At 40.1% G+C, this 114537-nt stretch overlaps 1 protein-coding gene across 4 annotated transcripts; it reads left to right on the forward strand.

Moving 5' to 3' along the window:
• Positions 1 to 385: 385 nt before the first annotated feature.
• Positions 386 to 113714, forward strand: VCAN (versican). 4 transcript variants are annotated; one of them, XM_076361914.1, is made up of 15 exons: positions 386 to 594; positions 8541 to 8616; positions 17363 to 17734; positions 29709 to 29883; positions 29998 to 30125; positions 43823 to 44116; positions 55466 to 58657; positions 76770 to 82256; positions 84431 to 84544; positions 86956 to 87069; positions 94007 to 94165; positions 94937 to 95019; positions 110562 to 110706; positions 111852 to 112034; positions 112510 to 113714. In XM_076361914.1, the coding sequence occupies exons 2-15, from the start codon at positions 8547 to 8549 to the stop codon at positions 112638 to 112640; spliced, it is 10647 nt and encodes a 3548-aa protein (XP_076218029.1). In that variant the 5' UTR covers positions 386 to 594; positions 8541 to 8546; the 3' UTR covers positions 112641 to 113714. The 4 variants fall into 4 exon arrangements, with proteins under 4 accessions (XP_076218029.1, XP_076218032.1, XP_076218031.1 ...); XM_076361917.1 differs by having other exon boundaries at positions 55466 to 55882; XM_076361916.1 differs by lacking the exon at positions 386 to 594 and adding an exon at positions 1344 to 1352.
• The last annotated feature ends 823 nt before the right edge of the window (positions 113715 to 114537 follow it).

Here is a 114537-nt window from a genome sequence, read left to right on the forward strand (position 1 = left end):
CCCGCCTGCCCCTCTCCGGAGGGCCGATGCCGGGCGAGCGGAGGCACCCGTCCCGCCGCACCGGCTGCGGCTCCCCGGTGCTTTCGGGGCCGCTCCCGGGCTGGGGTCTGTCGGGTCCCGAGGGCTCCCCGAGGGGGCGGCCGGGGCGGCGGGAGGGGGGGAGTGGGGCGCGCCGCTCCGCGGAGGCAGGCGCTGGGGGCTCTCCTGCGCCCAGCAGCTGCGGGAGCTTTGCAAATTGCAAGGAGGCTTTTGCAAAGCTTGTGAACCCTCCTCTCCCCGAGCCAGCGCCCCTCCTCTGCAGCGCTGACGGTACAACGATATAATAATGATGGGTGGCTGAGGCTCGCATTTGAACTTGCAGGCGAGCTCCCTTTGCCCACAACTCGGTTCAGGCTCCGCAGCTCGGAGTCAGGTGCTCGCCGGCGGGGAGGGAGGGGAGACCGAGCTCTGGGAGAAGGGGAGACCCCGGAACCGCCGTCTCCTTCCAGCACTAACGAGGGGATTTACTCTTTCATGCGGCCACTGGGATCTCTGGACTAGCCTAGCCACCACGTTGTGATTTTTTGCAATCTCTGCAATACGCTACCTTTTAAGGTAACTATAACTCTTTTAATGCGGGTTGGTTTTTTTGTGTTTTCTGTTGGTTTTTATTTTTTTTTTCTTTACATATGATTACCAGCAAACACCTAGTGTAAGATTTAAACCGATTGTTTTACTGCTGGTACCTGTAAGGACAAAGAGTTGAACTGCAAACCTTAAGAGGGAGAGAATAGCGATGATTGGTGAATTTAAACAACCTGGGGTAAGTTCAACGACACGCGGGGGAAGAGGAGAAGGGATGCTCGGGAACCCACAAAAATCCCCTGGTACGAAGAGGAGAACAAAGAAAACTAGGAAATAAAAGACTTTGGGGTGGAAGCCCTGACAGAAGTCTTTGGTACTGGTTGTTTGAATGGCCGGGAAGGTAGAGCTGCACCTTGGTGTGCGACGGGGCTCAGGAGGGTGAAAGGAGGAAGCTGTTTCGTACGGGTGTTAAACACACAAAGCGCCCGTGTGGCAGGAGCGACGAGAATGGACCTTTCCTCCGGCCACCAGGTTTTCTTGCGCTGGGAAAAGCGTGTGCTCAGTCTCCTCCGCTCTTGTGTGTTCTCCCCATCCCTCCCTTTTTTTTTTTTTTTTTTTTTTTTTCTCTTTCTCTCCTTCCCCTGATGTTCCTGGAAAGCTGCTCACAGGGCAGAGCGGGGCTGAGGCGCTCAGACAGCATCTCTCCAGGGGAGACGGAGAGCAGGCGTCCTCTGAGCCACATTTTCGTTGCTGAAAGGGGGGCGGTGGGTGAGGAGGAGGATCACAAGGTCAGTGGAGCAAAACGCCCCCTTTTACACCCACGGCCAGCTTCTCGGGGCACGGGCACTGCCTTCCCCCTCCGCTCCTCGGGATTTCGCCTTTGTTTTACAAAGAAAAAGTGAGAGCATCGTGGAAGGAATTAAGGGAGTTTCGACGGCGGGAAAAAGCGGGTGGGTGTGTGTGTGTGGGCGGCATCGGCAGCGGGTCGGGATCCCCACGGCAGAGGATGGGACCCCGCGGGCAGCCTCCATCCGGCCCCCGCCCGGGCGGCCCCCAGGCACCGTCCCCACACAAAGGGGCGACGGGGAGCGGGCGAGGGCCGGGGCCAGCCCTCATTGTCCCCCTTGTCACGTCCTCCCGGCCACCCCCTCTCCCTCCGGGCTTCGGCTTTCGGGATTAAGCCTCGATGGCTTTTCTTTTCTTTTTCTTTTTTTAAAGGAATGAGGGTTGAAACGTGTTGCAGAAGCCTATCCCAGGATGGAAGAGTGTAAATGTGGGGTGGGTTTAGGGTTTTTTTTAGTGGATTTTTTTTTTTTTTTCTTAAAAAGGCTGAGCGAAAGGGGAAGTTTCCTTCCCGAAAGGAGTGAGTAAGACTTGGCGGAGCGAGAGGGGCGCAGCGCCCGGCGGGGAGCCCTGGCTCCGGCGGCGATGCGCGCTGGCGAGGCGGACCCGGCCGCCCCCGGGACGCGCTGCCGGGCGTGGCGGGGAGCGGGGAGAGGCTCTGCCGGGCCTCGGCTGTGGGGGTCGCCGACGGCCGCTGCTCAGACGCGTCCTGGGTCGGCCGGGGGGTCCCCAGGCGGGCGGAGGGGGGAAAGGCAGGCGGGGAGCGGCGGGCCGGGGCCGGGGGGTCCCGCCGCAGGCGGGCGCGGCCCCGGCCGCTGTCGAGGAACGGGACGGGCCGGGCGCGGCGGCGGCACGGCGGCGCCCCCTGGCGGCGAGCGGCGGGCTCGTAGTTTCCGTAGTCGCTCGTTTCCCGCCAGAGGGCTCCGGTTTCCCTCACCTTCGAGAGGAGGGAAAAAATCATCATCATAATAAAATAATTTTTAAAAATTGTCGCCGCGGCGTTTCGGGCTGTTCCTCGCGCTCCCCGGACCGACGCGGGAGCCGACGCCGTCGGTGGCCGCCCGTCGGGTGGTGTTTGACAGCGGGGCGGGACCGCCGGGTTTCCGGCCTGCGGCCGGGCCCCCTCAGCGCCCCGGGCTCAGGGCGTGAGGCGGGCCCGGGGGCGCTGGCCCCGGCGGGGACACCGCCGCGGGGCCCGGCTGAGGGGGGGTAAGAGCACCCGCAGCCTCCTGAGCGCCCAGTGCTAACGCCGACGCTGGACGAGCCCGTAAGACGCGCTGAGGAAACCCTCGTCCAGCCAACACGCTGGTCCTTGTGCTGAGCCCCGCGGTGGTGGTGTGGAGTTGCACCCGCTGGCACCATGAGCTGCATCTTTACGTCTTTTTCCTATTGCTGCTCCTCATACGTGCCCCTTGCTCCCTTCATCGTGCCAGTGGTGTGAGTCCTGGGGTGAGGTGGGGCAGAAGAGGTCCACAGCTATCCTGGAAAGCAGGCTGGCAGGCGAGAGGGCAGAGCCTGCGTTTGGGGTGATGCTGGAAGGAGCGCAGGGGTGCGCGTGGCTCTGCAGGCACGTGAGCTCTGGGGCCTCGCTCCATGCGCTGCCTCTGACAATTTTCCACTGTGTCTCTGCGAGGCTGTCCGAGAGCCCGGAGCCACTTCTGGCGTAAATTAGCGCAGGCCTGGGAGGGATGTCCTCAGGCAGCAGCTTCTCGGCAGCTGCCAGAGCGAGGAGCGCCAGAACACGCTGTGCTCTGGTCACTTTTCCTGTCTGCGTCCCTGCCTGCGCTCGGGGCTGGAGGCAGCGCCGCTCGCCTGTTGAGGCTCCAGCGCGGGAAGAGTTCCCCCTGTGGCTGCTGGCGCTGGAGGTGGTGAGGAAGGCATGATGCAGATGCCCCTAGGACCTTCTCGGAGGCCTTAGGAGGACCTTTGCAAGTGGTAACGGCCTAAGCAGACGCCACTGATGAACCAAATTCAAGCCGAGTCTGCCATGTGGCAGAACAGTGGGCTAATTAATCACATGGCAGAGACGTGGTGAAACTGGCAAAGTTAATTAGGCAGCCCTTACACTGAGGTTGATACATGTCAGCAATTAACAGTCAGATGGCATAAAAGGATCAAAGGAATGCAAAAGCAGAAGAAAGTGCAGGCTGTGTGCATTTGAGAAAGAATAGCAGCTGTGAAGGTTTCAGGCAGAGCTCGGAAGGTAGCAAGAGGTGTGCTACACACACACTGATCTGGGATAGGTCATTTCTAGCTTGCTGGTGTTTCACTGGAAAGCTGTGTAATTTACCATTTTACCCATTAGTAGGAGCAGCAACCTCAATTCACTTCTCTAGTGCCAGGTTCTGTTAGGGTTTCCTCCCCCCCCTTTTTTTTTTTTAATTTTTTTTACGTGAACCTGACTTTCACTATGGAGGCGAGGAGGGTCAATGTGCAGAGGCTGCTTTTTACATGTTTAAGGAATGTGTCCAGCTTTCACAATACAGCTGTAGAGCATGTGCTGAATCAATCTTAGTGTGACCTGAGAAGCTGTAGCCTTTAAAGACAGTGTCACCTCTCTGAAAGTAGCTAATTTCTTATTGTCTCAACTTCAGAGAAATTTGGAATAGTTTTTGGATGGTAGATTTTAGTCTGTTCCACGCCAGGACAATTCACTGTCTTTCCTAACCTGGAGTTTAAAACAGAAAGAGAGACATGATGTTCTCCCATCTGGTTAAATTAAAATAGCATTGGTGTGAGATCAAGCTTACATTGTAAACTAAACACGAGCTGGAATTTGATCAGAACTTATTGCTCCTACGAGTTTTTGCTGTGGTAAGGGAAGGTAGCAGTGCCTGCAAAAACAGAAGCCCTGCTCTCTCCCCACAGAGAGAACCTCTGCTGCTAGTTTTTAAAGATGTGAAATTCGTCAAGGACTTGGCATCTTCTGGTTAATAGACGCTGTGCTCAGGGTTGCATCCAGTTCAAAAATGTAGTGCAAATTACTACTGTAGATCAGTCTGCCTGTAGTAGTAGCTCCTAATAAAATGGATCAGTCCAGTTGGAAACTAGCCAGCAGGCAACCCGAGTTTGGTCACATAAAGTGAGATACTTTTTAACAGAAGGTGGAAATTAAACACTTACTCAAGTCTTGCAGTCTTGAGTTGGCAGGATTTTCTTACTGTGTTCATAGTATTATGGCTTTCTCTTACTCTAGGTGTAGTGACACCAAGGCGGGGGGGGGGGAGCTCATGGAAAAAGGTATGGTCAGAAGGATTTTGGCTAATTACAGTGGACTCAGGGACAGAACGGCAGCCAGCCAGCCTTTGTAAACTGTAGAGTGCAGGAATGGGAAATACAAACGAGTTTTAGAGCAGGGATTTTGCTCAGGTGGCTACAAGGGAGCACAGTCAGCTGCAGCCTCTGCCAGCAAAAGGGGAGGAGCAGGAGCAGTCACATCTGATAACGGTGGCCTGGAAATTTGTGCAGCACTGCACAGGAATCGGGGGGTGCTAGGTGTAAGTGACAGCCTCTGCCTCGCCTGTGGCTCTTGAGGAGGATTGCTGGTACCAGGTCTGCAGAGTGCTGCTTTCTCCTAAGCTAGGCTGCCCTGGGGGGCTGAGCGAGGTACTGCCGTTATGATCTGCACGCTGTCATTTGGAGAGGGTGGCAGGAGTAATTGCACATTTAATTCTGGCAGCTGTAGTGGAACAGCATTCAGTAATCGAGGAGTGCTTAGGGGAGCCCACCAAGGACCGGAGTGTGAAAACCCTCGTGCATGGAGGGTTGCATGGGAATCATGCTCATGAGCCTAAGGGCTGAAAATCAGACCCTTCCCCCAACGTTTTTCATAGCTTGAGTAAGCACCTTGGGATAGAGGAGATTTAGAAAAAGAAAAGGTTGTCAGATGATTTGCCGAGAGTCGGGTGGGGATTTTTGGCAGGTGTCTCATATTAAGCTCCATGCTCAAACAATGCAATTTTTTTGAGCTATCAGAGCTCTTGGTGCAGCAGGTGTAATTCCTGCACTACTCAGTAAAAGGTTAAGTAGCCATCACAGCCATGAATGCTCTCTTCCCTACCGATGATTGAGTTCAGCATTCACAGGATATCTTGAAAATTATCCTTCCACAGTTGTCTTTCTGTTTTCATATTTCATTGTGAGCGTATGTATTGTGGAAGCTGAAGATGTGAGGGTTTTTTCAATAAGATTCCTCAAATTGCATTTGTAATGCAGTCGCCACCACGATGTCAGACGATCAGTGCTCTGTGCTTGTGCGCAAAGTGGAGAGGAATGGGAAGATGAGGTCCTCCCTCTACTCTGGACTTTGTAGTGCAGGGCAGAAGCTCATGTTCAGAGCTCTCAGCTCTCTCTGAGTGTAGCAGCAGGGTTTGCTGTCTTACCAAATGTGGAAGCGGTTACACCACCTCTTGTCACGACAGTATTGCAATGAGCTTCTGAGGGCGATGGGCCTCCCATTGGCATGTGCCCAGTACGCAGGTACTCCTGGTCAGGGCTGGTGCCGTGGAGCAGGTGGCAGTTGCAACATGCAACCAGCCCTGTTAAGATGCAGCACGCTTGTCTTCCAGGAAGAAGAAAATCCTTTATTCTTTTTCTCAGCGAATTTCTTTGATTTCCTTGTTTCTGGTCCCAAAAGCCAAGGTTGCCTTCTGGGGGAGGAGGGAGATAAAGTGTATGGGTAAACATGGAAAGCTGAACTTGTAAACAGTTTGTTCTAGATTTTTGTCTAGTTGTTGATGTAGCCAGTGTGTGATGCATGGGAAACACATGTGGACAGAACATCTCAAAAGAAGGTATGGAGCTACTCCGCTTTCACAGGGGCCAGAGCTTTCACATTGTCTTGCAGGAGGGTCCAGCATTTAAAGGTGGAGAAGTCTGTGGTCTTCTTTTTGTGCTCTCTTCAGAGTGCTTATGTTACTGAAGGAACTAGTCTGCAGTGGTTTTGGTGCTTGAGGCTTCCAGCAGTTTCAGGATACAAGGGTTGCTTGAAGGGCCTTCTAGTCTGTGCACATCTGTAGGCTCAGCGTGACCTCTCATTTTTTTTAAACATTGTGTGATAATGAGGATCATTTAGGTGTTTATCTAAGCAAACATGTGACTGTATTTCAGAGCTGGTCCATTGCATTAAAGGGACTTGGATGTCTGCAGCTCTTATCTTGTGCAACCTCCTCACTCATAACAACCTTCTACAGGGAATTACTAGGGCATACATAGTATACCAGGGCACAGTATAGATTTTTAAAGTTAGTTATTAAATAGCCACTTTTGTTTTCTCCATGTACAGCTTGGCTTGTGTAAGTGTAGGGAGAGATAAAACTCTGGCTGGCTGGTGTTGGGAGTATGTGTTAGAGCCTTCAGAAAAAGTTTTATGGCAGATAGGGCTCAAACTGAATGAAGTCAAAGAAGTCTCGGTTCTTGTTTGGGACTCAGTCATAAAAAGTGCGAATTCCGTGAAGTTAATACTGCAAAATAAGTGGTATCACATTATACACTCAGCTCTATTGAACAGCTGAAGCAGAGATGGGGCGTCTTTGGCAGCGTGCAGTCTGCTCTACGGAAAGCAGCTGTATTCTTTCCTCCACGCCCTGGGAATAGGTTGCAGCATATGTTTCCCAGTGCAACCAGCCAGCTCTGGCCATTCACGTATAGGGAATGAAAAGCTCTTGGGTTTTCAGCCCTTTTGGGTGGGAATTTTTAACATGATGCTGTTATGTTGGAGATTGCCTCATTGGAAAGGCTTGGTTTGAGATGTTTTGCATCTTTTCTGAGCTGTTCAGCCATTACAGGATAGATGCCAATTCACACAGACTCATGTGAAGTTTGGGCTGCAGCTGTAAGCTGTGGAGAAAACTTTCCTGAGATTGAACACGTCACCAGTAGTTTTCTGAAGATGTTTCTCTGCGTGTCTTGCTATCATGTTCGGTATACCTTATGGGGGTTTTTGAATGTATTGGTTAATGTTTTAATCCTAAAGCATTATATCTAAGTACTAAAGAACTAAAATGCTAACGTAAAAAATGCTGAAATACCGGTGTGCAATACAAGTTCCATAGTTATAACACAGATGTATATCTATTAAATCGCTGTTTCACTGTTCCTTAAAGCAGTTCAACTATAATCTCTCTTGGACAGGAAAAAACTATCAGTTCGGGTTACTTGCCCAAGTAAAGAACCCAAGTAGCATATTTTGACAGCAATATCAGGAAACTCAGGATTTTGTGATAAAAATTTTTCAACGGCAGTGTTTGACAAACTATTGCTGAAAGTTATTTCTTATGTTGGCTAGATAGAACATGTGTGTAACTATATGGAAGAGGGACTATTTATAAACCCTTTATAGTAGTTGATGTTTATGGGACTTGTAATGCTTTTGCTAGCGTACTTTTGAAATTTTTGGGACATTTACAGATTCAATGTGCGTAACTTAAGAACTGGAATAAAAATGAAGATATACTATTATAAACATGCAATATATTATTATGTACATATGATATATGTGGAGAACTTTTCAGCTGTTAGAAGGTGGAGCCTGTAAAGGAAGTGAGAAGCAAACCCAAAGGGAACTGACATGTCTGAGTATCACTTTGGACTCAATAACCTGAAATTTATTATGAATCTGTATTTGATAGGGACACATTGTCATTATAACAAATTTCTACCATAAAATACTATATGGAGAAACCTCGAAAGTAGAAAGTCATCTGGCAACCTACTTGCAGATGGGAAGGATCGTAGTGTGAACATTGACTCACCATCAAAATTCATGAGCAGTTTGTCATGGGAGCCCTTTCTGACATGAACCAGGTTGTTAGCTGTTGCTAAATCACAGGGTAGTTTGTGTTACGGGCATAAAACCACCCAGAGGTTGGATCCGAACCAGCAACATCACACCAGGAAAAAGTCATCAGATTATACTCATCTACTGCTACCACTGTATGGGAATAAATTTAAAACAGTGAATAAAATGGCAGAAGATCAATATATTAAGAACTATTCACTGTCCTGCTGAACATCTTTTTTTAAGGAGATAACAGCTTCTAATATCAATGACAAATATTGATGTACTGAGTTTCAACACCTGATAAGGACACAATGCAATACTAACCGCTTACTCCTTTGTTCTTTATTTGTAGGTCAAGATGTTGTTAAGTATAAAAAGTATCTTATGGATGTACTCTACGTTAGTTATAACATATATGCTACCTAAAGGTAAGTCTGTTATACACAGAACCATTTACTGAAATTCATTTTAGTGGTCCAATTGGTAGGGTATTTCACAGGACTCAGGAAACAACACAAACTCAGGAGATTCAGTTTCTGGTCTTGCCTCTGCTACTCTTTTTGCTGCACTGTGTAACTAACTTTGTTTCCATGTTCTCCTCATTGCCTTACTGATTTATATAGAAAACTCTTGGTGGGTGGGCATGTTCTTGACAAGGTTTTTACCTGCCTGTCTGATGTCTCCTGAGTGCCATTACAATAATTGAAGTAATAATAAAGAAAGTGCCATAGGATTACATTGTGTAAAGCAAAATAGATTGCCTTCTCCAAATATTCAAGAATGCATTTTAGTCCTTTTCTAAAACCTGTGCTTCTGAAATGTTGGACCTGTTGGCCATGTATGTCTTGCACCTTCATTTTCCATGGTCCACTAAGGAGCTCCTTGCAGTAGATAAGGTGAGGGCTGACAGGGGGGCTAATTTTAGTGGAGGGCAGACACCTTGCATGGGAGCTTCAGCCTGGTGCCTTGGAGGGAGCAGCGAGCAGTGCTGGTGGCATGGGAGCAGGAGCAGGTCCCTGGGACAAACCTCGGAGGCTGCAGAAGTGGTGAATGAAATGGGGGAATTTTTGGGCTACAGGAATACTGGTTTGGCATACCTCCCAGTCAGATCCCGATGCATGTGCTCATGTATGTCGTACCATGGCAACCTTTTGGGTCTAGAGGTCACAGCTCGCACCCTCTCTGTATTCAGGGTGCAAGATGCCACGTGCAAGTGGGCTACAGGGGAAACCAGTAGCCCCAGTCTCAGCTTTGCTCTGTGATCTGTCAAGGAGCAGCTGGGGACATGCTTCTGGAGTGGGCAGTCTGGCTGCCAGCCCCCTGTTGTGGGGGGGCTGCCATAAACTAACCTGTGGCAGGTCCCTTGGCTGCTGGGGTCTGGAGCAACAACATGTTATGGCAGCTGCAGGTCTTTGGTTTGGGTGGAAAGGAGGAGCCTTTACTACTTCTCTTGGTGATTACATGCTAACACTAATGTATGTATTCATGTGTGGTTGCCATGGTTATTTGAAAGTTTGAGTCAAGCCTTTAGTAAAAAAAAGATCCCTACAGCTGCTGCAGACTCACAAAATTGGGATAATAGCTTTCCCAAGCCTCAAAGCAAGATTTTTCTTGATTTTTTTTCCTTTCCAGGAACTCCTCAGATGAATTTTAGCCTTTGGGAAAATCAAATGTACTCATTTTTTTTTCCCCAGCTTGAACGCTGTTGCTAGCAAAGTCTTTCGGTAGTCCTATAAGATAGAGGAAAAGACCGTTGTGCTTAGTGGAGCCAACTACAAAAAAGTGGTTTTTTTTTCCCCCAAGCAGGATGGGAGCACCATCCTTTACTATTTCCTACCATTACTTCCTCCTTAAAGCCGGTTTTGTTTTTCCATTCTTCATTAAACATACAATAGGCCAGGACGATTAGACTTGTCCTCAGGGACAAGAGACTCAAAGCTTCAGATAGGGGACAAACCACTAAAACTGAGCTTCCATTTTCTTATTTGTGGAGGGCTGAGACTGATTTGGTTATTGTGTCAAGTGTTTTTTTCTCCCCCCAGTTTTTTTATTTCATAAAATGTCTGTAAGTGTAGACTGATGTAATGGATCTTGGATCCACAGCTGACATTTAATAATTCGTTCATACGAAGCATTCAGAGAGTCAGCTATTGTCAGAAGAGGTCATGGACTTGCAATAATGTAAGTCTACACGGTGAACTTGGAAGTTTTTATTTGATAAGCTACTTATACTTAAAGGGGGCTTATAAGAAAGATGGAGAGAGAATTTTTACCAGAGCAGGACAAGGGGCAACAGTTTTAAACTGAAAGAGAGTAGGTTTAGATTGGACATAAGGAAGAAATTTTCTACAGTAAGGGTGGTGAGATGCTGGAACAGGTCACCCAGAGTAGCTGTGGATGTCCCCTCCCTGGAAGTATTCAAAGTCAGGTTGGACAAGGCTTTCAGCAGCCTGATATGGTGGAAGATGCCCCTGCCCATGGCAGGGGGGTTGAACTAGATGATCTTTAAGGTTCCTTCCAACCCAAACCACTCTGTCATTCTAAGTTATAGCTTTCTTTAAGGCAGAAATGTCTGTTTTAAGATACAGGAAAAGGAAGAGCTGCTAGCAATAATTAGTCAGCTTCAAAATGGAGTAAATGGTAGTACATCACTCACATGAGGAGAGGTCTAAAGATAAGATTTTACCTGAAAATCAATCTTGGGATGGAGAACATGTAAGGAGATAGAATAAGTAAGGCAAAGGAATCTGACAAGAAATTTAAACCTGATGTTTCTGTTATGACCTATTGAAAGTCTCTTCATGTTTACTTAGGGCATAGTTCCATGGTCAGTCTAATCGCACATACATTTTAGCACTAGATGGGATAGTCCTGCCCCTTTTCCATCCCTGGTGCTAGTTTTCGTGCTTTCCTTTGTGCTGACACTAGTATTTATGTGGGTATATGGCATCTCTTGCAGGTTATTTTTCCACTGGATCAGACCTGTGATCTGACTCACTGCCTTGTGCAAATGCTAGTGCTGGCAGAATTCAGGGATTGGGAGTGCAACACTGGAAGTGGGGAGGAGTGGGATGGATGCTTAGAGTGGTAGAACATGGGATGGCACCTTTAGATGTCCCCTGACTTGCTCCACCTTTTATCACCTCTTAAATGGCTCATGTTGTCTCCAGAGCAGAATTTTTAGTACTTAAGCAAGTTCTGTATGAACAACCCGGTAAGGGCTTCTCAGGTATATAGACCAGGTTCTGATTGGTCCTTATTTGCCTGAATCTTTCAGAAGGAATTCAGGAAGACCCTTATGTTCCTAGAATGCACTGTGAACTTTCTGGATTTATTTTTTGAAGCTGGGGGCCATACTTTTGCCATAGAAAGTCTTAAACATGTTCAGAGTATGGCCATGGTGAAGAAGACAAAAGTGAAAATTTTTTTCTTTTTCATGAATTGATTCAATAGAGTCTGTGGGATCAGCTCATATTCTTCTGTTTTGTAGAAATATCAGTCAGTTTGTGTACTAACATTTTTGAGCACGAGTGTTACAAGATTACAGACAATCTTTACAGGTACAGCTGTTTATTTTGTTTAAAAAAATAGTCTAAAAATAAAATATATCTCTGCATTTTGAAGAGTTAGACATTTTAAGTTTCGACTTTGTTCTTTTTAAATCCTGAATTCGAATATAAAATTGAAGCCTTGAAATCTTTCATTAAACAAATTCTCATGCTTCCATTCCCACAATGGATTGGATCACTCCATATGATTTAATTAAATTTAATTAGTCACTTCAATATGATGCATTGCAATATTTCCTTTAAAAAGTTCTCAGACAAAATTGTTCTGAAAGTTTAAAATTTTTATTTTGAGAGTCATGTGGGAAATTTGTTAAAATTAGCAGTTATTTTTAAAGCGTAAATCCTGGAATCTGTGAGTCTTAATATTAAATCATAACGAAACTGAGGCTTAATTTAGAACACAGCAAGTTATAAGCATGCAAAGGTTTATGTGTTCACCACTAATCATTATTCCCATCTTTTTCTCTTCCATTCTTATATTCGTGAATAGTCACATTCATAAATACCTAGCATGTTTGCATGGTGTGTTCGTTACATTTTATGTGGCAACGAAAGTATTTTTCCTTTGAGGGCAAATTGAGAATGGTCTTGCATGGCTTCTTTAAGACTTTAAATTCTCAGAAGATGTGTGTCAGGAAGGCAGCAGGAAATACGGTCTAAGCTTCTGGGGTCACGGGAGTGCCCCTCTGCAAGACCTTTGCTGTTTGCTCTGGTACATCTGAAGGATTAATGACAGAAGTTCATGAGCAAGGTTTACGCCTACTGCTAGTGTGGTATTTACTCACTTTGAGCTGGCTGGTGTTAGGATATTGTAGTTTACAAGCTGGACCTTGTGATTATGATCAATGTTGGAGTTTATCTTACCCATTTTAAGTGACTGTTTGTCATGCCATGAGTGAGTATGCTTTTGTGAAAGCCCTGTAATCCAGAAGACAGTAGAGATCCACTAGATTGTAGTGTGTGATATGTTCTTTCAAAGGTATATAAATAATATACCAGTTTAAACATCAGTTTATCTGATCATGTTCTACATGTGCTATAAAATACATGTGTGCACGTCTATGATGTCGGTGTATGTTATGTTGAGTTCTGCAGCTGAGATTTACATTTGCCTGGCTTCCTGTGAGTTTCTTGCGGAATATGAAAGTAGTTGGTTCTTCATCACTCTGCGCCTCCTTCTCCTATTCTGCTTGCTCAGACCACAAATCACCTGGTAAAGAACGCAGTGAGGGTTTTTGTTGGGTCTCAGTCTGTTACCTCTGCTGTCAGAGTTTCATACAAATTTCTGTAAGCGATGCATTCATTTTAATTTATCATTATCTTCATTGAAAGATTTTTGGTTAATGAAAAGACTTCTCTTAGGCTCAGTGTTAGTAGTCAGATTAACAGAACACATAATTTCATTGATCTTTCTGTTGCTGCTGGTAGGCAAGGCAGTATACCATATGTCTAGGCAGGTTGTTGATGAACTAAAAAATGGGATTCAATTTTTTTTGTCTCATAAATTTGGCTTAAAATAAATAGAATCTTTTATTGTTTAAGCGTGTGGGGTTTTTCTGCATACTCAGCAGCAACATTCTGTTCAGTTAAGCTTAATTATGTAACAAAATTGTTCCTCTAAGCAGTGTCACTTCATGTAGGACATTCTTTTCTTCAGACTTCTTGTCCCTAACAGACCTACCGGTCTGGTAATTATGGTTAATGTAATACAAATGGGCAGAATTCTGTCCTTTTTTTTTTTTCTTTCCTCTTTAAATGACTGTTTTAAGAGTTTTGTAATATTTACAACAGAAAAAATGTACAAATCCTAGGGAAAGAGACTTTGTTCTCAAGCAAGAAGTTCTTCTGTAGCTTGTCTCCCACTTCAAAAGAAAGATATCAAGCTACGTGTCATTGATAGGATAAGTTGACTTTGCAGCTGAAATGGTAGACTGGGAGGACCTAAGGCAGGTTTTGATGGGGACAAATAGCATGAAAAGGCAAGCTGGAATTTAAATTTTTATTTTTTTTAAAGGAGTGTGCCACATGCCATCATCCCCATGATAAACTGATACAAATGCATAGTCATAGCTTTAGGTTTGGAGAAAATAAGACAGTAATAAGTTGTGGCAAAATCCTACCCAGTAAGTTAGACCTGACAGGACTGTCTTCTGTCAGAACATTGCATTGGAGAAGTTTTCAATCTGCATTCTGTTCCTGATACTTATTCTGATGCTGGAGATATTTAATATTCAAACAGGGGAAGACAACAAAAATACCTAACTGCTAAGGTATGCTATCTACTGAGTCTGCCCGTAATCTGACTGCATTGTGCCGCTCTTGGCCCGACTCTGTAGTCCCATCATCTCCCATTGACTTTGCTGGGAGTTCTGCCAAGATATGTGTTTGTGGCCAGGTGATTTGTACTTAGCTGTGTATTTTATTTCTTTATTGTCTATGTATTTTCCCTAATTAATTATGCATGAGTCATACATACTAGTTAGCAACAGAAAAGACTGCTTATATTAATCGCCAACCAGCTTAGTAATTTCAAACCATCCTCTTGTTTAAGAGTACATGATGTTACAAGATTCTAGGTCCTACGTGGCGAGGTGGAGATATGGTATAAAACAATGTTGGCAAATACCTGCTTTTCTCAGCTTGTGTTCCAACTGACAGTTACAAAATATTTTGTTCATATTTTTGCCCTTCATGTTCCTTGTAAGGAATAGTCTGTCACATACCTTTGATACTGGCTGAAAAGGAGACGTAACATGGAGTATATGCATAGGTAAAATGCTAAAGGAACAGAAGGGCTATATGGATTAATAGAAGATATTGATGCTTTCTGCATTGGCCCATAAATTCTGCTTGACTAACCAACTTGGAGTGCTGCAAGAAATCAAGCTTTTTGGAACTGTGCAGGAACATCACTTAATTGTATGTTTCAGTGCCAAATATATTTTTTTTTTTTTCAGTAGGGAAAAGCTTGTCCCCCCCTCCTTCTCCCCCCCTCCTTGTCCCCCCACCTTGTTCCCCCCCCCTCGTCAAAACAAAGAGTGCTTTTCTATAGTGTTTTATAATGCTTTCTACAGTTAGATGGGCATGTTTGTAGCTACATGGTCTCCTATTCTGGGATGTAGCCCAATTTAGGCTAGATCTAGTTTGCATATCATGATGATATGTGTTGTTTGCCAAGGGTTTCAATCTGCTGATGTGAAGACACAAATTTTAAAGAGAGGAAATTTCCTCAGGGTTCAGTGCTGATATTCCAGATCACTCATAACCAGAAACAATGTTCTCAAAAGTTTATTAAAATTCTGTCAGTCAGGATAATTATAACTAGGTCATTTTTCATTTAAGAAGTTCCTGTAATGTATATAGATGACAAGAGATCATAATAAATACTAAATATTTTGAGACTGATTTTAATCTCCCACCTGTGCAATTTGGCAGTAATTCCATCACAACTGATAGGACTGAGTATTCATTCTGTTTCTTTATCTCTACCCCACTGTAACTCAGTGAAGTTTCAAGAAATTAAAGGTGATGTAAAAGGCAGTGGTGTTTCAATACCGTACATCTTCAGGATAAAATCAGTCCTTTCTAGTTTTTAGCAATCAATTGGCTCTAGGTGAGCTGAGTTTTTATTTCCTTATGGAAATAAAAAAACCTCAATGGAATTTTTTTTCCTTAAGAAATGTGTATGCAATCAAAGCTTTTGAACTAATCTTTAGTCTTCAGTAACTTATACCAGCTTGTCTTCAAGCCTTGTGAATTCTCCAATCTTCACTTTTATATTGGACCTGTTTTTGTCTTTCCTTGTTTTACAAATAGATTCTTGCTAGATCTGTGCCCAAAGTTTATGAAGTGATTAGTTTGACTATTAAATGTGAGTTGTGCCATCACCAGTCTCTGTTTACAAGTTAACAGAAGAATGAAAATCTCACCGCATGCCTGAATCACAGAGTGGGCATCTTGCTGGTAAATGTGCTCAGACAGTGCCGTTCCATGTGAACTTTTCAGCTGAGCTTTGGGTGCAAAGCAGCTGTTTTGGCACAGCACTACCCCATTGTTGTTATACTCTCTCTGGTCTAATCAGTTTTGATATAGTTATTTTGAGCGTATCTGCATTGTGTTCCCAAGAATTTCTAGTTAGGTAGGCATGGATGGAAAGGACCTGAGGACTTCTATTCAAACTTCTGGGTCTTTCTTGGTCAGTCCACTTTTTTGTTTGTTTGTTTTTCCAGTTAGTACTTTATTATTAAAATGCTTGGCCATCAAGCTGATGATTCTTGTATTGAACCTTTTTAGATAACACTATTAATACTTTATCCTGTATAAAGCCATCTATCTCTGTTAAAAATAATCAACTTAATGAGCAATTTTTTCCTTCCCCCCCCCTTCTTTTTTTTTCTTCTTCTTTTTTTTTCCCCCAAAAATCTTCTACTCTTTATGGAGAGATGATATTTCTGATGATAGATAAATAGGTAGATAATTTTCATGTGCTGGTGTCTCCTATTTCATGTATCACTCTGTTGGTCACAAGTATTTGAAATTATTGTATTTCTAAACTTTATGAATACTAGCTCACTTCAAATTAATGATCAGCATGTTATACCTTTCAAAAAATGTTAGAGTGCAGGATAGTGAAAGAGGTAAGATAGATACTGTTGTGCATCAGCTTTTAATCTTCATTAAGCCATTATGTATGGTGAAATAACATCACATAAAAAAAATAAATCTAACAGAAATCCTCTCTTCAGACAGCTGCTGTGTGCAGGTTGGATGAACAGTAGTCAAACTTTCCCCTCAGGATATTGTCAGATGGAAGCATTTCACTGTAAAATGTTTGCAGCTGGAGATGTCATAAAAAATGATAAAGGTCCTATCATGTCAAGTCTGAGCCAAGTAGGGACTTTCTGTGCGCTTTACTTCCTTCTTTGCTTTAACATCCTGAAATACTTTATTTCTGCAGTGTGTTAAAGTCCCTGAGGCTACAGGGAAGTAATTTTAAAAGAATGACTATTTGGGAGAATCTCACTGGAAAGGCTTTTGTTTCAGCACGTATGTAATAAAAAGAGTTAACTCTTGAAAGAATAATGGAGTAAGGGACGTCATGGGCTATGTTCTACTCTTAGGACAGAAGCAAATGGACAAGCTACTGTGAGGTAAGGCAAGGTGTAAACATCAGTAGCTCCCCTGTATGCATGCTTTTGGCCAGCAATAGATGCGAGGTAACTCACCATCCTTCACTCAGAGTGGTCTTCCTCCTATGAAGTAAAAACCCATAGCTTTTACAGTTCATCTGTCATCTAAAATTTCAAAACAGTTTCCGAAGAAGGTCAATAAATTGGTGTCTATAACAAATGGAGAAAATAAGTCAGAAAGCAGTGAATTAAATTTGCCCAAACAGAAAAGGGCTCCATCAGCAGCCTAGGATATTGGTGCAAACTCTTTTTTAGCTTATACTAATCAGTCCTGTTACAAATCAGCTAAGGTTCATGGATTTCAGGTCTTGCATGTCTGTGAATCGTTAAATAACAATGAAATGTATCTGTTTCTGATTTTGCTGTTGCACTAATGTGATTTCTCCTTTCTCTCCTCTCCTCTCCCCTTTCTCTAGTTAAAGCAGAAAAAAAAACCCTGATAAAGGGATCCCTCTCTGGAACTTCAGTCCTGCCATGCTTCTTTTCAACCACACCCACTATAGCCTCCAGCTATGCAGCTGAGTATCTTCGAATCAAATGGTCAAAGGTTGAACTGGATAAAAGTGGAAAAGATGCAAAAGAAACCACAGTCCTGGTGGCCCAAAATGGCAACATCAAAATAGGTCAAAGCTACAAAGACAGAGTGTCTGTTCCGACCCATTCAGAGGAGACCGGTGATGCTTCGCTGACTTTCTCTAAGCTGCGTGCAAGTGATGCAGGGGTGTATCGCTGTGATGTTATGTACGGAGTTGAAGACACACAAGGCATTGTATCATTGGCTGTTGAGGGTAAGGATTTATCTATTTCGTTTGTAGTCAACAGTGATTCCAGTTAAAACAGTAAAAGTTAGTAATTAATGTATAACTAGAGAGCATTTAAAGGAGCATCTTTAGCAATTTGCCCTTCCTTAACTGTTCATTCTTCCCATTCTCTTTCTGTCTTTTATTTATTCTTACGAATCTTTTCCAATCTGTAGCTCTCTCATTTCTCACTTACACCTTTGGGGAGGTTACTCTAAAGTTTTCTCAAACCAGCCCTTTTGAAACATGATACGTGTTGTACTAATACATCTGTCTGAAAATGTCAGTGTCCTTACAAGAAGACAGACTTGGCAGGCAGAAGCAATTTCTTTTTAATAGTTTGTGTAGGATGAAAAGAAGCAACTGCTTTGCTACTGGAGCTGTGGTTGGCCTGTCTTGCCACTTGATGTACAAAACCATAATGTCAACAAAACTGGGAGCCACTTTTTCTGTGATAGGCATGTCAGGCACAAAAGAAGAGTTTCTTTTGTCCCAGTAATAAAGGTTGGATAGGTAGGAGGAAACCCATCTGGCAGAAGCTGCAGGAAAACAAGTAGAGAGGTGGCTGCTAATGTTCTTCCATGTGGAGGATCCAGGGCTAAGAGTTTGCTTGCCATCACTATAAGGAAATAGCCTCCAAAACTTTGAGGGGGGGAAGTGTACGTGTAAAGACACAGAAGAGACAGGACTTTCAAAAGCATGTAAGTGGCAAAAGGAGCATCTGATCTATAGGTGTTTCTCTCCTAGGAGCCTACTTATACAGCACGATAAGTACAACGTAGAGACCGCTCCAGAGCCTGGCGCTGTATAGCCCTGTCAGTTTGGTGCTGAGCCTGAGCTAACAGACTGTGCTGAAAGGCAGGACATATTAGCCCAGGCTCTGTGCCATGTAAATGCAAATTCTGGACCCAAATTACTCTGCATGCTTAGAACAACACTGTGCTGTGTGAATGTACCAGCTCATGTGAGCCTTAGTTTGGACTCTGCCTTGCACTCCTTTGCACTTAGGTGTTTTTTGAAAGTTCAGTATTTGCTCAAATGACTGAATCCCAAAACAAACATTAATATCAGCTGCTGGAAATTATGGCTTTGGCTAAGATTTTTTTTGTGAGCTTAATACTGCATTGTTATTCCAATATGCTTAACCTAACTTGAACAGTCTTTTGGCATTGATTCAATGAAAGGTTTTGAAGGTGTGGTCTTAGTTTGGAAATACAATAAATCAGTGTAACCATTAATGTCTGTATAACTTCATAAACTGTTTAGTCCTAACGGCAAAAGCAAAAGAAATCCTGGTTTGAACATTACTTTTCAGTAACTAGTGTACCTGGCATTCTTTATTCCTTTTCAAGTGCTCCCCTGACTACATATCCAGGAGCAGCAGATGTTTACTACAATAAAATATCTGATGATTTATGGCAATACTTCAACTTCTGTAGTTAGTGCTCCTGCAAAACACTGCAATGAGATGAACAGATCAGATTTATTTTTTTTAATTGAAAGAAAATATCACACGTTCCATTTTCTTTCTACAACTGTTCTTTTCCATGATTGCTTTAATGTCAAAATGTCAGGAGGGGCAAAGGCCAGATCTTGACCCAAATGGTAAATAGCATTGTTAGATTGTCATTTGTGCACTCCATTCTCCATTTTTTACATTAAGTAAACAAATACCATTTATCAGAATCATAAGGAATTCATGTGAATGTTGCTGCTCGGATCTTCTGCCCTCATTTCAGTAAGGCTTTATGGGTTTTTTTGGTGTGATTTCACTTTAATTTAAAAAAAAAAACCACCAAACCCAAAAAACCATTAGTCCCAAATGTAATTTATTTCCATTATGTTGTCTTTTTGATTCTGCATCCCAAAGTAATAACAATTGGAGAGACGTGGTATTCTGTACAGTCTTTTTGTGCATTCTTTGCTGCCTTGTTGTTAGCATGGTGTGGGGAGATCTTTCCACGTTAATTGCGGTAAGTTCAGAGCTGATGGCTAGCATGGTTCAGCACTGTGCTTTGGTCAGCTACCCCGGGTGGAGCTGGGGTTGGTGCTTGCAGTGCAACCCATGAAGTCCTGATAACATGTTTTATGCTCATCACAAGTGAAACATAAAATGCATTTGTGTAGCACTCTCTCTGAGGGCTGAGCAGGCATGTGTTGCTTTAGCGTCTCAGTGGATTACAAGTGTGCAGAAAAAGTGGTAACTCTGGCTCAGGTAGTACTTGCTTGATCATATAGCTTAACCCTAAAGTGAAGCAGAAGCATTTTATTAAAGATAGGAAGCTTCTGCAAAATTCCTTGTGTGGGGCAATTTTGGTGTGGGAAGAAATGTTACTAAAGCTTCAGAAAACATTATCTTTTTCTTTAAGTGCCAACACTGTTATGTGTGTTAAGTCTAATTTAATAAATTTCTCAGAAATGGCCAAATGAAGTAGGCCAAAGCTTATCTGCATCATCCTGCTGAAGTAGGTGAAATTGCTCTTTTATTATTATGATAACTTTATAGGGTTTGTATGCTTGTTTGTTTGGGTATTTTTAAACCCATGCAGAACTTGAGTTCTAGATATTTTCAGGATTTCCATTTGTTTTATGGACATTCCCTCATTTGAAACTTTCAAACAGAAAGCACATTCCAGCATCAATGAAGCCAGGTAGATAAGCTTAGACAGCTGTGCTGGTTTTTTTTCAAATGAACTTTTGCAAGTAAGAAAACTGGGAGAGCTAACTTGAATAAGAAAAAAAAAAAAAAACAACCTGTAACTGCTATTTCTATCCTTTCCTTTGGGTATGTTAGGAATATAAAACTGCAGCTGAAACCATTGTGCATCAAATGAATGTATTTTACCAGTGACGGAATGTATTGTGAATGAAAAATGGGATTTCTAAGAAAGACTAATTTTCTCTGTAGCATATAGTTTTTTCCCAGGTTAAGCTGTACAAGCTGAACAGTTGGTATTAGTCATGGAAAGTAAACAGTAAAACTTTCAATGCCTAATTTTTTTTTGCCTGAGTCTCAAGACCAAGACTGTCTACAAAAGATGTGTATAATTGTTCAACTATTTTTTTTCTGTGTAGCTATCCCAACAGAAAAATTTGATAATTTGCATGTCAATATACAGTTAATTTGCTATTTTTAGATGGCAAATGAACTTCTGAAGTTCAGAAAGTCAGATTTATATGTTATTAACAACAGTATAAATACTAGCTTTACCAAGAAGATGGGATGTAAATACAAAACTGCCTTCTTTGATATGACAAACCTGTATTTTGGTGCTTCGACTCAAAATGCTTCAGCATCGAATCCTACCTTGCCATAGGATTATTTATATAGGTTCTGAGAAGAAGATTATGTTTTTAATATAATCAACTGTTGCCTAATTTACGCTCCTCGCAAATTAGGCCAAAACCAAACTCACGTCTACCATTTCAGACAAAAGATCTGTCTGTCACAGTGTCCTGTTCCAATGAAAGCAGCAATAGCTGATACCGAAGGGCAAACGTAACTGTTTTTCCTATGTACTCTGTTGCTCAGAGACTTGTCACCCATGGACAAAGGTGATGGCTTTATGTTAGACAATCCTGCACAGATTTTTTTTTTGGCCATTTGTTTTTTCAACGTATGTAAATTTTTAGTGTCCACAGCTGGACTCCTGGCTAAGCCACCACTTAACCACAGCTGGTTAAGTTAGTTGTTATTCACAAGTAAGATATACATGTTTAATCACCCATGTTGCCTTTGTCTCTACATTGCATATTTCTACTACATCCTTTTTTGACAGGTAAAATCTTTCTAAAGAATGGCAGGATCTTGGAAACTGCCATAATTCTGTGCTTGTTCTTTGCTTTGGTTATAGGCACAACCTATGCCAACTACTTGGGTATCAATATCTGGTTATATTCTGTTCACTGGGAGCTCAGACATCACCAAGACACTGTGGCTTACCATGGTATCTTGTATCCGCAGAGCAGTGCGTACCTTTATGTGCATCATTAGCTTGTGAGAGAGGTGAAATAGTTTGATTTGAACTCTGTTTAAACGGCTCAGCTTAAAGCTAAGTCTGATCTGCCTTGTTTTCACTAGGGTTATAAGAGTGGTTGTGTTTGCGTTACTAACCGGGGTGACTCGGTTGTGTGTACAGTCCTGGGGATCTGATCTGGGAAGGTCATAGCAATGTAGGACTAGAAGGACATGCTGGGTCACTTAATCTAACTCCTTTGGTATTGCAAGTAACCATGTTATGTGCTGTGCTACATGCCTTTATTAATCCCGAAATCAAGCGAGAGCACCCATTCACATGGGTTATCAGGTGCTTTGCATATTTCATCTCTAAGATCAGTGGAGTTAGAGTGAACTGTACCCTATATGTTACTATTTTCATTTTACAGCTGGTGAAAGTGTAAGAGAGAGGAGTGAAACACTTAATTTTAGCCCACGCAGGAAGTTTTGGGGCAGCCAGATGCCTGCCCTGCTTGTTAATCGCAACTGCAGAGCTGTCCTTGAGGCAGGGGACAGCGCCAGTGCCGACAGGTCTGCAGGCTCGCGTAGAGGGGCAGTTTCATCACACTAGATACCTCCTTTCCTGTTACTAATTGTGGGAAATGCTTTCCTTACACTCTGATTGCTGCTATAATTACATTGACCTCTCAGACAGGGATATTTTGTGTTCAAAATGGATCTGACAGTATTACAGTGTTATATGCTTCAACTTCTTACAAGAAGAGAAATATGCAGAACAAGTAATTCATATTCGTTTTCCCTTGCACATGTTGTCTTCTCTGCCTTCTCTGCACGTCCCTCTGAAATTTTCCCTTTTTCTCAGGAGCAACTCTTCCTTTGTCAGCTCTTGTAATTTCATTTTCCTACAGTGTTTTGAGCTTTTCTTCTGACCCTTCTTGATGTTATTAAACCCACAAGTCAAACTGTCTCACGTTAGGAGTCCTTGGCCTCACAGTTTTTGAATGCTTAATGTTATTTGGTCTTCATTCTTAGTCGTTTCCTTGCCACTGTTGTCTGAAAATGTCAGGTCTTAGGAGCCTTCAGATACTTAAGAGAGATGGTTTTCCCTTCTCAGTAGCTCACACTGAGCTTCCCGCTTTTAGCTGCTTTTGGACACCAGTGGGTTTTCACTGTATCCCGGTAGAGACATTTGGGAACAAGATGGAGGTTGATGACCAGCAGGTAATGCCTTCTGAAGATCATTCCCAAGTGTTCACTTGCCTGCTAATAGCTTACTGAACACAATTTCACAACCTTGACTTGGATGCCAAGTCTGAAATGAGGAAACCTGAAGTCAGGGTGGGATTTATTTCACTTTTGACAATTTAAGGTTGTGTGCATAGTCTAAGCTAAACACGCAGGCTTGTGCTACCTTCAGCTTCTCTCTGATGAGAGTCTTGGGTGAGATGAGCTCTCTGGCAGTCCCTATCCTTGGTCACCGATTAGAGAGATTTAGATGACTAGTTTGGACTGCACTTCTAACCTTTAGGCAAAGCAAACTTTGGTGAGTTGAATCCCAGAAAGGATTTTGTAAAAGTGTTGCTGTACCTCTCTATGTCCATGTTTATTCCCTCTCTCTAGTTATAACAAAGTCCACTTATATAAAATAGTTTTGAGATACCTTGTAAAAAGCTGACCTAGAAGTGCAATGTAACAGTACTCTTCATTCTGGAACATAATTGAATATTTAATGAAATTCTTGTTTTATGTGGTGCTATGATATTGGACAATAAAAAATAACATGTATGACCAAGTGTAATAAAAAAAAAATATCTGAACAAACCACTTATTTGAGCCGATTTTTTGTTATCCTCCTTGGAGATGATTTGCTTTGAAGTGATCAAAGTGGAAAATGGGATCCTTCCAGTTTTGTTGCTCTTTTTTCATATCTTGTCAGTGAATATTTTTTACCAATAGTGACAGAACTTTATCCTTTTCTTACTGATGTTTTGGGAGACCACTGTTTTCATGGGCCTCATTTTGGTAGTTTCTGTTTGAGTCTGCTGCAAGTCTGAGAGACTTTTTTAGTCTTTTTAGGTTTTTTGTTTGGTTTTTTTTAAAATAAAACCAGTAAAGAAAATCCTAGGCTTAAAATACTGACCTTGTTAATGGAAAGAAGCAGCAATTAGGGAAGCAGAGTAGATGGTAATTCACATTTTCATTTTTATGCAAACTCTTCTTTCTTACAGGCATTATAATGATAATAAACGGGAGTTATTTCCAATGTGGGAACGCTGCCACTCAATTGTGCTTTAGCCCTGAGAGATTGTGTGTTGACAACCTAATTGATTTATTCTCTCTACAGCCAGAACTCCCCTTCATTATCTCTTAAGTATGGCATTTGAAGAGATGCTTTTATTTAATCTTTTAGACTTATCTGTCTTGAAACCTTACCGCCTCTTGATGTTGAACTTCTGTGCTTCCTTGCTAACTAAATTAACATGGGCTGCTGCATTTTTAAGCTTGTGTTTTACTCTCCTGCATCATGGATCCCAAGGAATCTTTGACTTCTGTAGCTGGGAAGGAAAGAACACAATGGGTAGCGGCCATCAAAGGATGGGAGAGGGAAATTTATTTCTGGGTGAGAAAGACCCAGGGTCTACGTGCAATGCACGTCAGGAACAGGGAAGCAAATGTTCTGATCAAGCTGCTGTGTCCCTTGCATAGGAACTGGGAACGTGGCAGCCGATGGGCAGGCTGGCGGGGTTTCTGCATCAGGCTGATGGAGGACCTTTGGTGGGAGAGCTCTAAGCCCAGGCAGCGCATGGCATGCTTTCACATGCAGGATGGTAGAACAGAGACCAGTACTAATGGCTAAACTGGTTTTAGGATGTTGGTCATCCCCCACTATGAGGACAGTTCTGAGAGGCTGTGTATTTTTTTTTTTTTTTTTAAGTAATTTTAATTTAAGTAGCAGTGTCTTGCCCTCAGTGAACACTGTGTGACCTGGTACATTGCTGTGCAGAGATAATGGGCTGGGACAGGTGATCCCACTGTGTATTCAGAGATTAATACAGATTTAGTAAAGAATTCCTCCCCTGAGAAAAATACAGGCGAAGCTCAGTATCAATCACTTTCCTTTTCTCGACCAGCTTGGTCAGAAGAGCTCGCATACACCTGCATGCAACTGCGTTGCTCTGTGAGGATGGACGCAAAGATTTTGCACGGAGGAGCAACGTGTGAGTTAGTGCAAGAAGCCTCTGTCCCTTGGAGAGCAGGAGGCAGCAGGGCTGACAGAGCAGAGGGGTTGGTATGCACTTTATCTCCCCACGATGAGAAGTTCCCTGAGGCATTTGGCAAGGGAGCTCCTGCTGATACACATGGAGCCTGTTCTTCTCAGGTTGCCAAAGCCTAAGACAGGGGTCAGAAGATGGGTGCAAAACCTCGAATGAGGAACCAAATGAATTATTCATGCAGGAAGCTGAAAATGCTGCCCTCTTCTTTCCTTTCATACAGTGCTCAGTCCTGTAACCTCTATTTTGGCATATATTTGTAATGTAAATTGTTTTCTGCATTAAAGGCAAGGAGGATCACCAAACTGTGTGGTAGCTTTGGCAGTGGGTTGGCGGTTATTTCAGTGGTCTGCACCACAGTGGCTAAGGTTTGAACATAAAAATTAACAAAATAACAACCGCTACCATCATAATCTTTTCTCTTTAGATATTCTTTGCTGTGTGAGACAACTTCTGAGATTCAGGCTCTATGTGACTCCCAAGAGTGCATGTTGCAGCAGTGTGAGCTCCCTAGTGAAAGTGAACTGTAATTTATTAGCCATACCAGGAGCCCTTCCCCTGCAGTTCCACGGGGTTTTGCTGCACAATGCCCTGGCAAGTAATAAGGCAAAGTTGCAACCCAAAGGTGTGAAACCACAGAACCAGGCTTTTACCTGTGGAAGCCCTAGTTTGTTAAAACTGAAATACTTTATGCTTTTCTTTTCTAGTCTAAGGCAGAGATAAATGATTAAAAGACGTTCTCTCTTGCTCAGACAGAAGTGAATTTTGGATGCTACAAATTACTTTCCTCTGAGTGCTTTCTTGCAGACGCTGCTACTCCTTCCTCTAATTACACAGACTTTGTTTGCCAGATGTTCAGTGACAACATTATACTGCTGTAGTCTGTTTTCCAGTTGCTTTATTTGTTCCTAGGACAACTCCTTTCTTGCCTTTTCTTTCAGAGAGGAAACAGACAAAGGGAAAAAAATCCTTTACAAATGTTTTAAAGTGCAAAAACTCGGACAATGGATTTTGCCCCTTTCTCTCTGTCTAACTGAAACAATGAAAGTCCTGCGCTTTAATCTTCTTAGCCCCAGGGGTTCTTCTAATTATTGCAGCTGTTGCACAGGCTTATACATACTGGCGTCCTCCTTCCCATTCATCTTGGAGGCTCTTTTATGTCCATTGGCTCCTCACTGGAATTGGAAGAGCCTTCAACTCTAAGAATAGGTGAAGTTTACCTTTTGGATGAGGGTGAGGAGAACAAAGCATTCTCCAAGTTCCTTCCCAGGATTTACAAATGACCAAAGGCTCTTCTCAGCACTGCAAAGGCTACTTTAAATTGGCAGTGATATTAACTCTTTAGTCCTGCCTTATTGGGGTATCACAGGAATTCTGAATGTATGCCAGCTGGGAAGGGCAGTGGTTGCTTCCAGCATGGAAGAAATGAGAGACGAGAGAGCTGGTTGTGGAGAATGCACTCATGTATTTAAGCAGTAGGAAGCTTTAAAAAAATATGAGTTCGGAGAAATATGTTGCCATCTCCTGCTAAGTTAATGAACTGTTTTGTGGTTGAAGCAGTGCTCTTGTGCCCAGTTGAAGTCATATAGCATCAGTTAAGAAATCTTGAAAAAAAAACCCAGAACAAAACCAAACCAAAGACCAAAAAAAGAGGCAATTAATCTAAATTCATCTAAAATACATTTTAATTAAGATTAAAACAACAAATTAAATGAACAAATTGCTTCACATACTTGGGCATTTCTGGTTTCACCCTGAGTTGTAGAGTCAGTGTCAAATATTGTATACTACAGAAACACCAATGCTACAAAAAAAGAAAAAGGTCTAAAATGTTTGTATATATTCAACAATAACATGCAGGAAAGCCAGATGCCCAGCTTGTGAATATTTTTATGGGTTCATGCTTATGATTCAGGGTAAGTGTTTTATCCGCTTTTGTTGTGAGCTCTGTAAAACTTGCCCATTTCTTATTTCTAGACCCAGAACACCAAGCAGATCACTTGAACTCATGTTTTTATTTACTACTGTACCACTGAATATAGTAATGCTCATTTATACCAGCAGGCAACTTGTTCACAGTGTCGACCAATGTTATTAAATTCTGAATATATTAAAACAAATATTTTAATGCATACCACAGCTTTAAAAAAAATTCTCCAAGTCATATTTTTGTTATTTTAAGCTCTTAAATTCCAGATGTGATTAGTTGCTGTTGCCTAACTCTTTTTATGTTGTAAGGCAGTGCTCTGTGTTGGACATGTGGTAAAGGACTGTGTTGTTTAGGGTACACAAAGCCAAAATATGCGCACACACACACACATATATCTATAAAAATCTATACATATATGTATAAATAAAGTTTTGCACATCTTAACACAATGTAAATGGTATGTAAAAGTGCCCTAACCAGGCAATGGAGGATGCCCTATAACAGAGGAAGTGCAGGGACACGGGAGCTAGTAAAGCTATCTCTCTGACATTCCCTTTCAATCTCTCCTGGTACAGATAGTTCACATTAATAAGAAAACGTGCTTGAGGCTGTGCTTCAGCACCACGGCTGTCTGGAGCAGTGCGGCCCCCATCCATGCTCCTTTGGCTCCCAGCACAGGATGAAGATGCCCACTGGGAGTTGTCCCTGGTCTTCGCTAGCTCCTGAAGTCTGCCCAGAAATTGTTTGGAAGGGTGTTATGGGGCCTGGGCCAAATACTGCAATGAACTCATCTAACAATTTAACAGTCTTGATGACTGAATTGCAGGCACCTGGCGTATTTAATTTAGTAATATAAACATAGCCATAATTTTTCAGGGTGTATTCTTCACTTGTCACTGTTGCCAAACAACGCTTGGGTCCATTTGAAGCTGAAACTACATCGTTGCTTGGAAGAAGCACTGCTCGTGATGGGTTCTGTCACTGGTTCTGAAAAGGCGTTTTATGGGGATGCTAGTGGTCTGTAAGCTTCCAGGTAGTGGCTGCAGCTGGTGTGTGACTCCATATTAAATGAGGAAATATGAGGATTCCTAGCATTTCCTCTTCTATTTCCTGTTTCTCTGCTAGTAGCTTTGATAAAATTGGTGTCTGGTGATTGAGGTTTAACCTACCTGTGAGTAGTTTTCAGACAATGTATTCTACTTTAATTTCAGAAACCTTCTTAGTGAATCACGACAAGAAGAAAAATGTGTATTTTCTATTTATTGGGCATATCCAGACCTTTGATAAGTGGTAAAATTCTACAGAATTTGTCTGCATGAGAAAAAATATTTCTAAATACGTTGGAAGCTCTTGAATCAAGATTTTACTAAGTTACTCATATTTCTATTTACTCATGAATTAGCAGACTTCTTCCATCTTTCAACAATGCTCTAATAACAATGACTTGTTGTTAAATTAATTATTGCTACAATGCCACCATTTTCCCAAATTGTATTACAATATGTTATTTCCTCATCATGAAGTACTCCAATAAAATCATCAGAAAAAAGGAACATTTTAGGGTTTATTTTTCTTGCTTTGTAGCCATTCTGTGTAAGTGGATGTTTTATGGTGTTGCAATGCTTCTAAAGATTTTAGAGTGCAATAAGTGACGTTGAATGTTATGTTTCAGAGATCATCAGGGGACATCCTTTCGATGCCAAACTGTAAAAGACACTGGCAATAGGGGGGGAAGTGATTTTGCAAGGTGGAATATCTGTTTTCTGCCACTTCGGAGTTGGTGCTCTTTATGGTTTGTTTTAGGTGTGCATGTGCAACTGTTGCCGAATTCAGCGGGAATTATGTGTATATAGAAAACAGAATGTGGCTTCTAGACAGATCCTGTCTTAACCAAAACCAGCTTAACTCTGACGTGCTCAAGTAACCTTTGAAATTGTCGAGATTCCTTCCAGAACCAGAAAGGCCCCAAATAAAAGCAAGCTTTGTTTTGTCTGTATCATTTGTAGTGTGTGCAGGAAAACATGGTTATGAATAATTGACCAACAGCCATGTATTTATAAACGTTATATTTGTAATAAGCTTTGTCTGCATAGGAACCGATATCAGGGCCACCACCGATTATCAAATCTGCATCAAAAGCACAATTTTTTTCGTGTCCCCGTTGGTCACATGTCTCACTGCAGCTAGCAGACCTCAAGCACTCAAGGGATCCCCCATTCACTGTTGGCATTTCTGCGTGCAGTTACTGCAGCTGGCTGCTTCGGAAAGTCTATTTTTAAGACCACTTTTTCCGTGGACTAGGTGCGCTTAATCTTGTCTGGTCACACAGTTTGACTCGCAGTTGGATGTGTCATGTAGGCCAATAAGCCAACAGGTCAGGTAGCGCTGTTAGCATAAGCAACCTTGCCTGCAGTGCAATTAGCTGACCAGCACTTGGACCTGGAAGAGCCCAGGTAACTATGTGGTATCATTGATATATTTTAGCATTCATTCTCCCTTTTGATCACGATTTTCTGTAATACAGAAGTGAAAATGCATATATGGTTTAATTACTTTTTTCTGTGTGTACAGTGAATATAATTTCACCAACTATTAATAACAGAAGCTGTTATATAATTACTGCTAGCAGCCACCAGAGGGGGGACATCATTTATACAATAGCATATCTCTTAGCCTTTTACTATTTTTATTGTACCCATCTGTTTCCGGCATTGTAACAATACCTATGTAAAGTTACAGTATGATGATGGTTGCAGAAACGGTGCAAAATGTGTCACTAATGTAAGTTTTCTGTCTTTTCAGGTGTTGTTTTTCACTATCGTGCAGCAACCAGCAGGTACACTCTGAATTTTACACAAGCTCAGCAGACTTGTCTGGACAACGGTGCTGTCATAGCAAGCCCAGAACAACTGAAAGCAGCCTATGAAGATGGATTTGAGCAATGTGATGCTGGCTGGCTGTCTGACCAGACTGTTAGGTGAGCCATTTAAAAGGCCCCTTGACACAGTTTCCCAAAATTAATATGCTTAGCCTGTACAGACTTAAAATGCTGACTTATCACCATAATAAATATGAGCATGCTGCATTTCAGGTATCCAATTAGACATCCAAGAATTGGCTGCTTTGGAGATAAAATGGGAAAGAAAGGAGTCAGAACATATGGGCGCCGTTTTCCTAATGAAACTTATGATGTGTATTGCTATGTGGAACACATGGAAGGTAAGATAGGTCCATATTTACTCTGCACTGCAAAAATTTAAAATGACTGGAGATTCTAATGTGGAAAGGCAAAGAAATAAGAAATTCTGTGTAAAATAAGTTTTGGCTGTTTTGAATCTGAAGAGAATTGCTGAATGAAGTGAACCTATAGTTTGTGGTCTAGCAGGCCTTAATTAAAGACGAATGTGGGGTCTACAAAGAGACAGTCAGGTTTAAAGCTGCTATAGTTAGTGCAGTAGATCTCACAAAAGTTGCTATTGAAGCATCTTATTTTTTGAATGTTATAAAAGGATTTTCAAAGAAATGCATTTAATGTTTGAGAAACTATATATACTATGTATATATTTAAAGATGGATATAATACATGTGCTAACTGTATTATGGTTCCTAAAGTATGTAATTAAGGTTTTTACATGTCCATGGCAAAAAATTAGACAGATACTTAATTCATAGAATCATAGAACCATAGAATCATTGAGGTTGGAAAAGACCTCTAAGATCATTGAGTCCAACCGTCAACCCAACACCACCATGCCCACTAAACCATGTCCCTAAGCGCCTCATCTACACGTCTTTTAAATACCTCCAGGGATGGTGACTCCACCACTTCCCTGGGCAGCCTGTTCCAATGTTTAACCACTCTTTCAGGAAAGAAATTTTTCCTTACATCCAATCTAAACCTCCCCTGGCGCAACTTGAGGCCATTTCCTCTCGTTCTATCGCTTGTTACTTGGGAGAAGAGACCGACCCCCACCTCGCTACAACCTCCTTTCAGGGAGTTGTAGAGAGCGATGAGGTCTCCCCTCAGCCTCTTCTTCTCCAGGCTAAACAACCCCAGTTCCCTCAGCCGCTCCTCATAAGACTTGTTCTCCAGACCCTTCACCAGCCTCGTTGCCCTTCTCTGGACATGCTCCAGCACCTCAATGTCCTTCTTGAAGTGAGGGGCCCAAAACTGAACACAGTATTCGAGGTGCGGCCTCACCAGTGCCGAGTACAGGGGCACGATCACTCCCCTACTCCTGCTGGCCACACTATTTCTGATACAGGCCAGGATGCCATTGGCCTTCTTGGCCACCTGGGCACACTGCCGGCTCATGTTCAGCCGGCTGTCGACCAGCACCCCCAGGTCCTTTTCTGACAGGCAGCTTTCCAGCCACTCTTCCCCAAGCCTGTAGCGCTGCATGGGGTTGTTGTGGCCGAAGTGCAGGACCCGGCACTTGGCCTTGTTGAGCCTCATACAGTTGGCCTGGGCCCATCGATCCAGCCTGTCCAGGTCCCTCTGCAGAGCCTTCCTGCCCTCGACCAGATCAACACTCCCGCCCAACTTGGTGTTGTTTGCAAACTTACTGAGGGAGCACTCGATCCCCTCATCCAGATCATTGATAAAGATATTGAACAAGACTGGCCCCAAAACTGAGCCCTGGGGAACACCGCTCGTGACCGGCTGCCAACTGGATGTAACTCCATTCACCACAGCTCTCTGGGCCCGGCCGTCCAGCCAGTTTTTGACCCAGCGCAGAGTCCACCTGTCTAAGCCGTGAGCCGCCAGCTTCTCGAGGAGAATGCTGTGGGAGACGGTGTCAAAGGCTTTACTGAAGTCCAGGTAGACCACCTCCACAGCCTTTCCCTCATCCACTAGGCGGGTCACCTGGTCATAGAAGGAGATCAGGTTGGTCAAGCAGGACCTGCCTCTCATGAACCCATGCTGGCTAGGCCTGATCCCCTGGTTGTCCCACTCATGCCTTGTGAGTGCCCTCAAGATGAACCGCTCCATAATCTTCCCCGGCACCGAGGTCAGGCTGACAGGCCTGTAATTCCCCAATTGCAATCCAAGTTTAATAATATCTTTTTAAAAAGGGGGCATCTTAGCATCAAAAAGAAACAAAAGAGCAAAACCTTTCCAGTGAGGAATCTGGATCTTCTTTAGTGAAATTCACTGCAATGCCATAGTACAACTATAGTCTTTGTAAAAGCTGCTAATTAAACAGCTCTAATGCAGCAGAGTGATTATGATTCTGCCACATGGTGACTATGAACCATGGATCATACTGTGAATCCCATGGTACCTTGTGATCCATGGTTAGGCTCTATGATCGGTCTTTATTCAACAAAGAGTTTGATGGTAAAAAGAAAAATAGGGAAAATTTTTCTGTGATTGGGCAGTTCTAGCATGCACAAATCTCTGTATTACAGGTGTGATGTTGTAATTGTTTCTTATAATCTCTCTTCTGGAAGTGAATTTATCTATATCCTTTCAGTGGGCCTATAGATATATTCCAGACACCAAATATCCTTATGCTTAAGCATTACTGTGACTAGTTAAATACATATACTTAAAATATAAATGCAGAAATAGACTTTCCTGTCCTGTAGCCTATTTTTTTTGGCTTTGTGTTGGTTATGCACATGGGAACTTCATTCTGGTACAGAAATACTTTGCAGCCAGGACCAAAGTACATTTTCCATTTACTGCAGTGTTCTGAGTGTGTCACACTGCTTCTGTCTTGACAGATTTTTATTCCATCCAGTTTCACTGTTCTTTCTAAAAAAATACTTATAGTTCCTAATTAAATATCGTTTGGGCTGATCTTTGACTGATATGCGTTTAGTGCTCTTGAAGTCATCAGAACAATAAATCAACCATGGCTCTGAGCAAGCCTGCCTTTGTATGTATACATATATTTGTAACAAGCAATTGCAGAATTAAGGTGCTCAGTGCTTATTTGTATTCTATCTTAGAACAGAAATAAATTAGATCATGCAGAGTTTTCTCCTGCTGATGACTTATAGAGACGTTAGTCACTGAATTCAGTAAGAGTTTTTCTCCTACTTTTAGTAGCTGAGGATCTGCCCAGACTATGTTCACCTTGGAGAGTTATACAATACAAGCAATACAAGTCTTGCAAAGACTCAAAAAACATATAAGCTTGGGAACTCTGAAAATTAAGTGATGGAATTTTGTTAGTGCTCAGCAATGTCTTAATTTTACTTATGTTCCATCTATATCTGTCAGTGAGTAGCACATCTGAACACCTAGAGTTCATAACATTGATCCTCCATCAATCCTTGATGGGATTGAATTCTGAGTCACCTCTGAATCAAGGCTTTCAAATTCAATTTGGGTCTTTCCTAGCTTACAAAAAGAAGTTTTGACTAATCTGTATCATTCCTGGATGAAGAGCAATGCCTTGTTCCTTTCCCTCTTAAGAACAGAGAAGTGTAACTAATATGGAGAAGCTTATCCTGGATGCATGTGAGCCAGCAATTTCTCAGGGTCAAATATTCTCACTGAGCTTTTAAAAATAAAAATTAAAAAAAGTCAAAACTGAAGCCTATTTCACTGAAGCTAATGTTCTGTGCTCAGAACAACCTGGAATCAGGCCATGAGGTTCACAGAGGTTGCAGTGGCTGTGCAGTCTTCTTTGGTGAAGATACACATACATAGGTTTTCAATTTCTCATTAACATTAATTGATTCTTCTTTGTTACAAAATTTCATTTACCAAGATTTATGAGCCAGCTTTCCTCTCTGGATAGCTATACATTTCTGTCCTATTGTTGTGGGTGACGATCTGTTTAAACATATGCATGTCTTTGTGGACTATCAGCTGGACTGTGGTAATGTGATCTGCTTGAATATGAAACCTTCAGCATTTAAGAAATATAAGCCAGCACAGAATATTGGGGAGATTTGGTCTATCAACCCAGGTAACAATAAGCACGTTCATTTTATCTTCTTCCTTACACAGTAGCTTCCTGTGGAACACTGATTAAAGCAAATGCACAGTTTCAGCCTTCATCTTAAAGGCTCCATAGCCTGGGGCAAGGGTTAAAGACCTACAAGGACAAGACCAAAAAGGGCTTGTAGGTCTGACTTGAAGACTGTGATTGACCACTTCACCTCTGGGATCCACTGAAGCTCTCCAAGATGGTTACAAAGCCCGTTGTATGGTAACAGAATGCTCATAGAGATGGGTACAGGTTCAGAATGAAACTCTGCAGAAGGCAAAGATGCCTGCAAGTTTCATTACCGTCCTTCCCAAAGGCAAAGTGTGTTTGACCTAGCCTTTGTCTGAATGATTCTCAGAATATGCATTTATAAAAATGTTCTGGAACATCTTCTCCCAAATTAGGGAAAAAGCACTCTGTCTTAGGCTGGTACAGATTGTATGCTTTTTTCTCAGTGAAGAGGGTGTGAGACAAAACAGTGTGATAAATGGCGGCTGCATGTTTTGTAATGTTAATAGATAATGGCGTTGCTACTAGAAGCACTTTACTGTGGTAGTAAGCTGAATCTGAGAAGAGAAGAGAATTCCCTTTACAGTTTTACCATTTACTTCAAGAAAGCAGAGTCAGGTCAACACTGAGCACATAGGAAAACTCATCCTTAAGCTATTTATGTATGTGCTGTGAAGAGGTGACTGCTGTGGACAAGACAACTGCCAATTAGCTGTACAGCCTTAACCTGCTGCATAGGGATTTTTTTTTTCTGATTATATTGATCAATTTTAATGGTGGATTATTATAATAGCTAATCAAAGATACGTCCCCCTCCTTTTTTTCCTGTTTGTTTGGGTTTTTTTCCTATTTTCTCAGAAGTTTTCAAATGAACTGGAGTCAGAAAATAACTTCTAGGAGTCAGAGGGAATGATGGTTTTATGGATATAGGGTATAGACATTTTATACTGACATGCAGAGGAGTTAACTTATTCTGTGTGGATGAAGACAAACTGTGTTAGGAAGACACAGTACCGCATCAAGGTACAGTGCAGGATAAAATATTCCTCAGTGCCTTCACAGAAGCCTGAGCCTCTGAGCCAGACTTCCTTTCTAAGATGGGGCTAAGGAGCCAAGATAGCTTTGTCTATATAACTGAAGCAGCTTCTGTAAGAACAAAGGTTAATTTCAAATGCAGAACTTTTTTGAAGTTACATAGCATCAGTGAGATTACACTTCGGAACCACTCATCCACAAAAGACAGAGGATTAGGTAAGATGTCAAGGGAAGTTACTGGAAAGTGAACATTGCAGTAAATTAGATCCTGTGTTTTGTTTGGTGTATTGTAACACGTTCATTTGTTGGTAGAAGACTTACAGTTCAAGATTTAAGGTTATGCCAAATTTCTAATTGCTCTATCCACCTAAGGCTGACTCTGCAAGGTACAAACTTTCTCTTGTAATGAGTGCTCTCAACACTTCATTAATAACAAAGGACATTCATGGTACTTAGTATATTGTAGAACTGTGCTTAAACATGATTTTTTCCATGTGAATTCGAAAGTTCATATCTGCATAGCTTATTCTGATTCAATGCCAAATCTATCAGACTTACTTACACTAAATAGGTCCTTGTTTGGAGAGCCTGTGTCAGTGGGATGACTGTTCATGGAATAAGATCGTGCTTGATTAATGATATCAAAATCTGGGCCGTAATGAGAATGTCATCATGGAAGTCATTGAACAGTTATTGGTCTGTTGGCTGCTATCAGTGTGTTACCCCAGAAAGCCATAAATGGTGGTAGGAATTCTTGCAATACATTTTAACATAAATGTGTATTGAATTTACAGTACTAATTTGGGTACTTGCATTGAGGATTTGTAGGAGCAACACCATTTCAGTTTTCTTCCTTTCTGGCCATATGAAATCACAAAGTTAGCCAGAGACATGGATTTCTCCTTGAAACACAAACTATTAGCTTAAATTAAAACCAGTTGTCTGGGCTAACTCTTACCATATCCTTGTTCTGAGGAAAGCCAGAGAGATTAAATATTTTGTTAAAATATTTTAATATGTTTAAAGTTAAATATTTTGAGTTTTGCTAAAAAACAGAAGAATAATTATGGGAAGGATTTAAAATTTCTGAGTTCCTGGTGATAAAAATAAGAATCTGGAGTCAAAATATCGTTAAATAGGTACTGGGCATGGTCTCTTATTACAAACTGATTTGCATTCCTCATATTTCATTGCATATTTCAGTATACTAAGCATTAACAAAAACATTAGGATACCTTTAACTGTGGGACATGATTTGCTAATAAAAAGTTTAATCTAAAGTGATTGAGCCGCAAAGGTTTGGATATAACTCTGAGGTTCTCTTAACACCTCCACATGAAGCGGTGTCTGCACCGCTGCCTTCTGTGGAATAATCCCTTGAATGGAGATGGGTGATGGGGAAGGAGGGGTTTCCATTCTGCCTTCAGATAAGCGTGTACGTGATGGATTTGACAGTGCTGTGGTGTCAGAGATGGAGACAAAGTGAGATCTGCTTGCCAAAGCCCACTAAAGAAGTGAGGGGCTGTGAGTGTGTGGTGCGGAGCCAAAGCACAAACTACTCCATGCAGCATTGTCTTCTGGCCAAAGCCAGTTAGAAGCCATATATGTCTAACAAGCGTATGTAATGTGCAGATGGGGACTCATGCTAAGAAAGTTATTTTGGGGTGGCTGTGGGGAAGATTATACAGTCTCCCTTCCATGCACCATTTTCCCCCCCACGGTGAATGCAGGGAAGAAAAAGGAAAAACAAAACCAGATGTCCTTTAAATACTTTTCACCTAGTCTCATGCAGTTTTGCTATTGTCATGGAAAATTTCTGTGAGAATAATAATAAATAAAGAAGTCATAGTCTAAAATACGGATTCAGGTGAGAAGTTTCTTCTGTGTTTTGGGCAGCTAACCGTCTTCTCTGGAGTTCACTCTGATTCTGAGGCAACAATTAGATTAACTTTTAAAAGAGGGACACAGAGAAAAGGGTCTTTTCTTCTTAGTTCAGGGCCTGTGGTAGGGTCACATCCTTTGCATTGGCTTATACTGGACAGTTCTCCAGCCTTTAATTGTGTGACCTAATGCAGGGTCATGGATCCAAGAGTTCTCAAGAGGGATACAGAGCCCAAATAGAGTAAATGAAAAAGGAAATAATGCCATGGTGGTTTTTATGCATGACATTGTACTCGAGCTCATAACATGATAAAACTCATCTTTGGGGAGGTCAGAAAATCCTGGTGTCTAAATGATTTTTGTGAGAGTAAGGCACAAAGGAAAAAGAATCATATAGAATACAAAGTTCATTTTCCCCCTCTGTATAAGTAAAAGCCAGTGACACTTTGCAACTACAGCAGACCTCTCTAAGGGTATAGCAGTTGCCATGCCACTCTTCATGCTTGAGGGCAAGCCTATGGGAAAAGTATACTCTTCCAGTCTTGTCAAATGCAGTGGATTCCTGTTCAGCCTATGGTTTTGCATAGAATAGACCTAAGACATTCAGGAGAGTTTAATTAAATTATTACTGATGTGTATCAAAAAGAATCAACTAACTTGTTCTAACGTGTAAGAGAAAAAGACTTCTTAAGCTTGTCTAGCCTTCTGCTTTAAAGTTGAACCTAGCTGCTTAGGTCTTTGGTTTTTCAGTCCTAGAGAGTGTTTCACAGTAATTTGTGACTTTGTAAGGATACCTCTTTACTAGTCTGGTGTGTCAGAGAACCAGCCCTTAAGAGCGGCAGGATGGAGGAAGAGAACTGCAGCTGAGACAAGGCTGCAGTTTGGGAAAGAGGGATAATGCTGGAGCATGAGTTGGATTAATAAACAGGCTAATTATATGTAGCCTCCAAGGCCCCTGCCTATGGTGAAGACAGATGAAACTTTTCAGGTCTGTCTTGGCCCAAATGTATCCGAATGTTTTTTCCAAGGGTAGTGATCTCCATTATCTTCACACATGTGTGGAGAGGAGGGATAGATGTGGGCAGTATCTCTTCCCTCCTTGGTGCACAAGCAGTCTGGTAGTCCTGTTGGTGGCTGCTTCTGCCTTTTTGCATGGGCCTTTTGGCCAAAGAGAGAAAGAGAGGAGGAGGAAATGGAAATTCTTGGGACACGTGGTCCTTAAGGTGCAAAGGTAAATGCTTTAGTCCCCAAATTGGCCGTGATATTCCTGCTTCTTGGCACACTTGTTGGTGTTCTAGAAATGAAGATTTGGACAGATTATATGTTTCTGAGAAAAAGAAAGTCATGATGGCAGTGTCTCATGACTGCTTGAGCTTTGAACTGCCAACTGTGTGGCTGTGACTAAATGTTTATGAGGAGCAGTAACATCAGGTTACACTTGCAGGTGGGGAAATGTCCTTAGAATATTCCATATAACATCAGAAGCTATGATATTTTGTCACTTTTAGCCACCTTTCATGCCTGACCCAGGGCACCCTGATCTGCAGCTGTAGTCACAGAGCCCTTGAGCTCTAGCATCCCTATAAGGGCATCTTTGCTTGATGAGCTTGGTGGGTTCCACCATCTCTCAGAACAGGACTGGAGTTCACCACAGACTCATTATGCTCAAAAAAGGAGAGCTGCCAAATTCTTAGTGGGGGATAACGTTTCTTCTCAAACAAGAACACCACCAAGAAGCTAAGATGGAAAGATACTGGAATGTTTTTGTCTTGTTTTTATTTAAAATTTTTAGAGTTAAGCATTTCCATCTATGGGATATTCTTATGCCTTTTTGTAGTTGACGCTGAAGGTAGTAGAGGTTGTAGAATTTGAGCACCCAACCACAAGGTAAAGCTTGTGAACACCAGAAATTCCAGATGGGACAATAGTAATGAAGGCTTCTGTTGCTCTGGGATAGCAAAATGGGGAAAAAGACTAAAAATATTACAACCAAATAAATATAAGTGTCTCCTTAGTATTTGTCATTCTCTCACATGGATTGGATAATAGCGAGGACATTTCATAGGTGGTTGACCAGCCACCTTCCACAGCAGTTGGTGTGTTACCAGATGTGTCAAAAGCATTCAGTGGGAGTCTCACAGGTTACCTCTTAAGCTTTTCTGCAGTTTGGGAGAATCCTTCAGACATCTGTAAAACTTTTGTCACGGACTTGCATGCGATGCCTTCATCTGCCAGGTGCAAGTGACTTGTAGCTCATTTTGTTGTGCCTGGCACGGTGGGTGATGGTATTTGAAGCTGAGGAGATGATGCTCTGCTCTGGGAAGAGAATGCCACATAGTCAGGCTCAAAGATGTCTAGGAAGTAGCAGCCCACCAATCCCTTAATTGTGGTTTCATCTATGGAAAAAGAAATTACTAGTGAGGTTTGTGCTGGAGGGCTTACATCTAGGTTCATTACTTCTACCTTAGTCAATACATGTTGTGTATTGACCCCTGGCTATGGTTCTAGCCTGCCCTTATTTCTGTGCTTGCTTTTAAGATGTGTGATTCATGAAATTCACATCTACAAACATGCCCAGCTCAGTGAGATATCTCCTGATGAGGGAGAATAAATGAATTAACTTTCAAAGGAAGGAAGCTTGCTATAAAACCAGCTGATAAGTCTGTAGATCTTAAGCTTTTTCCTTGGGGGCTGTAGCGAATCAGCTTTTGTCATCAAGAGAAAAACCTGGCTTCTTCATCTAGCTTGATATATTTGATAGAGAGGGAAAAAGCATGACTTTCATCAGATGTCTGTTTTAACCGAGCAAAACAAATACATGCAACAGGAAAATCCTGGGGATTCTTCAAGTGCTCTGACCGCTAAGGATGGACGATTGATCTGAAGCTTGGTTTTAAACAGGAGCCAGCAATAATATACAATACATTATTGTCTGCAGTCTAAACATTGCCACGGTCTCCACTTCACCCTCTGGTACTGTAGGACTAGTTTCTCTTCATCTGCTGGTGTAAGCCCTGGGGTTTGCCTGCATAATATTGCTAAGTTACTGGAGTGTACTCCAGCTATAAAAACATTGCACATGGCTTTTAACACACACAAAAATTGAATCTGCCCTGCTGGTGTTAGTGGCTATGCCATTTGTTTATCGACCAGACAAGTCGTCTCTTAATTTCCTTGTTGCCAGTGTTTTGGCTGGGAAATTGAGGTGCATTCAGACATCATAATAAAGATACTGTAAGAATGTGACACGATGAATTATCCTGCTAAATATGGAACCTGTTGTGCCTCCAAAAATAGGAGTTAATTTTAGAGACTGCATGGATTTAATACATTTTATTAGCTTCACCATTAACTTTTTTGCTTTTTAGAGGAAGTTTCTGTGCAAGGGTCAAATCCTTTTCTCTTTGGTACTTTGAAGGAGTCAGGATGTTTCAGCTACATTGACTGACATGCTGGAAGTCACGATTGGAGCACAAGTCCTTTTTCCATGGCCTCTTGAAAGACTTTATCAGTTTTGAGGTTGAGTCCATGAAAGAGCTCAGCAGAACCTGAGCTCCATTGTACAATTTTTTCCCAAGTGCTTGGCAGTGGCAGAGGAAATTCCTAGAGCTTCTCGCTGTTCTTCCTTCAGCTATCAGCACCTTTCTTCATATGCCACCCTCTGTGTTTCCTGCTCTATTGCCCAGCTTTTGTGTAGGCTGACTGGGGAACAATGTGGTTTCCAACCCAAGTTCTCACTATGAGAGAAAAAGCCACGTTGACAGTGAAGTAGGACCAGCGCTCTTTTGACATACGATAAACTGAATTTCCACATTGCTGTGAGGATAAAGAAGTGGGGGATTATTAAGTAGTGCTTCCAGAACATGCACCCAAAATATCAATAGTTTGGTAGCCATGTCTTTCTGACCAAGGAGACTGGTGGTGAGCAAGTGTCTCAGCACTAATCATGTCAGAGAGGTGACATGGATAGTAAAATATCATCCCTGCACATTCCAAGTGATTGCACTTACTGCACACAAACAGTAGGTCCTGATTAGCTGTCTCTGTGCTGTATGGGTCACCATATCCCTGAAGTGCTAAGTCTGCTGTGCATGAAGTATACAAGCCCACAGTCCACTCCAGGTGAGAAGTGCAGGAAAGATTGTGCAAACTTTCTCATCACGTAATTTAGGGATGCCATTCAGCTGGAGAAGTGTTTTGAGCACTGTTTTTGTCCCAAGTGCTCAACAGAAAACATAAACCTTTCTCCTTCTTTTTTTTTGTCATGTGGTTTTGGAAGATTGCAGGACAACTTTTAAGTGTTTTTTGATTTATATAGCAGGCCTTTATTAAGGTCTCGCTTTGTTTTTTACATATCATCCCAACAATTATTATGCACATTAAGTGCACACTCAATCATACAGAATTTTAATTTATTTTCAAACTGGACAGACAAATTGCAGAGTCGTATCTCCTACCATAAATGACTGCTAATTGGAATCTGATTTTTGTACTTTACCAGATTTTTGTTAAAATAGGAATTCTGGAATCACAGCAAAACACTCTTTAACTAGAGCAATTGCAAGCTGCCATGTTTTAACATCTTTGTACCCTTTATCTTATCACTAGCGTTCCTGAAATAAATGAATATTTACTTGGTATATGATGGAATGACAATAAGGGCATTTTGCTGATTGCTCTGTCACGTTTTTGCATTCTTTGTGAATTTATCCTCACAAATTCTTTAATATACCAAATAGGTGGCAAAGAATGGGACTTTGGACTTAACTTATTGGGCTGTTCTGGTTAGGCTGCATTTTTCCTTAAACACGTGGGGTTTTTATAATTTAGTTTTTATGGTAAAACACCCTTTGATAAAGTTGTTATCTGTATGACAGCAGCTGACTTTAATATATGAACCAAATAAATACTTGTGGGGTCAGTAGAATAGATTCAACACAAAGAAAGATATGCCACCCATCTTTTAAATGTGCAGTATTATCAATATTGCATATATGGGCATACTACAAGACAAATTTAAGGCAGATTTCCATATAGAAATGCTCTTGTGCAACTTGGATGAGTAAGTTCTCTGCTAAAGTGACCTCTCTTACACAAGTACTGATTGAACCCTGGATTTTGAAGTCTTATAGCCATTCGTTAAGTTTCCTTGCTTTAACAGAATGCAGATGACAACTCAGAGCTAACTTTAATGGTGTTATGCACAAGCTCCATTTAGAGGCAGTGATCCAGATCAGTTGATGGAAAAATTGCTTTACTATTAATCTTGCACTGTTCACCCATTTTCCTATGCTTTCAATAAGTTTCTCCCAGAAAGAATGTTGTGGGATTGTTTGACAGTATTTACTTTTTGATCCATTGTATTTGTTACTAGAAAACTGTTAAAATACATTGCTTTTCTTACATGTCTCATTTTCTTGTCTAACTGGATCGATATCTGCTATTTAATTGCAAACATTTTAACTACTAATTTTCATATACATCATGGCTGCTGTGTGTCCTCAGAACAGAGGGGGCTGCCCTGGAGAGATCTTTCTTTGCTCCGTTGTTTCATGATGCTGCCATTGGGACAGTATGGTGGGATAACTGCATCCATCATTCTGTATTGGCCATGATAGCAGATCTGCCCCTTGATGCAGAAAAAGCTGTCTTCTGCAGAAGTCTTTAGTAAAAAAGTATGTTATCCGTGTGGTCTGAAGAGCTGAATGAAGCATTCTGGTACTTCTGAGGGTGAATGCTTCTTTGCTTTCCTTATCTTAAAGTGTGTCTAATAGACGTGCTCTGTCCCTCTACCCTAGACATGCTCTGTCCCGTTACCTCTAAGTTAGAAACTCCCTACAACATGTATAAAGAAACTTACACTATGGAATTGATATTACAGCTGTAATAACAAATCAGAGTTTCTACCTAGGAGGAAAAAGAAAATTGGCACATTGCCTCCTTTCACACTTGCATTCCTTTCAAGCCCAAAACAAGCGTAATATTGATGTGAATGAAACTGCTTGGGGTGATGTAGTTTCTGCCTTTTGCTAGGTAGCCTTGAGACAACTACAGAGGTAAGACAGATTGCATGTCCAGTATGAATAAGCAGTGCTCTCCTGCAACAGTGACTGTTGTGTTCTGGCCTACTGTAGTTGAGGAAGAGAATAGCTGTCTTGTAACAAATATTTTGGATTTGTGCTGTTTTCTACAGCTGAACATGTTGATTTTAGGTCTCATCAGTTCTACCTGAAGTCTGAGCAAAAACTAGAAAGGAGTCAGTTTACTGTTTCATTCCCAGGATATGAACATTAGAACCTTGATTTTCTTTATAGTGTTTGGGTGAAAGAGGCAACCAAGCCAACAGTATAATGGTGATTTAGCTTGGAAGTAAAATATTAGATGTGCTATTTGCTTTGTTTCAGTTTCCAAGTGGAAGGCTATTGTTTACAAATTATTATTCCATGGATGCTAAACTATACTGGCAGCATTCTAGACTAATTCAACTTTTTCACACAAAAAGGGCTTTGTGCACGCAACATGTCTAGTGCATTCCGTCACCTTTGTTTCCCCATGAGGCAAGATGACGACTTGATGGAAATATGACATTAGAAGCTGCTGTGGAGCAGCCAGTGAAGAACGTTTGCTTTTTTTGTGTGTCTCAAGTGAGATTCTAGTGATGACTAAAAAGGTCAGGTAGGAGGCTTGCAGATGTAAAATTGTTTTACTGCGAAAGTAAATTCTCTTGGACTGGATTTAATTAACGCAGTTGAGTTGCAAAGTCTACTCCAACAGAGGTCACAGAGGAGCCTGAAGGCTGCTGTTACCTCTGCCTAGAGACTGAGGGAGGGACTCAGTCTCCAATCACAGTGTACTTCATCGCATAAAGTTTGCGTAAAATACTCATGCTTTGTGGTAGGTCCATTTTCATATTCAAATCTGGGTCACTTGATTTTCCAACTATCTTATTTTTTTAAGCATAAAACTACTGGAAGAGGAGAACTAAGCTGACTTGATAGTGGAATGTGATACTCAGTCTTTGTTATCTTTGTTTTCTTCCTCTAGATGAAGTGGTTCATGTCTCAGTCCCTGAGAAGCTCACCTTTGAGGAAGCTAAAGAGCTGTGTCGGAAAAGAGATGGCGTTCTTGCTTCTGTTGGGAATCTGTATGTCGCCTGGAGGAATGGCTTTGACCAGTGTGACTATGGCTGGCTGGCGGATGGCAGCGTTCGTTACCCAGCCTCGGTGGCAAGGCCCCAGTGTGGTGGAGGTTTACTTGGGGTGAGAACCCTGTATCGCTATGAGAACCAAACAGGCTTTCCTTACCCAGATAGCAAGTTTGATGCCTACTGCTACGAACGTAAGCTTTTTTTTAGTTATAATTTTCAGTATGCTCACCATGTTAACCCTGAAAAGTGTTTTCTTTAATATGTGTTTTGTTTCAGTTCTCATGGCATGCATGAGTTTTTAAAAAATTGTTTTATCACTATGGCTTTATAAAAAAGAGAGAAAAGCCGAACTAAAACAAATGTCGTAAAGTAACATTGGCAGATAAAGATAGGCAAAGTTTTAAGGTAAGATTTCAGCCTGAGTAGTGTTTTTACACAGTGACACACCATATCCACAGTCACCCTGAGACTGCAGATGATACATACTTTGGTGCCTGAGTGCACCCTGGTATTTTGTGTCATGTCAATGAACATAAGAACAGAAGAAATGTCCTACTTGACCAGGTGAATGACTGTCATCTAATTTGATATTCTGGATCGTGGCAATAGGAGAGGCTGTTTACAGACTGCATACAAGCCTGGCCATTTTTAGGTCTCTGAGATGCCAGTAATTTGGGGGCTATCTCTGGATTCCAGGCATTTTGTCCCATCATATTTTTTAGGCTTTTAAAGCAGTTGTAAGTTTTCCTCTCACTCACTCACTGTTTCATGTGCCAGTCAGCTGGTACTGTGGATGGTCTAAATTGCCTTTCTTATTGCTGCTTGTTTCTCTTCTGGTATTTTCAGAGGTGCATCAAGCATTTGCCACATTCACCTGGTAGACTGCATCAATCTAAACCAGATCTCCTCCACAGCTATCAGCTTTCTGTTGGCTTTGGGGTTAAATATTCCTCTGTAAGCTCTTCCATCTTCAGTGCCAGCAGCCTGGCTCTGCTATTATTATGGTGCAGCCTATCCTTGCATAGATTCCTTTTATCCCAAATGTTCACCAGCTTCTAGTGTACCTGAGTTTCTCTTCCCTATATCATCTCACCTGTGCATCAGTTCCAGATCCTGTCTGTCTCCCAGGCTTTTCTGGAACTGGCAGTGCTTCATAGACCCCCACCATGGAGGTCCTGGTCTCATCTGCCTGGCCTCCTCCAGAACATCCCTCCTACATTTCTCTCTGTCATTAGTGATGACTGCTTACTCTTTCCCTACACCTCCAGAAACCCGTCCATGCGTCTCATGATGTGCAATGTGTAAGTTTCTGTGTAGCCATTTCAAATACCAGAGACAAGCTATGTGTCTGTTAAGAGAGGTTCCCATCACCTTACTTCTATCCTTTAAGATCCTCTCCATCACAGGAGTGTTCTTTGTGCAAGAGGACACTGATACTGGAAGGTGCATCACATCTAAGAGATCAGATTGCTTCTTCCCAGCTGAATATCCTGCTTCCCGGAGACTTGCAGCCTCCTCAGCCGCATAAAGAGGTTGGACTGCTCAACAGTTTTCCTGCAGGCCTCTCTGTTCAAGGAAGTTCCTGTGGTTGCAAACAGTACAATTGACATTAAGGTGTAAAGGCTACTTGTGTTGAGTTAGAAGTTCGGAACTTGGTCTTTAACTATGAATATCTAGGGGTTTTGGACTCAGTCCTGTGACTGTAAGTCAGAACTGCTTGAAATGTGCAGCCTGTACTGTCCCAATTTTTGTGGATGATGAACCAACTGCAGCTGCAGATCTTTCCAACTCAGGCATTGAAGGCTCATTTATGAGCAAACCTTACTGCCTGAGAACAAATCCCAACACCTGGTGTAACATTACAGTCTGGCTGTTCTCAGACACTCTTCTCCACAATATTTTAAAATAGGATTTTTTTTTTTTTTTCCTTTATTGCTTGTGGGTAAGATGTTCCCAAACTTTGCGTGTGGAAGTAGTCCTAATGGACTTCAAAGGAACTGCATACAGGAATAAGGATTAGTTAAGTTCAGGAATTTGTGCTGTAATCTGCAGAGCAGAGTTTTGTCATATCATTCCTTCTGTCCCTCCCCGAAATTGTTTATGATTGGTTTTAAGTGTCGTGGGTCAAATTGACTTTAATGGGGATGAAATTCATCAGCCCCTCTAAAAGACCGAAGTAGGGACTGGACATTTTGCCTGTAATCTAGTCTTTAGTTAGGACAAATTCCAACTTTCTGTTTGTTTGTGTGAATTTCACCCCTTTCAAACAACATGTACCTTTTCAATGTTCTTTCCGGAAGTTTTAGTTAACAAATTCTAGTGACATACCATTTGTTCTAAAAACATCCTTGATAAGTATTGGGTTGTTGCCTTTTGTATAACTGCTTTTTCTGCACACTTTTGCCCTTGATACACAGAGAATAAATATTTCATCAGTTTGCAACCCAGGAAGTAGACAGTCATGACTATCATCCCTTTTCCAACGAAAAAAAAGACTAAACAGAACCAACACAATTTGGTAGACAGCGGGCTGCTCTCTAGCAAATTTAATTGCAATCAACATTACATCAGAATTAATGAAACGCTGCTAGCTAGATGACTCAGGTTTTGCCAAATGCATCTGGTTTTGTGTAGGGGAATGCAGGAGTATGATGCTGAACCATGTACCCTCCTTCGGGGTGCCTGTCTGCCACATATTTCATAAGTTACTGAAGGCTCTCTCTCCCTCTCAGAAGGTGCTCGGGATCTCACAGGAACCAGCTGTAACTCTTCATTGCTTTTGCTAAAAGATTTATGCAAGTGGTGAGTAATGAGACTTGCTGCCTAGCATCTTGGTCTTTCACATCTCAAGCAGCTGCCTGAAGCAGAGGCTGTAGAGTGAGTCACTCTCTCCTGTTGGAGCCTTGGAGCCAGTCCCTTTTGGGGGGCAGAAAAAGGGAGAGAAAGAAAAAAATGGTTCTACAGTATAGCAGGAGGCTTGAATTTAAGTCCTTGTTTCAAATCATTTTTTGTCTGGAAGTTTCTTCCAAAACTTCCCATTATCTCTATTTCAGTGCAGTAGTCCATCACATAAAGTCCACTATCCTCAAGCTGTGACTGCTTTTAGCTCAATATGAAGCTTTTACGCAGCGATTCCCACCATGCTAGACAACAAAACAATCCTCCCTAAGATCTTGACTCTTTCCACATAAGTCCCATCCAGTGCTTATAGCACTTACTGTGCTCATTAGGTGTCTCACATTACACTGTTATGTTTCCCTCTTTCCCTAAATACCCAGTCATACCAGCAAAAAACTTCTGTTGCTGACAAACAAGAAAAAAGGGAGGTTGTTACATGCATTTATGAGATCTTAGTCAGCTAAAGGGAAAAACACAGAGTGCCTCTGCGAACAGGGCAGGATCAAGCCAGCTACCCAGGTAGTACCAGCGCTGAAGGTCTGCAGCACAGATGTTCATGCAGTGATCTCAGTTTTTTTTACAGCACCCCCGTAAACTTTCCTCTGCCTCCTGGTGAAAGCTAGTGAAGTTCCCATTGACTCAGCTTCGAGGGTTATGGCCACATGTTGCACGTTTAGTCTGAAGTGAAATGGCAATGATGAAGGACCTGCGTCTGCCACTTTTACTCATGCTGAGTAATACTATACTCCCTGAGTAAGGCCACCAAAACAAATGCCTCCCAGCCACAGAAAGGATGAGTCCAGTGCTTTAATTTACACATACTCTGAAGCAATAGATTTGTGGCAAAGCAGGCATCTGTTTTAGTCATTACAAAGACAAATTGTATATTTAAGAAAGGGGATATCTCTTTCTTCAGCCCTCTTAGAGTCTTTGCTCTTATCCTGTGATTAAGTCTCTTTGGTGGAAAGTCTCAAAATATTAATTTTAAATTGCAGTTAAAAGAAACCTCAGTCTGTATTTTGAACATTTGACTTACTTTTAAGAAGGAATCATATTTATTAAAATATATGAAAAACAGTAACCCAAGCAGTAAATTCAACTTAAAAATGGTATGCACTAGTTTCAATAAAACACCCAATCTGGATAACATTTAACAGTATAGTGAAGTTCAGGATTTTAACTTCAGCAGTGTTCTAGTCACAAAATTACATTGTACAAAGTGTCTTGACTTTATGAAAATAAAAGTGGCCCAGAGTAATAATACATGATTTAAAATCTAAAATACTTGTTAAAAAAAATAAAAAAAACCTTCTTCACTTTGATCACAAGTGTTTTTCACTCTACAGAAACCACATGGCTCTAGGTTTCTGAAACTTTATCCGCGTGTTTCCTCTCATCCCTCCAAGACTTTTGCCAGACTTTCTAATTTTTATTTTTGTCTGAGAGGTACCTAATCATGTATCTGATGGGGCTTGAAAAAGTTTCAGGTTAGACACATGATTAAGTACTTGAAGCTCCTTGAAGGCCATCATCAGAGGAAAAGTTTTTCAAGTGTTAACATATAGAACTTCTATTTACAATTAAAAAAAAAAAAGTAGAACAACTGTTGCTGAACACTTATGTTTATTTGTAAGAGAATAAAATATTGTATCAGCAAAAAAAAAAATTCATTTTTAATGGGTACCTATTTAATAGTTAGTTCTGGCACAGAGCTATAGGATATTTATTTAATTCCATCCCTCAGCCCTCCAGTCTCGCCAGGCCTAATTGACTGAAGTTTGTGGGAATCTTGCCACAGACTTCAACTGACTTTGGATGGGGCATTTTATACTATAGTATCTGTAGAATAAATTGCACTCCAGAAATGCGCTAATTAAAATGTATGCAGTTAGTCTTACATAACTGCAACAAAACTGGACTTGATGAACTTCATACAGGTGGTTGAATTTTTGAAACATAAATCTGTGTTTTTCTGAGAAACACTGATTTATTAAAGCTGAATTCTTTTGTAGACCTGTATTGATTTTGGTGAATCTTTCAGCAAAACTTTTTTTGCTTGACTCAAAACACATGTTGACCACTTTGCTCTGGATTTTACTATTTTGTTTCAGATTTGCTCTTTCATTTTGACTTTGTTTCATGCACCTTTGTTGCTTTTCTTTGGTTATGCCACTTTGGTTTGGCATGATGATTTCATTTTAGCTGGAGATTGGAAAATTCCAGTTCTGAGACAGCATTGCCATACGCGTTCATCGTGAATGGACTCCACGTTGTTTTGATTGTTTCAATACAGCCCCATCAAGACTGTATCCAAGTCAACTACTGCTTGTGACTGAGGGCCTCTTTGATGCTTCATCCTCCTAAAGCTCAAAATCAGAGCACATTTATAGAAGAAATAAAGGAAGCAGCAACCTTCATAGTATGTAGCAGGACAGACCTTTGTAAGATGAAAGTGGAGAATAGTTGTCTCTCTGCAAACCTCTCCCCTGCCCACCCCAAAACCTCTTCAACACAAACCCTCTGTTTCTTGTCAGTTCAAATAAGAGTGTTCTGCTAGGACAGGGGTGTTTGGTAATGCAAGGTGACTTGCAAGCAGTGTACTTCTATGGAGGACTTCAGAGCAGGGAAAGAGAAAAAAGCCCCTTCTTTGGGAGGTCCTACGGCATGCAGGCTAAGGCTCAGAAAACATCAACTATGCTGCACTTGTCCAGCAGCAAAAAGGGTAAGATTTTTAGGCATAGCTCAAAAGCTGGCAGAAGAAATGTTGTCTTTCCTTTTGCTGCATGTGACTTAGTTTGGAAAACTTTGAATAACTAGGCAGTTCCGTCCTTCTCCACAGCAACCGTTGGTAGCTACGTGTCCCAGCTATTTCCTGGATGAGGGAATTATTTCCAGCCTGATGTCAGGGACTGTATTACGGGAGATCTGCAGATTTTTGATCAGTTTGGGAATGACCACAGAATACTGAAGACATCGGACGTGGTGACACCCACGGAACAAAATTGTCGATCTGAAGAAAACGAAACACAATAGAGTGCTGAACATAATAAAGCCAGTGTCCTCCACCATTTCACAGTCCTGTATCAGAATGGATAAAATGCCTTTGAGCAGGCAAGCATCTCAAGGTCATGGCACTGACCACAGTGTATACAAGGCTCTTGGCTCTGCTCATGCTTTCTTTCCCCTCTGTGAAGGTGAAGCTATGCGAAGGGCTTAAGCTGCCTTAGCGGGGCAGCTACCACCAGATCACAATTTTCTAGCTCTTATTATTTTGCTAAGAAGGTAGATCTCTCTGCTTCTCTCAGATACGTGGTTTAGCAAGACCTACACAGCTGCAGAGATCTCCAGTAATATCTTGGACCAGGTGTAGGAGGAATAAATCCCTGAAGCTCTCTGCTGGGTTTATAGCAACAGGCAAACATCACAGAGGCTGTGCACACTAACAGCTCGCAGCATGTTTCTTACCCCACTCTGCTTCAGTTGCATGTTGAAGGAATTTTGAGAAGTCAGTCAGACCATGCTGAAAACAGCAAGATTTCAATCCACTTCAGACTATCCTGTGCCATAGGCCTCACTACTACCTCACCCTGAGAAGGAGGAGGAGGTGGTGGTCGGGTGCAGCTTAACCTTTTAAACGCTGTGTAAACTATGAACAGAGAGAACCTGATTTACCAATCTAGCTGGTGTATGTGGAGCAACTGTTTGGAGCCTCAGGAGGTGGAACTTGAGGAGGAGATGCTTCTTTTGCCAGAGGAAGTGAACTTGCATTTGTCTGAGTCATTAAAATTGGGTTCCTGAAGAATAGTCCCTAAGTGCAAACATTGTGGACAGAGGGAAAGAGGAAAGAAAAGAGGACACAGTTGAAGGCATTTTCCTTTCATTCCTTCAGCTCGCTGAATGGGTCAGGTAACAAGGACGTGGTTAGCAGCAACAAGGTGAAGAAGTAAAAGATCCATCCCTTTAGGTGTTCAAGTACAGGAAAGATTAATTGGCTTTGCTCTTTATTACCTTTGCTCACTGCTGTGGGAATGGGGTACCACTCATGGGACTTACAGGTAATTTGTCTCCTTTCACACTAGGTGGGGAGAGCAAAGCAGCAAGATTCTTGCTGTTGGTTCCTGATCTGAGTGACAATCTTGGCTTTCTTTGTTCTTCAGTTGGTTTTTGCAGTCAGGAAGCAAAGATTGTTGCTTTTATTTGGTGCTGGGATACAGATTTCATTAGGAAGAGCTGACTAAAGAGGCTTGCTGATTTTTTGTCCTCTTTGGCTGTTTTATTATAAATAATATGCAAGGAAAAATGCTTTTTCCTATTGTTCTTTTGTGAATAGATTGACAGGTTATAATTTGTCCACAGAACTACACTTGCATATGGGGAAATCAGGAGATAACATATCCTTCCTCCTTTAACCATCTGACTTCAGAAGTTATGAAATAGCAAGTGGTTTTATTAAGAGTATTTGTGTTCACAGAGCTAATAGAGCTGCTGCCTCTGCTGTTCTGTTAGCTGGAAGAAAAGAACCTTGGGCAATGGTGTGAAGAGGATGCATGACCTTTCATCATGTTTTTAAATTTTTCCTTACAAATAAGATAAACCAATAGCTTTTAATTTTTTTTTTTTTAAGAATCACATTCATTTTCTCTGATATTGCACATATTTTGTAAGTGGGAATGGATACTGCATTAGATTTTAAAATTATTTTTCTCATTGCATTTGGCTCGTGTTTGATGTCAAAACACAGTGTAGGTAAGTGGGAATATACACCTGGAGTTGTAGAAAAACTTTTATAGCTGCAGTATCATATTTTGAGTCCTCCTTATGCTACCACACGTCTCATAAATAATGAGCAAAACTCCACATCCCCTGTCCACCTTTCTGCTTCCTGAAATGAGTGAATGAGCAGGTACTGAGTCAGTGTAATAACGAGAGGTTTCTGGCTCAGTCTGTAATCCAGAGCACCAATTTTTATTTTTTTGATCTGTTCTTACTCTTGGGCTTGTCCAGCTTGGGAGGTTCTGCCAGTAATTTAAACTCCATCTGGCATAACTCTCGGAGTCAGGGGAACATTCAAGACTGTTCTCTCTGCCAGGGTTGGTAGCAGGGAAGGGACAGACACACAGAACAAACTCAACAAAGCAGCAAACAGAAATTAACATACAAAAATATGTAAAAATTAAGCAAAGCAACCTCTCTGCATAGACATCATGCTCTAAATGGGCTGGAAGATGTCAAACATTAATTTTGACTGTTTCAGAATTACTGATATTTTGGAATAATTTATTTTGGCTGTTATTCACAGAAAGAATTCACTATTTCCAGGTTTTGTTCTGACTTAAATGAATTTTTTGTTGTTTTGGCTGTTGGCAATGACTCAAAACAATTTCTTTTTCTATCTGTAGGGTCTATGTTCTTCCAGGTTCTTAAGTACGTACGTAAATGTAAACACAGAAAAAAAATATTTCTGAGTGCAGAGAAACTGCTCAAGTGGTTCAAGTTGGACACATTGTTAAAAAATTTGTGGAACTGGTTATGCTGAAAATGCATTATATAAATCATAATATATGTAATATATGTAATCTTTAAAATAAGCATTTTCTCCTCCAGAAAGTACACCCAGATATGCTGAAAGTATTATTAAACATCACAGAACATACTAAAATCCTTATTTGGTAATCACAAAGTTAAACCATCTCTAAAGTTGTGTAGTGTGATTTCCTTGAAAAAATATTAAATTTTAATATTGCTACATTATTTTGAATCCTTATTTAAACAATGGTGGGAGAAAAGAGGAAGAAAATACTGTACAGTGAAAACATAAATAAACAGAGAGTGAAAAAATATAGTATCTCTGCAAGGTCATATACTCCATCCAAAATCAACTTCATGCAGGTTGTTCAAGATAAAAGGAATCAATTAAAAAATGACAAGATACTCTTTGATATGAGCAGCTGTTGGTGAGATAATTTGCTTTTTTGCTGCTAATACGTTCATGAATTTTATTAGGAAAATCTGCCTCATATCTTGAATCAGAACAAGGACAAAAGAGATAGCATATTGCATGCATGATGCAAGGAGTACAGTAATGCAAAACATCTGGGTGGAGAGGCCGACAGTTCAAACTGATGTTCAGTCTATTAACAAAGCAACCTCCTCTTTGTTTTTTTCTTTTCCCACTGAAAAAAAAAAACAGCATTGGTAGATTTCTCCTTAAAGAAACACCTTTTTTCGATCCACTCAAATAAGTTTGCAAACCTGAATGATCTGTATGAATAATCATATATCATACTTATGACAAAGCAGTTTTAGAGGCCCTGTAGTTGATTTTAACCAGAACTACTCTGCACACTGGTAACCCCGTGTCAGTTTCCACAGGAGAAAATTTGGCTGTTTATTGAACTCCAAAACAAAAAAATCACTTGTGTTAAGGCTGTGCTTTGCTTAGTGTGATTTCAAGAACTTTACTCCTTCTTGTTCAACTGAATGTTTTAACCTACAAAAAAAGAGTATGTAAGTAGCTAAGTCTTCTTCGTAAAACCACAAAAAGATTGAACATATGGTAGGGAAAAGAATCTGTTCCTTTTTCTGCTGGCAAAGAACACCACCACTTCTAAACATAGCGACGTCATATTTTCTTACCCTCACAATTTCCTTTTCACTTTCACTTCTCATTCAAGAAAGCTGAAATATCAGCTCTTTCTCCTCATTTCCCTACTCTGTAAATGTACCCTTTATTCTAGAAATCCTAAGCAGCCATCATCTGGCAAGCCTATATACTTTAGGGTAAATCAGACAGCTCTCTTGCAAAGGTGACATTTTCAAAGCTTGGTGTGTGAAACTAAACAAATATTTGTGTGACCCTAACTTACAGATGCGGAATTCATATCTACAAATATCAAAGGGGCACTTAATTAGACATGGGTGTGTGAAAAGAACTGATTTGTGCATACATACTGCGTATACTTGAGTATAAACCGTCATTGCACAAATATGTGACTAAGTTGAGTCTTTCTAAATTTTTCATTTATTTTCTTCCTCTTCTTTGCTAATAATATTAGCTCCTGCAAGCCCCGAGTCAGTCAGAGGCTGCACCATCATCTAGAACATCTTCATTCCCATATGTCAGGCAGTAAAAATCCAATCTCAGAACTCACTTTTTCCCCTGATAGCTGCTACTCATACCTTACATTGAGTAAAGTTTCCTGATCTCTTTCATTAACTCACAGCTATAATAATGAGCCTTTAGCTTCAATATTTTCTTGTAAAATACTGTAACTGTTTTGATTTCTGCATGTTAGGAGAATACACTTCTTTGCTCTGTTAGAAGTTGAGCAATATTTTCTTTTGCAAGAAGCTATACATGTAGTTGTGTCTGTCTGGTAAGCAGTTACTCCTCATATATACAGCCTGTTTAATGCATTCTTCATACGCTTAGTGTAATTTAAAGGACCATATTTTGCTCTTAACTGGCATCCGTATAAGGCTTTTGACTCTCAGTCACTTAGCAATTAACAGCGTTGATTTAAGACATTCACATCTTCCACCTGTCTGCTCCCATTGCCCTTCTGAAGATTACTGACCTGGAAGAATTGGCAGAAGGGGAAGTGTTTTCACCCTGGGCTTCTCCCAAGTAAATCCTGTTTTCTTAGCACAAACTCACCTTTTTCAGGAGTTTAAAATCTTATACCAGACTTCGCAGTGTCATGGTTGTCGTCACATATTTCCTCCTCAGATAGGATGGAAATCTGTGGCAGAAGGAGAGGACAAGGGATAAGGCAGCACGATTCTTTAAAACATCACAATTTGGTTCACTGGAAAGACCTTTCTTTGTGTCTCCTGCGAATCTAGGATAGCTACCCCTTTACTCTTCCCATCATTCAGAGGGTTCAACACTCTGCCTTTTCATGTTCAGCACTCCCATAGAAGCACTTTTTTGTGTGAAGGAGTTTCAGATGTGTATCTTTGAAGTGTTTTCCAAAGATCAGCATCATTATAGTATTAAGTTTATGATCTTATGGTTTACTGTTCTCACCTTTCCCCATAATAAATTTCTCTCAGTATAATTTAACTGCAGGGCAGCAGCTCTTGCAGCATTGTAAAACAGTACTTTCTGATGGCATGTTTGTTCCTGTTGCTTAAGCATGCTCTCACTCCTGTGAGGGTTCCTTTTTGCAATTTGTAATTATGTGCTGAAAATAAACTAAAGTGGTATTTCACTCCCTTTATACATTTGAGTTGTATGCTACAGTAAGCTTTGAAGAAAACCCACAGGTTTGCAGTACCACTCATTCATGACATCGTGAAATGAACTTTTATATTCCCTGTTATTCCCCTTAGCTGTTTGATGGATATTTGTATAATATGAGGACTTCTAGGGGTAATTATATAAACAATTAATATGAAGAATACTGCTACTCTTCTCATTTCATCTGACTTTGTTAGATGTTCTGCAGCTTTATAATGTGTTATTTTATGTCATTCAAAGCTGTGTTGTATGCTAAACAACTATCTAAAGCCTTTGACCTTTATACTTATTTCTCAGTGTAGCATTTAGTTTTTGTTGGGAACATTCAAACTGAGTTAAAGTAACATTTGTTTGTGTTCTGACTGAATGATTCCTTAACAATTTTTTTTTCTTTTTTAAGGTAAAAAAATCATATCAGAGCCTACAACTGTTAAGCTGATTACATCTCTGAAAACTGACAGTGTGAAATCATCATCTGCTAAAGTTACTCTTAAACCTCCTGTTTCTGAGACTTCGATTACTGAAGTGGCCATCACGAAAACAGAGGTCCCTGCTTTGGAGGAAACAACCCTAGAGACTGAAGAAGATACAGAAATGACTACTGGTGTTGCTGAGGAAAAAAGGGAAATGGAGGTGCTTATGGAGAACATTAAGTTAACCACCCTTCTACCTCAGACTGTCACAGATGGCGAAATAAGCACTTACGACACACTGGGGAGGACTGAATATGATGTTTCACCTAAGCTAACAGAGAGCACATCTGCAGCTTTGGAACTGGAGCACACTTACTCTGAAGCAGAATTGCCCGAGGAACAAGGTAGGTCTGAAAGCATTGAGGACGCTTTCTTGACCTCTATAATTTTTCAGGATAGCACAGCTGTAGCTAAGAGTTCCACTGGTTCGTGGGAAGATACTGAAACAGGAGATACACAAAAACATGATGCTGATAATCAGACTGAACAAATAGAAGTGGGTCCTATGATGACAGCTACAGATAGCTTGTCACCAGCTTCTTGGAGAGAGTTTCCCAGGACAGGGACTTCAGTTTCACTAACAAAAGAGAATATGTATCTTGGTGCTCACTCAACAAAAGAACCCACAAAAATGGAGGCGAAATCTGACAAGAAACTTACAACTGTTGTAATCCCTAAAGCTTTGCTCACTGATCAGTATGATCTTACTACAGAGGGGGAGGGCAGAGAGAGCATGTACACCGTTATGCCTGATAGAGTTTCTGGCATGGCTACTGGTAGCGTCCCAGAATCAGATGTGCCTGCTGCATCAGAGACACTTGTAGACGAGCATGCAGTAACCACTGGACAATTTTCTACAGCAGATGAGTTAACTCCATTCGTTAAATTTAGTTCTGCGACGGTGTTTGATAATGAGGCATCAGCTGAAGAAAGCAGAGAGGACCTGAGAGATGTGCAGCCTACCATGTCATCTGGAATACCTGTATCCTTTTCTGTATCAACTGTTAATCAAACAGGATCTGAGGCCATCGCTCTCTCAGGAAGTACTGTTTCCCCACAAAACTTTGGAGAAGGCACCACATCTGTTATCCACTCATCTCAGCAAATGGAAGGATCAGCCATTTTAGAGGAGCAGGAAAAAACAAAGGAGCCAGAAATGAGAACAATGGATGTTAAGATTCCTCATGCCACAACCGTCATTCCTACTTGTGTTACAGCAGAATCTGAGGGATGTTCTGCAAGTGAGAAGTTCACACAGGCTCCTCCAGCTTCTGGCATGTGGCTGCCGACAGATAAAGATCAGGGGTATATGACAGAAGAGTCATCTCATACTAAGAGAATACATGAGTTAGATACAGAAGATGGTATCTCTGGAATGGAGCCTACATCATCTCCAGGGCAAATTACAGATTACACAAAGCATCCAGGAACTCCGATTTCAGCAGTTAGAGATGAAACTGAGACAAGCGTGGAGCCAGCAGAAACGAAAAGTGATGAAGAAGCTGTTTCAGCTGATTTTGAACAGAGTAAAGATACTACAGGTGTCTCCCACACAAGCAGCTCTTTGGATTTGGAAATGATCACAGTATCCAAAATATCAGTGGATGAAAGTAGTGCAACAATAAAGTCTTTTAGCTCCTCAAGTGTTACTGTATTACCAACTGCTATGCCCACAGTCATGGAGGTAACTGAACATGAAGGAGATGAAACATCAGGGTATGTTTTGAAAACGTCCATTCCTACCCCAGAATTTGAACAAAGAGAGGCTACTGAGACATCAGTAGCAATGCCTGCTGAAGAAGTCTCTACTGAAATGGAGGTCTCAAAAGACACCATGACAGAGGAAGGCCAGACAAGCATTGTGACATCAGCTGAGGAGGAGTCAGTGGCAACACTTCAAGACAGAACAGGAACACCATCAGCTGGCTTTGGAGGGACAAAGGGATCTATTATATTTACAGATGTAACAAAGGTAGATACTACAGTTCCACAGAAAGAACATGATACTTCCCTAGTTCCAGTTACTGTAGAGAGTGAGGTCACTAGAGATATGCCGGTTACTGATCAGACTCCTTTAGGTGGTATCTTGCATACAGAAGCAACAGAAACAACTGCAAAAGAGAGTGAGGTGTTCCCAGAGGAAGTCTCCACAAAAGATCAAGATAAGGAACCAGATACTGCCACTGAGTCTACCTTGTCTGTGACATCTGTCCAAATACATGAACAAAAGACAGCACCAGGATCTGAATCATCTCAAACAGCTATTCAGGAAAACCAGGATGAGACAGGTTCAGCTTATGATGAGACGTATCCAGCAACAGAAGTATCAGTGCCTGCGGTGAAGCTCACAGATTATGGAAGAGTTCTGGGACCCGATGAAACTAGCACCAGGACCTTGCATGTCACAGTGACTCCAAAAGTTGAAACTGCTACTGATCAAGAAAAGAAGGTCACTGAAGTGATGCCTGTAACAGTGGGTACCCAAGCAAAAACATATGAAAGCAGAGGAACCCCCACCAGGGAAGAAGACAGTGATGTAGTGAGCTGGGCATCTGTGTTGCCCCCCCGTACGATGCCGACAGGTCATTCTACTGTGGAAAGCATTACTCATCTGACTTTGGGAGCTTCTCCAAGCCAAACTCTGGAAGGTTCAGGAATATCAGAAGAACCTGAAGAAATCAAACCAGCTATATTTTCAGCTAATGCAACAGATAAGGCAACAATTCTCAGCAATGTAACAACACCTTCCATTAGTGCTGTAGAAAAAATTCAGCCTACATCAACATCCAAACCTTTTGTTACTCAAAAGTCACCACGTATCATTCCTGAGGAAGAAGAGGAGGTAACAAGCAATGACATCATCATAATTGATGAATCTGTTTCTCCCAGTAAAGCCACTGCTGATGACGATCTGACAGGAAAGATGTTAGAACCAGAAATTGATAAGGAATATTTCACAGCATCAACTGCTACTGCAGTTGCACGACCTACTGCACCACCCAAAGTGAAGGAGGCCACAGAGGCTTTACAACCACAAGAGGTGTCTCTTTCTACTTCACAACCTGATAGTGGAAATGACATAAGATTGTATGTTATTCAAATCGCAGGCAATGATACAGGTAAGATTTTGCCTTTTAGACCTGCAGTCCATCAGAATGGACAGTTTATCATAACAAACTGGTGTGCTTTAGAATATACTGGAGATGTTTCTTGGATCACTGAAGGATGCAAAGTACAAGTTTTATCTAGACAGCAACTTACTAAATATTGGTAGGTCTATTTTTCTATCCATTAAAAAAAACCTCAGAAATGTGTTATATATATGGTTTGGGGTAAGATTGATTTCTTTGTAAGAATGAATATGAAACTGTTGTATTTCCTCTTAAAAGTCATGATGGCTATAGTCCAGTTTTCTTATTTAATGTTGTCAAGTCACTGATTTAACTTCAGCTATCTGTGAAACAAGCATTTTAATTTCACAGCTTCCATTCCATGCATTACTAGTCCTAAACGAAGCACTAGATTATTTTAACATTCCATTACTCTGTAGCAATTAACAATGCCATGTACAGTATAGTCAACTAAAAAAGGTTAAGGCACTCAACTGCATCTACAAGTGGACCTCCTGTGATTTGTGGGAAGGGTTTTTGCATGTTTTTGTAGCATATCATAATATTTTTTAATAATTTTTTCAGAATCTGTGATGCAAATTGACAAAATTTTTAGTTTTGTTACCTTTTTTAGCTGATGGCACTGTACATGTGTATGCAGCTTCAATTCCATGGGTATCCAGAACAGAAACTCCTGAAGTAACAATGAACTGTTGAGTTTTATGACGAATATGTCTTCATAATGCAACAGCTGAAGGCTATGCAATTTTACATTAAAGAAGCCTGTCAACTGACTATTATTTAAGATGTCTTGGAAAAACCTTATTTTTTGAAATGATATGTAAAAGAACTGACAAAAAGGATAAAGCTTAAAATATCTATTAGGTTCAATGTTGCATTCTGTTTAATTATTTTATAGTTATTTTATAATTATATTTTTTTTTGAAGGAACACAGTAAAAATTCATTTTATGTCTTATTTACCTTAACTATATGCAATGCTTTTGAATGGTTATATAAGAAAGTGTTTTCTCATTGGTTCTCAGCTGTAACATCCATATCTTTGAAGAACTCATCCAACAGAATTCATAATTTATGGAAGTCTTTTGGTTGGTTTTGTCAGGTTTCTGCTTGGTAGAGTTTCATTCAAAAATCAAAAGGCAGAAGTAGTTTCCCTGAGATGTGCCGTATCTTTATTTGACTTTTCATACAGCGGATTTTGTATTTTTATTCATTTTATGCTTATTATCCTATTTTATATTTACAAGATGTAAAACTGCACAAATCATATCAGTGGTAGCTTAACCTTCTATTTCAGAAAATAATAGTTCTGTTATTTTAACATTTAAACACTACTTTTGTTTCTGTGGTATAATTATTTTGTCTGAAGCTTTAGATGTTGCCAGTGTCTTGGAAGTCTCAATTAAATAAGACAAGTCTGGTAAGTCAGAACAGAAGGGTAATTTCTGAAGACTAGAGTTAAGCGACATACTAAATACTTCGGTACCTGTGGAAATTTGGTTAATTTGGCTTAATAATTAATAGTTGGACTGTGTAGTAGTGAACTAGTATTCGCTGTTACATTGTTGAGTTATACTACAGTTTATTGCATATGGGAGAGTGGGTAGTGCTGGGCAGCTGCATGTTCCAGGCGGACGGAAAGAAGTAGGATGGTTTGGGAGGGTGTGGAAACTTGGTGTGTTCTTCAGATAGTGCATAAGGTATGTGATTCAGGATTTCTCTGCATATACATCATGGGAGTCTTATTTTATACTTTTTTCAGAATGGTGTGGGTACTGTGATTCACTAAATTAGGAATTAGCTCAAGCTGGATTATCTAAAGGACAGTGGATCAATGCGTAGCCGCTCTTCATAGCTACTCTTGCTTTCACTTGGGTGATCGGGTCCTTAGGGCAGACTTTCTTCAGAATTTGCCTTCTGCATCTTCACAAACTTTCTAAAGCTGTGCATGCATTTTCCAGGTACATATGTGCATATATGTGCGGATGTTTATAAGCAGAGTTAAAGCTATACATACTTAAAATTCCACCTTTAGGAATGATTTAGTCTGTCGGCATAGAAAAAAATTTCTTTTTCTTGAAGTATTACGCAATTCTGTATATGGCAGTATCTGTATTCTCTTTAAACATAAAGGGATTTATCATATATCTAGTGCAAGGTCAAAAAAGAGTTTTCTTTATTTTTCTGTTTTCAGAATCTGACAGTGGAAATTCCTGCATTTAACTATCCACAGAGAAAAGGCACCCTATACTTACTTACCACAAGTTAAGTTAGAGCTGCCAAAGATTTATTCTGTCTGAGGATTCGGATTAGTGTTTTCTTTTTTTTCTCCAGAAATGAAAGTCTGCATCTGAAAAATCCTGTCAAGTCCAGTTTTGCTTCATTGTTCCTCAGTCCATAAACTTTTCTTTGTGCTGAAGAAAATGTACATAGGAGGTGCTGAAGAGGAATGAATTTGGGAAATATTACTAACATATGCCTTTCACTAGGACATAGTTCAACTTCTTATTCTATCACTCTTTGTTTGAAAATTGCTCTGCAGTCATACAGGAACTACATAAACTGTACCTTTGGCTTTTTGTTCTCAGCTAAATGGGAACAAGAAATACAGTTTTCATCATTACATCTCTGATAAAACAAAGGTTTTCCTCCTTTGCTCTGGCATGTTTTCAAGGTAATATAGCTTAGCATTCTTAAATAAAATAATCAGTGAGGGTTATAAGCAAAAGCCTTCATCATTTTCAAGTCAGGAGTCCAAAAGTGCCTCCTAAGAAACAACAACTTGCTTACCAAAGCCCTTCAAATAATAGCTGTTTTAAATAGGAATAACAATGAGAGGTTTGCTGTATAAATGCTATTGTGTATAAATGAATATAATATTTTCCTTTTTGTGTATGCACAAGTGTTGGAAATATTTATGAGATTCCCCCCCCCCCCCATCTTTCTTCACCTCCTTGTTATTCAGCTTTTGCCAGGATTAACAGTTTAATAGTGAAGCAGGGCTCAGTGGAAATACGGTACCATGTTTTGTTTCCTATCAGCTGTATCACTTAATTGCAGTAAAAACTTGCTATTATATAACACAGCTGAATATTGGTCTCTGCAGCTCCATTTACCATCTGTAGCGTAGGCATAATAATATTTAAGTGCTCCATGGAGGTGCTATTGGGCTTTGTTAGTTACGAGTAATATTTTATACTCCTTGTTGAAGAGAAGGGTCATGCCAAACGAATGCAGGTTTGAGAGATGCAGACATTTTTAGCAGTTCCCAGCAAGCAGGGCAGAGCGTATCCCCTGCAGCACAGGAGGCCCTTTGCGATTGGTGGGTGCCCTACCTCCCAGCGAAGTGTGGCGAGAGCAGCCCATTGCTGCTCTGGGCCTGGAGAGTTCACCTGTGGCCATCCACTGGTAGAGGGAGAAGCGAGAAGGATTTCTTGCGCCTTTCTTCTCAGTCTCAAACCCTCGCTAAACTGGCACCAACTTTGCTGAAGCACTTTGAAGTCTTTGGCTGGAATGTGTTGTCGATGTATGGAATGTGTTATGGATGTATGGAATGTGGGGGATATTATTCTTCATTATTATTGTAGACTCAAGCTGTGCTTGAAAGACGCTGAATGTTGACTGGGTTAAATTCAATTAAATATAGTGGCAAGGATCTTAGGTTGTCTTAGACACCCCACCCCCCACCCCCCCTTAATATGAAATAGTACAATATATAACTGAAAGTTGATATTAAATATTTTCAATTTTTTAATACAATAAGGCCTTATATTTATTAGACCAGAAAAAGTTTCTCCTAGAGGACTTTTTTTCTTATGCCATCCAAGAGGTAGTTACACTCCTAGCTTTTAAAATGCATGCTTGCGATCAATTAAAACTTTCATAAAGGAGGTTTCAGTTACTTTTAGATAAAAAAAATTACCCATGGAAACAGAAGTAATTTGGGGAAGTAAGCCTGGTGGAAGGTCAAGCTCATTAGCTTAAATTCTGGAAAATGCGCTCTAGTGCTGATAAGAAAGAACACACCGCTGAATGGATTAAGCTGCTTATTTGTATAAGAATACAGCAGTTTTCATTGAGAAAATGTTTTGTACAAAGAATCCATATACTTCCATGTGAGCAAGTGTGAGGCAGGTGCACAAATTAATGAGGGATATAAGGCATGTTTTTTCTCACAGCCTATGGCACACGGGCAGATCTAGGGCAGGTGTTCCAGTTAATGGGGAAAATATATTTGTGCATGGGGAAACATCCCTTTTTATGCTACAAAAAGGACCACGCACATGTTTCATAATGGAAAGGGCTTGGGACTTCATTCACTTGAGTGGAACAACAAGTTATTCCATTGGGATCGTGACTGCGTTGTGAAAGTGAGAAAGCAAAATAGCCCTGCACTGTGGTGTGTTATCACATTAGCAGCTTTCCATTGCATCAGATAGGACAGAGGAGTTTGTCTTCCACTGCAAAGATGCAAAACTTGCCACCTCCTGCCCTTTTATGTTCTCATAGCTCCTATGTATTGTAGTGGTGAGAGCTGATGCTGTTGCTGGAAGGTAATCGATTAGCAGCTGAAAAAAAAACCCCAAACCTGAAGGAACTTTTCAGCTCATAAAGCTTTTATGAGCTGAAAAATGCTTATGGGGGTGGTGTTTAACAGTGGTTGAGGGGATGCTGGAAACATAACTCCTGTCTGTATCAGGAGTAATTTGCACACCTGCATTTTTTGGAGACATTTAAAAGTCTTTACTTATATGTGAATATGTTTCAAAGTGCTTCTTGGACCCTGGGACTCACACCAGCTCTGTCTGGTTTCTTGTCCCCTCCAGCTTTGAACAGAATGAAATTGCAGGAACTTGTGCTCTGTAGATGTGGAATTTTATGGAAAGAGGTTATAAACCTTTGTGTTTCAACATGTAATTCTCTGACATGCATATTTCTGTCTTAGCAGTGTAAGAGGGCATGTGAAATTTGAATGAAATGCAGCATGGTAATGAGTCATAGTCATAAACCTTAACAAAGAAGGCAGAATAGAGTCTTTTCAGGTCCTTCTTAGGCCTTGTCTTAAAATGCATTTAATCCTGTTGTCTTCACAGCTCCTTCTGGAGGGCTGTCCCAGATCGTCATGGCTGTCTTTAAGTCTGATTCCAATATCTAGCCTGAATTGCTTCTTGGCCAGTTTATACCCATGTTTATTCTTGCCAGCATTGTCTGTAGCTTGAATAGGTCTTTTTTCTTCCTGACACTTATCCCTTGATACTTTTATTTCTCTGCTCAGTTATAGAGAATAACCATGTCCCCTTTCAGCCTTCATTTTGCTAACTTCTGAGGGGAATGTGTGCGTGGGAGAGTGGAAATGCGCTGGGAGCATGCTGGGAGGAAAGACGCTGGCTCTGTTCCGGAGGCTGTGGGTGTCAGGATGGTGCTATGGCCAGACCAGACGATGGTGTGGAGGGACAGGAACAGCATGCCTCGCAACACCATTTCCAGGCAGCACTTCACTTGCAATAGAACCAGCTTCAAAGCATGCAGCATGTAGGCTTGTGTCTGTCTGCACCTGTACCCACATTGTTCTCTTTTAAGTTATTTTATTTATGTCCACTGGCAAATATCTATCTGGACACTGTAGTATACACACATGTGCTATGTGTAATTTTTGGTGTACCTTTCAAAAACTACGTGTATTAGAGAGACTTCTGCTGAAGGTGAGGAGGCTTTGTCTTTTATGTGCTGACATCACCATTTGTTTTTCCTCAAATGAAAAGTATATGCTACTGAAACCTATTGTTTATTCATAGGACCTATTTCAAATCAAAGTTTATTGCAAAGGAAAGATGCTGTCTTGCATTCACTGCATTCTGCTGCTTTAGGTAGTGACTGATAACATGCCCAAGTGGATGTGGATGTGTATGAATAGGACTTCCCTGCCTGTGCAAGCTGTTCAGCTTTCTTAACAAATGCTTAATTCTTGATACCACTGTCATGCATTTATGAGAAGAAGAGTTCCAAATTTACCTAAACATTGCAGTGAGCAAAGTACAATTTAATTTGCAAGTTCATTTCAACTTGTATGCATTTGGACGTGGTGTTCTGTGGCCACGGTTTGTTGGTACTGTGCAACTAGACTGAACTGAATTCATTTCTGGTGGGATGTTGAAGCAATAGTAAAAATGGCCTCACATGTGCTGAACCAACATCCCACCTTATTAAGTGCAAAATCTCCTATTTATTTAATGGAGGGCTGGGATTGTCTCCTTATTAACTGTAACGTTCCAGATGACATTAAGACTATGGCAGCTGCTGCTCCTCATCAACCCTGGAGAAAGACCACATTCCCTGCTGCCCTGAGCATGCTGCAGTCAATGGATATGGTCTTATTTCAGTGTTTGAATTAGTAATGTGGTTCTTCCTGGTAGTGTTTTGTTTTGAGCCCTGGGCTTGTGTGTTCAGCTAAGAAAGAAAACCACCTTGTGGTTTTGAAACACATTTCCAAATGAAACAGGTTTGTCAATGTCTGATAGCTACTCAAGTCATTTTCATGCCCTGAATGACCGAACTCTCTTATGTTATTCATAAAACCTGGCATAGACACAGCCAAGTTCTCATTTTTTTCTGGAGCAACTGAAGTGTTAAATGCTAAATAACATGGCCAGATTCTGATATCATCTTCCCCAGTGTAATTACACCATAGTAATTCCAATGAGGTGATTGAGAGCAGAATTGTTATGGGGATGTGGGGATGGTAGGTATCAGAATGTCTTCATAACGTTTACAGCTTCTGGTTCATTCTATAATTAGGTGATTTTTTCTTCAGAACAAATTCGTGTCACATATTTAACCCAAACTGATAGACCTGTTGCTTAATTAAACCAGTTGTAATTTTTCTATATTAGAATACTCATGTTGTACTGGTGCTGTGGAGGGTGTTTTAAAATAGGTTGGACGCCATCACATATAAATCATATTTAAAATGCAACAGCAACGATGCCCTGTATGAAAGCAAGCCCTAATAAACAAGTAATTGTAACAAATTCAAGCTTTTTGTACACTGCTCCTTTTTCCAAAACAAAGGAAAAGAAAAAAAAAACAACCCCATATCCAGCAGAGCTGAAACTTGATACTTAGAAAGTTTCTCAGGAAGCTAAGACTGTGAATTAATAAGTAGTCTTCAGGCCACTATTGCTGGCTCTTCCTGAAGACTTATTATAGAACAATAATTTCTTTTTTCACATTCCTTTATAGACTCCCATAGATACAAGGAACAATGCCCTCACATTAAATACTGCACATTCCCTGCTGTTTTTGCATTGTTTCCAAGGAAACGCCTCAGATCTAGACATAGGGATTACACATTTCTAGCTTTCTTATAGCTCTGTGTTTATTCATGAGGGGGCAGAAGCTAGTTGTATACTCTACCCTATGTGAGGTAGGAACACTATGAAAATCAATGAAACTGAAGTATTTCTACATCTCCAAAATGTTACTTAAGCATTTATTTGTTCTTACCTTAATTGAATTATTTGGCTTCTTGGGCTATATGCTTTTTTTCAGTTTATTTTGCCCACATTCAGAGCCTGTCAGGTGTGAACTAATTCTGAGTCAGTAGCCTTATAACCATGTTAGTATAGGATGGAGTTTGTGCTAACAGGTTTATATTCAAAAGTCTGCCCCCCTCTGCTATTTTTTCAGTGCTGCACTAAGCTTACCACAGCTAGGAATCTATTTTTAGCGATAGTTGGTTGAAAACTTTTGTTCTCAAGTATTGTCCAACAAAAATGTCTTTTTCAAAAAACAAGTATTTATAAAAACAAATTAATATTTTTCCAAAACAAATATTCCATTTATGCCAAGGAAAAAAATGTAAATGGAAAAAGTTCTGCTTTTAAAAGCAAAATGAAACCGTTTCTCATTTTTGTATATGCATGGATTATATGGTTAAAAAGAAGCTCATGCTCTGTGTGCATTATATGTTCTTTTCCCAGCTCTGAGCAATGAAATAGTTAAATATTTACAGGTATACTGCAGCTTGCTCTCAGATAAGTCTTCTTCAGTTATAAGCTTATTCTAGAGTATTTGCTGCATCAGGCTTCCTTTTCTGCTCTGCTCTTCCTTCTATTTCATCTGCTGTTCACATGTCTCTGCAGAGTTCAGGAAAGGGTGAGGATCAAAGGCACCCTAAAAGTTGATCCAGATAGAAACTATGTATCAAAATACTGTTTTAGTACTTAATTTTTGAAAGTCTTTCAAGCACATGGTGCTGCACTCCTTTTCCTAAAATTGTGTCTGAAAGAGAGAGTCACACCTGTGTCATTCCATCTGCAGCAGTGGGGTTTTTACAGCCTTAATGTTGGTTTAACTGAGAATCTGGTTTATTCCTAGGCTGCTTTAGATGTTTAATACCCAAAGCAATCATGTTTATTAACCCGTCTAGCTAATTTTCAATTTTTTTCAGCTTTTTTCCCACAAGTCAGGGGATGATGTCAAGAATATTCCATTAAAATTACAATTACAGAATCCACTCTGTCTTCTGAATAGTATTTGCAAAGCACAAGACTCAGATTTATGTGCAAAAATCCACATGCCATGTATGTCAATATTTATGTGCATAATCACTCTAACTATATTCTAAAACATATATTTGCATTTAAAATATTATGAAGATACTATAGTAACTTGAGTTACTACTGCTACTGCTGTAGTAAGTCAAGTCATTTTGCACAAGCAGATGGATCTAGGACAAGGGTGATTTGCCCCACAACAGACCATTCCAACAAAGCTTTGGTCATATTTCAATGAAGAAAACTGAAGCTTAAAAAAAAGATTTGCCATGACAGAATGACTGTATGTTGCCACATGATTAATAACTCTAAATACAGGAGCAGGGACTGCAGCCAAACAGTGTATCTAATCAGCTGTGATTTTGGGTGCTGGCTGTGTGACCAGTGGGCTTGTACAGACATTAAATAAAAAGTGTGCTTATGAGGTACTTGAAATATGCTTGGAAAATTGTAGGGGATAAAATGTCAGAAAAGCATCATGATAAGTGGCGGTACAAATACATAAACTTTTCCAGATATCTGTAAAAAGAGCATTGTGGGGTAGGTCAGGTGGGGTAATCATCATCATAGCTTTAGTTCTTTGAACAGTTATTCAGAATGACGCCATTTTGCATGGGGAGGATCCTCCTGAAAATGTATGTTTGGTTTTTTTCCTTCCTTCCCGCCTTCCTTCCTACCTTCTGTCCTTCCTTCCTTCCTGCCTTCCTTCCCTCTTGCTTTCTTTTTTCTCTCTATTTCCCTCTTTCCCTTTTTTCCCCTCTCTCTCTCTTCCCTGCCCGCTCCCCCCCCCCCCCCCCCCAAATATACAGCCACATATATAAACACTGCGTCTCTCTTAGAACTTGAACATCAGAATATTTTCTGGTTTTATTTTTGCCACATAAAATTCCTCCTTTGAAACAAATTACTTTGATTAAGAAAGTAAAATTTAGCACATGCCTACTATGTAAACCAACCTTTATTACTACTACACTAATATAATATCGACCTAATTTTTTCCAGAACTGCCACATTAAGGGGTATACTGTAAGTTTGCTCCTAAAGCCAAATATTGTTGACATTACTGGAGAAAGGGACAGGGGAAGGAATATTCATTATAGACCATTTCACATCTGAACAGCCAGAGAAGCAGTCAAATGGTGGACATCTGCTTCGACATTGTAACTGTAGTATTTTGACTTTTGCCCCAAATTTTTGCTGTGACAAGTTGGTTTTGGTTCTTCTGGGAGGGGACACTCTCTTCCCATGTTAGTAGGGCCAGAACTGGTTCCTTCTTGTTCCATCTGTGTAACAGCAAAAACATTTGAGGTTGCCCTGGTGTAACATGGTGTAGTTTAACCAAGGGATTGCGGTGAAGTGGGCTAGGAAAGGGCAAGACCCATTGATATCTCACTGTTTCCACCTCAGTCATGGAACACTACACATGAGATCAAGGCTGAAGTTGTTCTGGTGAGCAGTTGCTTTCCTTCCCAGCCAGCTCTTCTGTTTACCACCTGACCTCATGAGTCGTAGTGTGGAGTTTGGCTTTTCTATATATACATCCAGATAGACCATCTAATCCAGATACCGTGTGACTGCACAGTCTGACTTTGTGCTTTGTTTAGGATTTCAGCTGGAGGAAATGATTTATTACTTGCCAGTTGTTTGTTTTTGGGTTGTTTAGCCCTGCAGAGTTTTAGAATTGTCTTCTCCGTAGGCAGTAAGTAAAATGTTGTAATTGGAAGGATGCTCGTGTCAGGGACTGCTCAGGAGGAGGCACCGCTGGCTGGAGTGTCATTTTGTTAATGACATGTTGGGGTAGAGAGGAAGTGGGAATAGTTGTCCTTAGAATATTGTATGACAAATATTCAGTCATTATCCAGGGAACTGTATCCTGCACTTGCTGGGGCTTAGACTTGACACTGCAAGGCTGCCATTTTTAACAACTTGACATTTTACTCAATCTGTTTTTTCTTAACAAGTTTACCGCTGTGTCAGGGGGGGAACGCAGGAAGCAATGAAGCTGAAGGAAATGCCAGAGGTTGCCAGAAGGCTTCATGATATGCTTTTATAATAAAACGGTTCCTTTATTTCTGACATGGTTTTTGCATCATCATGTCTATTACTTTAAAATTTGGCAGGGGTGTTTAAGCACAGCCACGCAGGCCAGAGCCCTGTACAAAACAGATGTCCACATAAGCGACATCCACTTTCCACAGGTGTTTCTGGTCATAGCCAACTCTGTCAAGATGGAGCTTGGGGGGGAATGGTATAGCTGTAAAAAGGCTGCTGGAACATGCCAGCAATTGATACTCAGGTTTTCAAGGGCTCTGTATCTTGCGTGGAAACAGAGACACCCAAATATGGTAAAGCAGACTGGGTAAGTGAATTTGAGTAGGCAAGACTGACCACCCACCTTGAATTACTTTCAACTTCTACCCAGCCAGCTGTGCAAAAATTATTATTTTCAAATATTTTCTTCCAGAAATTTACTTGAGTAATTGAGATTTTTATGCAAGGTCAATTTATATATGATTTTTTTTTTTTTACTGCTGATGAGATTTAAAAAATGCAAACTTCTCTTTTGACTGTCAGGGGGAGAACAAAACATAAATTTTGATAAAATTTAGAGGGTAAAAAAAGTAAACCTATTGAAATGTGCCCTACATCCTTAAGCATTTCTAAAGGGAGCCAAAGTTAACAAAACTTTTAGAAATATATATCCAGCTGGGGAACATTTTTAAGTGAACTGAATAAAACCTTTTGTTTATTTAGACTGAACGGTAATCAAGAACTGGATTTTACTAGAGCTCATCATACATACTAGTCATGTTAACGTGAGGTAGAAGGATTAAAATAATAAAAAATTTAATTATTTCTGGACCTTTCTTTGTTGTCTTTTACTTAGGTGTGTATAATAGTAGCCATGTTTCTTTAACACCTTAGACCAGCTCCTTGGCAGTATTCCCACCTTTTCCTGTAGGGGGGGAGATGGGGTATGCCTGAAGCACTGTTGCACTTTGACCGTGCTTAAGTAGGTTAATGATATTACAAGATGGCACAAGTTAGAGAAATTGCATGTACCGAAGGCTGACACTTGGAATTTTCCTTCAGCAGGAAATGTCTGTATTTCAAAATCTTATTTCTTTTGAAATGAGATGAAAAGAACAATTAAAAAAATCCCTTTTCTATGAAACAAAATGGCCCAAAAGATGTTATCAATGTTTTATTTCTGTAAAATTGAAGCTTTCTGTTCCAATTTAAATGTAATATTTTAAGGGGAGGGGGAAAAAAAACCCTAAACACAAAGGTTTTGAAACAAACAAAAAAATTAAATAGTTTTTTTGTAGGGGGGGCATCTTGTCAGATCGCTTCTTTACTTCTTCAGTATGCTTTTAAACAAAATATATTCAATAAGACTGACACATTCGTGTGGAATTGGTTGAGTTTTGTTTTGCTGGAATAGTTCCCGCAAGCCATAGTCATAAAACTGCTTGAATCCACCCAGACTGCAAATCTGGTCCCTGGCAGAGCTGAGGTTCAGGGGAGTCAATATATGACATAAAGCTGTTTAAGTCTTTCCTCGTGCTAGATCCTCTCCCAAGTCCAGATACGAGGCTTCACTGGACTTTCAGAGGGTTTAAATAAACCATTTTGAACCTCTTCTACTTTGAGGACTCCTAAATATTTTCCAGATGGAGACACCTGTTGGCTGAATTTAAGCCTGCTGACTGTAGGCTCGCTCTTGGTAGGTCACCTTTGCAAACCTGTCAGGAATGTCCCTCAAATGTGCAGGGATTTTGAGACAACACATTAAAGCCATTTGTTTAGGTTATTCAGAGAGTCTTAATCAAACACAGTGTGCATGTTTGCTGAATTATTCTGTGGATTGTCTGTTTGGATCCGCTTTTCATAGCAGCTTCAATCTGCAGCAAATTCTATGAATGTACAAAAATGAGGAAGATGATGATTCACGTGTCTGCCTTCGGTCCTCATTGCCATCAGTGTGCTTTTCATAGCACATTTTTACAATCTGTTCCTGCAATGACTTTGTCAGAATAATGGGTTTTGAATGAGTAATGGTCTAATCAATAGCTGTTATGAAGCTTGAGACATCCAACTTGAGTTGTCATTTAACAGCCTACCTAAGCTGATGGTCTATTCTTCCATGATGAGCTGAACCATTGTGCTAACTGCTAGGTATTAGGTATTAGACTAGGTCCCCTGGTCCTAGTCCCAGACACCTCTGACCTTGATCTCAGAGCATCCGATCAGTTGGAGGTGATGTTTAAGGCTGTTGCCAGAGAGTGCAAGTTTACTGTTATGTGTGTGATGGGAGTCTTCTGCAGGAGGTGATGACTGTGGTACTGTGCAGACCCACTGTAGTAAAAAGAGGAGGCGTATAAAAATATATGTAGAGTACATATCTGTGGGGAAGAAACAAGGTGACTTAACGTGGAAAACAGAGTAGTTAACAAGTATGCACAGGGGAAGAAAAAACAGATTTTCTCAATTTTTGCCTTAAATTAAATTGTTTATTGCTTTTCTCTCTGACTCAAACATTTTTTATTTTCATTACAAGTTACCGCATTACCTTTTTCACAGTCACCAACCGTTACATTTGTAGAAATTTGATACAAAAACACATATATACAATATTTTAATGACATTTTAGTCATACTATGGTCTAAATTCACCCTGATATAATTCTGTTGAAGCCAAAGCCAAAATTTTCTGGTTATCAAGTGCAGGAAGCAATTTGACTAATGCAAACTATTTTGTTTTTTCATGCTAACCTGTCTTGTGGTTATGGGTTCTTGGTGGTGAACGTTATGGAGTTTGTGATAGTGTCAACATTATGCAATGGAATGAACGCTTTCGAAACAAACAGTCCAAAATGTTTTTGGTCTTCCTTTTAAATTCTTTTTTCTTTTTAGATCTATTCTAATCAAAATATAAGGCCTGATTCAAAGTCCACAGAACATTTTATGAATCTTTCTGTGAATTTCATGGGTTTATCAGACCTCTTAGTCCTACAAAAGGCTGAACTCTATTACCTCTCACAAACAACTCAGCATGTTGCTCTGAAGAAATAAATGGACAAATTGAAGGAATCTATGGGTGAAATTCTGTTATCTGCAGGATGCCAGATTAGATGTTAACAGTCCCATTTTGAATAAGACTTCACAAATCTGTGCTAAATCCGTAAGTCTTCTGAATGAAATATTTTGGTTTCTGAAAGTTTGGAAAACATCAGAATCTGTTTTTTATTTAATTCTCTATTAATTCTTCTTCAGCTGCTTATTTGAAGGTTTTTGAGAGAGAAAATGCTTTTTACTGCCTGCCCCCTCAAAAATTATCTTGGAAAAGCCCTTTAAGGTTCTTTGTAGAATACTAAAAGTCTTCTCAAGGAAAAAATGTTACCACATGTTACACATTTTTTGGATGTGCAAAACTTAGCTTGTCCATCAGTAACATAGAGGCAACTTCTACATTTGATCCAGTGCAAAATTAATGCGGGTTTAGAACCAATTGTCATTAGAAGGGTTGTAATGGAAATTAATGCCATCTCAGTCAATCTCTCTGTGGTTTATGTAGTAGCAGTCAAGTCCTCTTGCAGCTAAAAGGCACCCAGTAGCCAGAGGGATTTCCATTTCTTACACATAGTTGACTGTTACTGAGATAGATGCCTATTCCATACAGCTAATTTAAAACATCTAGACGTAGTAAACGGATTAAGAAACACTCTAGGCTGCATAAACACTCATCCACCTATCTATTCCATCTCTATTTCAGTGCATACCTCATCACTTTCCTCAATAAGAGGCTATACTGATAAATCTCCTTTAGGACTTGTTTGGATTGGCAGTCTGAACTGACAACCCTTGGTTTTACTGCTTTTTAGCTACTTGTTTTTACTTTCTTTTTCTTGGAGTCATAGTAACAAAGCACCTTTGAACAAGTGCTCCTTTCGGCTTGTTTGCCATGATAATATATGAGCTATTGATAAACGTATTTAGGAGCCAAACTCCTTTCCTCATTTCATCTCTTATTAATAATCTCAGGTCTGTATGTCTTTATCTGCAGCTGGAATGGACACGAACATGAATAGGGGCAACATATGTCAGCTGCATCTAGACAGTTTAAAACCATTGCAAGTGTTTGTGTGTCTGTCCTAAGGGTCTAACAAACCAGTTCAGCAGATAAGACTTTTCCCTCCTGTATTCATATTTTATGGTAACACTTAGGTTTTAATCCTAGTGTCTTACTTATTCTTAGAGGACAATGTTATATGTTATATGAGCTATATTGTTACGTAGATTATTGGCAATCTCTGGGGTTTAAGAGATTTTTCTGTAGCTGTTAACACTAACCATTGGCAGCTTGGTTGTTAACACTGAGTAATCAAAGCTTTAGAAAGGAGGAGAAATTCTAATTAAAAAAAAAAAAAATCAGTTGGTTTCTTTACTGTTTTCTTAAAAGCTGGTTATTTTTTTCTTGGAAAAAAAACCAAAACAAAACCACTTTGTATTTAATGAAAAAGCCTCCTGAAAATTTATTATTGGAATATCATACCTTTAGCTAAGGTTCTTTTATGTGGATCTTTGTGGCATGTGAGATCTTGAAAAAGCTAACAAAGTAAAAGTAAGGTCTGATAGAGATCTTTGCATATGTAAGAATTTGTATATGTCTTCTAGGTGAATTTAGAACAGATGTTGTTAATTAAATTTATTACCTACCATAAATGATTTAGCGTGAGCTAGTAATTTGGGGGACTCCCAGGTGTGCACTGCTACAAAAATAATACACTGGTCAGAACTTGTTAGTCATGGTACCCTCCTACAAATTACAGCCTATTCAGTCCCATGCAGGTTTTTAAAGTTTTTTTAATGTATAGTTCTGTGCAAAAGCATGCTACATGCTTTGTGCACACAATCCTAACAGCTGTGTATGAAATCATAATTAATCCTTATGCCACATTAGTCTATATACCAGGTTATTTATACGTATTCCTTCTTAAGCTGTGCACACAGCACAAGCCATCTTTCTTGCCCATGAACATTTCTATGTGTAGTTCTCTGGTTCTGTATGTTGGTGCAGTTATTTTACAATGAATTTACTGAGAATCAGAAACTCTCAAAGCTCCCTAGTAGCTTTGGCTTGCCATTCCCCCTTCAGTTATTGAATTCCCATGTATTTTTGCATTAACAGTTTTGAAAAGAAGGTGTGTAATTCTATGTTGATTAGAACTTCTACTTTTATGAAAATAGGATTCCTCAGTATGACTAACGTTGCTGTTGGCTAAAATTTGTGGATTCTGAAAGTGATGTTATTAGACATGCTTCTCTACATCATATTGCAAATCTTGGACAAATAACTAAATTCTTGGCTTTCTGCTTGCACAAAATTTGAAAGAGAGATCTGGGAAGACTCAAATAAATGGCTGCAGAAGTTATATTTTTCTGTGGCATCGGGTAGGCTCTGTAAATATTTTTAACCTACCGGAGGAAGGAACAGGGAGAAATTCTCTCTTTATGAGCATTGCATAAAACAACTCCCAACAAGCACATGTGAAGGAGAGAGAAGGAGTTTCAATTCTGTAGTCATCTAACAGAGCTGTCATAACACCAGGCTTTGTTGGGGCAATACAAAATAGCAAGGCAGAAATGAGGTTAAAACCAAACTTTTTTTGTTGCACTGGGAACGCTGAGCTTAGTGCTGTACAAACTGAATATTTTAGTGGAAATACACAATGCTGAAGGTGATTTATTCTCTGTAAGGCTGGCATGGATCTTAATTTTCCCAAGTTGTTTAACAATTGGATCAAAGCCTCAGATTCAGGGTACCTTATTCAGTGTTCTTTGTAAAACAGACCTGAAGTTGCCATTTACTCTTCAACCGGAGGTTTAGCAAAATGAAGATTCAGTAATACTTCATGAGTTTAGCTGTAAACATAGCGTAAGATATGAGAACATTAATTCTCAATAGAGTTGCAATGACCTTTTCAAGACCCACATTGCAGTCAATTTGCACACACAAAACACCCCAAGCCAAAGAATCACAAGCCTTTCACAGTGCTCTGCGTCATTTTAATGTGATTTAATACATTCTTTTCCAGAATGATCACCTGATTACTCTATCTCTGAGGGCTCTGTAGTCATAGAGGTTAAATGATGTTCATATGTAGGGAATTACTTCAAACTAATGAAATACTTTACCTGTCAGGTTCTCATTTTTTTTACATCTTGTAAATAGTTTTAATGGCAAAGATTTACTTAAGAATTGTGCTCTGTCATATACTGGGTATGCCAGAATACCTGCAAATATTCTTTGAGGAGCAGTCATTGCTGACAGCGCTGTAGGACAGGAGCCCTGTACATTGGTTCAGATCCTCTACTGGCAGATGTAGACAAAGCTTCATTGGCTATGCCACTTTATACCAGCACACAGTAATTTTGCTTTGGACAAAATGGTTATAAACACAGTCTCAGAAGAAAGATACATTCATGGAATAAGAATTCAGCACAAAGTTTCCAGCTTCAAGTCAGTCAGCCACGCCTGAAATTTGGCTTTTTTTCCGAGGTGGTTGTATCTTTTTTTTTTTTTTTTTTTAATGAGGGTAGCATCTATTGCCTGGAACAGAAGGTTTGAAGTACTGTTTATGCTGAGAGGGCACATTTAAAAAGTGTCTATGGAATTTGGGATCATAAATCTTAGAGGAGTTCACGAGGGCTTCTGCAGCTAAATCCTTGTCTACTTAGAACTTCTTTCCTCCTTTTCGTCTGCTTGGCCACCTAGAAAAAAATTTGAGAGATTTGCAATCTGTGGGAGTGTGTAAATAATTCAAAGAAAGTGGTATGCAGAAGAAAATAGCTGGACTTTACTCATGTTACTATCTGAATGGTGATTGATTTTTGAACCTGGGATATTTTTCTTATTTGTTTCATGATGCTTTATAATGCCAAATAGCAACAACTTTGCAAAGTGAGACTTTATTTACTGACCTAGGGTCCAAGTGTAAAGAATAGAACAATTAATGTAGTTTTTATGGTGTTCCTAGTAATTTGAATTACTCTATGCTGAGAATAAATGGAGTTGCAGAGGCGTATTCTATATGTCCTATTTTATTTTAGACTTTGACTTGCTTAGCTTTGTCTAAGTTCAATTTTTGGTAAAGGTTAGCTAGTGTCTCAAATCCTTGGAAGCAGTTGCTGCAGGTTGGAACCAGAGTCTTTTGTCTAAAAATGATTTTCATCTTGTCCATTTCTTATCTCTGCTGAATAATGTAGAATAAGTTAGCTCAGGTGTGGGTTTGGACTAAACATGCATGGCTATCGACAGTACTACATAATCAATGTTTTCAATATACACAAAGGCTTCAAGTAGAAAGTCAAACACTGTGGCAACATTTAACTTTGTATCAATGAAGAACACACTGAATTTACTACCTTTGAATTTCTTTTTGTTTTTTTTTCTCCAATGGTTTGCTTATACTTCATATGTGTACTATAATGCGCAACCGTCGCTGTCACTTAGTGATTATGAAAAGCTCTCTTTTTTTTGCAGATCATCCGGTGAATGAATTTTTGGATCTGTTCAGTCGCCACATGCTTCCTCATGCAATAGATGAACCCCACATTGATGCAGAATCAGCTCAGACTGAACCCTGTACTTCAGACTCTGTGCAGGATTCGTCTGAATATATAATATTGGATCCTTTCTTTCCAAACCTTATAGAGTTTGAAGAAGAGGAAGACTGTGAAAATACTACTGATGTTACAACTCCTCCAGCTTTGCAGTTCATCAACGGAAAGCAACAAGTTACTAGTGCACCTAAGAGCACAAAAGCTGAGGAAGCAAGAAGTGACCAAATTGAAAGCGTTGCACATTCCAAAAATGTAACCTTTTCTCAAATCAATGAAACAAACACATTTATAATACCTGAAACTGAAGCTTCTGGTACTATGCAACCAAGCAAAGCTGGAGAACTAATAGGGGCGTTTGAAGTTACACAACCGACAGCAGATGTTGCAATGTTAGAACCTGTTTATAGTGGTGAGTCAGAAGTTGCCACAACAGATAAATCAATAACCATTACTTCTTCATATGAGCAGTCTCTGCAAAAAAGTAAAGAGACCGTAACATGGCATGGAACTGAGGAGAGCTCTACTAAAGATACAAAAAACTTGCTTTTGATTACCAGCGAATCTTCTGGAGATGGCTCCACCGAATCTGATTTATCCAGTTCTGTTTTCTCAGACAAAAAAAATTCTGGTATAACTTCTGCTCCTGATGCATTTACTGTGGAAAGTTCTGCTGTAACTGCTTCTCTGGATGCAGTTTTTAATACTGCTACGGTAGGCATAGGTGTGAAAGACCTTATTCCAGAAGAGGCAACACCTGCTCCAGGAGATCATGATAACTCAACTATTAAACTTAATGCAAATTCCCCTGTTGAAAATCTTCTGGAAACAAGTAGTCATATAGCAAAGCCTGAGATGAGTGCTGCTTCTTTTATAGTTCTGGAAGGCTCTGGAGATGTAGAAGAGGACATCACTATAACTTCAGCCATGACAACGGAAACAGCAGTAACAGAAACACTTTCAATGCAAGATATTTCTTTGGGCTCTGGCATAGTACTGCCATCAGAAATTTCTGTAACCGTTTCAGGAATCACCTCTGCTTTACCCAGAGGAATAAGCACTCTTTATTCTGCTTTTGATGAAAGTTCTGCAGTAACTGTTGCCACCAATTCTGTGTCTGAGTTTATTACAGAAAAAGTAGTTGCCAGCTCTCTTGTAACTGAAAAGAATATTGAAGATGAAAAAGAAATACAGACTACTGTTTATTCAAGTCAGGAAAATTTAGCTACTGCTGCAGAGGGAAATTTGGAGTTGAATGAACTTGGAAGCACTACTAGTGAAGTCAGAACTGTAAGTCAAGAGCCCACCCTGCTCAGAAAAACAGTACCGGTAACAGGTACCTTAAGTTCTGAAATCAAAAAGGTCACCACCATTCCTCTCTTGAGAGACAAGAAGCTTTTTATAAATGAAGGATCAGCAGAAGAACCAACAGACATATTTTTAGGGGGTCCCACAAGAGAGGTGGTAAGTACTGACTCCCCATTTATTGATCCAGGTTCTGGAGACATAGATGTTATCATTGAGTCTGCTACTTTGACTTCAGTTCCATTAAGGCCTGTTACTGAAACACAAACAGAAAAGCATGAAGGAAAAGTTTACAGCATAGATGATGCTTCACTGAAGAACGCAACAACAGGCTATGAAGAACATGCAAGAACAGATGAATTGGCAATATCAGTTTCAAGTACTGGGTCAGATGCCTTGACAAAGGAGTCTGGAGTAGCAAGTCAGATGTCCCAGGATGTGTTTAGTACAGGGAACCCGGGAGAACAAAACCAGGAAACAGAACCAACTTATACAGCTCCTTCTGAAGTAAAATCTAGGCCTGGTTCTAGAAAAGAGATAATATCTCATGTTGCACCAGGAGTTAAAACTGAAGATTTAGAAACAGATGAGGTCACATCATCTCCAGAGTCAGTGGTTAGTAACAGCCCTCATGACATCATGGTGACACCCAGTACTGGCAGTATAAAAGCAGTAGCTGAATCTACAGAAAGCAAAAATGGAAAGGTTAGTTCTTCAACTGTCTCATTAGGCAAGATTCTCCTGATTGAGCATGGCTCTGGAGAAGAATTCAAAGGTGACAGCAGCACTACAAAACTAATGTCTAATAGACCTACTGAAGAAATACTTGGAAGTCATTTCTCATTTATTGATCAGGGATCTGGAGAAGCAGACACATTCATTGAATCGTTTGCAAAAACAACAGTTTCGCCCACTGGGAGACCAGAAACACAAGAGAAGTATGACAAAAAAGTTGTCAGCACACCATCTATGGATCATGCCTTCACTATGGAACCTGATGAGCTGGTCACAAGTGCTGAACATGAAGTAACCACAATGGGAACTGTAACTGACATAAGAATGGAAGAGAAAACAATTGATGAACTGACAGTAAGAGCTTTTACTATGAAGATTCCTTTGGTGGAAGACATACATTCTGGGGAAGACAAGCCAAGGGAAATTTCACCAAAAGCTACAGAATATTCTGAAGAAACAACAACAGACCCATTCTTTAAAAGTACACAGGCTAACCATGAACATCTGGGATTTTTAAATGTTCCGACTGTCAGTCCGTATTCAGAAGAAAAGGCGTTAGAAACTGAATCTGTTAAAAAAATACTTTTGCCATTTAATGATGACAGAGTAACTGAGCCTGTAAAGATTGAAAGGAAATACATAAGCTCTCCAATTACAGATACAGAGCAAGAGGAGGAGCTGGTACAAAATATTTTCCCTACAAAAGATATTCCCAGACCACTCCTGACACCTAAAGGAGAAAAGCTAACAAATAATGAGCTCCTCAGTGATCCATTATTTTCAGGTCAAGGATCGGGAGACGACCTTGCTGTTATTCCTTCTGTAGTGCCATTGGCTGTCAAAGAAATCATGAGTACTTCAAGTCCTCAAACTTCTCATCCTGCAAATATGGGACCCAAAATTTCAACTGACAAGACACAAGACTTTGAAAGAGGAAGCACAGAGTCAAATGCTGAAGTTAATGAAGAAGTTACAAGTGCTGTAACTGAGCTGCTGTCAGAAACAGAAGACCAGTTCCCCAGCTCAGTGATCACCAGTTCCCCAGCTTTAGCAGAGGAGAGTTCCAAGAGCTTCAGCTCTAAAGAGGTTAAAGAGATGACGCATTATTTTGTTGCGACTGAAGAACCTCACAATAAGGAAACTAACTATAGGAGAGGAGAAAATGAAACAGATAGGACAACAGCTACTTCTAAAGCTGTTTCTCAAGAGGAAACTTCACATTTGCTAATTAAAGATGGCATAACTCCTGTTGCTGTAATACTGAGCGGAACTCCTAATCTTGAAACAGAAGAATCGCTTGTAACATCAACAACAAAAATGCCAGACAGAGTATTACCTGAAAGCTCTGGAGAAGGATCTGGCTGGGTTGGTGTTTTAGATTCATCTTCTCCTGATACGTTTACTCATTTGTCAATACCCCCTGTGTCAAAAGTAGAACTAAATGCTTCATCTAGTGTTTCTGGGGAAGTTTATTCTGAAGTTATGACAACAGAGGCACCGATAGATGGATCAAAGACTGTGATCACAGGAATAGCATCCCTTTTTACAGAAGAAAAAGAGATCGTGACAAATCCATCTGCTGTTCAACCAAGGACAGCTACATCAGAAGAACTAACAAGTGATACTGGGATATATGAGAAAATTATTCCCATGATTGATGATAAAAGAAGTGTTTTATTGAATGTTTCTGTTTATGGTGATATTACACTAATTGAAGAACGACTTCAAATCCCATCAGAAGAAACAACTATTATAGATATGGATCACTCAAAATCAATGCCTGAAGATATAATAAGTGTGCAGACAATGCCAAATCCTGTCATAAAATCAACATATGGTGGTGATGGTAGCATGACAGCTGAAGGGGAGAAATACAATTCAACACCTAAATTTTCCATAACCAAAGAGAAAGCACTTGGATCTGGTGACAGTCTTTCTTTGACTACTTCCAGTCAGCCAGGTAGTGGATCAGTAGCAGCTGGGCACAGACCAAAACCAGATGACAAGGATTTGGGTTCAGGGAATGCCATGAAGTTTGCAACAGAATCTCTCGTCACTACCAAACTCTCTGAACTGGGCATTTTCCTTCCTACAGCACCATCACTGGCAAGCCCTCATGTACCTCATGAGTCTAAACATGTAACAAGCACAACAGAAGACACCTATGAGCTGAATACTTCAGCAAACAACCGAGTAATAGCAGATCAAAGTGAAACGATCTCTGTCTCTGGCTTTTCTGGAATGGGCCAAGAAGAACTGGGTGATAAGCAGCCTGTGGTTCCTTCTGTAACACCAGTTTTAATTACTGAGACAGAAAAGGCTTTGACAACTGACATGCTTGATTCAAGTATTGTCACCACACAGAGTACATCCCAACTGACAACTGTATCATCTAACAGGAATGAAGAAAAGCATCCTACAGTATACACAAGCACAAAATTGGCATCAGCAGAGTATGAAGAAACAGATTCAGTGAGCTTTTATTCTGTACCTCAAACTCCTAAATCCTCAGTAACTGTTCAGTTAGTTAATGGAGTATCTGAGTATCCTGAGGTAATCATTCCAAGTACATCATCATCACAGGATTCAGATCAGTCCTATCATTCATCGGAAGGAACCTTCAAAGAGGTTAGTTCTGATATTGCAGCAACATATAAACCACCCACTACAGACCTTCTCGACAGAACAGAGTCTTCTCTGCTGGAGTTTTCTCCCAAGCCTGTTTCAGAAAGCACAACTACTGAAAGTACTCCTCACTTTAATAGGCTTGTAACAGATAGGACAGAGGAGACAGAAACCTCTGTAACTGATTTGGCTGTTGAGGAAGAAGCTACCATTTCTGGAGATTCTCCATCAATACATGTCTTGCCCACTGCTTTTCTGAATTTTGGAGAAAGAGCGAGCACAGATGTTCCAAAAGTTAGCACCATAAAAGTTGAAGCTTCCTCAGGAAGAGTGAACAACCCCCGTCAAGAAGATGACAGGAGTACTGAGAGAGAAATCCCATGGCTTTTTTCCACACCTGTTTCAGATTCACCCAATAGTATTGAAAGTGAAGTATTTAAACCTTACCAGGAAGCAGTTACAATGCTAGCTTCATCTTCACAACCTTTGGATAGAAGCACAGAAACACAATCAGCTTTGCTTGGTAGAGAGGAGATCACAACAATTTCTTCTAACATTGCAACAAACAGCACTGCCCCTGGAAACAGTCTGTATCAAAATGAGCAGTCAACGATAAGCTCTGAGGAGCCAAATGCTATTGAACTTGTAACTTCATCATTTTCCCTTCCGGAAGTCACTAATGGATCAGATTTCCTGATTGGCACCAGTGTGGGTTCAGTTGAAGGCACAGCAGTGCAAATTCCAGGTAACTTCCAAATATGATCACTGTCGTATGTGTTTGTTGTGATACTTGTAAATGTGTGTCTTAACTCTGATAAGAGGTATGACAATCAGAGCACCATGTGAAACAGCAACAGAACTCGTGAGCCTCAAGCTTTGAAATCAGCATGACTGTACCCCCTACAAAGTGAAGGAGGATGGGGGTACCAAAACTCAAGCTCAGTGACTTTTCCTGAGTGTTTGCATCATGGAGCTCTGGATCAGACTTGAGGTGACCAGCCAGTTCTAAAAGACAGGAAGGTAATATTGATTGTGGTAGAGAATTCAGCTGTAATTATTTAATTTTCCAATTTCCAACAGATAATTTTGTCTGATAGCTTTTCTGTGTTGGCATGATGATAGTACTTATACAATTGGATTATAGGTAGAGTTATTTTATAACATCTTGCAGTTGTCTTAGAGAGCAGATCTAGTGCACATTTTAGGATCAGAATTTTCTATAAAAATTACCTTCTCTTAACCTACAAGATAACTTTCCAGACAAGAGAAAATCGAGACTTCACGTTTTCAGCCTGTCTGTAGATTTAACTAGTTGATACAGTGTCTGTCTCTTAAATTATAGATCTTTTTGTTAGATGTCATTTGCCACAGTGTTTTGTTTTACATAATGGTTATTAGGCACCATTTCACCAAATACATAGATGATACAGGTAGAGTCAGTATGAGTAGCATTGCTTCAATTCATATTTTGTCTAGATATAGCTGAGGAAAGAACTGAATTGGCTTAATTTTATAGGGTTTTCTATTATTTCTCCTCAAATAGTCCAGGTAGCTGTCGATTTGAAAATGTTTACTGTGAAAATATCCAGTCCATAGGAAGACAAACAGACAGTAAACGCACAATAAACTTCATTAGGTGCTTAACATAGCCCTACATTTGGGACTTCCAGTGAAGCAGTCGTAAAACAAGCACCCTATTTTATGGATATGATCAGATTCTTTTCAGAACCTCCAAGGCTAGATCCTGCTCACTTAATTACAGTCCCAAAATTATGTAGACGGGATTTTCTTCTGGAGGCTTTCAACTGAACCTTCTGCTTTTCAATGACTAGATAGGGAACTTGGTACTTTAAGAAGGCTTCTTTGAGTGTCTAACTTGCAAGGATAAAATAGATGTTACTTATCTTTTATGTCATAAACAGTAGTCAGATCGTTTTGGAAAAATGTAACCAAAAATCTAAACTTTTCTTATGCCTCTGAATTAGCTTAGGTTACAGAACTCTCTTACCCATTTTGTAAGTTTTCAAAGCCGGGGCTTTCTTCTTGTATCCCAGAAGGACTGTCTTCATGATTTTCTTCTAACTCTGAGAAGCTAATATTTAGAAATGGCTATCTAGTGAGTACTTGTTTGTGTGAGTGATTGCTCCTAGGCATTAAATCAAATGAAAATACCTAGGTATCTAAACTCAGTTGAAATAAACATCACTCGAAGACATAAAGCTCTGCAAGGAAAAGCTATTTAAATGCTAAGTCCCATAACAACTGAGGATTTCACAGCAGGTAAGCTTTTATCTTAATGTTTAGTTCCGTTACGAATGTATTCAGTACCTTTATTTGTATTCTTGAAATGTGTTTTTAAGAAAGGTGGGTGGGAAATATGCATGTGTGAAAACATCCTTTCAGGGAAATAAGACTTTGTGGGCATTGATTGATTAAATATAATGAAGTGAAACAACAGCAGCCAGCCAGTATGTTCTGTGTACCCAATCACTCTACATTAACTAACCCTGTTCAAAAAAAAAAAGCATTTTCCATTCATTTTGCATATGTGTAACTGTTTTCAGCTATAATTAATTGTCATGTCATGCAAACTAAATCCTCAATAGAATATCATGACTGCCAAATATAGTACAAATTGCTATGAAAAAATGTAATTCTGAAAATTATTTATACTGGTTCAGAGTAAATGCCATGTTGTTGTTAAAGTTGAAAATAGTGATGCCTGAAAATAAGCTTTACTATTTTACAGAACTATCTTATTCTCTCAGTAGTCTACTATGTTAACAGAGTTTCTGTAACTACAGTAAAGCCTGCAACATCAATGCAGAAATGAAGAAAGATTTCTTCTTCCAAAAAATCAAAAAGACACAAGTTCCTTGAAATTACAGAGTCAATTTTCTTTTTCTACTTGTTTAACAGGCCAAGATCCATGCAAAAGCAATCCCTGCCTTAATGGTGGTACCTGCTATCCACGTGGTTCATTTTACATCTGTACATGTTTGCCAGGTTTCAACGGCGAGCAATGTGAATTAGGTAAGCTGATGCCATCTAGATACTGATTAAGTTGAGTGTAAAGTTTCCATACATGAGATCTGCAGAATTGCTGTGTTTTGAAGTTGGAGAATACATAGACATTTGAAAAATTCTACAGTGGGGCCTTACTTAAGAAGAGAACAATAAAATGAAAGAGGTCCACTTACCCTTTTTCTCTCTCGCTATAAAGTGCACGGATGTGTATGCACAGAAATGTAAGAGAATTGTAAATGAACTACATGACCTAGAATTCATAACATTAAATTCATAAATACATCAAATAAACCAAAATAAACATTAATATTTGGGATAGTTCTTAAGAGCTTTGTGTAATTATTTGAAAGGATGGTAAAATAAACTAATCCCAACTGTGACTGGGAAGCTGAGCACTGAATGCCAGCTTGGTATTTTTTCAAGGAAATTGTAAATATGATGATAATCATATATGTCTTTGGTATAAATTAGTATTTTGGTAACTCTTCTAGCTGAGGACTTCTTCAAGCTGCCTGTGACATCTGCATTTACCTGCTATGACTGTGGGTTTCAAGAGACTCACCGGTACAGTTCAGAATAACCAGGTTTTCCTTCCAACCAGCAAGCCAAAGTATGATAAAAGCAGTAGTTTGACTGTTTATTGTAAAGCTGGTTTAGGCTTTTGAAAAGTTGTAAGTTTCATTGCCTGATAAATACCATGGATTTACCTGTTACATGGTTGCCTGCCAAATTTGAAAGAAAAAAACTCATGCAACATTGCTAAAATGAGTTCAACTCATCATAGGTAGCTTGGGAGAAAACAAACAACCTCACCCAAAGGTTGATATCGGTGCAGCATAATTGTCAGGATTACTATGGTTTTATTTGTGTTCTGCAAGACAGTATGTGATTAAAAAAAATAATTAGCCAGTGTTTTTCTCTGCTTTCCTAGTTCATGTTGATGAGTTTGCTAGTTCCCTAGTGGGTTGTTGCTGGTAGATATCAAGTTTTAGATGTTGCATCTTAAATCTTCTTCTTCTTTGTCAAGGAATATGGCATCCCCTGGTGGCAAACCAGAGGTCAGAGATAATAATTTTCTCTTTTTTTTCAGATTATAAAAGAATAATTTGGCCATTTCTTGTGCCCTAGAACTCTTAGTAGCTTATTAATGAATTGGAGTGGGACAGTCCATGGCTGTATGGAAATCTGTTCTGTGGTGCTTAAGAAAGTAAACGTCAGCATTTTTAGCCCTGGATTCAGGGATATTCTGGATACAAAGCATAAAACATTGATTTGAGATTCAGGGATATTCTGTATATAAGGCATGAAATGTTGACTTGAGATCTTTCCAAATGACTGGAACAAACAAGACCTAGCATAAAATTTGAACAGAAGTAGGTTTTTTAAATAAAAATATTTTTAAAAAAGCCTTTCACATGATGCAGCAATTATTCCTAGGATTGCACAACTGTTTGTTGGTTTGTAGATATGTTTAACTTCTCTCTTAAATTTTAATAGTCAGTCACTACCAGCAGCTCACTTTGGACTAAGATGTTTGCAAAATCTGCATTGAAATTTAAGCTGTGATTGTTTCAGAGGAACAGCACTCATTAGAAAACACCATATGATCTCTATAAAGAGACATACTAGCTTATAACCTGTGCAATTACATGCACAACGTAATTATATTAAATGAACTAGTGCTCCAATTTAAAAGGCGAGGACAAGGTATTTTAGCAGCCAGAGGAGTCGGGGAGAGACATATTATTTGTTTATTCTAGAGCTATAGGCTCAGCAGTAAACCTGTGCATGACTATGAATGTTACTATCTGACTGGTCATTTAGTGAGATTTTCTTTATGATGCTTTGTCCTTATCTTGGTAGGATTAGACAAGAAAGAAATGAGAAATGCAAACCAATAAGATGCCAGGGCATGCTGCTTTGCAGACTGAAATTAGCAGTCTGTTTGATGGTATATGATAAAGTTTCCAATATTTGAGATTTGTGAAGATATTTGAAGTCTCCAGTACTCGATGATAATTTTTTGTGCCATGGTCACACACTCAAGTTAAATTTTCCACCAGTACGGGAAATACTATACACTGCACAGTATCACTTCTTTCTCAGCTACACAATGAGGAATTGAAGGCCTAGATTTTAGAAATTAACTCAGAAGTCAGAGTGCAGGATATAAAATTGTGGTTCAGTAATGTCACATTTCCTGAGGAAACTGCTTCTTGGCTTGTGGATGAAGAGAAAGGAAGGTTGTGCCTTGTGAAATCAGTTATCATGCAAATAAAACGGTCACTTGGATCTTTTGCAATACTTCATTCTTCTGGATTGAACTGGTCCCAGTAATAAGTATGACTAAGGCTGAAGAACATTTCCCTTCTAAGAGGTGGGTGGATTATAAAAACACTTTTATCTTTGTGTTGTAGATATCGATGAATGCCAGTCTAACCCATGCCGGAATGGAGCCACATGTATAGATGGCCTCAATACCTTTACTTGCTTGTGTCTGCCAAGCTATATAGGTGCTCTCTGTGAACAAGGTAAGGTGTATTCTTTAATCTATGGTGATCGAGGTCATCTGTTTCCATTTCAACACCCTTCTGGAGTAACTAGGCAAAGCCTCCTAAAAATGAGAGGATGGAAGAAACTGTCAAAGTCTGTGGGAAGTCATCAGTGATGAGGAGAGATTATAATTTTTGAGTATGTTAGACTCCCATGATTTGTGGCTCAGGACTTTTTGTTTAATGTTACATCTGCACCATCTTTTGCAGATGGATGAGAGCAAACTCTATCCACATGCTAACCTGACTGGAAGTCACATTACTGCTGTACCGAATATAAACTGATATATTGGGCAGTTTCTGTGCCAAAATAACAACAGCCGTACAGTTTTTAGGTGGCTCCAGGGCAAGCACAGCCTGCTCATATTGGCTTGCAAACTACTGGGAAGACTCATAACAAGGTTCTCTCATTACTGTAGTGATGCTTATGGGATAATGAATGGGAGCAGAGTTACTCTCTGACCAAGCTTCTGTCTTAAAAAATTATATACAGTGTGAAAGACATATCAGAAACCACCACTTCCAACAAGCATCACTGGAAAGTAGGAGTAGTCTACTGAATATGCCAGATTATATATCCATCCACTGGGGACCATAGCCTTGACAACTTCATCCCAGAATTTTCAAATTGATTTGTTCTGTGATTATTTTAGGAAAAGTAGGTGCAGGATCACAATTACAAGGAAGTTGTAAAAGGCTTTCTAAACTGGACAACTGAAATCAGATTAAACATCCAAGTCTCTGTAATTGTAAGAACATTGCCTGCAAGAAATCCCACTGTCTTTACCAGAAATATTTACAGTGCAAGATGCTTAGTCAATATATCCACATAGGAGGAAGAATAGGGTAGCAAAATCTGTTCTGTCAGTAAAATTAATGAAGGCATTTCCACGGGAAAAAGAAATAGTGTTTTAAAGGGTACTTTCTAAAGCTTATGAAAATACTTTTCTCTTTTTCTTCAGCTGAATGGTTTTGGTCACAGATGAATGAACTAGACCTTTGGATTTGTTTAATTAATATTGTGTATTTTCATGTTGGTTTCTCATCTTCAGTGAAAGGCAGTTTGCAAACTCTTCCAGCTCAACCCATAGAGAATTGTTTGTTAGAGCTGAAAACTCTCAAAGCTGACCAGCTCCAGCATTTTTCACTGTTTAACTTTTTCAGTAGTCTGGCTAACCTTGTAATTTGAAAGGACTTTCTGAATCTGTTCTCCAACATTATAAGTTGACAGTGTTTTCACAATTCCCTTCCTCCTCCCCTTCATTCCAGCAAATCCATAGTAGCGAGTGGCTCTGAGTACCGTGGTAGCTTTAAGCTGCTTTTTATGACCAACCTGAGAGTGCATTTTAGGTGGTTAATGGGAACATTTCCTAGTTTGTCAATCAGAACCAGAGCCCTGCTCACTCAGCTTTGGAATTTAAATTTCCTCCACTTAAAGTCCTGCAGTGGTTTGGGAGTTGGGAAAAGGATTTAGTGCCAAATTTCCACTCCACTAGACAAAATAAAACTGTGTTGGTGATTCAGACACGGTTGTCTGGCAAGCAGGCTTTATTTCAAGGCACCAGTCCTGACCTCACTAGATTTAAAGACCAGCCAGAACGACAGAATGTGTACCTCGGTGCCACAGGAAAGGTGGAGTTGAGCATACTGAGATTATATTTCACTACTCTTTTTTTTTTTTTCTCCAGTATATACTAATCATTTTAGAAAGCTTTGAAAAAAGTCAAGCTGAAGGGCTTTCTTAGGCACAGTGCTGAGCATTCAAAATGCCATGGAAGGGAATGGAAGCAGAGAGCGTGCACTGCCTCTGGAAATGAAGCTCAAAGTAGGAAACAACTCCACCGCGTCCTGGTCCCACGACACTGGTGTAGAAAAAAATGTAGAGCTCAGAATTTCACCCAAATGCCCCCGTGAGACTTTTCTAGACTAAGGGATCTTCAGCTGATGTATTACGCCTGTGTCAGCATTAGGAGGGGATGTCACCAGAGGACACTGCAGCTGCACATCAGGGAGCTTCAGCAGGTGGTAGAAGTTAGAGGAGCCTTCAGGGTGATCTAACCTAGGGTGAGGGAAATCAATCCTGAAACTCAGTGAGCTGTAATTGGCTCCCTGACAGCTGTTTTTCTTGCCAGGTGGAAACAGTTCAGCAGACAATCTGAGCCCAGGAACTTCTTCCTGAAGAGAGCTAAAGTTGTCTGATGTTAGAAATAGAGCAGCTGAGGGTGTTTCATTTTTAAACTAGGTTGGTAGCTCAGTAAGCCAGCATCACTTCTGGTTCAGACTAGATTAAAAGTGAGTGGAGTACCTCTGTTAGATAATATCCTCTTTTGCCCACCACATGTATCTTTTCAAAGTATAGTTGCATATTCTGCATGTTACTTGGTGACATCTGAACATCACTTCTTACAATGCAGAAATATCCCAAAAACACTTTTTCAAAGGGTGACTGCAGACTACAGTAGATCTTGATGCAAGTCTCATTCTGGGGGAACCATTAGTCTTTCCATTGTTATCCCTCTGTGAAAAGCCCTTACGAGAGCTCTTCGTGTCCAGACAAATGAGCCCAGAGCTCAGATCCTCCCAATTTTGCTGCCTGAAACGTTGCTTTGCAAGCTCCATGTTTGGGAAAAGAGGAGAGGAGGATTGTTTGATACCCTGTTTCACACCAGGCTGGTGGAACCAACTGTAGAGAACAGTCCACAGGGACCAATGGGGTCCACTGGGGGACAGTCTGCGGCTGTTGTTGCATTATCTGGCCATCTGCGTTTGTGGTAAGGAGTACCTTCCTTCATGAATAGTTACATGCGAAACAACAAAATAGTAGAGACTTGCAATTTGAACCATAATTTGAAGAGTAAGTGTTCTTTATGAGAACTGGATGAGCACCTGTTTAGATTTTCCTTTTCCTTCTTTGGCTGGCTAGAGTTTCCTTTTCTTTTTCTCTTTTTGCTATTCTAACTGGTGTTTACCTGCTTTCAAGGAACGGTGTTTGTGTTTTAAACTTAAGATTTGGCTTTCTCTGCTGCGGGATCTCTGCAGGCGCACCTAGGCTAGCCTGTTTACCAAATGCAGCTGCATGCGTGGACCTGTGTGCCAAAATGGCACATATGTGTTTGTTACGGGATGTGCCTCCTTGGGATAATACAACCAGCTGTTCCCTTCCAGGTTCTGAAAACAAAACAACTGGTTTTTTTAATCATCATATCAGGAACAATGTTTTTTTATAACCCAAGTTCATTGTTCAAATGTCTGTGATTACAGCCGGTCTCATTTGATTCACTTTGTTCCCAGGGCTTGGTAGCTTGGGATGGAAGTATTTGAGAAGGGCTCATTGCAAAGATACTTTCTGAAAACAGATGGTCTCTAACTGATGTCTTTCAGCTGAGAAGGGATTATTTTGAATAGTTACCAGAGAAATGGTTTCTCCTCAAGATGTGTGGGCTAATGGGCCTCAGGCATTTGTTCATTAGCTGAAGGCAGACAGTCACAGATAAAATTCACAGCTGAGTAAGACTCTCATTATATTCTGGTACCTGTGTTTCAGTCTTTATTTTCTTTAAGCCTCTTATGGAATTTCTTTAAAGACAAGGGACCTATTGTCAGCAGCTTATTGCAGCTGTTGAAAAAGCGGTACCTATCTATGTATTAAACTTACAGAGAACTTTTTTTTTTTAAGGCAGTGTTTAGAGATGTTGTTATACATATACAATTGCAGTTACAGAGAACAGAAGCTGTGTAAGTAACTCTGTGCACACATCACTGAAAAAGCCTGTAAATTGTCATAAATCTTAAGACTAGTCAGACAACTTTTAAAACACCATAAATATGGCAAGCAGTGTTTCAGTCTTTCCATCATGTTCTGGAATAAGGTTACAGAAAACTGTGATTACCTCCCTGGATAAGTATACAATGAACATGGAGTATTGTATTCAGTAAGTGCTTGCACCTACTCTACTCACAGGTGACTGGGTCAGAAAATTTACACCCACGTGCAGTTAAACGTCTGTAAAGGCATTAAAAGTTTACACCCATATGGAGCCCTTACCTTTGTGTCACCCTTTCAGCTTTGTTAATGTAGTAAGATACACACACTCAGGACGGAACACTGCAGAGGTGAAACAGTCCCCACATTTTTACTTGCCTGGTTTGCGTTGTTCCATCCTCTAGCCTCCTGACTCTCCCTTTCCCCATTCCTTTTTCCCCTCTTCTCATCAACCTCTCCTCTCTCTCTCTCACCCCCCCAACCAAAAAGCAAATCCTCTCTTCCCCTTCTAAATATCCAACGTATTTTATAGCCATCAGCCGTGTCTTTTTCTGTCTTTGTAAATTTGGGCTACAAACAGGTGCAGAAGAAGTTACTCAACTTTTACCTTTTGGAAAACAACATGCCATTTTGGATAGGAGGGAGGGGTTGTATGTGCACTGCAGCAGTGCATGTATTTCAACTAAGAGTACCTATGTCACTGTTTGGCATCCTCTATCTTAAGAAGAGAAATTTTGTTATTTATGATTCATGCTCAGGGCATTATATCTCATTCTTTGAACCCCGTCTTCCAGGTTTTGTGTTTTCAAGCCTCTTTGCCTCCCCCATGTGCCTTTCAGCAGATCTTCTCTCAAATCGTGCACTTCTTCCCTAGCAGAGGCCAGGGAAGACTTGATTAAAATAGCCTGGAAATGCTCTCTGGCCACGATTTTCTCAGCATGCAATGCTGCTTGTTATTATCTGACTTCTTTCCTGTGGGAAAAGGGAGTCCCTGAACAAGATGAATAATAAAATCTTAAGTGCCTTCACAAAGGACATAACACTGTTAGTCAGCATCGTGTGGTTAAACAAATGTTCTAGAAAGCCAAAGGCAGACTAAACTTTAAAATGGCCTAGATGCCAGAGATTAAAGCTGTATCTGCAGCCTGCACCTCATACAGAATACAAAGACGGAAAAGATAAAAAACTAACAAGTCAGTAGTATAGATTACATTCCTTTTTCATAGCTGGGATAACTCAAGGCACAAGCAGTTTTCTACAGCTTAACTTGTTGAAAATAGAAGAGACATAATCAGTGTAAGCTCTATTATGCCTTTGTATTTGATACATTTATGTCTGTACTTATGACTTTTAGAAAATCATTTTGATACCAGACTCCTAAGACAATAACTGCTGCATTATTAGTGTTGCCAGGAATTGTCAGAGAAATTCTGGTAAACCTCCGAAGTGATATGTTTGCACATTTAAATCCATTTATGTACATCTGTAGTCTAGTTTTTATCTTGGGAGATTTAAAATCTTTAAAAAAACCCAGGCACTTTGGTGCTTCAGGATGTGTATGGCCTCTTCCTGCTATAAATTAAGAACCAGCCTTGTGTTGTGAAAAAATTATTCCACAATTGTCTGTCAGGTGGTAGCTTCTCAAACCTAAGAAATATCACAGTTATAGAATTTGCAGTCATATGTCATTGGCATATTCTGTAATATTTGGCTTTTTCTGTACTAACGCAAAAAGAGCCCCTTTGGCCAAAGCATGTTATTGACTATCGACTATATTGACTTGCCAAAAATAAGAAATCCAGTTTCATCCCCAGAACATATCTATACCTCTGGAAAGGCCAGACAGTCGCTTTCAGGCACAGTTTTGTTCGGGGATTGATAAAACTTGGTAGGTAGTGGCAAATTCCTGTTTGGTGGGTGGGGTGGGGAAGGCCAAACTTTGTGCTTCTGTTCTTCAACATCCTGCAACTGAGGCCCTTCAGGGTGAGCCATCATGTACTTAGATAGCTGGAACTGGCTGTAGTCGGAACAAGCTGTAATCTTGTGCTGAAGTGTCCTTTATGATGCCATTTCATCCGCCATAACTCAAAACAGTCTGAGTGTTCCCTATTGTTTCTGCCATTCCTCCCTAAAACACTCTCTTCTCAGTGGCAAGTTCTTATCATCATCAAGCACAGCTCAGACACATTCAGGCATCATATTTGTTATGCCCATCTTATTAATACTGATTTTTGTCTGTGATTCATTCCTGCAGTGTTGTTGCAGAAGCAAACTTGGAACAGGAACTTTGTGGTTTCTTGCCATCTATTCTGTTTACAGCTGCCTAACCTTGACAAAATAATTAACGTCAAATCCACGGATTGTTCCTGTTCCAAGGCTCGTGTTTATTTCTCTTTAGATGAAAGGATATACTGGCTGATGTGAACTTCTGTCTATTATGCATTCTTATCAGTACCATCCCTCATACAAGCACAGACAGTGTGCATTTCTTTCATTACTTTGTATTTCAGCTTTACAGCCTTCCTTAGAAACTGATGCCTAAAGTTTATTAAGTTAGACTTTGTCAAGGAAGATGGGCTTTGGAGGAGGATTTGGAGGGGTAAGTTCAGAAAGATAATACTGCAGCTTTGCATCTGTGGACCGAACAATCACAAGCACTTTCCTTCATATTATTTTCAGTTACCAGTTTCTTCCAAACCAAGGTAATTCAGTACAGTCACGCAAAGACCTATTTGCCCTTGCAAGTAAACGTTCCCATCCCCATACACAGACTCAGAAAACTCAGATGAAATGTAGACTAACAGCAGTCCAACATCCAGGCATTTCATTCATCCAAAGTTATGGACTGAAGATGTCCTCCTGAGGTTGTCCAGGTACAGCTCAATTCGATCACTGGAAGTTCACAAAGTTGCCAGTTGCAATTAAACTCCTTTCATAAGTAATATTCTTGTGGCTTGTACTGAAACTGGGTAGACAGAACTACCTGAAAACGTAATGAAGTCTCAAGGATGAGTGTTGGTTGTTTGCATTTGTACTGCTTAACGGGTCGATATCTTCTTGAACATTTGCCCTGCAGAAAATCCATCTGCTTACATGAAACATGCCTGTGTTTCACACCCATTGACAGAGATGTGATTTATTTGTTTGTCACAGACACGGAGACCTGTGATTATGGCTGGCACAAGTTCCAAGGACAGTGCTACAAATACTTTGCTCATCGGCGTACATGGGACACGGCTGAAAGGGAATGCCGTCTTCAGGGAGCACACTTGACAAGCATCTTGTCTCATGAGGAGCAGATCTTTGTGAACCGTATGTACTGTTAGGATTCCTCTACGCAGGAGAGGGCACTGAGGGTTCAGAGCTAGTGAAATATCCTCCTGATCACTCAGCTTTTACATCTCCGTCTTAAAATATACTTTTAGAATGTTTAAAAGGCACACTTTGTGTTCTTCATGTTTACTTTTGCAGTCAATGCAAGTTCCCTATCACTATTAAGTTGTTATTTGTTACATAGAAAATACTTTGTTTTTGAGGAAGAGAACAGGAACTATTGTTTTGGCATTGGAAATTGATGAAACATTTTTTTCTGGAGGCTTTAGATTTCTTGTGCCCCTGACATCAATGACCATGCCACCATATATTGTATTAGGTAGGCATGAAGAAATATTTCCTGTATGCTGTGTTGCACAATCTAGACAACACTGGTCACAGCCTAACCAGAACTTGAAAAATGTAGGTTAAAATACGTGCTTTTATAATTTTAATCTTTTTTTCTTTTTTTTTTCTCCCCTGTCATATGCACTCAGGTAGAAAACTAATCTGTTTTCTTTGGGAGATGCCATCAAGAAGGAAGAGACAGGATTGTTTTAAACTGTTAGATGAGAATCTGCATTTTTATAGACATCCCAAATTAAAATTGAAAAGCTGAAAAACAGCCTATAAATAGTTGCTTGCATAATGAGTAGAAGAATCTTAAGAACAGGATGTCTGATTCATTCTGTGCAAATTCTTTTTATTTTCTTTGGTGAAATCTCTTCCATTTATGGGAAGGTTAATGAAAATATCCTTCTGTTTCCTAAGGTATTGGGCATGACTACCAATGGATTGGCCTCAATGACAAGATGTTTGAGCGTGATTTCCGCTGGACTGATGGTAGCCCGCTGGTAAGATGCCTTTGAAATGCAATCACTCATTCATTTCTTTTTGTGGTGGCTTATCAAATTCCCACCAGCAATGAGGGAAGCTGCATGAAAAAATGCAGTCACTAAATATTCACCCAAGCAAACAGCCAGCAAACTCTTGTTTTGGGATAACTATTTTGTGGTATAGTTCTAAAATCTTATTCTTAGTTCTTATTATTGTACATGTGGGAGCTCTCAAAGCTTCCAAACCAAAAACTCAAAAAGTCTGAGACTGTAATTTAAGGGTCTCTGCTGGGGCTCGTTTGTGCTCTTCTGGCCTTATACAAGGACACATATGACAATTCTCCTCTCCCTTCTGTACATGGAAGAAAATGCATTTTTCAGACAAGGATGTGGCACTCAAGCTCTTGCATTTGCTGGGTCTGTGAGAGTGCACAAAGGGGCCTCTCAAGTATTGTTGGAGATTGTTCTAGTCTGTATGGCAGCTCTACAGCTAGGATGGAGAAGCAACCATCCTTAGGTGGTTCAGGAGGCCTGTAACCAATAATCTGTCCATAAAACTTTAAGATGCTATTGATACCTCTTATTGCCTTAAAACAAGAAGGAAAATCAGCAGAAGGAGAAGGAGAACACTCTCTACCCACCTTTAACTAACCTAAATCAAAGATCTGATGGATACAGGAAATGACTGAGCTCTTTCCAACAGTCTTTTTTGTAGAAGGGACAGGTGATTTATTGCTGTTTAACACCCATTGAAGAACATTACATTAAAAAAACCCCAAACTGGTTATGCTTATTATTTTCCTTTCCAGTTGTGAATTCTTCTTAAAGCAGAAAGCATCTGGACAGACATATGCACATGCTCACACATGCACGCAATGATCATTGCTGCATACCATGTGGCTACAACTTATGTAGAAAGACACCTGGGGCAAAACAGGCTTCATTTATTACCATTTCATGTAGATAACCAGAGGTTTAAAGTCCTCTAAAATGACTTGTAAATAAACCATTTCTTGGGAAACTACCATGTGTGGCAGGTGACAGCACAGGGGGGAAGAAAAAGATGATGAAACTTTTTGTTGCCTGATTGATTGCTCAGTGCATCTGTGGTGGTACCAATGCACCCATTTGTGCTTGGAGCCACAAAGTCTTGCAGGATGTAAGCAGAAGAGTTTCATTTCATTGTTTTCTCTTGCCTATCCTCATGTATTTTTGGGAGCACAAGATGGGCCATGGCCTTGAACTCTACTCATTCTGGATGAGTTCATTCTCTGTCTCCTGATGTGGCTTCTTACACCTCACTGACAGTAACAGGCACCCTCTGAGGGTGGTTTGGGTTTGGCTGGAGCTCAGTGGTGGTCCAGGCTGTCTGCAGTGGTTGGTCAAGGAGCCTACACTTCACTAAGGGATCTAAAGTTAGGTGAGATAAATTTGGGCATAAAGGTAGTGCCTGAAGGGGCAGCCCATTTTACAAGATCTTGTAAAACAAGATACATTCTTATATATTCCAAAGACAAATTTGGTATGTCACTGAATGATGAATTCAAGGAAATTAAAATTAGGGCTGAGATTCTATTTTTTAATTCAGGCTACTGGGAAAATGTGGTATTACTTTTTTACTTTAATTTTCAATTTTAAAAAATGAAGATATTCTAAGAACAGAATAAGACCATCTGTCCAACAGATTTCTCTTTTGATTGATCTTTTTTCCACTTTATTTTTCTTTTCTGTTTAACAACTTCCCTCTGTCTCTTCCTTTGGAAACAATTTAGGTGTCTCTTGAAATCATTTATGTTCACTGCTTCAATAGCTTTCCCTCATAAATTATTCCATATGGTTTCTGGATACCATGGTTCTGAGCAGCTTCCTCATTTGCTCCTTTTCCCTAGTTTTTAACTTATTTTTCATACTTTCTAACCACTCTTCTGGTAACAGTGATTTATTACTTCTCTAGTAATTAATAGGAACAATAACATGATTAAATTTATGCATCAGATGTATTTTCCTGATGATGCCTTAAAATTCCAATGAATTTGAATACTGTGTAGGTCAAAAAATTACATCATGTATGCATTTGCAGGTGAACAGTAGTCATTATAGTATTAAATGCATTAATATAATTGTGATCATAAAAATCAGCATTATTACATCAACACTCACATTCTAACTTGAATTTCTGAGATTCGAAGTAGCTCTTGCATGTAGCCAAAATCTAAATAACCTTGTGTTTTACATATCAGGGTGCATCTGTAATTCAGCTGTTTCTAACTTTGTTGCCCACCTCCATGCTTTCTCCAAGATAATATTATCTATCTACAATTCTATTCAACATTTCTGGCATAGAGGAAAATATGTCAAGTCTGCTGAGGATTCTCCTGATATAAGAGTTTTCTTGGAGATACTATCAGAAAAGTCACTCCAGCTCTTAGACAGACTATGTGTCTACAAGTGATGTACATTACTCTTTATCTTGATACTTGTTTGAATCTTCTGCCAATAACAGCTTGGTTTAATCTGAAAATCATGCTTACATGATTTTATTAGGTTTTGGATTTAAAAAAGAAAAAGTTCTGATGCTTGGTAGACTTAAAAGAAAAAGCAAGTGAACAATAACAGCAAGACATGTTGTGGATGGAATGGTTGGCCCAGTGCTGCAGTTGACCCAGTACTGCCCAGATGAACCAGCTGTGATACATTTTAGTGATTTCTCTTTCACAAGAGTTTTCTTTCTGAACCAAAAAACCCCCTAGAACTGGGAATCGTTGAACCACAGGCTCTATCATTGGAGATTATGGAACAAGGTTTGGATTACTTTGGTACTCATTTTCCATGGACATAAGGAAACCCACAACTTAAATATTCAGTATGTTGAAAGGAATTCTTTTGCCAGGTGTTGGCATGTATTTTATTAGTAATTTCTGGAAAAGGGATCAAATACCTTTTTTTTTCTTTGCACCTAAAAGGTATTTCAACCAATGAGTTCAATGGAAGGAAATCAGTCATTTTTTGACATTTTCAGCTCATGCCAAGTTGTGTTTTTCCAGATTTTTTAAACTGAAGCTAAGTGCCAGCCACCATTAAATATGATAGTTGGACAAAGCACGTACATGAGTTCCTTAGTGAAAACCAACAAACGTACTTCCAAGAGCATTGCACATCGCTTCTAACTACAGTGAGCTATTGAATACATATGCCCACCTTAGCTATTTTTTGTGAACTTCATAGTCATATACAGCACTGACATATAAAGCTTGTGCTCTCTCACTTCCCTTGGCGCTCAAAATACAGGGGGGTCTTTTTTTGAGCACAGTTCTTGTCAATTCATGTGAGATGAGGTTGATAAATTCACCTTTGTCATTGGCCTAGTAATGTGAGAAAGCTTAAATTCTCAGATGAGGTTGCGGAAATTTCCCTTACCTCATGAATCAATGGATGATAGTTTTGCCCATCAAATAAGCAAGGGCCATTCAGTTCTGTGCAGTGTCCAGATAAGATCAGTTCATGCCCTTTCAGTGGGATGGGAGGTTTGTTTGTTTTTTAAGGCATGCGGGACAATGTGACCAAGATTTTTAAAAAGTGAGCATATAGAATTAAGGTTCTTACTGGCAAACCTACATTGAACCTAGAGTAGCCTTGACAGGCTCACAGCCCTACTGAAAACAGGGGCAATTATTTAGGTGCCTAGTAGTGGACTAACTATAGGCAGCCATGTTTGATATCTTGGCATTCTTTTTTTTAACCCCTAAAGAAAATACTGGCTGTTAGCAATTAATCAAAACCAGCAGCAGTCAAAAAAGCCCCTCTATTCCTGTGCATGTTTTTCATGTATCAACTGGAATTTATGTTTAACTTGCAAAAATAATGCCGGTAAGCAATTCTTGAAATAAATGAAGAGTGATCTTGTAAATACATGCTCTGATTCTCAGAGTTCCTCAAGGAAAATGTTGGTGTCTTGAATAATGAAGCAAGTACAATCAGATTCAGTGAGGAAGCAAGGAACAATATTTAAAACTTTTTGGTCCACATGATTTTTGTCCATATCTGTATTGAGTCTTCCTGTTTTCCATAACAAGAACTTTTAAGACAAGGAAAATTATCCTAACAAAATAAAAATGGGTACACTCCTAAATCATAGTATTGTCGGCTCTGCTTCTGCAAAGAGAACTTGAGGAGGCTTTTTGATCTACCTCACTGAAGTGTTTGATGCATAGTAATCTGTGTGCTTTTAGGGGATTTTGGCAGGTTTATTTCTTAATTGTAAAGTGGTTTTTAATTTAAAGCTGCTCAACAGTTTCCTGCCTTTCAGGCAAAATGGCATAATCTTATGCAATGGATAGGGTTGGGTTGTGTAGATAAAGCCTCAACATCTCCTGGTAAAAGACCCCTTTTCAGCATGCTGTACCCACTCATCCCAAACACAGACTGGGCTTGAAAAGTGCAAAATAAAATGAATAAAGTAGTTGGGTCATATCTCTCATGCCCTAAAGTTTAATTGTCAGTCCAGGTGCTACTTTTCCATAAACAAATTACTTTCCAGGTAACTGATATTTCATTATGCTGGATTTTATTGGCCAGGCCAATTTGCTTATATTTGTCTTTTTTACAATTTCTTTAAAAAACAAAATTGGGAGCTTCTTGGCTAAGGTCAGAGCACATCTTCAAAGGAGCTCCTTGGCTAAGCTTAGGCTACCTTGTCCAATATGCAGAAGAAAATAAGCTATAATTATACTAAACTGTTGAATCCATTGCTGGCCACCCGTATGAATCTAATTTGTTCTGATTTGCTGTACTGTATCCGTATGGCAGGAAGCAATTTTTTCCCATCTACAATGTGTTCCTGCTCTCTCTCTTTTTTTCTTTTCTTTTTTCTGTTTTAGGAAGAAATAATTTTTCAGTGTTTCCGCTGGTTGGGAGAGGTGGATTTGTGTTCTGGACCTGATGGGCCACATGAAAAACACTTTGGCAACTCCATCCATTCCCTTTTTATATCAAGGGAAAAGAGTTGATTGCAGCTGTGTTAGTACAACATAAAAAGTGAATGCTTTTTCAGGAAACCTAGATCCTCACTTGTGGTGCAAGTTCAGTGAGAGATGGAGGTTAGGGGCCGCTGCCACAAGCATGGGCTTGGAATACCAGCAACATCCAAGATCCCATAGACCAGTAGGAAGGGAATTTGTAAGCTGCAAACTTTGGCGTATCTGCCCAATACCTAACCTCAGATAATTTGTCTCAAAGGTGAAGGTAGTGAGAGCAGGTACTGAAGTATGTTCAGAGAACTCACAGCACCCAAACATTTTTAGAGCTTCATTATTCATTACTTCCTGAAAATCAAGCCAATTTCTGCTCAAGACATTTCAGGTGTGATTACATTGACAGATGCAAGAGGCAGAAGAAAATAATATAGCATTTTAAAGAGAATGTTTTATTAGCTCCGCTTTTCTTCTATTGCAGTGTCGTTATAGGGCTATTCTGTTGGCATTTGGTGTGGGAAAGCATTGGTTTTCCTCTGATTTACATTCTACACAGGAATGAAAATAGCTATATGTAAGACTTTGTTTAAATTTGAAAAATTACAGAATCAAAATTATTCTTGCACTTTTCTGTAGATTTTTCTCCAAGCATTTCTGTGATAGTGAACAACTCTTTAAGGATGAATCATGGACAATCTTCATCCCACAGTTATCATAAAAAGCTCTAAGCAATACAAACAAATACATTTGGGAAAATCACAGTGATGTAGGAGAAGAAAGCAAGTCCTGATACTCACAACTATGTGAAAAGAGGAATTTGTCCATGTCTACTTGGATCTTTGTATACTTTAAATTTGATGAAATACAAACTACAAAATGACGAAACTTACATTATCAGTGGAGACATTTAATAATTGGCTTGATCAAAGGGAGAGTGAACACAATGTGACATTCGAAAATATCTTAGGGAAATTGAATTTAAATAATTCACTTAGTTCTGTGAATAGTAACTTTTACAGCTGTAAAGCACACCCATCCAAATAGAAAAAATCTGGTGTTGCTTTTGGCAGCTTCTCCATTGTATTTGGATTGCTGGCATTTCACTGTTAAGGACCCTTGTGAGCAGACACAGCGGTAAAGGAGTCCTCTGGAGCTATTCATGTTATGGATTAAGCGCATATAGCTACTTGGGGTTGTGCCTTGGGCCTCCGTCTCACAAGGGGAGTTATTCATATCCTTTGGAAAATGCTGTTGATAATTAGTGCTTTGTAGGGTGGTGATCTCACTCCCATTACATAAGATTAGTGCTGTAATAAGGAGCTGGCTAGTGTCTGTGGCCAGATTGTCTGTCACTGGGAGAATGCTGCCAGCTAGGAAAGTAATGGGGCATACTGCCACTTTTAAAACTGTCCAGAGACTCTACGTTAGTTTTTCTTCCCTTCAGCATAGGGGCGTTTATGCTTTGTGTTTTGCAATGCTGGACCTCAGGTTGTCAGTGTTAGGTAGCTACATTAAAAAAAGCCCCTGCAACAGAAGTTTAATTCTGGCAAAAACAAAGCCCTCTCTTTTCCTTCCTTTATTGGTCAGGGAATCAGAATGCTTAAACTTGAGCAAATCTGTAACTGCACCCCTGTCAGAAAGAGTAACTTTATTGAACACAAAAACCTTCAAAAGGCATGCAGTATTGTAGGGAAGGAGCTTGCCTCTGAGGGTTAAATAAAGCAAACAAACTAAAAAGTACTGTAGTCAGCTGCAGACAAAAAGCTCATTGTGCCCATGTCCCCCAGGATCCTTGGAGAAGGAGATTTTAAATCTACCAAATGTTTTGGTTTTGTGCTGCAGTCAGTCATTACAGACTCTTTTTAAGATGCTCATTTGACCTGCATTTAAATGGAGGAGAACTATATAATGTTATTAATGACAGGTATATTTTTAGTTCAGTATGTCGTAGGCAGTAAGGAGGGCCTCTTGGACAAAGTGTTTTTTTGTCTCATTTTTACCAGGGGGGTCAGCAGTTACTTCAGAGCCTCGTTATGGTTGGCTCTGGGCTAAAACTCTTGGACAGCTTCAAACCCACAGTAATTGTTGACATAAATGACAAAGTGCAGGATTTTCCTTTTTTCAGTGGCTCTCCTGGTAGTTGTGCACAAAAAGAATAAGTCACACCCCATGCAATTTGCATCATGTTGATAACATATAATTAAGTTAGTGTGACTCCCAAAGAACGTGTATTATACCAACCAACATTTAACACCCTACCATACTTTTCTTCCACAGTAAAACACCTGGCCATTAGCAAGAGAATTTCACCAGCTCTTTGCCACTCATTTTTCAGTCTCTGTACTAAGGTGACTTCTGAAAGCCCAGCACACATAGTATACCCACAAAATTGAACTATACAGTGTGTGAACTGTGATGAAAGTTATTACTCTAAAAAGAGTTGGTACAGAGCAGATAAAAAAGTAAATGGAGTTGTGTCCACTGGCTTCAATTAGCTTTTAAAGAGTTAATAAAAGAGATATATTTTCTGAATTATTATTATTTTGGAACTACTCGAAGTTAGTATCTGGACTCAATAGTGAGTAGACATTGCCATCTAGTGGGAGCCTCTTGCCATACTTAGTGGTTTCTGCTTCTCATGGAAAAGTGGTCATACTATGGTGGTGTTTTAAAAAAATGTCAAAGAGCTAGTCATCTGCTCCACCACACGACCAGCTCCCCCAAAAAGATAGGACTGATAGTGCTTTTATGTTTCAGCTTCATCAGCTAGCCTTTTTTACTTGTTTCATTTGCATTCCTTAGATTTCTTTCCCAAATTATTTATTTTTGCATAGATCTTACTTCTTATTCAATCTGCAGTCAGTGCTTGTGGATATTCATGGATATACATGAGTGTATGTTATTCAGAGTCCTTTTTTTGCAAGCTGTTGCATAGGAAATCAAAGAGTTTTTCAATACATCCCACTGCTGTGTTACCAAAAAACCCTTTCAAGTGAAATCTTTTGCAAAGGTCCTTAGCAAAGCTCCTTCTGGGAGTTTGTCTTGCTCACAGTGTGACTCTGTAATGGGGAGCGTTGGGTGCCTGCCTGAACCAAATCCTGCCAGTTTCCCAAATCCCATGCAAATAAAGCCCAGATTAAGGGTTTGAGGGAAGCCATTCAACTATGATCTAAAAAATGTCAGGATCATGACATGTGATTTTTGTGTGTACTTGTAGATAAGTTTAAATATAGCAGTTGTCTTCAAACTGACTAGAATTTCTCCCAGCAAAGATTTACCAACACACTTAGCCTGGTCCCTCCTTCAGCAGGTTATTTTAGCCAAGTGTCTGAACTGTGCATGTGATCTACCCTATAGAGTTGAGGGCACCACCTATGTCTTTAAAGCAAGGTATATGCTTAAGCACTCACTGAATGGAGTTTTTAATCTCATGAATGCTTTTGGTGAGTTCTGTCAGACTACTCCCATTCATAAGATTAAACAGAAAAATCCTTTGCAGGACTGGAGTGAAATTAAGTGAAACAGAGCCTATGCTATAAGGTAATTTCTTGTCTTTCCCAATGTATAAATGTATTTAAATACTAGGTGAACTTAATGGAGTTATTTCAGACATTGCCAAATCTTCACAGTAATCTGTTTGATTTTTTTCTATCGAAAAGAAATGCAATCCCTTTCAAACTTCCCACGAGTGTCTCATGTAACAGAATCAGTGCTGTATAACAGCATGAGCCACAAACGAGGGTTTTCTGAACTGATCCATACACTCACTGTAACCTTGTCCTGATCTTGTTGCAGTTCAGCCAACCTATGAAACTGGGTAATTGCCAGGACTTACTGAAAGTGAGATGTAATTTTTAGTTAGGCTATGCAATTTTAACAGAACCTCCACAGCGAGGGACTTGTTCAGGGGCTTTCCTGATAAAAAAATTCTAAGAATTTGTCTGCTATTGTGAAAAAAGTGTATTCCTGTTCTTAGCAGAGTTATGGGGGGAAAAAAGAACAATAGCCAGTAAGCTTTGCAGTGGTGGTTTCAGCTTGTTTAGTGATCAATACCAGGCAGGAAATGTTGCTTCACTTTAAGATGAAATGGCACAGAGAGTATTCAGTCAGCCAGTCCCTACATCTTTCCTTGTTTTTTTGATTTGCCTCATTAGTCTTGCATTAAGAAGCAATCAGATAGGGAAGCAGCCAGAATGAAACAAAATAAAAATCACATTGGAAAGTACAAGTGCCAAAAAGTGCCAAGACAGATTTGTACTTTAAGCTTATTCAAACATGCTGAAAACATGCTTCCTTTTCCCAGAAGGAAAAGCATTAACCCTGTAAATCTAAATAGATGTATTTCAGGTAAATTATTTCCTAGCTTTATGTACGAAAGATTATTTGCCTTTACACAATAAGGAGGTCAAGCAGTAAAGTTTTGTTTGCATCAGTAGTTTATTTTGTTGTGCTTCATTAAACAGAATGCTTGTTGGCTATTTTGGAATGCAAAATCCAAGCGATTGATCTCAGTCACTTGGTGTGCTTTTTGGAGATAAAGGAATGGCTGAAATTTCCAAATGAGTGTCACAAAGCTGAGATACTGCTTACTCCTAGATTCACCTTGGCAGTGCAAACATCTGAAAGAGCTGAGTGGATTACTCACTGATAAGGAAATGAATCCCTCAAATAAGGCTGGTTATCTGAAAATTTAAATAACAAATCTCCCACAAGGTAGAGTCTTGTTCATGACGGGAAGGCAATGCTCATTCAGTTTAATTAGCAGCCATCTGAATAAGAAAAAGTAGTGACTAGCTAATAAAGTTAACCTCTTTACAGCTTTTGCTATAATCCTGGCTTCCTTAGACTTAATTTATGTGCAAAGTCAGCCTGTGACCCAAGTGGCAGATTATGGCTGTGAGTTAATTCAACGCCATATAAGGAAATCTTCCCCCAAAATGTGGAACTTAATAAAACGTCTTCATGGGCTTTTGTAACCACCATATCCAAGCTCCTCCCGTAAGGCAAGAGAATACATTGTCACTGTTTTACAGACTGGGAATCAGCCAGCCAAGTGCGTTGTCTAATGCCACGTAGGAAGCCTGAAGAACTGAACCCCGTCTCAGCTGCAGCTCTAACCCACGGACCATCCATCCTCTTTCTGCAGGAAAATTTTCAGTGCTCTTTAGCAGAGAAAGTTAGAACAAGTAAATCCAATGTGTCAGCATGGGCTTTGGTTTCAACCAAAAAAACTGTACAAGAAAGAGTAATTAATTATTATGGTACAATTAAAGGCATAAAGAGCATTACAGGAGCTCAGTTTTCAGCCTGAAATGGTGGCAAGACAGACTAGTTGTGTAGCTCCCAAAGGACCAAATGAATGTACAGGGACCAAAATCCTGTCCCCAAGGCTAGGTCCTGCAGTTACCTGATTACACAGAAACCTCATTTTTTTGATTAAAAACCCCCAGGTGTCTTGCCATTATGGATGGTGAGAGCTTTGCAGAGCGGCTGGTGCAGTGGTGTCTGCCTGAGCCTGAGGTGTGTGCTTCCAGCCTTCACTCCCCTGCATTGCTTTGAACTTCCCCTTCAAAGCCACCTCAGCAAAGCACGCTTCATAGCTGGAGGAGAAAAGTGTAGTGGGCCAAACCTCCTTTGAAGTACATTTTGAGTCATGTACATAATTAAGATTATATGTCCTAAAATGTACAGTCTGGAAGTGCTTTGCATTTTAATGCAGGGGAAAACTTCACACGTGTTATGGTAACGTTGCTTAAAAAACAGGGTAGTGATAGTTTTTAGATCCCTCTGCGCGATCACCCAGTGTAAGTATTTCTGCTGAGGACTAAAAGGGTCGTAGCAGCTTTTCTTCTATGTATTAACTCAGCATTTGAATCTATTTAGGTTTTCGGACACATAAGTCATAGCTTATGAATGATACAGCTAAGAGTATTGCTAAAGGTGTCGATTGAAGCTTGGTTGTTGGCAAAAGGATGCCTTGTGCTTTATCAATTCAAAAACACAGCGCTCCTTAGTGTGGTTTCATTGGTCTGCTGAGACAATAACAGTTTACATGAAGATATAACCTAGCAGCAGGATGGCTGGAACAACGCCAGCAGTTTTTGGCTCGTCTGTGAATATGGCTGAACTTTTTTGGACGGGATCTTAAAAACCAAACAAATCTGAATGGTACATGTTGCCAAGGAATGAAGTGAATTTTTTTTTTCTTTTTGTACAATATACTTTTCTGAAATATAGTAATGCATTGAAATACAAGGACATAGCCACCTCAGAAAGGGCATCTTGTTCAGGATATTTTGAGCAGTGTTTCCCAACAGAATAATTATGACATGAGTATCTTAGACGCTTACTGCACTTATTGCAAGGGTAGGAGAGTCTTTACACTTAGCACACTTGGTATGGGAGATTGTAAGGGATACCTTTGAAAAGAAACAGTACAAATCAGTATGTGACTTACGGGATTTGGTTCTTTCCCATTAATTTTTTGCTGATGTAGGTTTACTGGAGATAGTGCAGTCACATCTGATTTAAACTAGTGTAAGTGAAAACCAGAATCATGCTCATGGTCATACAAAAATGTAATCCATAAAAGGAAAGCAAAATATTAGTTTATTTGTCTAGCAACTTATTCCACTCAAACTGTGAGAATCTTTTTGTATCATTATCCCATTATCAGTGGCTAAATAAGGAACTGAAAAACTACAGAAGAGCTGGGTGGGGACCTAAGAAAGCAATTCAGCAGTCTGGAACTTCCTCTGCTAAGCAATTCTGGCACTAAACCCAAGCAAAATCATAGTTATTCAGCCAAAATAAATCCGTGCAATGACGATATCAGATGTGAGGTAACAGCAAGTCATGCTGGAGGATATCAGACATTCTTGAAGAAACCACAAGGCCTAGATATAATCCTTTGCCTTACACTGCAGCCCTGCCAGCAAAGCAAACACAAATTTTAGAGTCATTATGGCAAGGCAAGTAAGAGCATATGGAGTCTATGTGCTTAGGGTGGGAGCTGGCAAGCTGCTGAGCACCTTCAGCTCACACGCCTCCAATAGCCATTAAACATCCTTCATTCCCACACTCTGATCCCTATGGAAGCAAACAGCTCTCTAGTATCATTTCCACAAGAAACAGCTGCAAGGCTTGTTGAAGTCTTTCCTTTGCTGTCAGGACGTTATTGATCAAACTTTTCTACCACTAGTCTGGCTGTTTTCTTTAGTTTTTCTATGTGTCCATATGTCTGGGCATATTCTTGAAAGAGATTGGATTGCCTCAGCTTGAGAAGTTGCTGCCCATCATCTGAGCAGTGTAATCAACCATGCATACACTTGTGACTTACATGAGCAAATCTTACTTTTCAGTTGGGTTGGGTAGTTAAGACATTCAGAGGTGAAAGTGAGAAGTGATCACTTCTTTCTGCTTACCCCACCTCCACAACACTCAGACAGACTTCCTTGCAGCGCGAGTAAAACCTACGCCAATTTTCCTTCAATGCCTTATACTCTGTGGTGCTCCTGAAGGTGCATCACAGCCCCCCATGTAGAAGAGATGGAGCAGGTATCTGGGACAGTACCATCGGCAAGCCTAAGCCTTCAGTGTGTGCATGCACTCAGCTATCCCTGGTTTAGCAGGCAGTAGCTTTCTATGTTGTGGTAACGTGACCTTTCCTGATCGGATTCCTGCATCCTTAACCAGCTCTGCTGTAAAAACGTGCTAGACATTTGACTCAGAGGCCATTCCAAAATACCCTTTTGGAAAAGGGGTCTTAGAGCACTCTAAGTTATGTTAATACACACTGTGCACAGGCATATTCCTTCCTCCCTGTTTTTCTTCTCACTGGCTCAGGAGATACGCACAAAGCTTGCTTTTCTTTTTTGCACTAGGTGTTGCAGGAAGCCCCCTACACCTCAGTCACCCATTTGACTCATATGTATGGTATTTGGCTACTGTGATACTCTGATTTATAAGTTGATGTGAAATGCTGAATTCTAGACTTGAGTAAATGAGTTAGTGTGTATTGTAGTTTAGGACTATTAAACACTGAAATGTAGAGATGGAATTAAGTTAGTTCCACATAAAAAGGGGGATGTTTTATTAGAGGTAATAAATTCAGTGCAGAACAAATTTATTTAGACCATGATTGTTAAATTGCTTGGATAATTAAAACCTGTGATGGGTAAGATGACACATGGTAGGAAAAGGTTAAGTATTTAACTCAGTTTTTTCATAGTTTGATTCATTGTAACGTAAATACTACTCGTGTGAGGTATGTTAACTTTATTTCTAAAATGTGTTTGCCCAGGCAGTGAATAGTCGTTATTTCATAAAGTTAAGAAAATAGAAAGCTAAACTTTTATGACATTTATATGGGCCAGGTCTAGCCAGAAAGATGTAAGCACTGAGGAAAATATAAGCACTGTAGAAACTGTGTCATTTTGACCATACAAGGGGCTAGCTGCCTGGTTCATGTCTGGCATTTATGTGAATTCCAGTTCTTTCAGATATCTATTTTTAACCTTCATTAAATTCTTCTTGGAGTGACACAAGAGAAATCCCAAAGAAAATCGCTAAGAATAGTTTCCCAAATCTTCTCTCACTTTTCTTTACATAATATTATACAAATCTCAAATTACTGTGCTTCATTTGGGATCAAGATGAAACAAGAAGTGGGATGAAGATTATCCCACCTCTGCTGACTGCAAGAACAGTAGGCTGTATGTCCCCTACCAAGGACTACTGCATAGATTTTCAATCGGTGTGACACTCCCTTTGTTTCTATTTTTCCTGCTTATCGATTGAAAAAGCAAACTGAATTCTCCCTAATTTTCATCCAAAAATGACATTGTGCAATGATGAGCTTTCTACCCATGCTTGAAAGAGTGCATTCTACAGTGGAATAAATCATAGAATCATAAAATGGTTTGGGTTGGAAGGGACCTCTAAAGGTCATCTAGTCCAACCCCCCTGCCGTGGGCAGGGACATCTTCAACTAGATCAGGTTGCTCAGAGCCCCGTCCAACCTGACCTGGAATGTTTCCAGGGATGGGGCATCCACCACCTCTCTGGGCAACCTGGGCCAGTGCTTCACCACCCTCAGTGTAAAAAATTTCTTCCTTATATCTGGTCTATATCTACCCCGCTTTAGTGTAAAGCCATTCCCCTTGTCCTGTCACAACAGGCCCTGCTAAAGAGTTTGCCCCCATCTGTTTTATAAGCCCCCTTTAAGTACTGAAAGGCTGCAGTAAGGTCTCCCCGAAGCCTTCTCTTCTCCAGGCTGAACAACCCCAACTCTCTCAGCCTTTCTTCATAGGAGAGGTGTTCCAGCCCCCTGGTCATTTTTGTGGCCCTCTTCTGGACCGGCTCCAACAGGTCCGTGTCTTTCTTATGCTGAGGGCTCCAGAGCTGGACACAGTGCTCCAGGTGGGGTCTCACCAGAGCAGAGTAGAGGGGCAGAATCCTCTTCCTCGACCTGCTGGCCACGCTGCTTTTCATGCATCCCAGGATACGCTTGGCCTTCTGGGCTGGGAGCGCACATCGCCGGCTCATGTCCAGCTTTCCATCCCCCAGTACCCCCAAGTCCTTGGCAGGGCTGCTCTCAGGGTTTATGCAGGTTTAGGCTATGCATGGAGCCGTGCACAGCCTGCCAGCAGCCAGCATCCTCAGCTCTTGGTAGGGACAAATCTTTAGGTAGATGCAGAGCTGAAAGCTGAAGAGCTGTGTAGCTAAATAAGTGCAGACCCGCATGTAGCCAGCTTGGATCCCAAAGAACAGAGCCTGCCCAAATTGATATGCCAGATGTGTGTCCCAGGTGCAGGGCTAAGAAACTGGGGGGTTTTTTTATGCTAAAGATATTTTTCAGCCATTTGAAGGTTCTTTTTTTTTTTTTTTTGTCACATACCAACAATCAGATTTCTACTTCTAAAACTAGTGTGCCAGTTTCTGGTTTTATTCATATATATTCATAGATGTCTGGAGTTAGTTTTTCTAGAGGGCAGAATCTGGATCATCATTTGTAAAGCTGAAAGGCTGCTCTATATGCTTAGTCTGCCACCTAGGCCTTTTTAATGGAAATATCAATCTGCAATGATCTGGGGGCACATTATGACACTTTTACTTATTTTACACCTAATTCTGCACGTCGTCCCATTGAATGACTTCATTAAATAAATAATTTGAGTCTGAGAAGCTAGCCTGTAATTTGCCGTTTAGTAGATGTGGACTAACAAGGGTTATGGGCTATTTACTGCATTCCCTGGTATTCTACTTCAAGTCTGTCTATGTAGGAGAGAGTGTATTTCAGCACACTTAGGATCAGATTTTACTTGCGCTGAATTATGTCACTTTGTTTTGTTCACCTGACATCAGTTTACAGTAAGTGAGAAGTTAGATTGGAATATTTTTTTCCATTGAGATAATCTGTTAATAGAGTGGGAGGATATTCTAAATCTAGCTTTGTTTATTTCGTGCTTAACAGCCTGAATCAAACAATTGAGATTGCTCTTCACCAAAGATAATATTGTGTGTTCTGTAAAATGGAATGTAAATATACTCTAGCACTGGGAATAATGGTTTTGCTCCTCTTTTCTGCAGCAATATGAGAACTGGCGACCAAACCAGCCAGACAGCTTCTTTTCTGCTGGAGAAGACTGTGTTGTTATAATATGGCATGAGAATGGGCAGTGGAATGATGTACCATGCAATTATCACCTTACCTATACCTGCAAGAAAGGAACAGGTACAGACTTTCCAGTAACAATAGCATAATTCTCTGAATTCCAGTTTTATAAAGTTAAAATGACCAATTCTAGCTGATTTCTGGTGACCAGTACAGTGAGCCCTCAACTGAGTTAGCCTCACAAAGTCATCCTTCATCTGTTTCCACATATTACATCTCTACCTAATCTGTTCTTGAGTCAGGCACAAGAGTGTACACAGTTGAAACTCTTGGTTAAAACCAGGCAAATTTCTTCTTAGGTACAGATCTCAGCAAAAGAGGCATTCATGTACCTGGCAGGCCCGCTTTGCTTGCATACCATTAAAATATTACCAACTCTTCTTTCCTGGGACGGCATCACTGTAAAGTATGTGGGCAGCAGAACATTGGTAGGCAGTCAGGGCAGGCAGCTGACCACTGGTATGTGGTTAGCTTTTCAGCTCCCGTTGAGCATACTTTTCACCCATCAAGTAATGCTGACCTTTGTCTTCCTCTTTTCCAAAACCATCTAGTTTAATGGCACGGCTGGAATCTGAAAAGCACTCTGGTTTGTACACTGTTAGAGCTGATACTTACAGGAAACCTCACTGTTACCAGGAGCTGTACAGCAATACTTTAGGAATTGCCTCTGCCTTTTCAGACTAGGAAAGTAAAGAAGCAGCCAAAATCTTGTGTGTGCTCCTTTGTTCCCAATTACCATTTACAACTTTTTGTTAACATGTTGTCTGGGCCTTGACAGATCCATCAGTTTTAAGTGCTTTTAAATAGTCTATTGTTGAGGAAGACATAAGAAGTATTGAAAATGAGACTTTTTTCTTAAATGCCTGTAATAATGTCACTGGTTTTCAGGTTTTGCAGCTTTCCAGTGAAAATCACTTCTTTGTGTGAGTATGCCAACCATTTTGGCTCAAATTTATGTCAGAAATTTAAATGAAAAAGGCAATACTAACCATACTGTCTGCTGTTTTCCAATTTTTATCATTACTGTATTTGGTCTACAAGACTGGAGAACTACAGAAAAGACTGATCTCCCTGTCCTTATTTGGATGTCTCTTGGGAGTCTAACTGAGTTCTCTTGACATCTTCCCTTAGCCAGGGTTTAGAGGTCATATTCAGAAGAGCATTTACAAACTGATGTTTTGGGTTATGTTCTCTCTTCCTTTCAGTTGCTTGTGGTCAGCCTCCTGTTGTGGAAAACGCAAAGACCTTTGGGAAGATGAAACCTCGTTATGAGATCAACTCCCTTATTAGATATCACTGCAAAGATGGTTTCATCCAGCGCCATATTCCAACTATCCGGTGTCAAGGGAATGGAAGATGGGATATGCCTAAAATTACTTGCATGAATCGTGAGTTCTTTGAAAACAAACCAGTGCTGGATCAGAAATGATAGACTAATTTAAGATTAATAAGTAATGAACATCTATTTTAAGAGAAGTGCAAATCTGGTATGACAGATTATGACAGCAATACTGCTCACTCTATCTGTAGGAAAATACATCAGGCCTCCAAAACTAATGAAAATGTTCCTCTTCTGTTTTTACAGAAGCCACTAAGATTCTTTTAAAGTAAACGACAACGCTTTTACAAAGCCCCTGAAATCAACAGGTTCCTAATAACACTAACAATTCTTTCTGCAACTGTGGTCTAACTGTGTGTAACAGATGCTTCTCCTGTCTGTAACATGGTCATAGTACCAGTTAATCATTTGTTAACCCTCTAATTAATCAAGAATAAATGGAACTGTAATGTGAAGTGTAGCCAGCCCATTCGTAGTTAAATAATTTTAAATTAATTTCCCTTTTTTCATCCTTCTCATTGCAGCGTCCACATACCAAAGGACTTACTCTAAGAAATACTACTATAAACATTCTTCATCAGGAAAGGGATCATCGTTAAATTCATCAAAGCACTATCATCGCTGGATCAGGACGTGGCAGGACTCAAGGCGCTGAGAGCTAAATGGTGAATGGGGATTTCCACCATTTCAGCCAAAGTCATAACTTTCTGTGCCTTTTCTATCACTTATAGGAGTATTATCAAATTGTTTTGAAACTATGGACTGCGGTATTCACAATGCATCTTGCAAAAATATGGTGTTTATCAGAAAATTTAAAAAAAAAAAAAAGGAGAAGTGCTTATGGGGATAAAAGGAAACCATTTCCAGCCTATAAAGATTGTTAGTTTTCTATATGCCATCGGTGTGGACCATTTTATGATATATACCAGCCTTCTGCAATATTTAAACAGCTCAATTTTAGCACCAATGAAAATGTAAATAAGATGATTTTAGTGTTGTTTAATTGTGTGTTGTTTTTAAAATCCTGTATATAAAATGAAAAGTCACACTAATTTCAGGCATATTTATGGTTAGAATGGCCTCAGAGGTCTTCAGTCATTTATGACGTTGTTTTTATGTTGTTTACCTAGGCTGGAAATGGTTGAAATAACTTCACTGACTGAAATTTGCTATTATCAGGTGAAGATAAACACACAAGTTACATGAGGTTTTGTTTTTTTTTTTAATGGGAACTGTGCCAATTCCCATCCAAGGTACAGTTTGTGTCCATGTGATGCAAAGTTTAGACAGAGCACATAAAAGTGGCATGAAGCATGAACTAGGGACTGCAATATGGAACTTTTTTTCTGCTCTCCATTCCAGCTTCACCATTCATGAGAAAGGACTGCATGGAGAAGTTGTGTATGACAAGGAGGGCCTGTAAAAATCCAAGTGCTAATACATTAACTTTATCAACCAGGGCCACTTTTTTGGAAAGAAAGAAAAAGAAAAAAAAAAAAAAAATTACTTTCACAACATTAACCACAAGGTCTATATTACAGGTCTCTGCATTCTAAAATGGAGATAGACCTGGTGTTTGGGGGATTTTTTTTGTAAAAAACAAACAAAAATCAAAAAAGTAAATAATTTTGTATATATAACCATTTTTTAATCTTTTTATAAAGTAATGAATGTTTGTGTATGAATGCTGCAGCTGTGAAGCGTACATAAATAAATGAAGTAAGCCATACTGATTTAATTTATTGGATGTTATTTTACCCATGCAAAGAAGATTGAAAGAGCTCGCCAGTGCAGTATTAGCCCCTGAGCTCCACTTTTGGAACCATCTTTCAGTTCAACTGCTATTTCCCTGGAGAACAAAATTCCTGCTAAACAGGATCATTTGTTTGCGGTTAGATGGGTGAGAACCGTGTGACTTACAGAAGAATCAGAATCTTGGCTTTCTAGAAAGAAGTGTGTGCACAAAGAGATTATAGGTTGTAGTTGGTGCCGTGTGTACGTAGGAGTTTTCTATTATGATTTCTTACCCTGGTCAGCTCGATGACTGACCTGGATGTGTACAGTAAGTGTAGAAGGTAACGTTTGAAACGACCTCTCCACAGAAAGGACTGTTATTTCTGCAAAGTGCCTTGCACACCTTTGGGCACAGGACAAAAAAAACCCAAACAACAAAACAAAAGTGAAAATAAAGAACAGTAAGTTCCCTATAACATACCTTTTAAAATAACATTACAAATACAAACACAGACGGGAGGTTTACGCCTTTGTGTTAGTGTGGGGATATGATGCAAAAAGTTGAAAGGGAAAGGAAAAGAATTGAAACCCAGCCAACATGTAAGAGTTTGTACTAGGCAGAGCTGCCCATGGAGTGACCTTGCCATAGCTCATTGGGAACAGTAATTACGGTTCCAGAGAACATCTCTTAAGAAATTGCAGCGACTGCTCCATCGAGCGTACCCAATCTTTGTGTGTCCAACGTGGCAGTGCGTCACTGTGTTGGCCGGTTCATTCCCCACCCCTCGCCCCCAAACAATGCACATAATACTTTTCTC

The sequence above is a fragment of the Aptenodytes patagonicus genome, chromosome Z (assembly GCF_965638725.1).
Source record: "Aptenodytes patagonicus chromosome Z, bAptPat1.pri.cur, whole genome shotgun sequence".
Taxonomy (NCBI): domain Eukaryota; kingdom Metazoa; phylum Chordata; class Aves; order Sphenisciformes; family Spheniscidae; genus Aptenodytes; species Aptenodytes patagonicus.

Excerpts from the sequence above, each read along its gene's own strand:
- VCAN (XM_076361914.1), top strand. The coding sequence starts at position 8,547 with ATGTTGTTAAGTATAAAAAGTATCTTATGGATGTACTCTACGTTAGTT. Across the intron at positions 17,735-29,708 it reads TGTATCATTGGCTGTTGAGG|GTGTTGTTTTTCACTATCGT; the intron begins GTAAGGATTTAT and ends CTGTCTTTTCAG. Across the intron at positions 112,035-112,509 it reads TAAAATTACTTGCATGAATC|CGTCCACATACCAAAGGACT; the intron begins GTGAGTTCTTTG and ends TTCTCATTGCAG.